Raw genomic sequence first — 144179 nt, forward strand, 5'->3', positions numbered from 1 at the left:
ACTGAAGCCCACCAGGCTTCTCTGTCCATGGAATTCTCCAGGCAAGAATACTGGAGTGGATAGTCATTCCCTTCTCCAGGGAATCTTCCCGACTAAGGGATTGAACCTGTATCTTCTGCATTGCAGGCAGATTCTTTACCTGCTGAGTAGAAGCCATTGAATACCACTTCTCCAGTGGGGAAGCCATTACATACTACTGCAGGGTATTTATCCAAAGATAACAAAAACACTAATTAGAAAAGATATGTACCCCTATGTTCATCACAGCATTATTTATAATAATCACGATATGAAAGAAACCAAGGTGCCCATCATTCAGTTCAGTTCAGTCGCTCAATCTTGTCTGACTCTTTGCAATCCCATGAACTGCAGCATTCCAGGCCTCCCTGTCCATCACCAACTCCTAGAGTACACCCAAACCCATGTCCATTGAGTCTGTGATGCCATCCAACCATCTTATCTTCTGTCGTCCCCTTCTCCTCCTGCCCTCAATCTTTTACAACATCAGGATGAATGGATAAAGAAGTTGTGGCCTGCATATACAATGGAGTATTATATAGCCATAGGAAATGAGATCTGCCATATGAAACATGATGGACATAGAGGTTATTATGCTAAGTGAAATAAGTCCGACAGAGAAAGAAAAATACTGTATGATTTCACCTATATGTGGAGTCAAAAGCACCACATAAATGAATAAACCTAACAAAACAGAAAGAGAGTCATAGATACAGAGGACAAACAAGTGATCACCAGAGTGGAAGGGAATGAGAGGACAACAGAAATAGGTGAACGATATTAAGACAAAATAAATAAATAGATAGTATATAGGTAGATAAATAGTATGTAAATGTCTGTGAATGAAATGTGAAAGTTTAAGAATGTGAAAGTTTGGAAATAAAAGTCTAGGATTGAATATGTCTAGGATTGAATATGTGAGTATGACAATGACAGTATGAAAGTATGAGAGTGTGAAGGAGGGTGAAAAAATAAGGATAAAGTCTACTGAAAACAGCCAGAAATTTCCAAAACCTTCTACTAGGGGCATAGAATTAAACAAAACATGCTGGTATTATAAACACCAGTTTTATCATTCTGTGGATGAGCATCACCCCGGTTGCTAAAATAAAGCCTGATTCCTCAATAGGATGTGAGGAAGAGTGGTGGTGAGAGTACAGCTTTCAGCCAAGGAGGACACAGACCTGAGTGCAATAAAGGCTCCTCTGCTTCCCAGCTATGTGACTCTGGGCACATGCCTGAGAGTGACCATTTCCTCACACATTGCTAATGGTCTAGTAGGCCACTCAAAACAAGTTTAAAATGTGGAATCACATTTCTCTTTATTCTCTCAGTATTTTATTTCTGAAGATGTCTCTCTTTTTATTTACCTTTTCTCTCCGAGAGAAATGAAAACAATCCAGTTTGGCTACATGTATAATCTTGTCCTAGATGGTTCCTCTTTTTTGAGTCCCAGAGGTATGAGATAGCTTCATCTTGTTTAGACTACTGAGGCCCAATCAGACAGGGCTTTTTATTATTAATATATTAATAAAAATTAAAAGCAATTTTATTATTAATCTCCCCAGATCAATCAAGACCATATTACAATTCTGTCTCTCTAACTGGAATAACATGAATTTGTGTAAGAGTGTAAGTGTCAGAGTGTCCTTCCTTGTGTACTTTGGTGATGATGTTGTGAAGTCTCTGCAAAGCGACTTACTTTTTTGTCTGCTTGTTTCATTATAGGAAGATAAAAAGTTCCTTAACTCCAGCCATCCTTACACATTTTGTTGTAGCTGTTTAGTGGTTAAGTCGTGTCCAGCTCTTTTATGACCCCATGGACTGTAGCCCACCAGGCTCTTCTGCTCATGGGATTCCCCAGGCAAGAATACTGGTTGCTATTCCCTTCTCTAGGGGATATTCCTGATCCAGGGATTGAACCCAGGTCTCCTGCATTGCAGGCAGATTTTTTACTGACTGAGCCATCAGAGAAGCCCCCTTACACATTTACAAGGTGTCAATTGTAGCATTTCCTAGGGAATGCAATTTCCCAAATATGACAGGCTCGATTTCTCTACCTGCGGTCATAAGCACATAGGATTCGTTTTAGTGTTTGCTTCTCCACTCTGGGAGCTTTATTTTTCCTCAATATCATTGTACATATTTGTTTAATGATTATTTATATGGTTGGCCCTGAAATTGCCTCAATGTGGGTTGTTTTCTCTGAACCTGTGGAGGTTATCTTCCACATTCTAATATTCTAATAATCTTCCATATTCTAATATTTCCTTATTAGAATCCTGTTAACTGCAACAATTGGTCAATTTTCACTCTTTTTTAAAAAGACTTTTTGATGTCTTTATTGAATTTGTTGTAATATTGTTTCTGTTTTATGTTTTGGTTTTTTTGGCTGAGAAGCATGTGAGATCTTAGCTTCCCAACCAGGGATCGAACCTGCATCCCCCTGTATTGGAAGGCAAAGTCTTAACCACTGGACCAAGCAGGGAAGTCCCAATTTTTACTCTTTATATGGATCTCTAATAAGAAACTTAGATATATTATCTAGGGTCTCCTTTCTAACCTGAGTCTTCTCTATCTCAGGTTCTAACTTTTTCACTTTTGCTTCATCCATCCATTCATTTCTAGCTTTGGGGGAATATGTGATCACTGAAAAGTATTTAAAGCCACTGTTTGTGAATGCACCACAGAAATTATATGTTAATCTTGTGACCCATGTCAAGCTGAAACTCCAATACTTTGGCCACATGATGCAAAGAGCAGACTCATTTGAAAAGACTCTGATGCTGGGAAAAATTGAGGGCAGGAGGAGAAGGGGACAACAGAGGATGAGATGGTTGGATGGCATCACCGACTCAATGGACATGGGTTTGTGTGGACTCTGCGAGTTGGTGATGGACAGGGAGGCCTGGAATGCTGCAGTTCATGGGGTTGCAAAGAGTCAGACAAGACTGAGCGACTGAACTGAACTGTGACTCATGTATTTATACCCATGTATGCAGATGACACCACCCTTATGGCGGAAAGTGAAGAGGAGCTAAAAAGCCTCTTGATGAAAGTGAAAGTGGAGAGTGAAAAAGTTGGCTTAAAGCTCAACATTCAGAAAACCAATATCATGGCATCACTTCATGGGAAATAGATGGGGAAACAGTGGAAATAGTGTCAGACTTTATTTTGTTGGGCTCCCAAATCACTGCAGATGGTGACTGCAGCCATGAAATTAAAGACGCTTACTCCTTGGAAGGAAAATTATGACCAACCTAGATAGCATATTCAAAAGCAGAGACATTATTTTGCCAACAAAGGTTCATCTAGTCAAGGCTATGGTTTTTCCTGTGGTCATGTATGGATGTGAGAGTTGGACTGTGAAGAAGGCTGAATGCTGAAGAATTGATGCTTTTGAACTGTGGTGTTGGAGAAGACTCTTGAGAGTCCCTTGGACTGCAAGGAGATCCAACCAGCCCATTCTGAAGGAGATCAGCCCTGGGATTTCTTTGGAAGGAATGATGCTAAAGCTGAAACTCCAGTACTTTGGCCACCTCATGCGAAGAGTTGACTCACTGGAAAAGACTCTGATGCTGGGAGGTATTGGGGGCAAGAGGAGAAGGGGACGACAGAGGATGAGATGGCTGGATGGCATCACTGACTCTATGGACGTGAGTCTGGGTGAACTCCGGGAGTTGGTGATGGACAGGGAGGCCTGGTGTGCTGTGATTCATGGGGTCACAAAGAGTCAGACACGACTGAGCGACTGAACTGAACTGATACATTAATGTTGTGACCCATCATATTTCAGTTTTTATGTTGCCTGGGATGAAGTAATTTATGCCTGAAGGTCCAGTTATTAAATACAGTTATGCACTGAAATTATATGCTGTATTAAAGTGAAAGTGTAGTCGCTCAGTCGTGTCTGACTCTTTGCAACCCCATGGACTGTAGCCCACCAGGCTCCTCTGTCCATGGGATTCTCCAGGCATGAATACTGAAGTTGGTAGCCATTTCTTTTTCCAGGGGATCTTCTCGACCCGGGGATCAAACCTGGGTTTCCTGCATTGCAGGCAGATTCTTTACCATCTGAGCCAGTAGGGAAGCCCTACCAGGATATACCTGGAATCCTTAATGATCAAATCTTTGCAGATTTTAATGTGTATGTCTGCCTAGGGATTGAGACTAAGGGCCTATGGCCCCTTGGCAAGTGACTCAAACCCGAGGCCTTTAGGGAAGGTCATCAGACGTATCTCAGACATGCCTCCATTCTCTCCATCTCTCCATTTGAATCTTGGCATCAATCACAGCAACCAAATGTTAGGATTGAATTTGGGGCTTTGTGGACTTTGAGATCTGTTCCACTTTATGTATCTGTTATGGCAGCCCTTAAAAGTAACTGTAACCTATGTCTATGTTTGCTGAAAAAGATAAACCTGTTCCTTTTTGTCTTCCATAACTCACTATCTGAAAGATGTTTTCCCTCAATGCCTTTTTTGAGGATTGTTTACATTACCTTTAATATTTTATTTACTAATTCATTAGTTGGATTAGGATGAAGGTAAATGGTTGATGTCTAGTCTAAGGGGGTACCTCTGGTTAGAAATTTGTATTTTCCAGTTTCCATAGAAACCTAACAATAATCAGAACTTTATAATGGCATACTGCTTTCTATGATACCAGGGTTATGCTCATATATCCTGTAAGAAAAAATATTTAGAAGCATATCTACTCTAGATGGAAGAACACTTCCATCAGCAACAGGCCTATTGATTGTTTACCATTAATGTGAGCTTTTGTATTTTTTGAGGGGGAGAATATAATTCAAAATAAGTGCCGTCTGATATATCCTCTTGTGTGGGAGAAGCTGGTTGCTTCTGACAAGAGAGACTGACATTCCAACTGTGCCCTATAGACCACTTATTATGTCATTTAAGATGACAGACACCTGTGACTTGAGGGTCCTGTGACTTTTGAGTTCTAGAAAGAGAGGTTCCCAAACATATCTGAATAACCCCAACCTCTTCTCCAATTTTCAACCTGTATCAAATGATGGTAATTTCTTCCCACTGTTACTTCCTCTATGCTATCTCAATGTTTCCTTCCCATTTTTGTCCTTTCAATATTCCAGTTTTTTAAAAAATTAATCACTTAATCTGTTTAAATGACTAATGTGTGTTATTTTTCCTTTGCATTTGATTTTCAGTACTTTCATCATAATATGGTTAATTGTGATGTTATTTGCATTCCCTTTGATGTTTGTGGCATTTCTTGAATGCATATTTTGATGACTTTCAATATTTTAAAAATTCCTAGCTATATTACTTACAATATTTTTTCATTAATTTTGTATCTGCTCTCAGATTGCAATACACATCCCTTAGTCCTTTGCATCAAGGTACTTATGTCTGTTAAGGCAGAGAACCTTAATTCAGACAAGTGACTCAATGCTGAGATTGTTTGGGAGAGCTGATCAATTTCCAGTTTACTCTTATTCTTAGCCCTTTTTAATTCCTAACAGAAATCCTCTGACATGCAAAGGACTTTTTCTCAGTATCAGAGAAAAATCCAGTTTTTGTTCCTCAAACCCCAAGATGCTGTTGAAAGACATGCTCAGTTCTAAAGCATCAGCTGCTACTTTCAAAATCAAAAAAATGTCTTATGGGAAAACATATAGCCCAATTTTGATCTTACCCTTTTGTTTTCTTTCTTTGGGAATTCCCTTCCCTTCAAATTTGGATGTCTTTTTTTTTCTTGTCTGATAGCTGTAGTTAGGGTTTCCAATACTGTGTTAAATAGCAGTGGTGAGAGTGAGCATCCTTGTTTTTAATTTTAGAGGAAAAGCTTTCATATTTTCACCATTGAGCATGATGCTAGCTGTGGGTTTGTCATAAATGGCCTTTATTATGTTGAAAATATGTACCCTGTATATCAATTTTGATTAAAAGATTTCTCATGAATAGATGTTGGATTTTGTCAGTTATTTGTGAATTTTCAACTATCTTCTTATTGTTACTTTCCAGTTTTAGTCAGGAAAGGTACTTGACATAGTTTCTAACTTCTTAAATATGTTCAGGCTTGTTTTTGACCTAATGTATGCCTATCCTAGAACAATGTTCCATGTGTGATTGAAAACAATGTGTATTCTGTTACTGTTGAATGAAATGTTCTGTATGTCTGTTAGATTCATTTGATCTATTGTGTTCAAATTCACCATTTCCTCATTGATTCTCTGGGTGATCTATCTGTTTTTGAGAGTGGGATACCAAAGATCCCAACTATCAACTGTGTTGCTATTTACTTCTTATTTTACATCTGTTTTTTGTTGTTGTTCAGTTGCTCAGTCGTGTCTGACTCTTTGCAATCCCATGGACTGCAGCACACCAGGCTTCCCTGTCCCTCACCATCTCCCAGAGTTTGCTCAAACTCATGTCCATTGAGTCAGTAATGCCATCCACCATCTCATCCTCTGTTGTCCCCTTCTCCTCCCACCTTCAATCTTTCCCGGCACCAGGGTCCTTTCCAATGAGTCAGCTCTTCTCCTCAGGTGGCCAAAGTGTTGAAGCTTCAGCTTCAGCATCAGTCCTTCCAATGAATATTCAGGGTTGATTTCCTTTAGGATTGACTGGTTTGATCTCCTTGCAGTCCAAAGGACTCTCAAGAGTCTTCTCCAACACCACATTTCAAAGGCATCAATTCTTCGGTGCTCAACCTTTTTTATTGTCCAGTTCTCACATCTGAACATGACTACTGAAAAACCATAGATTTGACTACAAGGACTTTTGTTGGCAAAGTAATGTCTCTGATTTTTAATATGCTGTTTAGGTTGGTCATAGCTTTTCTTCCAAGTATCTTTTAATTTCATGGCTGCAATCACTGGTCCACATTGACTTTGGAGCCCAAGAAAATAAAGTCTCTCACTGTTTCCATTGTTCTCCGTCTATCTGCCATGAAGTGGTGGGACCGAATGCCATGATCTTCGTTTTTTGAATGTTGAGTTTTAAGCCAGCTTTTTCACTCTCCTTTTTCACTTTCATCAAGAGGCTCTTTAGATCCTCTTCACTTTCTGCCATATGGGTAGTGCCATCTGCATATCTGAGGTTATTGATATTTCTCCAGCAATCTTGACTACAGCTTGTGATTCATCCAGCTGGGCAATTCACACTATATACTCTGCATATAAGTTAAATAACCAGGTTGGCAATATACAGCCTCAATGTATTCTTTTTCCAGTTTGGAACCAGTCTGTTATTCCATATGCAGTTCTAACTGTTGCTTCTTGACCTGCATACAGATTTCTCAGGAGGCAGGTAAGGTGGTCTGATATTCTCATCTCTTTAAGAATTTTCCAGTTTTTTGTGATCCACACAGTCAAAGGCTTTGGCCTAGTCAATAAAGCAGTCTTGTCTATGGGTAGTTGCTAAATGATCCTCTTGTAAGGGGGACTGAGTTGGGAATGAACTATGTTGCCATCTTGATGAAGTCACTCCCTGAATTCTCTTAAGGTATATGTGAAATTTATACAATGAGATACCATGCAACAATAAAAAAGAAGGAATTATCAATAAATTCAATATGGATGAATCTAACATATGTGTTTATTTGAAAGAGATCATACACAAAAGGACATGTGCTATATGATTCATTTATATGAAGCTCAAGATCAGAATAAAACTAATCCACATTGATACAGGTCAGAAAAACTATTGGCTTAGGAAGTCTGGTTACTGCTTAGAAAAGGGCACAAGATCAATGTTACATGGCAGCCTGGATGGGAGAGGGGTTTAGTAGAGAGTGGATACATGTATGTGTATGGCTGAGTCCCTTCACTGTTCACCCAAAACTAACAAAACATTGTTAATGGGCTATAACCCAATATAAAATAAAAAGTTTAAAGTTCGGGGAAGAAAAGAAAATGCAAAAGAGACTTTTCTATACTGGGAAAAGTATTCTGTGTTTTGAGCTGCGTTGAGATTATGAGAGTGTTTTTATTTATAAAATGACATTGAGTTGCACAGTTAATATTCATAATTTTAATTTGTGAAAAGTATGCCTCAACTGCAAAAAATGAAAAACAATGGGGAAAAAAGTTGGAAAAATAAAACTGCTGATTTTAAATTCATTACCTTTCATGTATGAAAATGAATCAACCATTAGATATATATATATCTTAATTTTTTTTCTTTAAACAAGTTTAAAGAGTAGAATCAAAGAGAGTATATAAATACATCAGTTGTAATGAAATTAAAACTATTATAATAGTGATAGCTGTGAGAGGTGCTTTAAAATTTTTAAAGATCCTTACTCCAAAATCATAACACCAAAAACAGTGTACCTTTTTCTTGCATACTTTAAATTAGGGTATTAAGATTACTTTTAAAGTTAGCAAAAGTGATAAGCACACTTTGATTTTATATCATTTTTTGCACACGCATTTTTAGAGATTAGTGAGGATGATCAGTCCCCTCTATACCTACAACTAAAACAACTAAGAAATAACATAGCAAACAAGCAAAGAAAACTCTTAAAACTGGAACCAAGAAGATAGATTGGCTAGGGAGTTGAGATTTAAAGAACACAGCAAGTAAAGTACTTCGATTTCCTTATTGTCTTCCATATGACCCAGACAGTGCATTGCAGAATCCTCCAACTTGTAAACACCTACAAGCATAGACAAAGTAAATAAATAAAAGTTTCAATGAAAGTCTATTCCCCTTGGCCAGATTTTGGATGAGTGGCTTAAAAACAGAAAAACTTTTTGATAATACTCAACCCTACTCCAGTGAAACATCAACAATAAAACCACCCCTCTTTCCCAGTTTCAATGGGGGTGAGCAGAAAGAGAATTATCCATTCTATACACCCACTGCTAAAGCTGAAACTCCAATACTTTGGCCACCTCATGCGAAGAGTTGACTCATTGGAAAAGACTCTGATGCTGGGAGGGATTGGGGGCAGGAGGAGAAGGGGACGACAGAGGATGAGATGGCTGGATGGCATCACTGACTCGATGGGCGTGAGTCTGAGTGAACTCCGGGAGTTGGTGATGAATAGGGAGGCCTGGCATGCTGCAATTCATGGGGTCGCAAAGAGTCGGACACAACTGAGCGACTGATCTGATCTGATCTGATACACCCACTCCATGGAATCATCTGCACTCTAATTTCCCTACCTGGTAGTTTCAGTGGGCCTGGCCAGGAAGCTAATCCATGCCCCACTTGGAAGAAGCAGGCAGCATTGTGATTCTTCAGCCAGGTGATGGAGGGGCTAGCAGGCAGCTGATGTGGAGAAAAGGGAGCCTTGTGCACTGCTGGTGGGATTGTAAATGGTACAAACACTATGAAAAACAGCCGAGTATGGAGGCTTATAAAAAATTAAAAATAGAGCTACCATATCATCAAGCAATTCCACTTCTGGGATATATCTGAAGGAAAAAAAACATTTCTGCACCTCATGTTCATAGCAGCAGTATTTACAACAGCCAAGACATGGAAATAGCATAAGAATCCATCAATGGATGAATGAATAAAGAAGTTGTGATATTTATATAATGGTATAATACTTAGCCATATTAAAAAAGAAGGAAATCCTACCATTTCCAACAATATGATTAGATCTTGAGGCCATTATGTCAAGTCAGATACAGTAGACAATCACTGTATTATTTCCCTGATATATGTAATCAAAAACAAAAATAAAACCAAAATCAAGCTCACAGAAAAAAAGAGACCATAATTGTGGTTAACAGACAAGGGAGTGGGTGGGTATAGGGGATTTGGATGAAAACGGTCAAAAGATATAAAATAACTTGCAGTTATAAAACAAATAAGTCCTGGGGATGTAATATACAACATGATGACTATGATTAACAGTGCTGTATGCCATATAAGAAAGTAATAAACATCACAGAGTTCTCATCACAAATTATTGTGGTAATCATTTCATGATGTATGTAACTCATGATGGTCTGTACCTTAAACTTATACAGTGTTGTATGTCAATTATATCTCAATAAAACTGGGAAAAAATTGGTTAAGTTGAATTTTCTATAACTTGAAATAGAAAGACTTCCAATATATGCATTCCAATAGAAGTATCAAAATAAAGGGGATTTTAATATTAAAACAAACAAAAACAAACAAGCAAAACCTCATGAGCCAATAATATGCTGTCAACAATAAATTCACTTCAACTACAATTACATAGGTATGTTGAATGTAATGAGATGGAAATAATATACCATACAATCATTAACTGACAAAACCAAGAATGATTATATTAATATTAGCTATAATAGACTTTGGAGCAAAGAAAATTAGTAGAGACAAAGAGGGATACTACATTATAATAAAAGGATGAATCCACTTGGAATATATAACAATCTTTAATAGGTATATACCAAACAGCAGACTGTTAACAATACATGAAGCAAAAACTGATATAGCTGAAAGTACAAATATATGAATACACAATTACACTTTGATACTTCAATACTCTGCTCTCAGAAACTAGTAGAAATATTGCACAGAAAATGAGCAAAGATATACAAGAACAAAAGAATACAACATTGATAGGATATAATTGACATATAAACAAGACTCCACCTAACAACAACAGAAGACATTATTTTTCAAGTGTCAATGGAACATTTGCCATGACAAATCATATCCTTGACTATAAAACAAATCTTAACAAATTTAAAAGAATTTTAGCTATACACAGTATATTCTCTGACCATAATAGAACCAAAGCAGAAATCAATAACAGAAAGACACTGGGAAAACTCCTGAACTTTTGAAGTGTAAGCAAAAATACATCTAAATAGTCTATGGATCAAGTAAGAAGTTCAAAAGGAAATAAAAGCATAACTAAATAAAAATTAAAATGCAGCCTCTAAAATATAAAATATGTCAGCCATAGCTAAAGCAGAGATGAAATGCAAATTTATAACAATAAAATGCTGATGTATTGCAGAAACTGACACAATATTATAAAGCAATTATCCTCCAGTAAAAAAATCATTAAAAAAAGAAAAAAGCGTATCAAATTAATAGCCAAATTTCCTACCTAGGGATATTTCAAAAAGAGAGTGCAAACCCAAAACAAGTAGAAGAAAGGAAATAAATAATAAAGATGAGAGCAGGAATCCTTGAAAACAGAAAAATGATAAAGAAAAGCAATGAAACAAAAGCAAATTATTTTTAAAAAATCAACAAAATCAATAAACCTAGCAAAAAGCAAAGATAAAAAGAAAGAAAAAATCACCAATATTAGAAAGAACATGATTATAGATCTTTTAGTCATTTCAAGGATAGTAAGGGAATACTATGAACAATTTTGTTCATGAGTTCCACCCCTTAAAAGAAAAGACCAACTTCTCAAAAACCACAAAATAACAAAACTCAATCAATATGAAATATATACTCATAATACTTCCATAAGTGTTAAATAAACTATTTAAAACTTTTAAAAACAGAGGAAAAATAAATCTCCATATGGTTTTGTTGAAGAATTCTATCAAACATTTACAGAAGAATTAAAACCAGTGTTATATAATCTTTCCCAGAAAATAGAAAAGGAGAGAATATTTCCTAACTCATTTATAAGGCTAGTATTATCCTGCTATTGAAACAAGAAAAAGACAGTAAAAACAAAAACAAAAAAAGCGATATCTCTTATGATCTAAGACACAAAAGATCTTCCACACTGTACTAGCAAACTAAATACAACCATATATAAAAGTGTTTATGCAACAAGACCAAGTGGAACTTATTTAAATTATGCAAAGCTGGTTCAATGTTTGAAAATTTGATTGATTAATGTATTATACCATATAAACAAGCTAAAGAAGAAATATTATATAATCATATCAATTGATGCAGAAAACATAATTGATAAAACGCAATACTCAGTCATGAGAAAGACTTGCAGAAAACTAGGACTCCAAAGGAATTATCTCAATTTGATAAAGAGCATCTACATCATATTTCATGGAGAAATACAACATTCTCCCTCTGCTAAAGACTGAATGCTTGTGTCCCCACAAAATTCGTATGCTGAAATCCAATTCCCAGTGAAAGTGTAGCCTTTGGGAAATGATTAGGTCAAGAGAATGGAGCCATAATAAAGGGATTAGTGTGGTTATAAAATGGAGAAGGCAATGGCACCCCACTCCAGTACCCTTGCCTGGAAAATCCCATGGATGGAGGAGCCTGGTGGGCTGCAGTCCATGGGGTTGCTAAGAGTCGGACACGACTGAGCAACTTCACTTTGACTTTTCACTTTCATGCATTGGAGAAGGAAATGGCAACCCACTCCAGTGTTCTGAGAGACACCTTTGCAGTTTTTGTCATGCAAGGTCCCAGTGAGAAGATAGCCAACTATAAACCAAGAAGCAGGCTTCACCAGATTCTGAATCTGCTGGACTTTCAAGCCTACAGAACTATGAGAAATAAATTTCTGTTGTATATAAACCACCCAATCTATGATATTCTGTTACAGCAGCTTGAATATACTGAGACACCAGACTGGAAACAAGACAAGATTGTTTGCTCTCACCACTCTTATTCCACATGAAGCAAGGAAAATATATAAAAGGCTTACAGACTGGCAAATAAAAAAGAAAACTAGACTTGTTTACAGGTGACGTAATTATTTATGGGGAAATTCCCAATGAATTTACCAAAAAACTTCTACAACTAATCAGTGAGTTTAGCAATGTTTCAGGATAAAAGATCAATATGCAAAGTCAATCATATTTCTACATACTAACAATAAACATGCAGAGACCAAAAATTTAAATATATATATTTAAAACACACACACACACACACACATATATATATAGGCTTCCCTGTTGGCTCAGACAGTAAAGAATCTCGCTGCAATACAGAAGACCTGGGTTTGATCCTTGGGTCAGGAAGATCCCCTGGAGAAGGGAATGGCTACCCACTCCAATATTCTTGCCTAGGTGAATTACATGGACTGAGGAGCCTGGTAAGCTACAGTCCATTGGGTCACAAAGAGTCGGACATGACTGAGTGACTAACACTTTCATATATATTTCATAAATATTTCATATATATATATTCCATGTATATCAGTTTAGTTCAGTTGAGTCGCTCAGTCGTGTCCAACTCTTTGCAACCCCATGAATCGCAGTATGCCAGGCCTCCCTGTCCATCACCAACTTCCGGAGTTCACTCAAACTCATGTCCATCGAGTCAGTGATGCCATCCAGCCATCTCATCCTCTGTCGTCCCCTTCTCCTCCTGCCCCCAATCCCTCCGAGCAACAGAGTCTTTTCCAATGAGTCAACTCTTCGCATGAGGTGGCCAAAGTACTGGAGTTTCAGCTTTAGCATCATTCCTTCCAAAGTACACCCAGGGCTGATCTCCTTTAGAATGGACTGATTGGATCTCCTTGCAGTCCAAGGGACTCTCAAGAGTCTTCTCCAACACCACAGTTCAAAAGCATCAATTCTTCGGCACTCAGCCTTCTTCACAGTCCAACTCTCACATCCATACATGACTACTGGAAAAACCAAGCCTTGACTAGACGGACCTTTGTTGGCAAAGTAACGTCTCTGCTTTTTAATATGTTATCTAGGTTGGTCATAACTTTCCTTCCAAGGAGTAAGCGTCTTTTAATTTCATGGCTGCAATCACCATCTGCAGTGATTTTGGAGCCCAGAAAAATAAAGGCTGACACTGTTTCCCCATCTATTTCCCGTGAAGTGATGGGACCAGATGCCATGATCTTCGTTTTCTGAATGTTGAGTTTGAAGCCAACTTTTTCACTCTCCTCTTTCACTTTCATCAAGAGGCTTTTTAGTTCCTCTTCACTTTCTGCCATAAGGGTGGTGTCATCTGCATATCTGAGCTTATTGATATTTCTCCCGGCAATCTTGATTCCAGCTTGTGCTTCTTCCAAATCCAGCGTTTCTCATGATGTACTCTGCATATAATTTAAATAAGCAGGGTGACAATATATAGCCTTGACATACTCCTTTTCCTATTTGGAACCAGTCTGTTGTTCCATGTCCAGTTCTAACTGTTGCTTCCTGACCTGCATATAGGTTTCTCAAGAGGCAGATCAGGTGGTCTGGTATTCCCATCTCTTTCAGAATTTTCCACAGTTTATTGTAATTCACACAAAGGCTTTGGCATAGTTAATAAAGCAGAAATAGATGTTCTTCTGGAACTCTCTTGCTTTTTACATGATCCAGTGGATCTTGTCAATTTGATCTCTGGTTCCTCTGCCTTTTCTAAAACCAGCTTGAACATCTGGAAGTTCACAGTTCATATATATATATATATATATATATATATATATATATATGGAGAGAGACAGAGAGAGACAGAGACAGAGAGACAGAGAGAGAGAGAGAAGCGAGAAAGAATTTACATTCCCTCCAAAGTAAATTAAATAGTCAGGTATATATTTAACAGAACAGGTTCTGTATGTTGAAAGTTACAAAATGCTGATGAAAGAAATTAAAGAGGACCTAAATACTTGGACAGTCATTGTGTGTTAGTGGACTAGAAGTCTTAACACAGTAAAGATGTCAATTCTCCCCAGACTAATCTATAAGTTTAATTGATTTTGTATCAAAATCCCAGCGTGTTTTTACAGACATAGGCAAGCTTACTCTAAAATTAAAATGGAAATGCAAATGAATTAAAATACCTAAGTCACTCTACTGAGAGTAATACTTAATACATAATTAGAGTACTCGAGACAGTGTGATAATGGCAATGAGACAGACATGTAGATCAATAGAATAGAATAAAGAACCCAGGAATACACCCACAAACATATACTCAACTGACTGATGACAAGCAAAGGCAATCCAAGGTTGAAGGATAATCTTTTTCAACAAATGGTGCTGGATCTCTTGAACAGTCATAGGCAAAGAAATGAAAATCACCCTAAACCTTACACCTCATACAAAAATTAACTCAAAATTGTCATCTCAGTTCAGTTCAGTTCAGTCACTCAGTCGTGTCTGACTCTTTGCGACCCCATGGACTGCAGCACGCCAGGGAGCTTGTTCAGATTCATATCCATCGAGTGGGTGATGCCATCCAACTATCTTATTCTCTGCCGTCACCTTTTCCTCCTGCTTTCAATCTTTCCCAGCATCTGGGTCTTTTCCAATGAGTCAGTTCTTTGTATCAGGTAGCCAAAGTATTGGAGTTTTAGCTTCAGCATCAGTCTTTCCAATGAATATTCAGAAATTATTTCCTTAAGGACTGACTGGTTTGATCTCCTTGGAACTCTCAAGAGTTTTCTCCAACACAACAGTTCAAAGGCATCTATTTAAATATAAAATTTAAAACTATAAAACTTTCAGGAAAAATGGAGAAAAAAGTCTTCAGAATCTAGGACTAAGCAAAGGTGTTAAACTTGAAACCAACTGCATAATCCATAGAAGATAAAAATGAAAAAATTGTAACATCAGTATTTAAAACTTTTTTTCTGAGGGACAAAATTAAGAGGATGAAATTATAAGTAATACACTGGGAGAAAGTATTTGAACACCACATATCTGATAAAGGAGTAATATCTAGAATATATAAAATACTGAGAAGTCAAGAGTAACAAGGATACAATCTGATTAGAAATGGGCAGATATTTCACTGAATAGGATTAGAGATGGCAATTAAGCACATGACAGAAATACTCAGAATATTTTGCCTCTCTACAGGAGCAAAATTAGCTTTAGATTACAGGCTACTTTGATTCCAACTGTGTGGGTGTTAGTCACTCAGTCTTGTTCAACTCTATGCGACCTGATGGACTGTAGACCCCCAGGCTCCTGTGTCCATGGAGTTCTGCAGGCAAGAATATTGGAGTAAGTTGCCATTCTCTTCTCCAGGGGATCTTCCTGACCAAGGATCAAACCTGGGTTTCCTGCATTGGCAGGTGGATTCTTTACCATCTGAGCCACCAGGGAAAGCCTTGATTCCAACTAGAAAAACTTAAAAACAGAACCTGAAAGGATCTGACTACTTTCAAGAATCATATCATATTCTAGGATAAAGCACAAGAATAGTCATAGGAATATAAAAATAAGGAGCACTTAACAAGACAAACTTATCAGTGTTCAGTGTCCAGGGAAAATTTTCAGTCTTGTGAAGGAGAGAAATATGAACAGAATGAGGAGAGAAACAAAATTAACCCTGAAATATTAGTGATAATAGGAATGATAGACAAGCATATTAAAATAATTTTTATAACTGCACTCTACATATTTCCAAAACTGGAGGAATAATTGAATGTATTATGTACAGCTGTGAATGATATGAAAAAAGGCCAAAATCCATTTTCCATAGATTAAAAACTACAGCTTCTGAGATGGAAAATACACTAGATGAGATTAACACCAGGTTAGATACTATAGGAGAAAGACTGGTGACATTCAAGACAGAGCAGCAGAAGAAAGAAAGCAATCTAGGGGAAAGGAGGGTTCATAAGACATGAAATCATTTTCAGTGGCCTAATACAGGTTTAATTGTAGTCCTTTAAAGATAGGGCAGGGAAGAAAATATTTGAAGTTGTAGTTGAAATAATTGGCTCAAAATTTTCCAAATCTGATGAAAATAGTAAATCCAGAAGTATAATAAATCCCAAGGATATGAACCATGAAAAAAATACATCAAGTCATATCATAACCAACTTGCTTAAAATGAGTGATAGAGAACATTTTAAAGTTTGAAAGGAAAAAGGAATATTATGTGCAGACTAGTAAGAAAGTAATGATGCCAGATTTCTCATTGGAGACAATATAAATTAGATGACAATAGAGCTACATGTTTAAATTAATAAAGGGGAAAATTTAGCTAGACATATAATTCAGTGAAGATATCTTTTAAAAGCAAATGTGAAATAAATATACTTTCAGATATACAAAGCTGAAAGTGGTCACTACAAGCAGAATTCTGCTACAAAATACATTACAGGAAGTCCTTCAGATGATTCTGAATAGAAATCTGGATGTTTACATATAAGTAATAAAGTATACTAGCAAAGTAACTACATTAGTAAATAATTTTCCTAATATTTAAGTATCCTTGAGTTGTTTTAAAAATAAGATACTTTGAGTTTTATATAAAATATAGAAGTAAAATGTGTGATAAAAATAGCACAAGGACTGAGATTGGAGAAATAAAGTCATACTATGGTAAGATTCTTAATCCATATATGAAGTTAATAATATAACTTGGAAATACACTATGTGGGTGTTGTGTGCTTAGCTGTGACTGACTCTTTGCTACCCTATGGAATGTAGCCCGCCAGGCTCCTCTGTCCATGGGATTCTCCAGGCAAGAATACTGGAGAATGTTGCCATTTCCTGCTCCAGAGGATCTTCCCAACCCAGGGATGGAACCCACATCTCTTGCACTGGCAGGCAGATTCTTTACCACTAGTGCCACCTGGGCAAATTAAACATGTATGTTTAAAACCCTAAGCAATCAATAAATACTATAACAAAGCGTAAAAGATAATAGAGTTACAAAGAATATAAAATGGAGGGAAAGAACAAGATGGTGGAGGAGTAGGTGGACGTGGAGTACATCTCTCTCCACGGATACATCAGGAATACACCTTCAGACACAGAAGTACATGCAGAACACCAGCTGATAGTGGACAGGAGTACCTGACGAGCGGAAAAGAATATACAGAACCACACAAAACTTGGTACGACAAAGGAACTAGGGGGGAAAACAGGAGTGTTACTAGGACTGGACCTGCCTTTGGTGGGTAGGGGAACTGAAGCAGGGGTCTGATCCCCACATTGAGGCAATTGTATGAGTCAGAGGAGAAACATTTAAGGCTGAGAGTGAAACAGCTAATCTGTGGCAGCCTAAATGGAATGAGAATCAGACAGTCCTTTCTGCAGTCATGTGTACCCTGGACAAGGATGCAGGTCCCCTAGAAGTGGCAGGGAGCTGGAGCTTAGGGGTTGTGGAGCAATCCCAGGGCAAGGGCTACTGATGACTGTGGAGAGACAGACCAAGGGGGTGTGAGGAAGGAGATTGTGGTGGGAAATGCCTGTGGAGGAAAGCCAGGCAGCCATGGAAGCAAGGCAATACTGCTGGGTCACGTGTAGAGGGTGGAACCATCATCATAGCCTCTCTCTCCCCACATGCCAGCATCTTCAGCTGAACAATAGAGAGGCTGGCCTATCAAGCGCCTGATGCACTGATGCCTTTAAGTGACTGATGGCTGAACTACAGTGTAGGACCCCACCCAGGGTGCCCCTTTAAGTGCCTGATGCACTGATCTACTGAGTAGGACCACAGCCAGGGGAGGCCCTCTATGTGCCTGACAAACAAAAGAGAAGGTCCCCAGGCAAAGGAGCCCTCTAAATGCGTGAATAGGCAGAGATACAGAGAAAGACTAGCCAAAGAGGTCTTCTGATCACCAGCTACCAGAGGCTGAAAAAAGGCTCTGATAGAGCCATAGCTCCTGAGGTATAGCTGTCTGTATCCCTGCACAGTTGGCACTACCAGGGGGTCACTGCAACCCAAGCAGCTGTGCCACCTTTACGGTCAACCCTCACTGAGGCAGAGCTGCCACAGGCAAAAAAGAAGTCTTGTGCCTATGCACGCAGGATTGCTTCAATTATGTCTGACTCTTTGCAACCCTGTGGACTGTGGCCTGTCAGTCTTCTCTTTCAGGGGGTTCTCTAGGCAAAAATACTGGAGTGTATTGGTCAATACTGGTTGCTATACCCTTCTGAAGAAGTGAAGTGAAGTCGCTCAGTCATGTTCGACTCTTTGCGACCCCATGGACTGTAGCCTACCAGTGTCCTCTGTCCATGGGATTTTCCAGGCAAGAATACTGGAGTGGGTTGCCATTTCCTTCTCCAGGAGATCTTCCTGACCCAGGGATCGAACCCAGATCTCCTGCATTGTAGGCGGACGCTTTACCATCTGAGCCACCAGGGAAGTCTCTAATACATACTGGATTGGGTAGCCATTCCCTTCTCCAGGGGATCTTCCTGACCCAGAGATCGAACCCGGGTCTCCTGCATTGCTGGCAGATTCTTTACCATCTGCACTACTTGGGAAGCCAAAAAGGGAAAGTCACTCAGTCGTGTCCGACTCTTTGCGACCCCGTGGACTGTATAGTCCATGGAATTCTCCAGGCCAGAATACTGGAGTGGGTAGCCGTTCCCTTCTCCAGGGGATCTTCCCAACCCAGGGATCGAACCCAGGTCTCCCACATTTCAGGCAGATTCTTTACCAGCTGAGCCACAAGGGAAGCCCAAGAATACTGGAGTGGGTAGCCCATCTCGTCTCCAGAGGATCTTTCCGACCCAGGAATAGAATCGGGGTTTCCTGCATTGCAGATGGATTCTTTACCAACTGAGCTATCAGAGAGCCTAGAGCACTATATTTCCTGCTGCCCTAGCTGCTAACTCCCCTGAGTACCTGGTTGTGCCAGAACCTCTGTGACCCTAGTAGCTGCACCACCTCTGCACCTGCCCCTCACTGCGGCAGACCCAAGTCCTTCAGGGAAGCCTCAGGAGCAAAGCCCAGTGGATGACCCACATGCAGAGGTGGAAATAAAACCACAGTTGAAACCCAGGGGCAATGCGGCTAAAGAAGAAGACCCAAAACCTTCCCACCAGCTGTACAAGCTGCAGGTTAAATTCACATGATCAATTAGGCAGACTGTATGCCTATGGAATATATAAAAGGACATTGAGTGCTCCCACAAAAGAAAATGCACTAGTTCTGATAGCTGTGAACATTCGGGGCAAGAAAACACAGGAGTAGGACCATATTAGAGCTGCCCCCATAGCAGATCCAGAGACCAGCACAGTGTTGAAGGGCATCCTAGGGAGGTGAGGTGGACTGTGACTCCCAGGAAGGGAAAGAACTCTGACAGCAGTGACTCAAGAAAAACATTTTTATTCTTATCTTTTGACTTGTTCTGTAGTTTCTTTTGGATTTTTTTTCTTTTTCTTCCCACCCCCCGTTGTTGTAGATGTCAATATTATTGGCACTATGAAATCTAAGAAAGCTTTTGAGTTCTTTTTTTCAATCGCACTTTTTATTGTCATTATAAACCTCTCCCTATGTTGGGTTTTTGAAGTTCTGTGGAGCTTTCTGTTTTTGTTTTTCTTTCGTCTTCTTTTTGTTTTTCCTTTTTTTTTTTAATTTTAATTTTTTAAACCAGTGAGGCCTGGCATGCTGCAGTTCATGGAGTCGCAAAGTAATATTGCACAAATGAAGGAACAAACTAGCAACACAGAAGTCCAAAGAAATGAAGAGGAAATAGGCAAACTACCTGAAAAAGAATTCAGAATAATGATAGTAAAGATGATCAAAAAACCTTGAAAACATAATGGAGAAAAATGCAAGAATCAATTAACAAAGACCTAGAAGAATTAAACAATAACAATACAAAGACAAACAACACAATTATTGAAATTAAAAACACTCAAGAAGGAATCAATAGCATAATATCTGAAGCAGAAGAAGGGATCAATGAGCTGGAAGATAAAATGGTGGAAATAACTTCTGAAGAGCAGAATAAAGTAAAAATAATGAAAAGAACTGAGGATAGTCTCAGAGACCTCTGGGACCATATCAAATGCACCAGCATTTGAATTATAGGGGTCGCAGAAGAAGATGAGAAAAAGAAAGGGACTGACAAAATTTTTGAAGAGACTATAGTTGAAAATTTCCCCAACATGGAAATGGAAACAGTCAATCAAGTTCAAGAGGCACAAAGAGTACATACAGGATAAACCCAAGGAGAAACACACCAAGACACATACTAATCAAACTAACAAAGGTTAAATACAAAGAAAGAATATTAAAAGCAGCAAGGGAAAAGCAACAAATAACTTACAAGGGAAACCCCATATGTTTAACAGCTGATCTTTCAGCAGAAACTCTGCAGGCCAGAAGGGAATGGCAGGATATATTTTAGGTGATGAAAGGGAAAAATCTACAACCAAGATTACTGTACCTGGCAAGATTCTCATTCAAAATTGATGGAGAAATCAAAAGCTTTTCAGACAAGCAAAAGTTAAGAGAATTCAGTAGCACCAAACCAGTTTTACAACAAAAGTTAAAGGCACTTACATGGTTAAGCTACTGGAGAAGGTTGCCATTTCCTCCTCCAGGGGATCTTCCTAACCCAGGGACTGAACACTCATCTCCTGCATTGCAGACAGATTCTTTACCACTGAGCCACCTGGGAAGCCCAAATATTTTGATATGAATATTCAAGTAAATTGTTAGATAAAATAATTCCCATTTCAATTAGCATTCATATGTGTGAAAATTTAGGAAAGATAAAACTACAGACAGTAACAGTGAGTATCTCTGATGTGTTGTAGTAGACAATATATACATATATGCATATATATATATATATCTTCTTATATTTATGCATTTTTTAAAACATATGTAGAAATAACATGCAGCACTGTTTATAATAGCCAGAACATGGAAGCAACCTAGATGTCCATTAGCAGATGAATGGATAAGAAAGCTATGGTACATATATATATATACAATGGAGTATTACTCAGCCATTAAAAAGAATACATTTGAATCAGTTCTAATGAGGTGGATGAAACTGGAGCCTGTTATACAGAGTGAAGTAAGCCAGAAAGAAAAACACCAATACAGTATACTAACGCATATATATGGAATTTAGAAAGATGGTAATGACAACCCTGTATGTGAGACAGCAAAAGAGACACAGATGTATAGAACAGTCTTTTGGACTCTGTGGGAGAGGGAGGCGGGGATGATTTGGGAGAATGGCATTAAAACATGTATAATATCATATAAGAAACGAATCGCCAGTCCAGGTTTGATGCAGGATACAGGAAGCTTGGGGCTGATGCACTGGGATGACCCAGAGGGATGGTATGGGGAGGGAGGTGGGAGGCGGGTTCAGGATGGGGAACACGTGTACACCCGTGGTGGATGCATGTTGATGTATGGCAAAACCAATACAATATTGTAAAGTAAAAATAATAATAATAATAATAAAAAAGAAAAAAATCTGTCAAAAAGCGGAAAAAAAAAAGAAATAACATGTAATAACATGTAATTATTCTACAGAAAAATATTGGCAATTAAGACACTATACTCTAACTGTACCTATTGTATCTTTCTCATCCTTCTGTATTATAGGTGATAAAAACCCATAGACTACTTTTCCCAGATGCCATTTCCAGCTTTGTGTCTATTAGGTTGTATCAATGGGAGGTACTATAAGGAAACTAGAAAGTGAGAGAAAGAAAGAAGCCATTTTTCTGTTTTGTTTTTTCTTTTCTTTTTCTCTTTTTTTTTCTTCTCTCTCTTTTATTTCCCTCCTTTCCCTTTACTTCCCTCCCATTTTCTTTTTTTTTTAATTTAATTTTTTAAAATTTTATTTTATTTTTAAACTTTACAATATTGTATTGGTTCTGCCATATATCGAAATGAATCTGCCACAGGCATACATGTGTTCCCTCCCATTTTCTTTGCTTGATTCCTGGTTAGGCAGAAAGGGCCTAGTTGTGCAGTTAAGTCATGGATAGGCAGCAGTGTGCTCCAGACTCTAGCTCTAACTGTAGCCATGAGAATTCCAGAAGCTGACGCAGCACTTGTTTGCTCTGATCCCTGTAGTTTCAGTGCACTCATGTCATTTTGGCTCCAATGACAAAAATAGCAGGTGACTTCAAGCATGCAGATTTCTACAACATCAGTGTTGCTTTCTCTCACACACATGAATACAGGCAGACATACCTACATTGTAAAATAAATTAACAATGAGAATATGTTGGTCTTGGGATATTATACTACTCATATAGTTCTTTTCTTTCAAGTGGAAGCCCCCTCTACTTTTCATGCATGAGGCCTCCTGTCTGATCCCCACACTTTTCTCTTCATTTTTATATATCTATTGCATTCTCATTGACAAGATTCATTTTTTGACATAAGACATTCCTTTGCTGATTCTTCTTCTCTGTCTTGTCCTTAATCCAGTATGTTCAAATATTGCCCATTCAAAACAAGTTTTCAAGCCCCCTTGGAGTTTTAGGAGGAAAAGACAAGGGCCTCAAAGGTGAGAATAACTAGTAATCCTAAAACAAAAGAGTCTGATTAAAAGAAAACCAGGAATTAAATGCGGACCAATACCCCAAGGACTTTTCTGGAGCATAGAAAATCTACGCTAGATTTCTTGTCTGTATTCACATGCATTAATGGGCCATGTGTATCTTCAAATACTCTATGGTTCATTTTGGGCTTCTTTTTCCCTTTCTCCTCTTCTTGCTATGCCTTCTTTATATGGTAGTGTTAGTTCCATACTTGCAATTCTTTTCCATAAGTTTCCTGAAAATTCCAAGATATTTTCTTTTCAATTGAGCTATAGTATTGTTTTGATTACTTCTATCAACTCCAGAGATAGGTATTAAGATTACTCTAATTTTATACTTATATACTCAAAATACTGAGGTATATAGAAGTTAAAAAACTTCTATGAGTCATGAGATCACATGACTAATAAATGGCAATCTGGGGAATAAATTCATATTTATCAGATTGTGTGTCTTATTGAGAATATCAAATACATAACAATCCTGCATGCACTTCCCTGACAACTCTCACAGACTAAATAGAAAGCCTTGTGAACAACTATCCATCTATCTATCTATCTACCTATCTATCATCTCATTTTCTAGATTTTCTCATCTAGAAAATGAAGATAACCTCTATTCAAAGTACATACAGGAATAATTCTGGTCCAGCTTGGTCTTTCTTTCATGGGCCCCCTAGAGAGTAAGATAATTCCTTCTTACTTTACAGTCCTCAAGAAAGACCAGAAAGGGACCAGCTTTGGGGTGTTAATTCCAAGAAGAATTGTATCACACTGCAGCTCTCACCTGTGATCTCAGAGTGTGGCAAGAATTGGTTGTTGTTTTTCAAATTACCTATGTACTGTGATTGGGACTTCCCTGGTGGCTCAGACAGTAAAGAATCTGCCTATAATGTGGAAGACTCAGTTTCAATCCCTGGGTTGGGAAGATCCTCTGGAGAAGGGAATGGCAACCCACTCCAGTATTCTAGCCTGGAGAATTCCATGAATAGAGGAGCCAGGTGGGCTACAGTCCATCAGGTCATAAAGAGTTGGTCACAACTGAGTGACTAACACACACACACACATACACACACACATTGTCATAATGTAATTGTCAATTCTTCATCACCTTTACTTAAATTTTTAAAGAAATTTACTGTAGCATCACCCTAAGTGGTCTAACTCATAGGATCATTAGCCATTGGCAGTATCTAAGTTTTAGTATTGACTGAGCAAAACAAAATCTCCAAATAGGGCAACTCAAAGTTGTATTCCTGGACGTCATAGGTCAGAGGGTTCTCTGTGGGAGCTCATTTCTCTGCACTAGAAGCACTTTTTCCCTTCACTGCCATGTTCCCCCACATTGACCAGGGATTTCTCAGCCCACTTTGGCCCTGGCAGTGACACTAACTAGCTTGCATTTCTCTGTATGTGAGGACTCAACTCCAGTAAATTCTTCTATCCTGCTCTTGCACTTAAGATGTGCCAACATTTAGGCCGTATGCATGCCTATGATCATGCTGTTTGTTCATAGCCAGGCTTGGATATTGGTCAAGGCCAATGACTTAGGGACAGTTATATACTTTGTATATAGTCTGATAAAAATTCTTCTTTAGATAAAGTTATCTGTAACATGTGTCAAAATTTATTAAATTGCTAGTGAGGGAGACAACAAGACAACAAAAACGCTTAGAACAGAATGTGCCTGTTCCAAAAGGACATTGAAATGGAATGTTACAAAGTTGGAGACTATGAATACTTAGATAAATACGAGCTGTTTTTTATACTAATTCAAGCTTCATTTTAGTAAGTCTTAAACACATAATGTCCTTGCCAGTTGTTACTAAGAAAGCTTGTAGCAATAGGGTACACACTATCAGTCAGAAGATTTTTAAAAAGCAGTGCATTTATGCAGCAAATGTTCTGAATATATCTGCCTGAGATTGGGATTATGTTTGCATCCTCCAGCAATAGTAAATAAGAGGACCACCTATCAGGAAAGCATGAAACAGTCAATAGAGATTGGAAACAAATACCAAATAATAATTTAGCATCAGCAATTTTTTTTCAAACTGAAATGAAGAGGCAAAATATAAAGTTTGTCCATTTCTTAGTTTGAGGATTTTTTTTTTCTTTAGATATCACTCCTCTTGGTTTCCCCCTCCAAAAAACAATTCATTCCCATTTTGACTTACTGTTTGATTAATTAGCTTTTTACAATTTTGAATTTAGCAAAAATTGAACATAGGTTTACTTTATACACTGTTATTACAATCATGATAATCAGTAAAGTTTGTATCTCCAACATCTAGGAAGAATGTCCAAATAAAATTCCAAAGTAAATCAATCTTAATGGTAACAAACTAATTTTATCTATGAATCTGGGCTTTTAAACTGTGTTCTTTTTCTATATACCTTGATATATTTACATAAATGCATCAAGAGTGTTACCAAAACTGAATTCCCCCTAAAGCTAAGTTTGTGATTAACCTCTCTATTCACAACTTTATTCCCTTTCTTCTCCTGTGCCTGTTCCCCTCAAGAATGAAGAGTATGGGGGCTTCCTTGGTGGTTTAGTGGTCTTCCTCAATCTGCCTACCAATGCAGGGGACATGGATTCAATTCCTGATCTGGGAGGATCTCACATGATGAGGATCAGCTAAACCCAGGTGCCACAACTATTAAACCTGTGCTCTAGAGCCTGGGCAGAGAAGACAATGGCAACCCACTCCAGTACTCTTGCCTGGAAAATCCCATGGATGGAGGAGCCCGGTAGGCTGCAGTCCATGGGGTCGCGAAGAGTCAGACACGACTGAATGGCTTCACTTTCATTTTTCACTTTCATGCATTGGAGAAGGAAATGGCAACCCACTCCAGTGTTCTTCCCTGGAGAATCCCAGGGACGGGGGAGCCTGGTGGGCTGCTGTCTGTGGGGTCGCACAGAATCAGACACGACTGAAGTGATTTAGCAGCAGCAACTAGAGCCTGGGAGCGCGACTACTGAGCCCATATGCCCTAGAGTCCATGCTCTGCAATGGGAAAAGTCACCACAATGAGAAGCCCATGCACTGCAACAAGAGAGTAGCTCCTGTTTGCCACAACTAGAGAAAAGCCTGAGCAGCAGTGAAGACACAGCAGAGCCAAAAATAAATCAATCAATAAAAATTATTTTTTAAAAAAAGATTAAGGAGTATCAAAGTAAAGAAGGTATTGAAACCATATACAAACCCCAGTGTCCCTGTCTTCTGAAACAAAAGATTGGCTTTAGTCTCCCAGGCCTCCCCAGAGTCTTGAAAGGCCAGCTCAAAAGTTAATGATTAGAAAATGTGAAGATGTAAAAACCAAGAGTAGCTGTTGAGCAGAGAAACTGGTAACAATGTAGATTGTAAATCCACCACAAAGCAGAATCACCAAACTCTCTGTTCCCTGAAAGATATAGATAAAGGTCTGACACACATTCCTAAATTGTTTTTACAGGAAGCAGACCCCCACCAGATGAAAATGCTTGATATTCTCTCTTGAGAGTCCCTTGGACAGTGAGGAGATCAAACCAGTCAATCCTAAAGGAAATCAACCCTAAATATTCATTGGAAGGACTGACGCTGAAGCTGAAACTCCAATTCTTTGGCCATCTGATGTGAAGAGCTGACTCACTGGAAAAGACCTTAGGGTCTGGGAAAGATTGAGGGCAGGAGGATAAGGGAACAACAGAGCATGAGATGGCTGGATGGCATCACCAACTCAATGGACATGAATTTGAGCAAACTCTGGGAGATAGTGAAGGACAGGGAAGACTGGTGTGCTGCAGTCCATGGAGTGGCAAAGAGTAAGACACAACTTAGTGACTGAACAACAACAACAAATGCAAGGAGTACGGGCATCTCATATTCAAAAGACCTGAACTCCTCAATGGCTTTCAGGAAAGGAGTTTTAAAGGCAGTGTTAAGGAAGGGGCTACAGGGCGCTTGATCAGCTTGTGCACAATTCTCAGATTTGTTGGCAAAGTTAAATTTAAAGTGTCACCAACCTTCTGCTTTCAACCTGTCTGAGATCTACATGCTTGCAGTCAGCAGTTTTCTCATTATTATCTTAAATATTTAATGAAAGTAAATTAAAGCTCAGTAGCTTTTCTGAGCAGTGAAACCAGTGTATAGGCAATCTAGGAAGTTCAGAGTAGTCTTTTTATGAGATTATAATCCAAAAATATGCAAATCAGAGAGAAGACAAATGGGAGCACTACTTGGGCTATGAGACTACAAAGCAGAGATCTCCACATATTTTTTTTTTTTGCCATCACTACTGTAAAAGACTTGTTGATACCTCCCATAGTTCAATAATTTTTAAGAATATTTAAAAATACTTATAAATAAAGTTTTTGAAACAAAAATGAAAATAAATTAATTTCAATTATATACTTCATATATCCCACTGGATAGTCTTATATGTGCTCTGGAATATGCATAACTTTCTGTGGGGATCATTTCTCTACTACCAGTTTAGACATGTAACTCTGCCGTTTGAAAGCCTGAAATGTTCTCTGTTAACCTTTACAACGTACAACTTTAGGAGATAATATCAAACACTTCCCAAAACATTGATTCCAATTTACATTCCAGTAGTGTATGTACCTTCAAGTTGTTCTTCATCCCTTACCAACAACTGAAATATTTGATATTTTATATTTTGATATATCTTTTTTCTATATTCCACTAATTTATTTTAAAACGATTTTAATATCAAATAAAATTAAAATAACATCAATAAAAGAGCAACCCTCAAATAAAATCTTTTCATTCTAGATATCAAAGTTTCTCAAGGTCTTACAATTTTAAAGAACAAAGTTTATCCATTTTCTGTTCTCGATATTGTTATGTTACAATGAACAATGTTTCTTAGTATTATGTCCTTGATAAAGAGCAGAACTGATCCCACAATTTTGCAGAAATTCTCATGAAAAGAAAGCTGCTTTGATAGAGTGGCAGTATTGAGAAGCCTTGGTTTTTGAAACTGTATCAGAGCACTTGAGAGAATGTGCTGTTAGAAATCATATTTGACACTGAGAACCCAAATACATAGACTTCAATCTGGGAGAGATCAAAATGCTTTGTATGCTATAAGAGCCTCAGGAAGAGCTGGCCATGCTTAATCTCTTTTCTGTTAAACCTAAACAAAATTTTCTTGCTTGCACAGTTCAGTTCAGTTCCGTCACTCGGTCGTGTCCACCTCTTTGCGATCCCATGAATCACAGCACGCCAGGCCTCCCTGTCCATCACCAATTCCCGGAGTTCACCCAGACTCACGTCCATCGAGTCAGTGATGCCATCCAGCCATCTCATCCTCTGTCATCCCCTTCTCCTCCTGCCCCCAATCCCTCACAGCATCAGAGTCTTTTCCAATGAGTCAACTCTTCGCATGAGGTGGCCAAAGTACTGGAGTTTCAGCTTTAGCATCATTCCTTCCAAAGAAATCCCAGGGCTGATCTCCTTCAGAATGGACTGGTTGGATCTCCTGGCAGTCCAAGGGACTCTCAAGAGTCTTCTCCAACACCACAGTTCAAAAGCATCAATTCTTCGGCACTCAGCCTTCTTCACAGTCCAACTCTCACATCCATACATGACCACAGGAAAAACCATAGCCTTGACTAGACGAACCTTTGTTGGCAAAGTAATGTCTCTGCTTTTCAATATGCTATCTAGGTTGGTCATAATTTTCCTTCCAAGGAGTAAGCGTCTTCTAATTTCATGGCTGCAGTCACCATCTGCAGTGATTTTGGAGCCCCCCAAAATAAAGTCTGACACTGTTTCCACTGTTTCCCCATCTATTTCCCAGGAAGTGATGGGACCAGATGCCATGATCTTCATTTTCTGAATGTTGAGCCAACTTTTTCACTCTCCACTTTCACTTTCATCAAGAGGCTTCTTAGTTCCTCTTCACTTTCTGCCATAAGGGTGGTGTCATCTGCATATCTGAGCTTATTGATATTTCTCCTGGCAATCTCAGTTCCAGCTTGTGTTTCTTCCAGTCCAGCGTTTCTCATGATGTACTCTGCATATAAGTTAAATAAGCAAGGTGACAATATACAGCCTTGACGTACTCCTTTTCCTATTTGGAACCAGTCTGTTGTTCCATGTCCAGTTCTAACTGTTGCTTCCTGATCTGCATACAAATTTTTCAAGAGGCAGATCAGGTGGTCTGGTATTCCCATCTCTTTCAGAATTTTCCACAGTTTCTTGTGATCCACACAGTCAAAGGCTTTGGCATAGTCAATAAAGCAGAAATAGATGTTTTCTGGAACTCTCTTGCTTTTTCATGATCCAGCGGATGTTGGCAATTTGATCTCTTGTTCCTCTGCCTTTTCTAAAACCAGCTTGAACATCAGGAAGTTCACAGTTCACATACTGCTGAAGCCTGGCTTGGAGAATTTTGAGCATTATTTTCCTATCGTGTGAGATGGGTGCAATTGTGCAGTAGTTTGAGCATTCTTTGGCATTGCCTTTCTTTGGGATTGGAATGAAAACTGACCTTTTCCAGTCCTGTGGCCACTGCTGAGTTTTCCAAATTTGCTGGCATATTGAGTGGAGCACTTTCACAGCGTCATCTTTCAGGATATGAAATAGCTCAGCTGGAATTCCATCACCTCCATTAGCTTTGTTCGTAGTGATGCTTTCTAAGGCCCACTTGACTTCACATTCCAGGATGTCTGGCTCTAGGTGAGTGCTCACACCATCGTGATTATCTGGGTCGTGAAGATCTTTTTTGTACAGTTCTTCTGTGTATTCTTGCCACCTCTTCTTAATATCTTCTGCTTCTGTTACGTCCATACCATTTCTGTCCTTTATCGAGCCCATCTTTGCATGAAATGTTCCCCTGGTATCTCTAACTTTCTTGAAGAGATCTCTAGTCTTTCCCATTCTGCTGTTTTCCTCTATTTCTTTGCATTGATTGCTGAAGAAGGCTTTCTTATCTCTCCTTGCTATTCTTTGGAATTCTGCATTCAGGTGCTTATATCTTTCCTTTTCTCCTTTGCTTTTCACTTCTCTTCTTTTCACAGCTATTTGTAAGGCCTCCCCAGACAGCCATTTTGCTTTTTTGCATTTCTTTTCCATGGGGATGGTCTTGATTCCTGTCTCCTGTACCATGTCATGAACCTCATTCCATAGTTCATCAGGCACTCTATCTATCAGATCTAGGCCCTTAAATCTGTTTCTCACTTCCACTGTATAATCATAAGGGATTTGATTTAGGTCATACCTGAATTGTCTAGTGGTTTTCCCTCCTTTCTTCAATTTAAGTCTGAATTTGGCAATAAGGAATTCATGATCTGAGCCATAGTCAGCTCCTGGTCTTGTTTTTGCTGACTGTATAGAGCTTCTCTATCTTTGGCTGCAAAGAATATAATCAATCTGATTTTGGTGTTGACCATCTGGTGATGTCCATGTATAGAGTCATGTATTTCTATGTATTTCTGCAGTATTACACATTCTGAGGTTATTTTGTGGGTTCACAAAAGTCTAGAAAATTGTCAAATCTTGAAAATGAACAAATAAAAATAAAACAAATGGATTAGTAAATGAAAACAAAATGTCAGCTTTATTAAGAAGGGAAAATAAATTGCAAGATATTGCTCATTTTGGGGTTTTTCCAAGTGACTGCTAGTGCTAAAGAAGCTGCTAGTGGTAAAGAACCCATCTGCCAATGTAAGAGACGTAAGAAACACAGATTTGATCCCTGGGTTGGGAAGATCCCCTGAAGGAGGGCATGGCAACCATTCCAGTTGCCTGGAGATCCCATGGACAAATGAGCCTGGCAAGCTACCGTACCACGGCGTCGCAAAGAATCAGACATAACTGAAGCGACTTAGCATGTATACACTCTCATTATGAGAATAAATGAGTAATAGAATCACAAATTTATCAACTTATTCATCACCTAGAGGCCTTTCTAGTCTAGAAGAAGCAGAGAGAACCTAGGAGTTTCACTGCTTGAACTTCTTAATAGGGAAGTAATAGGACCTTCCCAGGTGGCACAGTGGCAAAGAAACCACCTGCCAAAGCTGGAGACGTGGGTTTGATCCCTGGGTCAGGAAGATCCCCTGGAGTAGGAAATGGTAATCCATTCCAGTACTCTTGTCTGGAAAAGTCCATGGACAGAGGTGTCTGGCAGGCTCCAGTCCATGGGGTCAAAAAGAGTCAGACAAGACTGGGCACACAAATATCAGAAGTACGAAAGAACATCGTGCATTGTCTGCTAGTGTTCTTTGCCTGATTCTACTATGTTGATCATTTCTTTCTTATTGAAATATAACAGCTAGTTTAAGGATATTTTTGTTTATCCAGTCATATACATTAAAAGCATCTCTGTTTGTGGTTGATATTTGACTGTGGCTTATTGTGATTTTACTATTGATTTTTTTTTTTCAATTTCAGTATAGTCAGATTTTGTTTGGGGATTTTTCTTCAGAAATGGCTGAAGTAAGGAAGTATTAGTAGACGTGAATGAAAGAAGAGACATACTATAATGTGGTCCAGGTTCAGGTTCAAAATTGTAAAAAATTAATTCTATCTAAAATAAAGTTATTAATCCACTACAATCCCAGTCAAGACACTTAGCATGATTTTAGTGAAGCTTGACTATCAGGTCTTAAATTTACCAGAGATAAAGTACAAGAGAAAGCCTGAAAAAAATATATAAGGAATATTTAACTGTATCTTTATTATATGAAAAAGAGATTTGCTATTTCTTTTTCTTTCTCCTTTTTTCAGGAAAACACAGACCCTAGGGTTTTGAAAGAAAACTGAACAGGCATATGTTTCCAATACACTTTAAAGTTCTTTAAAATGAACACTTCTTTCCTTTAATTGTATTTCGGTTCAACTTGGAGATTCTCCTCCCTCTAAATGAGGGAAGGACCTCCTGCTTTCCCCATCACAGGCAAGGGGCGGAGCATCCTCTAGAAGCTTAGAAGAGTGAGCCAGCCCTGGCCAGTCTTGGGGGAGGAGCTGCATTACATACAGACTTCGGAGGCCTCGCAGAAGAGAGAAAGAGAAGCTTGGAGGTAATGGCTGTCGTGAAAAGATAGTTATTTTCGGAGATTTCTGGAGACTTGGCAGTAAAGGTGAGAAAAGAAGGGACTGCTGCTTTGGAGTCGTGGAAAAGGAGCATTGTTTTGTGAGAGTCGTAGTTTCTTTGAGGGAATTCTGACTGAATTTTGTATTCCTTCGAGATATTTTAAAACTCCACACTTTAAGAGTGGGGGAGGTGATCAGATTACACCTGCGGAAAAAATACTTCGGGAGGTTGCAAAAGCTGACATTCGAGTAGGGCATTTTATGTTTCAGTCAAAAAGCGGTAGTAACAGAGATAAATCATGAAACAAAACTTGAAAAATTAATCTTCCTTATTTAAAAAAAAGAGATTATGTTGTGATAATGCCAAATGAGAAATGAAGTTATTAGTTGGGAGTGCTGGGTTTTTATATTACTTTGGTTGTTGATTGTATTTCCAACAAATTTTGCTGTTTTGGTGGAGTTTGTATAGTAATAATCTGAAATAGTGTATAACTGCGAATTTAAATACTGAAGACAGAAGTTTAGTTTATTGTCAGGGAATACTCAGTGTCTTAAAAGGATAACTTTTTTTATGGATGTGTAAAAGATGATCATTGTCTGTGTCTCTACCTAGCTATCAAAAGAATGATATATTCCAATTTATACTGTAATATGAAAAATATCTGTAAGCTCATGAGCTGAAGAATAATAGGCTTATACTGATATAAAACACAACAATATATCTAGTAATGATGTCTAAGGAAAAAAGAGGAAAATTTCCACTACTCTGCCCAGATTTCACTTAGCATGAGTAGCTATGTCAGCATAAAAAAATTGAGATGAGAATTTAAAAACATGGGGGGAAAAGCTACCTGCCAAAAAAATGAGTAAATATGGAAACATGGAAAGGTGTTCCAATTTGTTACTGGAGAAATATAATTTAAAGTAGTGTATTCTAGTATTTAGAATGAGAAAAGGACATATATGTGTATGTGTGTATATATATATATATATATATGAAAACATTATTTGAAATACATATGTACACAGACAAACACATATGATGAGGGAAAAATCAAGGGGATTTTGCTCAAATATAAGGAGTAAACCAATTCAGGGGTTGGAGTAAGAATGATGTGTATTTTCTTCTTTAGACTTTTATGTACCTTTAGTTTTGTTTTGTTTTGTTTTGTTTTGTTTTTGGAAGCACGGGATGGAGCTGAAAGAGAAAAATCCATTTTGTTACAGACATGTAAATATTCAAACACACTCCATTGTCTTTAACTAAAGGTGGATTTTTCTGTGGATCTGAGAAAGCTGGTTATCTGGTTGCTTGTGCTTTGCTTGCAGTTCAAATATTTAGACTATGTCCAGACTTTGGTTCAAGCAGAAGATATTTATTTGTATTTTTATGTACTTTTGAGAAAGAATTCAAAAAATGTTCAAAGCATATTATGGAATAGTCATGTAGGATAGTTCACCATAATTTTGAATACTATGCAGCTGTAAAAAGAATAAGCTAATGTAGTGACCTAAGTGCAAAAAATAAGAAAATATATAGAAGGTATATTCTAAAAATAAGCATGTTGCAGAATGGCCTGTAATAATATAGGTACATTTTATGCAAGAAAATTTTGGAAATATGCGTGTACTTTATTAATTGGAGATATATAAGTATAATTGGAAACAGAACATTTCAACTTTTTATATATTACATTTCTCCATTTAAAAAATCTTATTCTGAAAATAGTAAGCTTGAATCAGATTCATTATGAGAAAATGAGATAAAATTTGAGAAATGTAGGATTATCTTGTAAAAGTTATTAACAAAAAGATGATGTGGTGGTGGTGGTGGTTTAGTCACTAAGTCATGTCCGACTCTTGCGACCCCATGGACTGTAGGCCATCAGGCTCCTCTGTCCATGAGATTCTCCAGGCAAGAATACTGGAGTAGGTAGCCATTTCCTTCTCCAGGGGATCTTCCTGATCCAGGAATCGAACCCAGGTCTCCTGCATTGCAGACATATTCTTTCCCAACTGACCTATAAGGGAAGCTCAAAAGATGATGTAGAAAATATTTATTGATGTGAGAAGATGTTAAAATATGTTCTTAGGAAGGATAAAGGTCTGGTTTCCAAAAACATGCACATTTATTAATATGTTTAAGGAAAATATATAGAGCAAGCCATTATATTTTGACCATTATTGTGAGAATTTGCTTTCTTTCTTGAAAAATCAAAAGATGAAGGAAGATACGCAATATGCATGAAGGATATAACAACAAACATTAAAATGAGGAAATATAATCCCACTTTTATATGACACCTACACAACTCTGAAGTTGAGAATGAACAAGTCTAGAAGCAAAAAAAACAAAACAAAACAAAACAAAAAAAACCCATTTAGAAGCCTGAGAAGGCTACAGTCTGGTCGGTATAGTTTCTACCCTTCCTGACCAAAGACCTGAGTATCTGCAGTAGTTCTGGTTCTAGTCACAAGATGGCACTTGCCAGGTGTCCTAAATTTTCTTTCAGGCAACCATATTTATGAAGTGGACAGACAAAGCAATGAGATGTATTTTCTGTTATGAGACAATATGTAGAATGTGATTGCAGTTCGTTGAAAAATTGTACATGTATAAAATAAAAACACACCAAGACTGATACGAGAATTCAAACAGAAAGCATTAAAAAAAAAAAAAAAAAAAGGTAGTTACACAGATTGGGCCTATAGAGATTCACAAGGCAATTGTTATTTCCCTTTTTTCTTGTCCCCAAAGCATACTTTTCATGAGGGAGATGATTTTAGTATCAACTTAATAACATAACTGTGTCACAGAGAACATCTCAAATACCAAGAACAAGAAGGAAAATAAACAAGGCCTCTACATCACAGTCGAGATTTTTATCTCATTCCTGTGTTTCAGAAGAGCATGCCTGCTAAAGTTTTGGTAGGGAAACTTCTTTACAGCTTTTCCATTTAATTGGTTTGCTTCCCTGTCTTTTTGGACAGCTTAGGTTAATGTCTGAGATGCACATGGCCTGCGGAATCTGTGTATGACACCAGTTGAGCCTCAGAAGGGCAGCACGACCACAAAACGGCCAAACAGGGAGAAGGCTCTGCTGAACAAGCAGGTGGAGTGAGAATAAAAACAACCGGATCACAGGGGCATACCCTGCACTATCCATGTGATATTGGGTAAGGTTCTTCCCATCTCATGAAATATTTCACATAAAAAACATGTTGAGAACTTGGGGTATAAGAGGTATAGTTTATTTTGTTTCCTGCTCTGTAGCCATAACATTTTAAATTAAAAGACACATTTCATACTAAAATTAGGTTGATAATTCGAGATACAATTCTTTTGCCCCTGTTCTGCAGCCCTAATGTTTTGTAATTAAAAGCCATTGCTTCTAGTTTTGGGGAGAATATCTCATGTGTTTAACCACTATGAAGAAATAATTGAAGAGGCTATTCAGGTGTCTACCAGAGGTTTCAGCCAGGGACCTGACTCTACAATCCTTGACAGCTTTGCTCAGTTGTTGTCACCACATACTAGACAGCATGTTGTTGTTTAGTTACTAAGTTGTGTCTGACTCTTTGTGACCCTGTAGACTGTAGCCCACCAGGCTCCTCTGTCCATGGGATTTTCCAGGTAAGAACACTGGAGTGGGTTGCTATTTTTTTCTCCAAGGGCTTTTCCTGACCCAGGGATTGAACCCAAGTCTCCTGCACTGGCAGACAGATTCTTTACCACTGAGCCACCAGGGAAGCACTAGATAGCGTAGTTACAAGTATTTCTTAAGACCTGCTTAAAGTCTCACAGCCTTCCTCAAATAGACTTCTGTACACTCTCTTGAATAAGGCTATTGATGCCGAACCTCATTGTCTGTGTCCATGAGATCTTTGATTGCTTTGGACAGGCAAGGCAGCACTAGCAGCTTTGGAAACATTAAAGCCCAGAATTCCGTTGTGATAACCCTGTGGGATTTAAAAGGCCCAAATTATCCAGGAACATAAATAATGACCTGCCTCTTCCAAAGCCCTTCCCACGTGCATTCTTTTCTCACAGTACAACAGAAATAATAAAGATGTGATATTGGGTTTGTGTTATCATAATTTTCTTGTTTTTCTTCCCCTCCCCTCCAAAAGATGTCCAAGTCTCTAATCTCTCTCTGATATTATTCTTCTGATTTGTATCTTGTCTCCATCATCATTGTCCATGTTCTTTCTGCTTAGCAGGGTAAACTTCTTATCTGATCCTTTTTTTTTTTTTTTGCCATATTTTAATCTAATCCAGTTGGCGCCCATTGAAAACACTTTATTCCGGCTACTTTGTGGGTTTCAGAGGATAAGAAGAGGCTACAGCAGTGAGATCCATTTACTAGCCCTACTGCAGTAGAGTTAAGGGCCCTTCAAAAACTGCTTTTCTACAAAACTAGGCAGCTAGAACTGGATCAGTGTCCTGAGGAATTTTCCAGGACACTGCATATCTATTGATTGAGTTCCTGTCTATATCCTGGTACACTAACAGTATGTTTGCAAATTCAGTTTCTCTGTGGTTAAATTAGGATTTCTTTTACCCGTTTCCGTATCCTTCCTGTCTGATCTAGCTCTCACTACACACTTAGCTACTGAATTCTTTTTTTTTTTTTAATTATTGTACCTTTAAATGTGGTTTCATATTTAGAAAACCTAGGTTATTGTCAGAGATGCTTTTGAGTTATGCATGTTTCTTAACTGGGATCTAGTATGGAGACATGACAAGTTAGCATAGTTATCAACATTTGAAAATGTTCTCTCCACTTGGCTATTACTATCTCAAACCCACAACTGTCTGCCTGCTTCCTTGTCATAATGCCTCTGTGACAAACTTAAAGGGTAAACATTGGGTTCTGCTGAGAGAAATCCATATCTCCTCCCTAAAGAACCCTTGATGTCCTTTACTTAGATTGCTTAATGGAATAATTTTGATCTAGTCTGACCCTCCTATTATATGTCTGTGAAAGAATGATGGCTTCTCTCTTTAGATCCCCTGATGCACAGTTTTCTTCCTCTCTGTTAATCACAGGAAGAGCTGTGTCATACTGCAGCTCTGTTTGTCTAACCTGAATTAGTCAGAGGTGCCAAGAGACAGGGGTCGTGTTTACTTGTTCATTGTGATGATGGATGGTGTTGTGAGGGCTTCACCAACTTTACCTACACTTTATATATATATATATATATATATATATATATATATATATATATATAAATAGTTTGTGAATTAGCAAAACATTATCTTAAGAGAACTAACCCTCAGAGAATGATCCATTTGGCAGTATGTAGGTTTTGTCCCTTCCTGGGAAATGACACCCCTAGGTTAAAGGCAATAAAAATTAAACTTAACTCTTAATTTCTTGAATATTTTGTGAACAAAAATGCTCAATAAAGAGGATATTGAATTGCAAACAACAAAAGCACAAGAACAAGGAGTTGCCAATTTAAATGAGGATTGGATGAAATGAACATTTCTCTCCATAACCAACGATTATCAATTGTCATACTGCTAGGTCCCTGTGACACAGAAGAAATATGTCGTAACTAGTCTATGGTTGAGTGAAACTATAATGCAGATATGGTCAGTGTAAGAGCATAGTGCAGAAATATATTTTTTAATTTGTGTGAAAATGTGGATGTATGTGAAAGATGGGGGTTCATAGATAAGTGTGGCAATTATTGAAAATTGTTGTGGTTCACCAGCATGTTCACCAAGGACATAGATTAATTAACACTCACTGGGGGTTGCAGTCATTAATTCCCCTACAATCAGAAAGTGAATGACATAATCCTTTGTTCTACTCCAGAATCCTCAAGAGACAGGATTCCAAGTGCAGAAAGCCACGAGTACTGATCAAGAGAACATATCTTTCTGTTTGGAACTCGGGTAAAACTGGGTTTTGGGTGTTTTATTTTGTTTTTTAAATTTACCATCTTAACCATCTTTTTAAAAGTCTCTATTGAATTTGTGATGGTACTCCTGTTTTATGTTTTTGCTTTTTGGCCACGAGAGATGCGGTATCTTAGCTACCCAACCAGGGCTCAAACCTGTGCCTGTGCTTAGTCACTCAGTCGTGTCCGACTCTTTGTGACTTCATGGACTGTAGCCTGCCAGATTCCTCTGTCCATGGGATTTCCCAGGCAAGAATACTGGAGTGGGTTGCCATTTCCTTCTCCAGGGGATCTTCCCAACCCAGGGATAGACCCAGGTCTCCTGCACTGTGGATTCTTTACCGTCTGAGCCACTAGGGAAGCCTTCAAACCTGTATCCCCTGAATTGAAAGGTGACATCTTAATCACTGACCACTAGGAAAGTCTCTAAGGCTTTTGCTTTAATTTTGTTTTGCCCTCTTCCCAGCTTTGTGACCTTGCACATGAGCAAGAGTACTCATTTTCTTACTCTTTTCAACTCTCCATTGAATCATTTTTTCCCCACTTCATTATAAGTAAAATTGAAATTTCATTGCTGTTTACATTTGCATTTCTTTATTAAGGAAGGTGAATATCTTTATGGATTGTTTAGTTTTAATTTTTATTTTGGATATTTGAATTTTGAGGAGCCCCATTGAACAGCATATCCCTTTTCTCTGCTGAATAAATTGAACAAACTGATACAAAACAAATGAAGTTGCAGATGGAAGCCTAAACATCAGCTTTTGTACAAGGTGAAAGTAAGCTGCAGGGTATTGATTATTGAGTCAAGTGGACTTTAAAACAGCAAATTTAAACAATTTTACCAAACAGCCTGGAGGTTTGCAACTATATGGGAAGGACAGAGGTCACTGTAGTTGCACTGTATGAGCTTGCTCACAGGGAAGTTAATATTGGGAGTGGGTAAGAATTTTTCCCTCAGAACGTTGTGAATTGTCTGTTTATGTCTCTTGCTCATTTTTTTAACTTCACTCTTTTCCTTATTAATATATAAGAGCTACTTTAGGGCTATTTTTTGAATCAGAACCAGTTTGTCAAATTTATTCTTGTGTTTTCAACTTGCTTTATAGTGTTTTTAAACCATAAATAGTTGGGTTTTTTTCTTCAGTTTTAGTATATTCAGAGATATATTTCTCATATCTCTCTTCATTAAGGATTTTGGTAGATGTTTATGTTTAAAAAGTGACTTGACTTGAAAAAAGCTGAAACTTTCTGAAGGATGAATGAGAGAAACTGAGTAACAGAGAAACGTATCATGTCCCAGGGCCAGAAGAATTAACACTGTACAGTTTTAATTCTCCACAAAACAGTGTATTCATTCACTATAATCACAAGCAAGGACTTAGCAGGTCTTTTTAGTGGACCATGACCAGTTGAGTCTTAAAATCTTTTGTAAAAATGTTAACAGAAAGGGCAAGAAAATATGTAAGAGATATTTTCAGCTGGGTCTTTACTATATGATAAAGGGATTTGCTGTTTCCCTTTAGGAAGTCACCTACCCTTGTGGTTTGAATGGAAATGAAAGAGACACAAGTTGCCATTTCTCTTTCAAGTCCTTTAGAAATGAACGTTTTTCTCCTTTAAGTGAATTTCAGTTAACTTGGCAATTCTCCTCCCTCTAATTGAGGAAAGGCCCCCTCCTTTCCCCATCACAGGGACGGGGCGGAGCATCCTCTGAGAAGCTTGGATTTGAGCTGTGCCTGGCCACTCTTGGGGGAGGGGCTGCATTTCACGAGGCTGCAGCTGACAAGAAGCTTCAAGGTAATGGCTGTCTTAAAGCTAGTTTTTTTTCTGGGATTTCTTTGGGCTTTAGTGTTACGGTGGAAGAAAATAGAGGCTGTTGCCTGGGAGAGGTGGGAATATAATATATTTTGGGGGAAATTCCCGTTACTGTGACAGAATCAATCCCCTGAAAATTCAGTTTCTCCGATATTTTTTGAAGTCCACAGTGTGGGAATGGGTGATCAGATTACCGCATCTAAATTAAGACTTCAGTGAGGCATGCTGTTCATGTTAATTTTTTACATGGCATTCCATGTTTCTATCTTTGGTACAGGTTTTATTGAAGTGTTTATTATTCTTCAAAAAATAACTGATAAGAAAAATGTAACCATAAAAAGTGCTTGACATGTAAAATATAAATGTACAAGGAACATGGAAGGGATTCAGATATGCTGTTGAGTGATCAACACTTTGTTTTAAAAAAACGTGTTATTGGTAACTAGATTTACATGTTAATAGTCAGCATCTCCGGAGTATTCAGATTACTGGGGATTTCAAAATATATTTTTAACCAGTTTCAGCATTTTTAGAATTGCTTTATTCCATGATCATTTTTATCATTGATAAATGATTAAAAAAAAAGTAGAGCAAAATGATACTGAAACAAATTTGTACCGTTTGGTTTTAGACACATAATCTTTCATAAACACACAGACATGCAGCCATAACTAATCCCCCCATCTTTTGCCGATAGTTGAAATTTTCCTGGACCTGATCAAGTGCGTAGCCTGGTTGCTGTGTTGACTACAGCCCTGTCTGTGTCCTCCTTGCAACTCATTCTTTCAGACAACAGGTATGATCATGGTCAGCAATAACCATTTTTCTGTATCTTTAAAGTTTAATAGTGAATCAGGAAGAGGATTTGGATTGTTTCTACTAGCCATTTTAAAAATGTGTGACATGGTACATCCATACAATTACAATTGAATGTTATATAGCTGACAAACAGAAATATGAGCATGTAGTGATTTGAAAAGATGTCTGAAAAGTAGTATTAGGTGAAAATGAAAATTGCAGAATGGCAAACACCACATTATGTCATTTAAAGATAGAGGACTGTGTTAATACAATATGTGTAACATCAGGAAAAATAGAAGGGTACTTTCACTAAATGGGATTATTTGTATAGTTTGAGAGACAGTACAGTTCTTACTCTCTCTATTAAAAATTTTTTTAACAATATCAGAGAAAGAGTTTCAGGTAAAATGTTATAAATTAGGGGGAAATTACATTTGAAGTGATTCAAACAAAATCACATTGGAAATATTTATAAGGAAAATTTTTCAAACTGTGCTTGAGCACAGTAAAAAGCTGGTTTTAAAGTAATATGTATTCACACACACGTTTATATATATATATGTGTGTGTGTATGTACATATATATATAAAAGATATTGAAAGGTAATTCGGAAAACAATAATATTGATTATTCTTACAGAATTATACTTTCTTTTACAAATCATATCTTTTCACTTTTCAGTAAGCATGCATATTTTTGTCAGACCATTGCAACTAAAGGCATTAGCATTCCATTTTTTGTGATGCATAACGAAACTCTAAATTTTAGTATGGTATATCCTAGAAGCCTGAGAAAACTGCTGGCTTGCCAGGATGTAAGTTCCCACCCTTTTGCTCTAAGGATCTAGTAGTAACAGGATGCAACTCTGGTACTGCTCACAAGATGGCGCTTCTAGGATTTTCCAGATTTTCTCCAGGCAACTATTTTTTTGAAGTGAGCAAACAAAGCTGTGAAACCTATTTTATATTAGCAGACTACAAGACAGCTTGTAGAATGTGGTTTTAGTTTCACTAAAAAAATTGTACGTGTCCGGAAGACAAAGCCCCACATGAGGACTGATGTGAGAACTCAAACAAAGCCAAAAAAAAAAAAAAACCAGAGAGAGAGCTACACAGATTTGGCCTATAAAAAGGAATAATGCAATTGTTACTTTCCTTCTTTCCTGCCCCCAAAGCATACTTTTCATGAAGAAGATGATTTTAGTATCAACCTAATAACATAACTGTGTCACAGAGAACATTTCAAATACCAAGAACAAGAAGGAAAATAAACAAGGCCTCTACATCACAGTTGAGATTTTATATCATTCTTGTGCTTCAGAAGAGCATGCCTGCTAAAAGTTTTGGTAGGGAAGCTTCTTTACACCTTTTCCATTTAATTAGTTCGCTTCCCTGTCTCCTTTTGGACAGCTTAGCTTGACCTGGGGAATCTTCAGGAATCTGTGACATCAGTTGAGCTCCAGAAGGGCAGCGTGACCACAGAAGTGCTGAACAAGGAGAAGGCCCTGCTGCAGACAAGCAGCTAGAGTGAGAATAAAAACAACAGGATCACAGGGGCAACTCTGCACGATCCATGTGACATTGGGTAAGGCTCTGCACATCTCTTGTTAAAACATGGTTAAATTGAGAATATGGAGTGCAATTTGTTTTGATTCTGTTCAGTGACCATGTTTTAAATGAAAAATCACAAATTATGTTCAGTAAAGAATTAGAAGTATTAAACTCCTGTAAAGAAATTATACAAATGACACAGCCCCAGTCCAGGTCATACCACCCTTGTGTCCCCCAAGGCCAGTGCTGGCCATCTGAGGAGAGCTATTCTACCAGGTAGAATATTTCTGTGCTTTGAAGTTAAAGTAGATATCTTCGTTTTTTTGTTTTTTTTTTTTTAAAAGAAGTTTTGCAAATGAGTATGATGATGTCTACTTACGGAAGACTTTCAGGTTTCAGCCAACTGTCTGACTCTCAATAAATTCTTGAAAACCACCCTATCCAGTAAATAGCCATGACAGTCATTCCAAATATCTGATTCCTAAGCTCATCCTCTTAATGAGATCATTGTGCTCTTATCTGCATGCAAGAGACACAAACCTCAGGATCTGTGTCTGGCTGCCTTGGGTAGATAGGGCAGTATGATATCTTTAAAAAATTAAAAGATTACCTTAGAATAAACCTCAAGAGGTCCCAAAATTTCAAAACACCCCATAAAAGCAATGGTGTCCCTGATGCATTTCATTGTTCAACACTCCCCTTCCTGAAGCTCTTGTCATCACACACTCATTCATTCTTTATATTTAATAGCTATAATATGCCTAAATACAGGGGCATTATAGAGCTATTTCTCTTTTCTTATATTGTTAAATATTTTCCCCAACCACAGTATGTTTGTTTGGTGCCCAGTATTTATTCATCTTTTTGTCTGCTCTGTTTTTATTTTCCACCTTCCTTCTCCTTTGACAGGGGAAACCCCTTTGCTTATTCTCTTTCCTTTTTCTTTAAGTGAATATCGCTCATTCAGAATGTTTGTTTAAGCTTCCTTGCAAGTTTTCAGGAGAATATGTATAAGCACAGAAGGAGGAAACTAGTTAGTAGCCCTAAGGCAATGTGTGTGCCTTTGTGTGCTCAGGCACTCAGTCGTGTCCAACTCTTTGTGACATATGGACTGTATCCCACCAGGCTCCTCTGTCCATGGAATTTTCCAGGCAAGAATATTGGAGCAGGCTGCCATTTCCTTCTCCAGGGGATCTTCCCCACCCAGGGATCTAACCCATATCTGCATCTCCTGCATTGCCTGGTGAGTTTAGCACTGAGCCACCTGGGAAGCCCCAGACCTAAGCAATAGATGCCTCTTAAATTACTGTTTTTGTGGTTAACCAGGTACACAGACCAATGACCTAAAGATTTTTCTAGATGACTCAGAGTTCACTGGTTGTTTTCCAGTTTATATCTAGATGTACCAATCAATCACATGCACATTCAGATCATTAGTGCTCATTTTGAACATCTTTTTCCCTTCGTCCTTATGTTCAAATCTACTTCTTGCTATGCACTTAGACTGTTAACTGATCTTTTACCAATTATTTTAACCTTGTAATCTATTTTGATATATGGTAGTACCAGTGATTTCTTTGGTGAGCTATTAAAGTTAGAGCTCAGTCCCAAACCCATGCCTGAATATCTGTCTGAGAACTTCTAACACATAACAACCTTGCCATAACACTTGTCTGAGAAACTCTGAAGTTTAGAGAGTATATCTTTAACAGTCTCTCATATCTCTTCAGTAAAGAACTGATAAGTACCTTTATTCAGAGTGCTGACAGGAATAAATTTGGTCCAGCCTGGATCTCTGTTTTACTATGGATTCTCAGAGGATGATGGGGGATCACAGTACGAAGGGAATTCCCTTTATCTTTAAATCCACCAAGGCAAATCCAATGAAGTTCTTTCTCTTTGCTTGATAATCCTGTGAAGAGCACTGCAGCCTAGTTTATCTGCTTAAATACTGAGAGAGTAATAAAAGTTTATTTGCTGTGTGCTGTGATTATTACATTGTGGGGTCCTCATCTACCTTTCTTTCATTTTATTTCTTTTAATGTTTTCCATCCCATCATCCTAATTTTTGAATTCCTAGTAGCATCATCCATGGGCACTGTGTTAAGCTTTTGCATTACTCAGGAGATACAAAATTCTCCAAACGTGACAAGTTTATATTCTTGTGATCTCTAGGTCACTGGTTGGTCATTTTTTTTCTTTTTTCCTTATCATGTTTACATACATTTGACCAGAAATTAACATGTCCCTTTGGCCTTGGCAGTGATTTTCTGTCTGGCTTGCCTTTTTCTTACCCTTAGTGAGTTTTCTTCTGATGTCTTTCCCCTTTAGGTGGACTGGCATTTGACCAGTTCAGTTCAGTTCAGTCGCTCAGTGTATCCGACTCTTTGCAACCCTGTAAACTGCAGCATGCCAGGCCTCCCTGTCCATCACCAACTCCCGGAGTCCACCCAAACCCATGTCCATCGAATTGGTGATGCCATCCAGCCATCTCATCCTCTGTCATCCCCTTCTCCTCCTGCCCCCAATCCCTCCCAGCATCAGGGTCTTTTCAAATGAGTCAGCTCTTCACATCAGGTGGCCAAAGTATTGGAGTTTCAGCTTCAACATCAGTCCTTCCAATGAACACCCAGGACTGATCTCCTTTAGGATGGACTGGTTGGATCTCATTGCTGTCCAAGGGACACTCAAGAGTGTTCTCCAACACCGCAGTTCAAAAGCATCAATTCTTCGGCGCTCAGCTTTCTTTGTAGTCCAACTCTCACATCCATACATGACCACAGGAAAAACCATAGCCTTGACTAGATGGACCTTTGTTGGCAAAGTAATGTCTCTGCTTTTTAATATGCAGTATAGGTTGGTCATAACTTTCCTTCCAAGGAGTAAGCGTCTTTTAATTTCATGGCTGCAGTCACCATCTGCAGTGATTTTGGAGCCCAGAAAAATAAAGTCAGCCACTGTTTACACTGTTTCCCCATTTTTTTGCCATGAAGTGATGGGACCGGATGCCATGATCTTAGTTTTCTGAATGTTGAGCTTTAAGCCAACTTTTTCACTCTCCTCTTTCACTTTCATCAAGAGGCTGTTTACTTCTTCTTCACTTTCTGCCAGTGAACATTAATAATAAGAACTTAACTTTGTTTACAGGCAGTTTCAACTCTTTGTGCCTGTGCCTTAGCAGTCATTCAATATTTGGAATATCCATTTAGAATCGAAAATGTCTTGCTTTACCTGTACTCATGGCCCCCTCATGGTATTTGGTAGTATTCCAAATGTACAATTTCTACTCTTTTACATGGACCTTATAAGCTAAAAAATATTGATGTTTGTTTATTCTATAACCATTCTGTCTTTCATATGTTATTTGGCTTCCACTTTGTCACTGGGGATGTATTCTTAACCAGACCTCTGTCTCCAGATTATAGCACTTTGGCTTCTGCTCCTTCCTTTCCTTCTGCTCATATGCTTGAATGGCATGCCAGAATGTCAGTGGAGTTAAAGCTCTGCCAATAAGGATAAATTTCACAAGCTGTAGAGTACTGATGTCCTCCAGATTCTTGACATTTGTCTTGTGTTAACTAACTTCAATGAAACAGATACTTAGTGGAGATTTGAATTTGTGCAAAGAGTTACAGAACTGCATCAAAAGTCAGGTACCCACCAACATTTTTAAAGCAAATTCAAAAATAGAAGTTAATAAAAATTAGTTAATACATGGAAGCAACCTAAATGTCCATTGACAGAGGGATAAATAAAGAAGATGCAGTCCCTGTATACAATGGATTACTACTCAGCCATTGAAAAGAATGCAGTAATGTCATTTGCAGCAACATGGATGAACCTAAAGATTATTGTACTAAATGAAGTAATTTAGACAAATATCATATGATATCACTTATATGTAGCATCTTTTAAAATGATACAAGTGAACATATCTACAAATCAGAAACAGACTCACAGACTTTGAATACAAACATATGGTACACAAAGGGCAAAGGTGGGGAAGGGGTACCTTAGGAGTTTGGAATTTACATATACACACTACTGTATATATTAATAGATAATCAACAAAAGACCTGCTGTATAGAACACAGATCTCTACTCAGTATTCTGTAGTAACCTATATGGGAAGAGAATCTGAAAAAGAATGCATATATTATATGTATAACTGAATCACTTTGCTATACCCCTGAAACTAACACAACATTGTAAATCAACTATGTGTGCTCAGTCATGTCCGACTCTTTGTAACCCCATGAACTGTAACCCTCCAGGCTCCTTTTTTCATGGGATTTTCCAGGCAAGACTACTGGATTCGGTCACCATTTCCTCCTCCAGGGGGTAAATAAGCTATTCAGTTCAGTTCAGTTCAGTTGCTCAGTCTTGTCCGACTCTATGCGACCCCATGAATCGCAGCACGCCAGGCCTCCCTGTCCATCACCAACTCCCGGAGTTCACCCAGACTCACGTCCATTGAGTCAGTGATGCCATCCAGCCATCTCATCCTCTGTCATCCCCTTCTCCTCCTGCCCCAATCCCTCCCAGCATCAGAGTCTTTTCCAATGAGTCAACTCTTCGCATGAGGTGGCCAAAGTACTGGAGTTTCAGCTTTAGCATCATTCCTTCCAAAGAAATCCCAGGGCTAATCTTCAGAATGGACTGGTTGGATCGCCTTGCAGTCCAAGAGACTCACAAGAGTCTTCTCCAACACCACAGTTCAAAAGCATCAATTCTTCAGCACTCAGCTTTCTTCGCAGTCCAACTCTCACATCCGTACATGACCACAGGAAAAACCATAGCCTTGACTAGATGAACCTTTGTTGGCAAAGTAATGTCTCTGCTTTTGAATATGCTATCTAGGTTGGTCATAACTTTCCTTCCAAGGAGTAAGCGTCTTTTAATTTCATGGCTGCAGTCACCATCTGCAGTGATTTTGGAGCCCAGAAAAATAAAATCTGACACTGTTTCCAGTGTTTCCCCATCTATTTGCCATGAAGTGATGGGACCAGATGCCATAATCTTCGTTTTCTGAATGTTGAGTTTTAAGCCAACTTTTTCGCTCTCCTCTTTCACATTCATCAAGAGGGTTTTTTTGTTTCTTTTCACTTTCTGCCATAAGGGTGGTGTCATCTGCATATCTGAGCTTATTGATATTTCTCCCTGCAATCTTGATTCCAGCTTGTGTTTCTTCCAGTCCAGCGTTTCTCATGATGTACTCTGCATATAAGTTAAATAAGCAGGGTGACAATATATAGCCTTGACGAACTCCTTTTCCTATTTGGAACCAGTCTGTTGTTCCATGGCCAGTTCTAACTGTTGCTTCCTGACCTGCATACAAACTTCTCAAGAGGCAGATCAGGTGGTCTGGTATTCCCATCTCTTTCAGAATTTTCCACAGTTTCTTGTGATCCACACAGTCAAAGGCTTTGGCATAGTCAATAAAGCAGAAATAGATATTTTTCTGGAACTCTCTTGCTTTTTTGATAATCCAGCGGATGTTGGCAATTTGGTCTCTGGTTTCTCTGCCTTTTCTAAAAACAGCTTGAACATGTGGAAGTTCACGGTTCACGTATTGCTGAAGCCTGGCTTGGAGACTTTTGAGCATTACTTTACTAGCATGTGAGATGAGTGCAATTGTGTGGTAGTTTGAGCATTCATTGGCATTGCCTTTCTTTGGGATTGGAATGAAAACTGATCTTTTCCAGTCCTGTGGCCACTGCTGAGTTTTCCAAATTTCCTGGCATATTGAGTGCAGCACTTTCACAGCATCATCTTTCAGGATTTGAAATAGCTCAGCTGGAATTCCATCACCTCCACTAGCTTTGTTTGTAGTGATGCTTTCTAAGGCCCACTTGACTTCACATTCCAGGATGTCTGGCTCTAGGTGAGCGATCACACCGTTGTGATTATCTGGGTCGTGAAGATCTTTTTTGTACAGTTCTTCTGTGTATTCTTGCCACCTCTTCTTGATATCTTCTGCTTTTGTTAGGTCCATACCATTTCTGTCCTTTATCAAGCCCATCTTTGCATGAAATATTCCCTTGGTATCTCTAATTTTTTTGAAAAGATCTCTATTCTTTCCCATTCTGTTGTTTTCCTCTATTTCTTTGCATTGATCACTGAGGAAGGCTTTCTTATCTCCCTTTGCTATTCTTTGGAACTCTGCATTCAGATGCTTATATCTTTCTTTTTCTCCTTTGCTTTTCGCTTCTCTTCTTTTCACAGCTATTTGTAAGGCTTCCCCAGACAGCCATTTTGCTTTTTTGCATTTCTTTTCCATGGGGATGGTCTTGATCCCTGTCTCCTGTACAATGTCACGAACCTCAGTCCATAGTTCATCAGGCCCTCTATCTATCAGATCTAGGCCCTTAAATCTATTTCTCACTTCCACTGTATAATCATAAGGGATTTGATTTAGGTCATACCTGAATGGTCTAGTGGTTTTCCCTACTTTCTTCAATTTAAGTCTGAATTTGGCACTAAGGAGTTCATGATCTGACCCACAGTCAGCTTCTGGTCTTGTTTTTTTTTTTGACTGTGTAGAGCTTCTCCATCTTTGGCTGCAAAGACTATAATCAGTCTGATTTCGGTGTTGACCATCTGGTGATGTCCATGTGTAGAGTCTTCTCTTGTGTTGTTGGAAGAGGGTGTTTGTTATGACCAGTGCATTTTCTTGGCAAAACTCTATTAGTCTTTGCTCTGCTTCATTCCATATTCCAAGGCCAAATTTTCCTGTTACTCCAGGTGTTTCTTGACTTCCTACTTTTGCATTCCAGTCCCCTATAATGAAAAGGACATCTTTTTTGGGTGTTAGTTCTAAAAGGTCTTGTAGGTCTTCATAGAACCATTCAACTTCAGCTTCTTCAGCATTACTGGTTGGGGCATAGACTTGGATTACTGTGATATTGAATGGTTTGCCTTGGAAACAAACAGAGATCATTCTGTCGTTTTTGAGATTGCATCCAAGTACTGCATTTCGAACTCTTTTGTTGACCGTGATGGCTACTCCATTTCTTCTGAGGGTTTCCTGCTCGCAGTAGTAGATATAATGGTCATCTGAGTTAAATTCACCCAATCCAGTCCATTTTAGTTCACTGATTCCTAGAATGTCGATGTTCACTCTTGCCATCTCTTGTTTGACCACTTTCAATTGGCCTTTATTCATGCACCTAACATCCAGATTCTTATGCAATATTGCTCTTTACAGCATCGGGCCTTGCTTCTATCACCAGTCACATCCACAACTGGGTATTGTTTTTGCTTTGGCTCCATCCCTTCCTTCTTTCTGGAGTTATTTCTCCACTGATCTCCCGTAGCATTTTGGGCACCTACTGACCTGGGGAGTTCCTTTTTCCGTATCCTATCATTTTGCCTTTTCATACTGCTCATGGGGTTCTCAAGGCAAGAATACTGAAGTGGTTTGCCATTCCCTTCTCCAGTGGACCACATTCTGTCAGACCTCTCCACCATGACCCGCCCGTCTTGGGTTGCCCCATGGGCATGGCTTAGTTTCATTGAGTTAGACAAGGCTGTGGTCCTAGTGTGATTAGACTGACTAGTTTCCTGTGAGTATGGTTTCAGTGTGTCTGCCCTCTGATGCCCTCTTGCAACACCTACCATCTTACTTGGGCTTCTCTTACCTTGGATGTGGGGTATCTCTTCATGGCTGCTCCAGCAAAGCGCAGCTGCTGCTCCTTACCTTGGACGGGGGCTACGTCTTCACCGCCGCCCCTTCTGACCTTGAACGTGGAATAGCTCCTCTACGCCCTCCTGCACCCGCGCAGCCATATTTCAGTATAAAAATTAAAAAAATAAAGATGCTAGGCTAAGCATAACAAAAAAATTACTTAAAGAGGTTAAACAAATAGAATATTTAATATGTTCTTTATACACTACAGAGGATATTTTTACACTTACCTGCGGTACTCGCAACCTCTTTAGGTAATCATTGACCAAAGTACAAACAAAATTCCTATATATATTCCCATTATGCTCACTGTAAAACATCAACTGGTTATATAGGTTATATTCTGATTGGACACCTTTTTAAGACTCAGATTTATTAAGGAATGGTTTACACAGAGTTAAATTCAGTCTTTTTGGTATGTAATTCAATGAGTTTTGACAAACATATACAGTCATGTAATAAGCAGTACAGTCAGGCTATAGAATAGTTCCATTACTGCCTCACTGTAGTCAATACTCTCTCTACCCCAGTTCCTAGCAACCACTTGTCCGATTTCTGTCCCTATAGTTTTCATTTTCCAGAATATCATATAAATGGAATTATACAGTTTCTACCCTTTTGCATCTATTTCTTTCACTTACCATAATGTTTCTGATAATTTACTCATGTTGGTATATGTATCAGAGGTTTATTTCTTATATTAGCTTACAGGTATTCTGTTATTTTACAACTTATATATTCACTCACCAGTAGATTTATAGTTTTTGCTGCTTATGGTTAAAGTTGTTGTATACATTCCAGAGGCCTTCCCCAGTGGATCAGCAATAAGGAATCCGCCTGCAATGCAGGATACATGGGTTTGATCCCTGGGTCAGGAAGATCCCCTGGAGGAGGGCATGGCAACCCACTCCAGTATTCTTGCCTGGAAAACTCCATTGACCGGGAAGCCTGGTGGGCTACAGTCCATGGGATCCCAAAAGAATCAGACACAACTTAGCTAATAAACAACAGCAACATACATTCCAGAACAGATCTTTGTACATAAGTTTCATTTCTCTTAGCTGGTTTTGATAAATGTATGTCTAAATATATTAGAAACTGCCAAACTGTTTTCTGAAGTAGCTGTGATATTTTGTATTTCCACCAGCATTGTATAAGTTCCAGTAGCTCTGCATCATTGCCAGCAGTTGATACTGTCAGGTATTTTCTCTTTATAATATTAGCTATTTTATAAAGATGTTAGTGGTATCTCATTGTAGATTTATTTGCATATCCTTAATTGCTAATAGTGTTGAGCATCTTTTAATGTGTTCATTTGGTATTTATATATCTTCTTTGATGAGGATCTATTTAAATTGAGCCATTAATCTTATTGAATTGTAAGAGTTATTTATATATTCTATATACAAGTTTTTTTTTTTTTAATCTGATACTTGTTCTGCAAGTATATTCTCCCACTTTGGATTTTCATTTTATTTTTTGAAGAGCAGAGAACTTTTCAAGTCAAATTTATCAAAATTTTATGGTCCATGTTTTTTGTGGTCTGATAAATCTTTTGTCTAAATGAAGGTCTACAAAGATTTCCTGCTTTGTTTTCTTCCATGAGTTTCATAGTTTTTGCTTTTACCTTAAAGTCAGTCTGTCATTTTGAGCTAATTTTTGTGTATGGTCTTATCTAAGGGTTCAGGGTGAACATTCTTGCATATAATGTCTAATTTTTCCAGCATTATTTGTTGAAAAGGCCATCACTTCTCCATTTAATTACCATTGCCATAGACCATATTTGCTGGTCTGTTTCTATTTTATTTATCTGTATGTTTATCCTGTGCCAATAATATTCAATACACTGTTTTGTTTACTGTAGTCTTTAAATCAGGTAGTGTAAGTCTTCCAACTTTGTGTTTTCTTTTCAAAATTACTCTGGTTGTTCTCCTATTTCCTTTGCTTTTCCATATACATTCTAGAGATACCTTCTCAATTTCTACATAAAGCCTGCTGGGATTTTGATTGAAATTGCAATGATTTCTATAGATATGTTTGGGGAGAAGTTACAGCCTAGAAATAGTTCATCTTTTAGTCAATGAACTTGATATCTTTCTCCATTTATTCATCTCTTCTTAATTTCTCTCACCATTTTTAAAGTCTTGAGTGTGCAAATCATGCACATATTTGTTAGATTTATTCTAACTTAGTATTTCCTTGGGTTTGATATTACAAATGGTACTTTGTTAAATTTCAACTTCTAATTTTTATTCTATAGAAATAAATAATGTTGGCCTTATAACTGATGATATTGATAAACAGGTATTAGGTTTAGTAGCTTTTGTTTTCTTTTGTTAAATTCATTGGAATTTTCTACATAGATGATCATGTTGTCTGCAATTAAAAGCGGCTTTATTTCTTCCTTTTCATTCTGCATGCCTTTATTTTTCAGTTGCTATTTATTTTAGAATCTCTAATATAATGTAGAATAGAAGTGTTGAAAGCAGAAATCCTTGTTCCTAATTTTAGGGGAAAATCATTCCATATTTCACTATTAAGTAGGATTTTAACTTCAGGCTTTTTTGTAGATGCCCTTGATCAAGTTGAGTGCTGCTGCTGCTGCTAAGTCGCTTCAGTCGTGTCCAACTCTGTGCAACCCCATAGATGGCAGCCCACCAGGCTCCCCTGTCCCTGGGATTCTCCAGGCAAGAACACTGGAGTGGGTTGCCATTTCCTTCTCCAGTGCATGAAAGTGAAAAGGGAAAGTGAAGTCACTCAGTCGTGTCTTGACTCTTAGCGACCCCATGGACTGCAGCCTACCAGGCTCCTCCGTCCATGGGATTTTCTAGGCAAGAGTACTGGAGTGGGGTGCCATTGAGAGCCCTTTAATTAGTGGTATGCCAACATTTTTTTATCATGAATGTCTGTGGAATTATGTCAAATGCTTTTCTGCATCAGTTGAGAGGACCTCTAATATTCTTTATTTAGTCTGTTGATATGGTGAATTACATTGATTTATTGGCAAATGTATAACCATCCTTACGCTTCCAAGATAAACACCATTTAGTCATAATATTTTATCCTTATGATTTATCCATAATAATTTTACAATCATTTTCTATGTAATTCTATATCATTTCTATATCTGTATCATTGGATTTGTGTCTTTGTTTCTGAGGCACAGTTGATCTGTAATTTTCTTTCCTTTTATACTTTTTCCTCTAGTATGAGGTTAATACTGATATCATAAAATAAGCTGAAGATTGTGTCCTCCTTTTCTCATTTCATTATTATCTGACTTGCATAATAAACTTTTTGCTTAGAGTGCAGCCTGAGTGCCAGAGGTTTTTCCTCAGTGGTCTTTTTCAATTCTAAATTTTCAATAGTTCCTTTACATCTGTGCCACATGTTGGGGAGTGTGGTATCTCTCTTCATGCCCTTGCCTGTTTTCTAGCAGTGAGCTGCTGTTATTGTTAGATGCTAGGTTCCTGGTGAGGCAGGGAGTGTTCTTTGTTTTTTTTGTCCAGCCTCAGCTTTAGGGAGGCCCTATGTAGCTAGATCTGATGGTTGTACTTTCTCAGCATTCTTTCCTCTCCAAATGGCAGCTAACCTCTGATTTATATCTAGTGTTAGTCGCTCAGTCATGTCTGACTCTTTGTGACCCCATGGGCTATAATCCACCAGGCTTCTCTGTCCATGGAATTCTCCAGGCAAGAGTACTGGAGTTGGATTGCCATTCCCTTCTCCAAGGGGTCTTCCTGACCCAGGGATTGAACCCAGGTCTCCTGCATTGCAGATACATTCTTTACCATCTGAACAACCAGGGATCTAAGGTTGATATCTTGCCCCTTCCTCAGCAGTAGCTGACCACTGCTTTTTATTCATAGAGAATCCTGAACTCAAAGGTTTCCTGCTCCTCCTCAAGGGCAGAGGTTTTTTGCTTTGACTGCTCCCCAACAGCTATGGATTTCTGCCTTTGTTTTGGGGATAGGAGGGTTTCCTATCTTCCCTTCCCTGGGAAGGTGGCTTTTGCTTTTTCCCTGGTGACTTAAGACTTTTGCTTCCCATCATAGAAGGGTTTGTATAAGTGTGTGGGGCTTCATGTCTGTCTGCCAGCAACAGTTGATTGCCTCCTGCATACCTGAACCACTGACATGGGCTCTTTTGGTCTTCTGCATTGTCCACAGTCATGTTTGTGTGCTTCTGGTTAAGGACTGAAAAATAACTTGGCAGTGAATGTATAAGTGTCTTGGGTGCCACATATTCCAAACTACTGAGACACTAGCCCATTAAGAGTTTAAGATTTTAAAAATTCATTAAGCGTTCAGCTGATTTTTTTTTAAACTTGCTTGCATGACAGCTACTTCTGTCTCCATGCTTTGCCAAAGGGGCTGGTTACCCTTTGGAATTCATTTTACCTCAGTTCTGTGATGAGCTCAAGGGATATTATGGTTTTGTGGATTACTTACATTTTTTATCATTAAATTATGGGTGACATTCTCTTATGGCTTATTGTATCTTAAGTCAAAATGGAACTGATTCTTTCTAATAATACATGTATGGGTGTTATTTTTTTTCCTTTGTTATGAAATATGCTTCAGGGAGAAGCATATCTCTAAAGCATGTTTTTATAAATAGTTTATTTTTATACAATAATTATTAAATTTTTCCATTTAAATTTTTATTTTTTATTATATATGTTAAAATCATACTTAAATCATCATACACAATATGTGATTTTTTGTATACACTTATTTGGATTTTACATATGTGTAAATTCATAAAATCACTGTCACAGCCAGGATGTGGAAGATTCTATCACCCTGACAACTTTCTGTGCCAACCATGTGTAATCACACCCTCCATCTACCTGTAATCCCTGACAGCCACTGATCACGTCACTGTGTTTTCCTCTTTCTGAAAATGTCACATGAGTGGAATCATACAGTATTGCGGTGGGCACACCCTAAGTGACCCACCCCCTTATGTAATTCCTTCCCCTTAAGTATGGCCAGAACCTATGACTTGCTTCCAATCAGTAGAATATGGCAAAAGTGATGGGATGTCACTCACTCTTATAATTATGTTACAAAAGACTAATTTATGTTAAATTAAATACAGGATTCTCTTTTAAGTTTCCATGATTTCTAGTACATAGCTATTTCAAATTCACTAATTCACCATTCATCCAGTCCACATTTATAGAGCATTTTTCATTTGGATGAGGTAGGTTCAGTGTGTTTTAGTGATTAAAAACATGGACTTGAGAGTCAGAGTACGTGGATTCAAATCCCATGTGCCCAGTAGTCTCTAGGTATCCTTGTAAAAGTTAATTAACCTCTCTAATGCCTCATCTATAAAGTGGTAATACTCAGAATACCCACCTAACAAGATTTTGCGAGAATAGAGGGAGCACTCTGTAAACAGAGCACTTGGCAGAGGGCCTGGCTCATGGTAAGAAAACACTTTTGGTTTCTCTCATTCTTTGTCATTATTATTAGTAATATTACTACTCGTGTTATGCAGAATGACTCGGGCATGGGACTCTCCTACCTGAAATAGCCATCTAATAATTAAATAAAATAATATGTCAAGTGCTGGGAACAATACCTGGCACATGGAAAACTATAGATGTTAGATATTATTATATCTGTAATTATTCTATATCTTCATTAATAGTAGTTGTAGTAGTAGCATTAATTATTATTGGTTATCCTTCTTCTCCCACTCCTTCTATAGAACAATGAAACATAAAATATTGTCCAAGGAATTAATCTTTTCCTTTGTATTTTGTTTGAAAAATGGTGAGGTGTTGTAGTATTTTCTGATTTAGCCCAAGTGGCTCAGTGGTAAAGAATCTGCCCCTGCCATTGCAGGTGACACAGGAAATGTGGGTTCAATCTCTGGGTGAAAAAGATCCCCTGCAGAAGGATATGGCAACCCACTCTTGCCTGGAAAATTCCATGGACAGAGGAACCTGGTGGGATACAGTCCATGGGGTTGCCAAGAGTCAGACATGACTTAGTGACTGAGCATGCAATATAGAAAATAGACAAAATAAACACAGAAGAGTATAATCTTAATGTAATGATCACATTTTGTGTGCACTTGACTTTTCTAAAACATGTGAAATGAGAAGACGGAATGAGAAATATTACTTGTAAAATATATAATTGAATATATCTCTTCATTTATATAAATTCATATTTATACTAACCTGGTAATCCTCTTTAAATTATGTAATAATAATTTGAAAGCTTTGAAAAGATTAATTCTATAATAATAATATTATTTTTGTTGGTAATTGTATATAAGATCAACTTTATTTCCTACCACTAGAGACTTGAAAACACAGTGACCTAGGTAAGATAGAAATGTATTGTTCCATTGGGTTAAAGTGATTGGAATGGGATGGACCCATTATTCAGGGGTTCAGGATCTTTCATCCCTAATGAGTTGTATCCTTTTTCTAAATCATTTCTTGGTCCAGATTGGCTGTCTGAATCCTGTTGTGGTCAAATTCTAGGGGGGAGTAAGAGAAAGAGGGAAAGTGAGGGAAAAAGAAAAAGCCCAAGAAGACAGTTTTTCCCTTTGGAGGTACCTTCTCTAGAATCTTCACAACTATTTCTGCTTACATTCTTCGGCAAGAAATTCCATCTTGTGGCCAGGGCTTATTTGGAGGATTGTGGGGAAAAAATATTTTAAGAGTTTACACTGCCACCTTCAATGCAACTGGAGTTCTGTTACTGACAAAGAATGCAGAAAGTGAATGTAGGGTGGGCAAATAGAAATGTCTGCCCTGGTCTTTATAAATATGCTACATAGCCGAAAAAGAAAAGAAAAAAAACATTAAACAACAAAAGTTCATAAAAGATGGAAAGGGAAAACTTCCTCTGGCAGAGAGAATGCTATGTGTTCACCAAATTGTGTTTCATTTTCCCCCTGGGTCATAAGGAGACTACATTCCCCAGCCTCTATAACAGTTTTATCTAGTTGACTGTGACCAATAATGATGTTGCTGGTCCTGGCCTCTGAAACCTTTCCTGGGATTCTCCAATGACCATCTTCATAAGATCCTTTGTAGTTGTTGTTTAGTCACTTAAGTCGTGTCTGAATCTTTTGTGACCCTCGTTAGCCAGGTGCAAAAACTGTGGAGGACTTCAAGGCCAAAGAATATAGTAGGGTCATAGAATGGAGGAAGTTTGAGTCTTTTAATGCCTGCTTAGAACGGAGACTCCTCTCCCTCTCTGGCTGCTTGATGACCTCCGTTGAACATTGACATCAGCATTAGAAACTCTTTTGGGGCTGAGCCTCTGAGATTTAGGGGTGGTTTATAATACAAACGGAGAAAGCAATGGCACCCCACTCCAGTACTCTTGCCTGGAAAATCCCATGGATGGAGGAGCCTGGTAGGCTGCAATCCATGGGGTCGCTGCGAGTCAGACACGACTGAGGACTTCACTTTCACTTTTCACTTTTATGCACTGCAGAAGGAAATGGCAGCCCACTCCAGTGTTCTTGCCTGGAGAATGCCAGGGACGGAGGAGCCTGGTGGGCTGCCGTCTATGGGGTTGCACAGAGTCGGAGATGACTGAAGCGACTTAGCAACAGCAGCAGCAGCATAGTACAAAAGATTACATACTGTAACTATTAGAGCTGTCAATAAAATACTAGCCTGGGGATTATCTTCATTATTATTATATATTTTCTAATATTAATACTTACATAGAGGTGGTTTTACATACACATTTATATATAAAGTATATAAAATAAAATTTATATATAAATATATATTTATATACATTTACATATTATATAATACAGAGGCCAAATAAAACACTGCATCCCCCAAATTATCACAATGAGATACCGCCTCACACCTATCAGAATCACTATTATAAATAAAGAACACAACAAATTTTGGTGAGGATGTGGAGAAAAGAAAACCCTTGTATACTGTTGGTGGGAACGTAAACTGGTGCAGTCGCTGTGGAAAACGGTATGGCAGTTTCTCAAAATAACTAAAAATAGAAGTACCATATGACCCAGTAGTTCCACTCCTGTGTATATATCCAAAAACCAAAACAAAACCACTAATTTGAAAACATACATGCACTCCAATGTTTGTAGCAGCAGCATTATTTACTATTGCCAAGATACGAGTGCAACCTAACTGTACGTAACAGATAAATGGATAAAGAAGATGTGGTATATATACAATGAGATACTACTCAGCCATAAAAAAGAGTGAACTTTTCCCATTTGCAGTAACATGGATGGACATTGAGGGTATTATGCTAAATGAAAGACAAATACTGTATGATATCACTTACATGCGGAATCTAAAAAATACCACAAACTAGTAAATATAACAAAAATGAAACAGACTCACAAGATAAAGAGAACAAACTAATGATTATTAGTGGAAATAGAGAAGTGGGAAGGGACAATATAGGAGTAGGGGATTATGAGGTATAAACTACTATGTATAAAATAAGCTACAAAGACTATTGTACAGCAAAAGGAATATAGCCAGTATTTTATAATAACTGTAGATGGAGTATAATCTTTAAAATTGTGAACCACTATCTGTGAAAGTTGCTCAGTCGTGTCCAACTCTTTGAGACCCCATGGACTATACAGTCCTTGAAATTCTCCAGGCCAGAATACTGGAGTGGGTAGCCTTTCCCTTCTCCAGGGGATCTTCCCAACCCAGGGATTGAACCCAGGTCTCCCACATTGCAGGCGGATTCTTTACCAGCTGAGCCACCAGAGAAGCCCGTGACCCACTATACTGTACACTTAGCAACAAAAAATGATTATGTATTTTGAGTGCTAATATAGAGTTGTTTCCATAGATACCTAGTCAAGACTAATAAAAGTGTTTTCTACACCTCTCTAAAAAAGAAATAAAGTAAAACTTACTGTAGATACTAACCAACCACAGAAAATAAAGGCCTTGGCTGCTTTGTCAGAGGGATATCTAACATCATCCAAAGTTTGGGAGAACCCTAGAACTGAGATCTTAACAACCCATCATATCTTGTGTCCCTTTACATCTCACATTCTAGATTTGAAAGGGGCTTACACATTGAATGCTGTCAGACATTTGTTAAGTATGTGTATTTCTAGATGTTGAACTGGGTTCTAAATTAATCAGGAGCATGTAGTCATTCTCTTTGGCCAATGTATTAGTTTACTTTTTCTACTGTAATAGGAGATTATATATATATATATGTGTGTGTGTGTATTTAGTTTATATAAATAAATTTTATATAAAATAAAATATATAACAATAAATTTCTATATAAATATGTATTAGATAATACAGAAGTCAAATAAAACACTTCATTCCCAAATATTTTCATTTCCAACATTATCCCTAGCAATATTTTAAATTAGCTTTCTAAGTTAAATCAGCTGAATTTTAATCTAACACAGGAGAATTTTAATGAAAAAAGTGTGCAAGATATGTTTCAGACATACAGAAAACAAATACTTGTAAATTTTTAAAAATTAATTTCCCCACATAGATTTGTGTGAGTGAAAAATACTAATAAAATATAAGAAGGAGGATTTGCCAGTTATTGATGAGGGTATATGAAATGGGTATTTGCCTGCAAACCAGTGATTTCCAGCCTCTGGTCAGAAATATCCATGTTCCTTGAAGATATACTAGAAATTTCTGAAGCATTTAAGAAAAGAACTGAATAAAAGGAGAGACATACCATGTCCTGAAAACAGATTTGAAAATTATAAGTCATGTTCCCTAAAACTGTGTACAGTTTTAGTGCGATCCAAATCAACATCCTTAGTGAACTGTTTTAATGAAGCATGACCAGCTGGGTTTTAAATTGACCTACCAAGGTAAGATGAAGAGAAGGCAAGGAAAAAAAAAAAAACAACATGGTGAAATAGTTTAAATCAGACTTTTTTTTAAAGTAAAGTGATTTACACCCTTTTTCCCCCAAGAAATCACCACCCTAAGGGAAATTAAACAGACACTTGTTGCTAATTCACTTTCAAGTTCTTTAAAAAGGAACATTTCTACCCTTTTGTTGCTGCTGCTGCTGCTCCTAAGTCGCTTCAGTCGTGTCCGACTCTGTGCGACCCCATAGATGGCAGCCCACCAGGCTCCTCCGTCCATGGGATTTTCTAGGCAAGAACACTGGAGTGGGGTGCTATCGCCTTCTCCGTTCTACCCTTTTATACTTCAGCAATTTAATTTGGCAATTCTCCCTCCCCTAATTCAGAGAAGGATCATCTGACTTCATCACAGGGAGGGGGCGGAGCGTTCTCTGAGAAGGTTCGGAGTGAGCTGTACCTGGCCAGTCTTGGGGGAGGAGCAGCATTTCACCAGGCTGCAGCTGACAAGAAGCTTCAAGGTAATGCTATGCTATGCTATGCTATGCTAAGTCACTTCAGTCGTGTCCGACTCTGTGTGACCCCATAGATGGCAGACCACCAGGCTCCCCCGTCCCTGGGATGTAATGGCTGTCTTAAATCTAGTTATTTTATAGGGATTTCTCAGGACCCTAGGATGAAGATGAGAGAAATAGGAACAGTGGTTTTAAAGTGGTGGGAAAGGTGTGTGGATTTGAGATAATTGTTGGCATTGTGAAAGAATTAATCCTTTGGAATTTGTGTATCTCCCAATCCTTTAAAAGTCTACAAGTGGAAGAAGGAGTGATCAGATTACAGCCTCTATATTAAGACTTCAGTGCAGCACAGGCGTTCATGCTAATTTACTGACTTGTCATTCCATGTTTATATTGCTAGACATTCTGTTACTGTTTGAATGTTTAAGCATTTATTAATTTACACAGAAAATGATGGATAAAAATGTATGGCAGCTTGGGGGGAAATACTTCTACAATTTGACTGGCACATAGACTATGTGTGTGTCACCTGTACATGAACATGGAAAGGGGAACAAGTATGTATTTGAGTGAAGACACTTATACATATATATGCATGTATATTCGCATGATTTAAAAAATCTGGGAGAAAATAAGCTCCCATGTTATTCAGCATTTCTGGATAGTCAAGTTACTATTTTAATATTAATTCCTAGCCAATATTAGCATCTCCCCATGATTACTTTTATAATCATGAAAGAAAAATGAAGCTGACAGCATATCCAATTTGCTTCAAACACATAAGCATTCATAGACACACACAGACATGCAGACATGACCCCCCATGTTTTGCCAATAGTGGAAATTTTCCTGGACATAATCAAGTGTGTAGCCTGGTTGCTGTGTTGGCTACTGCCCTGTCTGTATCTTCCTTGCAACTCATTCTTTCAGATCACAGGTATAGATGTGGTCAGCAATAACCATTTTCTGTATCTTTAAAGTTTTTTAAGACTGAGACAGACGATTTGGTTTATTTCTATTAGCAGTTTTAAAAAATATTATAGGTCATGGTGCATTCATACAGTGGAATACTATGTGTCTCGAAAATAAAAACGTAAATCTCTACATGTAGAGATTTGAAATGTCTGAGAAATAAAGTGAAAAAAGTAAATTGTAGCATACAATTGTAACATTATCTCACAAAATTAAATATGTGTGTTAGCAGAACATATATATGCTACTATATAATTCATGCAGCCAATTCTGGGAAAACATACCTGCCATACTATTAACATAAATATTTATTTGTGTAGCTGGACAGATAGGACTAGCTTTACTGCTGTCTAATTTTAGAGTATTAATATATTCTTACACATTTACTTGTTTACATCATCAGGGAAAATACTGAGATAAAATGTTACAAATGTGAGAAAAAAAAAACTCATTTAAAGTAATTCATAAATCATGTGAAAAACACTTAGGTAGAATAATGTTCAGACTGCTCAACATCAGAGATCTGATGTTGTTTTGAAATGGTATGCATTTATCTATACATGTAAAAAAGTCTGGAAAATGGAAAATATTCAGATTATTTATATAGAAGCTTGTACTTAGTTTTACCTACATCTTTTTGCATCTTTTTGATTTTTAATAAGCTTCTGCATGTTTTATAACCAGAAAGATTATAGTTGAAGACATTATGATCCTCTTATCCTACACAGCAAACCCCTTGAACTTAGAAAGTTCTCTAAGCCTGGAACAGAGAAGGCAATGGCACCCCACTCCAGTACTCTTGCCTGGAAAATCCCATGGACGGAGGAGCCTGGTGGGCTGCAGTCCATGGGGTCGCTAAGAGTCGGACACGACTGAGCGACTTCACTTTCACTTTTCACTTTCATGCATTGGAGAAGGAAATGGCAGCCCACTCCAGTGTTCTTGCCTGGAGAGTCCCAGGGACGGGGGAGCCTGGTGGGCTGCCGTCTATGGGGTCGCACAGAGTTGGACACGACTGAAGTGACTTAGCATAGCATAGCATAAGCCTGGAAAGACTCTTGGCTGGCTAAATGTAGTTCCCATCCTTCCCTCATAAGAAAAATCTGAGCAACTGAAGCTCTGTGTACAGCACCTGCAAGATCTGCAGTTCTGCTTCTGGTCACAAGATGGCGGTGGCCAAATTTCCTAAATTTTCTCCAGGCAACCATTTTTATGAAGTGGACAATAAAGCAATGAAACATATTTTGTATGAGTGAACTGGGAGACAGCAGGTATAGTGTGAATAAAATTCTGTTGAAAAAATTATATGTGTAAAGGATGAAAAATTCACATAGTGGTTGATTTGAGGATTCAAGCAAAACCTGTAGTCTTGTTCATAGTAGTGTGTATGTGTTTAGTCGCTCAGTCATGTCTGACTCTTTGCGACCAGGTTCCTCTGTCCATGGGATTTTTCAGGAAAGACTACTAGAATGGGTTGCCATTTCCTTCTCCAGGGTATTTTCCCTTGGGATTGATTCCTTGTTTCCTGTGTCTCCATTGCAGGCAGATTCTTTATCCTCTGAGCCATCAGGGAAGGGCATAGTAGACACAAGGCAATTGTTACTTCCCTTTCTTGTCTTTGCCTCGCACTTTTCCTGAGAAATATGATTTAAACATGAACCAGATATCATAACTGTATCACTCAGAGAGAAGTTAAAATAATATAAACAAGGAGGACAATAAATATCTACATCATAGATAAGATTTCATTTCATTCCTGTGTTTCTAAATGACATGTGTGCTAAAGTTTTGGTAGAAAAGTTTCTTTATGCCTTGGCCACTTAATTTAATTCCCTGTTTCCTTTTAGACAGCCTGTCTCTTTTTGGAGTAAGAATCAAGACAACCAGATCACAGAGACAGACCCTTCCTGATCCACGTGACATTGGGTAAGGCTCTTTTCATTTTGCAAAATACTTCACATTAAAAACATGTTGAGAACTCAGGGTATAATTTATTTTGCTTCTTTCTCTAAAGCCTTAGCAATATTAAAAACTACATTTCATATTAAAATCATGTTAGGTTGAGAATTTAAGATGTAATTCATTTTGCTCCCTGTTCTGTAGCCATAATGTTTTGTAATTAAAAGTAGTAGCTTCTACTTTGGGGGAGGAATCTCATGTGTCAAACTGCTATGAAGAATTCATGCCAGAGACTAATCAGATTTCTACCTGAAGTCCTAGCCAGCCACCTGACTCTCAAAAAATCCTTGATAATTACCTCATCCAATATGTGAACCTGGCAGCCATTCTCAGGATAGGGCCTAGAAATCTAGTTTTAAGAATTCTCCAGATGAGTTTGATGCACACCAAGTTCAGAGTCCTGCTTCTCTAGGTATAACATTAGGGGCACCAGTCCCAAAATGTCTAATATATAGAGTTCCTGACACACCACTTCTGTCATCACGCACATAGAGTCACACTTTAATAATCATGTGCAATAATGAAAGTAAGTTCTTTGAGATGTTATAAAAACACTTTTCCAATTCTTATCCCGCACCTTATATTATTCTGCATTTTCCTCCTCCATCTGATACCCCACTGTCTGTCTGTCTCTTCTCTATTTGCAATTGCTCACCTACTTTGGCAAAATAATTTTATTTGCTGATACTTTTCTTTTCCTTTTTGCTATTTCAGTATCTTCCATATTGTCCATTCAAACAACGTGTTCAAGCATCCTTGGGAAGTTCAGCTGGAGGACAACAGGCTACACAAGCTATAAACACTTTGTAACTCTTTGTAGTTCTAAAAGGGGCATTGGTCAAAGTATTGTTTGTGGTAGGGACTTCCTTCACAGTGACGAGAATAGCCAGACACATAAATCTCTAATATTAACCTCTTGGCACATAAATCTAAATCATAATGGATGCTGAGTATGTCTTATGCAATTGGCAAGACCAGTTGTGGCCAGCAAAAGTTTTGTCCCGATCCGAGGCTTCATCAAATAGTAAGAGAAAAAAGGTATTTTCCCTGGAAGTTCAAATACTCTCACTGGATGAAAAAATTCAAATGGAAAGCACAGAAACAAAGATCCTAACTAAATCTCAAGTTGAAGCTATTGCCTCCTCACTAGCCACACAGTCAGAGGTCAGTGACCCACCTGGAGAGGAAACAGCCTATGCCAGGTCACTAAAAATGGCACTGGATATTCTGAATGAGAGAACAAATTTGATTCAAGTAAGCAGTTCAGATGAGGAAGAGACCACTATACTGTCTCAAAACATACCACAAAAGCCATCTGATTCACCCCCTCGTAAAAAGTATCGGAAGCACGAAGGAGAAGGAGACTTACCAAAGTGTCTGGAGGAAAATGAAAATTCAACAATCCTGTTAGTATCATCAGAGAGTGATGATTCCCTGGATGATGATAAATCACAGGTGCATGCAATGATTGATAATATTCCAAATGAAACGGAAACAAAATCATCACAAAACCTCAGCTGGTGCCAGACTTTCCCTTCACTTTTGGAAGATGAGGATGAAAAAGAGAGCAAGAAAAAGATTGACCTCTCAATTTTGCCTTTGCTTTCCACAATTAAAGAGGAAGATGTATATGTTAAAGAAGAAAAATTCAGTCCAACTTTACCATCAGATGGCTTCATTGTGCCCAAAGCTTTAAAAGAGGAGCCAGAAGACATCTACCCAGAGGCCCTGGCCGCTTCTTCTGAATGCTCTGCCTTCTCAGAGAATATTGAAGATCCTGGAGAGGGTCCCTCTGATCCATGCTCAGTTGCCAGCCAGAATCAACCTACTGTGGAATCAGAGATGGATGCTGAGGCATTCCCTCAGCCTTCTTCACAGGAACAGCAGGTTTCGTTTAGTGCCTCTAGCCATTCTGGGGATTATTCACTCCTCGGGAGTAATGAAAGAAATCTTCAGAGACTGGATTTTGAGGAATTTGAGGAAGAATTTCAAGCTTCTGACAAGTCAGCGCGTATAAGTTCAATTGCTGCATCCATATTAGATGACGATGAAGAAGATGAAGAACTTCCACGTTTCCTTTTTAATTATGAGCAACGTTCATTTGAGACAGGGATGATTGTCTGGTTTAAGTATCAAAAATATCCATTTTGGCCATCAGTGATAAAAAGCATCAGGCGAAAAGAGAGAAAAGCAAGTGTGGTTTTTGTTGAGGCAAATATGAATCCTGAAAAAAGAGGCGTTAGAGTGCCTTTTAGAAGATTAAAGAAATTTGACTGTAAAGAGAAGCAGGCACTAGTGGAGAAAGCCAGGGAGGAATACAGTGAAAGTATTGACTGGTGCATCTCGCTTATTTGTGACTACAGAGTTAGATTAGGTTGTGGTTCTTTTGCAGGCTCATTTTTTGAGTATTACGCTGCTGACATTAGTTATCCAGTTAGGAAAATAATCAAACAGGATACCTTCAGGAATTTATTTCCAAAGCTGCAAAATGAAAATACTGGGGGATCAATGTCTGTGACTTCCCAGACCAAGAAAATGTCCTTCCAGAAACTTCTTCCAGACCGAATGAAGTCTGCTCGGGACCGAGCCAACAAAAACCTAGTGGACTTCATCGTGAATGCAAAGGGAACAGAGAGCCATCTCTTAGCCATTTTAAATGGCACGAAAGGGTCCAGGTGGCTGAAATCATTCTTGAATGCACATAGATTCACACCCTGTATTGAAACATACTTTGAAGATGAAGATCAGTTGGATGAGGTGGTGAAATATTTACAAGAAGTCTACAAACAAATAGATGAAAAAATGCTGACTCGGATAAGAAATGATAAAATTAAATTTATCCTGGAAGTTCTTCTGCCAGAAGCAATCATCTGTTCAATTTCTGCTGTTGATGGATTAGATTACAAGGCAGCAGAAGCAAAGTATCTGAAGGGGCCATCTCTAGGATACAGGGAAAGAGAATTATTTGATTCAAAAATCTTGTTTGAAAAGAGGCGGAAACCATTAACAAAGGAAGATCATTAAATCTTCTGAGGGTCCAGTAACAGGGAGCTTCCATAGATTCTAGTTTAAAAGAAAAATCTCTGAATTATTCTAACATATTTTTTCCAGAAATGGGAGACTTTGGGTGATATATTCACTTCTTTTTGCAATATCTAGGATCTATGACCTGTTCTGCATCTTCATTTCCTTTTCTTTCACTTCTTCAACATCAAATTATTAACATATTTTAGCAGTTCTACTTTCCTGTGCATTTTTAGAAAGCATAATTCCAATATGATTAATAACGGAGAGTACTATTTTGTTTTTTGACATTTTTGTGTCTATGCTGTATAGTTAAATATACTGTGCGCGATCGTTTTAATATTAAAGTTGCACTGGTATGAGATATTAAGCAAGATAATTAGAAAAAAAGCATCAATCATATATTTTTGCTTAATTTTTATAAAATATTAGACTTTCTCTTAAGATAGCTGAATTATTTTTCCTGTCAAGCTTATTTATTTTTGGAAAAATATCTCTGAGATATAGAACCAAAGATAGAGATGCTTTGCTATATATTACAACTGAGTGCAATTGCTTTTTCGAGAAAACAATCTGGACTTCAAAAATAAAGTAAATGGATTATCTGCATGCAGTTGATGTGTGTGTGAATAACATCTCAGCATGCAGAAAATAATTTTGGCAGCCTTGAACAGGATTATTCATTCTACAGTTCCGTGAAGTTCCATGTGTGGGAGTGTCTATTGTTCAATAGCCAGAACAGTTTCTTAAAACAGACAGGCTTTCTCCTGCCTTCATAACTAACATTGGCTATATCTTAATATAGCCTTCTGACCACATATAGAAGGCAGCTAGAATCATTATATTCATGGTCTGGCTACTCTAGATGTATGAGTCCAGACTGACTGCTTAAGAGCCCACCTAGTTTGATATAAACTGTAGAAAATGCAAGCACTTTGTTCTGAATCTTGTATCTCCAAATACAGAGTTGCTTGCTTCAAACCAAGCATTTTTTATCATCTGGCTTATTTGTACGGTAGTTCCAGTTGCTTTCAATAATATAAATTCCAACTGGTAAATCATTCCACATTACTAGAAAGAATTATGGACCAGAATCTGTGAATTTGGAAATGGGTCACATAAAAAGTCTCTGTTTGGACAAATATGACAATTATCCCAACATGTTTAAAAATACACAATTGAAAATTAAAGTCTGAAGTCAATAAACTGTTTATTCTAACTTGAAACAAGACTTTTAGTGAGAATAAATATTGAGAGCTATTTTATTTTAAAAGCTTGATGTAAAATTAAATCCTAAAGGCTTAATGTGAACCTGTCTGCATTTTTGAAAGTGGCACAAATGTCACTCCTGGGGTTTTGTTATGTGTTCACATGGCCTTGTGTTTATGTAAAAATTGCAGAAATTTGATGTTTTGCTTTTCAATAAAACTATTATACCTTTCACCTTGGATGTTCACTTCACCATACTTCAGATTGTGCAGGTGTTTCTGCATACACACACACACACACACACACACACACATGATTTGTTTGGAATTTTTCTTATTGCAGTTGTCATAATTTTAATGCTTGTTATACATTATCATTCTAAATAAATACTCACTGTTGTGATTGATTTTGTGTTATTTTAAAAGAAAACCTTCAAAAGTATATAAGCTTCAGATTCCACAGAACCTTCTCTAGACCCTGTCTCCTGCCTGACAATGACCAAGACTCCTCGGGCCTACAGCCTGAATCAATCCACATTGTTTCCTCATGATCCTGAGGATCATTTGACAACAGACCACCACCACAGTGTATGTGGGCCTTATACCCTGGGAAAACACACTGTATTTACTCTATAATGTGTTCCTTTGAATATAATATATTACTCACCTTCTATTTTCTCAGTGGAGCTAACTCTATCTCCTTGGTTCTCATATCTCTTTACTACCTAGTTCATTTATTCATTCATTTAGTCATACGATTGTGAGTCAGAAAAAAAGCGACGTGTGGTTTAAAGCTCTGCTCTGGGGATTTAAGATGCCAGATTTAAAGTGAACCAGATGACCTGAGTCATCTTAGATCACTTCTTCCTTATAGTAGTGATACACTTCATCATAATAGTGGGAAATATTTCTTAATGTTATAGACTGTCTGTATTTGAAAAACAGAGCCCCAGGATTCCCCATATTTGTGAGTTCCTGGGTGTCTGGTTTGGGGTAAAGGCAAGTGAAAGAAAGTGAAAGTGAAGTCGCTCAGTTGTGTCCAACTCTTTGTGACCCCATGGACTGTAGCCTACCAGGCTCCTCAGTCCATGGGATTTTCCAGGCAAGAATACTGGAGTGGGGTGCCATTTCCTTCTCCAGGGGATCTTCCTGACCCAGGGATCGAACCTGGGTCTCCAGCATTGTAGGCAAATACTTTACTGTCTGAGTTACCAGGGATTGCACCTTGGGGTAAAGGAAGAGCACCTAAATTGCTCCTAGGATGTTTTTTATACTGTGGCATATATTGAAATAAGGGTGATGTGCCTCAAATATACATTTATTTTCCTCCTGAAGGCTACCCACTCCAGTATTCTGCCCTGGAAAATTTCATGGACTGTATAGTCCATGGGGTTGCAAAGGATCGGACACAACTGAGCGACTTACACTTTCACTTTTGAGTGAGTTGGCATTTGGAATGTGGAAATAGATGAATTTGGCTTCCAGCTCAGCATGAATTCAGAAATCCCTTTCAGCCTCAAGTGGTTTTTAGGGCAGGCTCTAAGAGTGCCCTAAACTGGATCTGTAATCTAGGTTTGTGTGTCTAATGGGAATACACAGCCTGTCATTCACCCTAATCCATTGGATTAAGAAGACCCTCATTGCCAGTCATAAGAGAGAATGCTGAATAGCAGACCCTGATTCTAATTCCAAGGTTGCAGACCTGCATGGAAATTGCATTCATAACACCAGTTTAGTTCAGTCGCTGAGTCGTGTCTGACTCTTTGTGACCCCATGGGCTGCAGCACACCAGGCCTCCCTATCCATAACCAACTCCCAGAGTTTACCCAAATTCATGTCCATTGAGTAGGTGATGCCATCCAGCCATCTCATCTTCTGTCGTCCCCTTCTCCTTCTGCCTTCAATCTTTCCTAGCATCATGGTCTTTTCAAATGAGTCAGCTCTTCATATCAGGTGGCCAAAGTATTGGAGTTTCAGCTTCAACATCAGCCTTTCCAATGAACACTCAGGAGTGATCTCCTTTAGGATGGACTGGTTGGATCTCCTTGCTGTCCAAGGGACTCAAGTCTTCTCCAACACCACAGTTCAAAAGCATCAATTCTTCAGCACTCACCTTTCTTCACTGTCCAACTCTCACATCCATACATGACTACTGGGAAAACCATAGCCTTGACTAGACAGACCTTTGTTGGCAAAGTAATGTCTCTGCTTTTTAATATGCTGCCTAGGTTGGTCATAACTTTCCTTCCAAGGAGAAGCACCTTTTAATTTCATGGCTGCAGTCACCACCTGCAGTGATTTTGAAGCCCCCAAAAATAAAAGTCTGCCACTGTTTCCACTGTTTCCCCATCTATTTGCCATGAAGTGATGGGGCTTGCCGGGGACCAGCCCTGGCTGATCCAGGGTATTCGAAGTGGGGACGGCGTCGGCAACCTATTTATTTAAATATTTTATCAAAGATATAAAGAGTAATAGGATGAGGATAGCCCAGTAGGAAAATTTTAGTGGAGAAAAGAGGCTGAGTAGCTTGGTTTACGCGGGAGACCAATAAAACTTCAAGACAAGAAGTTTGCACCACTTACGTAGGCCGCAGGCGTCCTTCCGTTCTCCTGAAGGAGAGGAGACACTGAGGCCTCCCCGGTCGATCTTAGAAGCCCAGGCATAATTAGTAAGCATGGCGGGTTCCGCTCTCCAGATGGAGACTCAGTCAGAATTTGAGAGAAAGAGCGACATGGGGAGACCAAGTTTCAGTGAACAAGGCCCGCACTTTATTTTCCAAAGTAGTTTTTATACCTTAAGTTGTGCATAGAGGATAATGGGGGAAGGGGTGGAGTCATGCAAGGACAGCAGTTCCTGGTCCTAATCGAAGCCAGGCTTTCAAACTTATCATATGCAAAAGTTCAGGTGAATTACATCATCTTCTGGCCAGGAGGCCTGTTAACATTTTAAGAAACTTATCTTTCTCTAAAGGTGATTATTCCAAAGTCAGGCACCAGCCTCCAAAAAAGCATTGGACAAAGCTGCATTCCTATAGGGCAAAGGTGAGGTGGGCTCAATCAAGAAAAGAATTAACTCAAGGGTCCAAGGTTACAAACATAGAGGCTACTACTTACATTTCTATACACCCATTATATCAGTCAATACACTGCCAAGGACACAGTAGGTAAGGAGTATGGAGACTTAGCAGCAAACATTGGCCCAATAAGTGAAAAAACCTTCACCAATACAATTTCTAATCAATCTTTTAACTACTCAAAGGAATCTGTGTTTAGGCAGTTTAGAACATCTCCTGCCTCTCACAGTTGGGAGGCTCTGAACAATCACATGTGGCCGGAAAAACCTATTCAGGCAGGCTAGAGGACTTCCAAAGGAGTTTGTAGGTTGAAACAGTGTCACACCCAGGAATTATTAACTGGAGCTGTAAGCTAACTCTTTTTTCAGAGAGGTAGTGGGGGACAGCCCCCCGTAAAGTCAGAGGTGTAGGTGAAGGCAAAAAGCAGAAAGTAGGCAGACTCTGGTTTTGGGTGTAAATGCTCGAGAATTTCCAGGGGGACTCCTGAGGCTCGATCCCGCCTTTGCGTATGCTGAGCCTCCTTCCTCATGACCTTTGCCATGGGTGGAGCTTGCTCCCCGCAGGGGCTGGATGCCATGATCTTAGTTTTCTGAATGTTGAGCTTTAAGCCAATGTTTTCACTCTCCTCTTTCACTTTCATCAAGAGGCTCTTTAGTTCTTCTTCACTTTCTGCCATAAGGGTGGTGTCATCTGCATGTCTGAGGTTATTGATATTTCTCCCAGAAATCTTGATTGCAGCTTATGCTTCATCCAGCCCACTGTTTCTCATGATGTACTCTGCATATAAGTTAAATAAGCAGGTTGACAATATACAGCCTTGACATACTTTCCCAGTTTGGAACCAGTCTGTTGTTCCATGCCCAGTTCTAACTGTTGCTTCCTGGCCTGCATACAGATTTCTCAAGAGACAGGTCAGGTGGTCTGGTATTCCTATCTCTTTCAGAATTTTCCACATAACACTTAGATCTCTATATCAATATATGCATCCTAATAAGGAAAGAGTAGACCTCTGAGACCTGGAATAGTAATGAGTGAAAAAATTTGAATCCCTATCATCCTCTGTACACTCAGTCTGGCAAAAGTAGCCCCCTAACCCTAACTATTGGAGAGCAACCTCCCTGTCCCTGGAAACCAGGGCAATAGCCTCACCTAAGGCAGCTGCCTCGAAAAGACTGCTTGTCTTACTCAACAGCCAACACTGATGTTTTTCACTGCTTCCAACTCATGGCAAGGGTAAGGTTATCACAGCACAAGACCAAAATGCAGTCTCTGTTCAGGTGGAATATCCAGAATGAGCTCTAGGAACAGGCTAATAGGTACTTGTGTGAACTGGGATAGTACATGTTAGAATGAATTTTGAGGACTCACTGACATGGGAGTACATACTTATGACTCAGAGGTCAATGACCTGGAGCTGCCTTTACATATGCTGTTTGGGTGACATGTTGAAGCTTGGGCAACAGGCTATGTGTGGCAAATGAGATAGAAGATATTAGAACTTGCTTGCCAGAATACTGAGGAATTGTTGAAAAGGTCAAAAGGAATGAAGGCATTAGAAATAATTACCTTCATAACATGAATAACATGAGAAAAGAGGACCTATCTCTAAAGTATATTTCCTTGAGAGGGCAGAGAAGACACTACTATAATAAAGTAGTGAGGAGGAACACTTGACATTGGTGAAGGGAAACATTTGACATTTTTATAAAAGTCATGCTCTCCTCTGCAAGTCATCATTAGAAGTAAACTATGTTCAAATGGAAATAATAAGATTTCACAGCCCAGGTTGCTGCACAAAATCTCAGGGACAAGTATAGTTACCATAATGGGAAGCACAGTTAGAGGGGAATCAAACTAGTTTGACTGACAGAAGTCTGTGGTAATGCTTTATTGATAGTATTCCAGGGCTAGATATATGAACAGTTCTTTTGTATGAAAAGAAAAACATGAGACTTGACAAGTCAAAAAGTTTGATGTTAACAGACTTGGTCCCCTATCACGTTTTCAGATCTGCAGTGCAAATTCTTCTGTTACTCAGGCCATATGCCTCAGTATATCTTATAATGCTTACAGAATCTATGATGGATAAGGAAGCATTATCTAAGTCATTCTAAGCCATAATATGGGAGTTACAACACAGAATCCTGAGGTTCTGAGCAAAATTCATATCTCCTATGTCAGTAAACTGCTTGCCAATTAAAACATAGCTCCTTACATGCTATTGAGTTCAGTAGAAATATATATGGAGTGCCTTACCAAGAGATAGCAAGTAAGGTGCTATACGACAGGATCTGGCCACCACAAGCTGAACCTTATGATACTCATCAAGTGATAAGATCTGGCAAACTCAACAGCAGCCCATAGTACCATGGACATGCTCCAGGATCCAGCCTGAGAAAGCACAAATAAATTGGCTGACTGCACAAACCCTCATGCCTTTGACTGCTGTTACAATGATGCTCCTCATGAGGCAGGGGGTAGTCTCTGAACAACTACTGGAAGAGGAAATTATTAGTCTCAAACTTAGTGCACAGATGTGTGAGCATTAAATATTGATGATAGCTGTAAATGGACTGCCGCCACACTTCAGTTTCAGTCAGAGTAGAATAATGTTGAAGCAGGAAACTTCCAGTTGGTGGAAATGTGAGCATTACATCAGGTTCTTCACTCTGTAATTAATGGTCACCCAAGGAACTGACTGTAGAGAAGGCAGTTAAAAACCAAGTGTATCTGATGACTCATGTGGATATCAAACAGCTTCTCTCCTCAGTCATCGTGGTTCTGGCACAATGAGCCCATGAACTATCTTGGTGGCAGGGTTGGAGCCTAAGCTTGAGTTCAACAACACTGGTTCTCTCCATGGGTGATCAAGCTACTCCCACTTCTAAATGTATAACTCCCCAAGAGCAACATCTGATGCTGGACACTCAATTCCATCCTTTCCTTCAAGGATATCATTCAGCTACCTCATTCTACATAGAATACACTGCATCCACTCTATCTTAGAGGTGGTAGTTATTCATCATCACAAATATGGATGCCAACTTTAGCCCCATAGGGTCAAGCAACACTTGCCTATAGTGATGTGCAATGTCTAACATACCACTGTTTGACTTTTCCTCCTTCCTTGCTTAACCATGTTGTTGTTCAGTCACTCAGTCATGTCTGACTCTTTGTGACCCCATGGACTGCAGCACACCAGGCTTCGCTGTCCTTCACCATCTCCCGGAGTTTGCTCAAACTGATGTCCATTGAGTTGGTGATGCCATCGAACCATCTCATCTTCTGTTGTCCCCTCCTCCTCCTGCCTTCTATCTTTCCTAGCATCAGGGTCTTTTCCAATGAGTTGGCTCTTCACATCAGGTGGCCAAAGTATTGGAGATTCAGCTTCAGCATCAGTACTTCCAATGAATATTCAGGGTTGATTTCCTTTAGGATTGACTAGTTTGATTTCCCTGTTGTTCAAGGGACTTTCAAGAGTCTTTTCCAACACCACAGTTCAAAGGCATCAATTCTTTGGCACTCAGCCTTTTTTATTGTCCAGCTCTCACATATGTTTTCCTTACTCTGACTTACTAGAACCACTTTCCAAATGAGCTACTCAAATGAAAACTTTTGTGTCAAACTCTCTTTTGTGGACACTCAGGCTAAAATAACCTGCAATAATTAAATATTTTATAAAATATAAGGCATCTTTGGATCAAAATGTTTATTAAAGATTTAAAACTTATTCATATATGAAAACTATTAAAAAGTAGTAATTTTCCAGTTCTGGCAACAATGGAGTCCAACATTTCCCCCATCCCCTTTACCAGAATCAATAACTTAAGTTTTCACATTAGAAAACCAGAAAAAGAAGAGCACATCAGATCCAAAACAAGTAGAAGAAATCAAATAAATATTAGAGAAATCAACAAAATTGAAAACAAGGAAACTATGATAGAGTAAATCGATGAAACCTAAATCTGCTTCTTTGAAAAGGTTTTGATAAGATTTTAGCTTAGATAACCAAGAAAAACAGAGAAGATACAAATGAGCAGTATCAGGAATGAAAGAGGGGACATCACTACTGATTCCTTGGATGTTAAAAGAATGATAAAATTCTATCAATAACACTATAAGCACAGATTTTAAAACTTAGATGAAATGACTCAATTCCTCAAATTTAAAATAAAATATGTATTTCATTTATGTATACTTAATGTTTTATAATAAAATTCACATTCTCTTTTTTAACATAAAAATTCATTGGTGTCAGATACTAAGTAAGAGTAATTGTTTAAATTTAATGTATATTTCCCCATAACTATTCCTTTTTTTTTACTTAACTGATATCAGTTCAGTTCAGTCACTCAGTCGTGTCCAACTGTTTGCAACCCCATGGACTGCAGCATGCCAGGCTTCCCTGTCCATCACCAACTCCTGGAGCTTGCTCAAACTCACATTCATCAAATCAGTGATGCCATCTAACCGTCTAATCAAGTGCTGTCCCCTTCTCCTCCTGTCTTCAGTCTTTCCCAGCATCTGGGTCTTTTCCAATGAGTCAGTTCTTTGCATCACGTGGCCAAAGTATTGGAGCTTCAGCTTCAGCATCAGTCCTTCTGATGAATATGTAAGACATTTCTTTTAGGATTGACTGGTTTGATCTTCTTGCAGTCCAAGGGACTCTCAAGAATCTTCTCAAACACCACAGTTCAAAAGCATCAATTCTTTAGGGCTCAATTTTCTTTATGGTCCAACTGTCACATCCATACATGACTACTGGAAAAGCCACAGCTTTGACTAGACAGACCTTTGTTGGCAAAGTAATGTTTCGGCTTTTTAATATGCTGTCTAGGTTTGTCATAGCTTTTCTTTCGAGGAGCAAACATCTTTTACTTTCATGGCTGCAATCACCATCTGCAGTGATTTTGGAGCCCAAGAAAATAGTCTGTCACTGTTTCTATTGTTTCCCCATCTATTTGCTATGAACTGACCAGACCATGTGCCATGATCTTCGTTTTTTGAATATTGAGTTTTAAGCTAGGTTTTTCACTCTCCTCTTTCACTTTCATCAAGAGGCTCTTTAGTTGCTCTTTGCTTTCTACAGTAAGGATACTGTCATCTGCATATCTGAGGCTAGTTATTGATATATCTCTCAACAATCTTGATTCCAGCTTGTGCTTCATCCAGCCTGGCATTTCACATGATGCATTCTGCATATAAGTTAAATAAGCAGGGTGACAATATACAGCCTTCACGTAATCCTTTCCCAATGTGGAACTAGTCCATTGTTCCATGTCTAGTTCTAACTATTGCTTCTTGACCTGCATACAGGTTTCTCAGGAGGCAGGTAGGATAGCCTGGTATTTCCATCTCTTTAAGAATTTTCCAGTTTGTTGTGATACATACAGCCAAAGGCTTTGGCATAGTCAATAAAGCAGAAGTAGATGTGTTTCTGGAACTCTGTTGCTTTTTCTATGATCCAATGGATGTTGGCCATTTGATCTCTGGTTCCACTGCCTTTTCTAAATCCAGTTTGAACATCTGGAAGTTCTCAGTTCACGTACTGTTGAAGCCTGGCTTGGAGGATTTTGAGCATTACTTTGCTAGCCTGTGAGATGAGTGCAATTATGCAGTAGTTTGAGCATTCTTTGGCATTGCTTTTCTTTGGGTGAAAACTGACCTTTTCCAGTCCTGTGGCCACTGCTGAGTTTTCCTAATTTGCTGACATATGGAATGCAACATTTTCACAGCATCGTCTTTAGGATTTGAAACAGCTCAGCTGGAATTCCATCACCTCCATTAGTTTTGTTCATAGCAATGCTTCTTAAGGCCCACTTGACTTCACACTCCAGGATGTCTGGCTCTAGGTGAGTGATCACACCATCATGGTTATCTGGGTAATGAAGATCTTTTTTGTATAGTTCTGGTATTCTTGCCACCTCTTCTTAATATCTTCTGCTTCTGTTAGGTCCATACCGTTTTTGTCCTTTAATTTGCCCATCTTGGCATGAAATGTTCCCTTGGTATCTCTAATTTTATTGAAGATATCTCTAGTCTTTCCCATTCTATTGTTTTCCTCTATTCCTTTGCACTGATCACTTAGGAAGGCTTTCTTATCTCTCCTTACTCTTCTTTGGAACTCTGCATTCAGATCGGTATATCTTCTTTTCTCCTTTGCCTTTCACTTCTCTTCTTTCCTCAGCTATTTGTAAGGACTCCTCAGACAACCAGTTTGCATTTTTGCAATTATTTTCCTTGGGGATGGTGTTGATCACAGCCTCCTGTACAATATTATGAAACCCCGTCCATAGTTCTTCAGGCACTCAGTCTATCAGATCTAATCCCTTGAATCTATTTGTCACTTCTGCTGTATAATTATAAGGGATTTGATTTAGGTCATACCTGAATGGTCTAGTGGTTTTCTTTACTTTCTTCAATTTAAGTCTGAATTTTGCAATAAAGAGTTCATGATCTTTATTGTGCCACAGTCATTTCCTTGTCTTGTTTTTGCTGACTGTATATATCTTCTCCATTTTTGGTTGCAAAGAATATAATCAATCTGATTTTGGTATTGACCATCTGGTGATAGCCATCTGTAGCATCTTCTCTTGTGTTGTTGGAAGAGGGTGTTTGCTATGATCAATGCTTTCTCTTGGCAAAACTCTGTTAGCCTTTACCCTGCTTCATTTTGTACTCCAAGGCCAAACTTGCCTGTTACTCCATGTATGTCTTGACTTCCTACTTTTTCATTCCAGTCCCCTATGATGAAAAGAACATCTGTTTTTTGTTGGTATTTTTAGTTCTAGAAAGTCTTGTCGGTCTTCATAGACCTGTTTGTCTTCAGCTTCTTCAGCATTAATGGTTGGGGCATAGACTTGAATTACTGTGATATTGAATGATTTGCCTTGGAAACGAACAGAGATCATTCTGTAGTTTTTGAGATTGCATCCAAGTATGGCATTTGGACTCTTATTGACTAAGAGGGATACTCCATTTCTTCTAAGGGATTCTTGCCCACAGTAGTAGGCATAATTGATATAAATTATTGGGTTTCTTTTTAACATAATTCCTAAATTTGCCATTATGACTATTTATTTTTGAAAAACTACCTTTTAGATATCAAACCAATGACAGATAATATATATTATCACTAACTTCAGTCGGTTTTGCAAGAAAACAACTTGTGTTTAAAAAATAGTATTAATGCTGTCTATATGTGTGTGTATGAAATCTCAGCATGCAATAAATCATTTTGGCAGCCTTGAGAAAGATTGTTCACTATATACTTCTCTGAAATTTCACTTATAGGAGTATCACTTCTTCAGTGGCTGGGTGACTTCTTAAAACAGACAGATTTTTGTTTGTCTTCCTAAATTAAAGTGTCTGGATTTCTTAGTATAGCCATCTGACATGTAAAAAGCAGCTAGAATCGTTATATTCAATGATTAGGCTACTCTATGAGTAGGAGGCCAGGCTGATTGCTTAAGAGCCCATCTAGTTTGATATAATCTGTAGGAAATTTAAGCACTTTGTTCTGACTTCTGTATCTCCAAAAACATAGTTATAAGCCAGGCAAGTTTTATCATCTGGTCTATTCATAGAGTAGCTCCAATAAGTTTCAGTTATATAAATGCTGACTGGTAAGTCATTCCAAGTTCCTAGAAGGAGTAAATGAACCAGGATTTAAGAATTTAGAAATGTGTTACATAAAAAAGACTCCAGTTAGGTAAATATGACAGTTACCCAAACATGGTTAAATACAGGCATACCTCAGAGATATTGCCGGCTCAGTGCCAGACCACCTCAATAAAATAAATATTACACTAAAGCTAGTCACACAAATTTTTCTGTTCCCCAGGGCATATTAAAGTCATATTTACACTACAATGTAGTCTTAAGTGTGCAATAGTCTTGTGTCTAAAAAATGTACATGCCTTAATTTTAAAATACTTTACTGCTAAAAAATGCAAACCATCATCTGAGCCTTCAACAAGCCATAATCTTCTTGCTAATGGAGGGTCTTGCCTCTATGTTGATGACTGCTGATTGATCAGGGTGGTGGTTGCTGAAGGTTGGGGTGATTGTTGCAATTCCTTAGACTAAGAACAACGAAATTTGCCACATTGATTGACTTTCTTTCAAGGACAGTTTCTCATTGCACATCTCCATCAGAGCTCTTGGATGATCAGGTGCATTGTCAATAGCCATAATATTTTGAAGGGAATCTTTTTTTTTTTTTTTCCTGAGCAGTAGGTCTCAACAGAGGGCTTAAAATATTCACTAAATCATGCAAACAGTTGTGCCGTCTTCCACACTTTGTTGTTCCATTTATAAAGCACAGGCAGATTAGATTTAGCATAATTCTTAAGGGCCCTAGGATTTTCAGAATGGTAAGTGAGCACTGGTTTCAACTTAAAGTCACCAGTTGTTTAAGCCCATAATAAGAGAGTTAGCCTGTCTTTTGAAACTTTGAAGCCAGGTATTGACTTTTCTCTAGCTATGAAAATCCTAGATGGCATCTTCTTCCAACATAAGACTGTTTTCTCTACAATGAAAATCTGTTGTTTCATGTACCTGCCTTCATTAATTTTCTTAGCTAGATGGTCTGGATAACTTGCTGCAACTTCTACATCAGGACTTGCTGCTTCACCTTGCACTTTGATGTTATTAAGATGGTTTCTTTCCTTAAACTTCATGAACCAACCTCTAGTTTCAAACTCTTCCTCTACAGTTTCCTCACCTCTCTCAGCCTTCACAAAATTGAAGTTAAGACCTTGCTCTGAATTAGGCTTTAGCTTAAGGAAATGTGACTGGTTTGATCTTCCATCCAGATCACTGAAACTTTTTCCATATCAGTAATAAGGCTGTTTCACTTGCTTATCATTCATGTGTTCACTGGAGCAGCACTCTTAATTTCCTTCAAAAATGTTTCCTTTGCACTCACAACTTGGCTAATGTTTGGCACAAGAGGCCTAGCTTTCAGCCTATCTCACCTTTCAAAACACACCTTCCTTACTAAGTTTAATCATTTCTAGCTTTTGATTTAAAGTGAGGGGAAAATCACACCTTTCTCAATAAGCTTAATTATTTCTACCTTTTGATTTAAAGTGAGAGACAAGTGACTTTTCTTTTCACTTGAATACTTTGACACCACTGTAGAATTATTGATTAACCTAATCTTAAATTGTTGTGTTTCAGAGAATAGAGAGGCCTAAGAAAAGGGATAGAGACAGAGGAATGACCAGTTGGTCAAGCGATGAGAATACACACAATTATTAAGACTGCCATCTTAATGAGTTCATGGAGTCCCAAAACAATTATATTAGTAACATCAGAAGTCACTGATCACAGATCACCATAGTGAATATAATAATAATTAAAATGTTTGAAATTTTGTGAGAATTAACCAGAATGTGACAGAGACACAAAGTGAGCAAATGCTGCTGGAAAAATAGTACTGATAGATTTGCTTGACTCAGGGTTGCCACAAACCTTCAATTTGTAAAAGATACAATATAATATTTCATTTTCTTACCTATTCAAGTATGTAAGAAAATACATATCCAAGTATGTTTATAAGGAAAATGGGGCTTCCCAGGTGGCACTAGTGGTAAAGAAACTACCTGCCAATGCAGGAGACCTAAGAGACATGGGTTCAATCCCTGGGTTGGGAAGATTCCCTGGAAAGCAACATGGCAACCCACTCCAGTATTCTTACCTGGAGAATCTGGTGGACAGAGGAGCCTGGTGGGTTACAGTCCTTTGGGTCACAAAGAGTCAGACATGACTGAAGCGACTTAGGACAATATTTCATTTGCAGCAACATGGATGGACCTAGAGTATATTTTGCTTAGTAAAATAAGCCAGTCAAAGACAAATAGCATATGGTATCACTTACATGTGGAAGCTAAAAAATAATGCAAATGAATGTGTATGCAAGAAACCTGTGAGTCTGTTTCTGTCACGGAACACAAATTGCTGCTGCTGCTGCTGCTGCTGCTAAGTCACTTCAGTCATGTCCGACTCTGTGCGACCCCATAGACCGCAGCCCACCAGGCTCCCCCGTCCCTGGGATTCTCCAGGCAAGAACACTGGAGTGGGTTGCCATTTCCTTCTCCAATGCATGAAAGTGAAAAGTGAAGGTGAAGTCACTCAGTCATGTCCGACTCTTTGCGACGCCATGGACTGCAGCCTACCAGGCTCCTGCATTCATGGGATTTTCCAGGCAAGAGTACTGGAGTGGGGTGCCATTGCCTTCTCCAGGAACACAAACTAGTGGTTACCAAAGGGGAGAGGGAAGGACAAATGAGGAATTTGGGATTAGTTGTTGTTTACTGTATAGCACAGATATGGAATTATATTCCATGTCTTGTAATAACTTATAATAGCATATAACCTGCAAAAATATCCAAATCACTATGTGTGCACCTAAAACTAAAAATATTTTAAATCAACTATGCTTCAATTAAAAACACAATATCTGTGAAGCACAATAAAATGAAATACAATAAAATGACATATGCCTGCATACACAATTAAAAGTTTAAATCTAAAGCCAATTAATTGTTTATCTTAGCTTGAAACAAGATTTTTAAAAAAAGAAGTTAGATAAATTATTAAAAAAAAAACTTTATGTGAAAATAAATACTAAGATCTTAACCTAGGCCTAACTGCATTTTTAAGCTTTATGGTACATGAACTGCCCTCACATATGATGTCATTTACACATTTTTTCACAATAATGACTGTTGTAACTGAGTTTATCTAAAGAATGAGACCACTTTCTTGATTTCTCCCTTACTTTACAGAAGCTCCTTTAATAAAAATTATATTGCATTTCCTATTCAATGGGTGATTATCCATTTTCCTTCTACTTCATAAGTTAATGTTTTATGAAAAAGATAGACATTTAGGTAAATAGTTGCAAATAAAAATTGTTAAATGTTATACACATTTCATTATTCATTTCAATGTGTGACAGATAATATTTTTAAAATATTTATTAAGTGGCTCTGCTGAAATTGTGGTGTAGAGAAGTCCAAGGAACTTTCAATCCACTGAAGCAACAAATAAGCTCCCAAAAACTGTGAGAATCAACACTTTTGAAACTATTGAATTTAATCAAACACATTGAACATGAACTCAAATGTCCACTAACAGATGCACAAGTAAACAAAGTGTGGTATATACATACAATGCACTATTATTCAGCCTTAAAATGGAAAGAAATCCTATCACACATTACCACATAGATGAACCTTGAGGATACTATGCTAAGTGGAATAAGTGAGTTACAAAAAGACAAATTGCTGTATGATTCCACTTCTACTGTTATTACTGTTCAGTTGCTAAGTTGTATTTGACTCTTCGTGACCCCATGGACTGTAGCATGTCAGGCTTCCCTGTCCTTCACCATCTCCTGGAGTTTGCTCAAACTCATGTCCACTTAGTCAGTGATGCTATCCAATCATCTCATCTTCTGTCATCCCCTTCTCCTCCCGCTCTCAGTCTTTCCCAGCATCAAGGTCTTTTCGAATGAGTCGGCTCTTTGCATCAGGTGGCCAACGTATTGGAGCTTCAGCTTCAGCATCAGTCCTCCCAATGAATATTCAGGGTTGATTTCCTTTAGGATTAACTGGTTTGATCTCCTTCCAGTTCGAGGTACTCTCAAGCATCTTCTTCACTTCACTATGTATTTAAAATAGTTCAATTCATAGAAATATAAGTCAAATGGGAGTTACCAGTAGCTACAGGACAAGGCAAAGGGGAATCGTTATGTAAGAGATACAGAGTTTCAGTTTGGCAAGATAAAAAAGTTCTGAAAATCTATTTCACAAGAATATGAATATATGTAGCCCTGCTGAACTACACAATTACCAATAATTCTGACTGGGACAACCCAGAGGGATGGTATGGGGAGGGAGGAGGGAGGAGGGTTCAGGATGGGGAACACATGTATACCTGTGGTGGATTCATTTTGATATTTGGCAAAACTAATACAATTATGTAAAGTTTAAAAATAAAATTAAATTAAAAAAATAAACTTTATGTTATGTGGCTTTTTTAACCACAATTTTAAAAACATGACACTTGGAGAGTCCATAAAGAAGAAAGAAGTTGATAATTGCTGGTAAGAGCGTGTTGAAACACTTTTATTTACCTGATTATCATCTGCCATTTGCCAGCATGGAGATGTCCATAAGGATGATAGTCTACATACCTGATATGGCTTGCTAGTGCCAGAGGAGCAACATGAACCTTTTGTTCAGAGAAATGTGGCTGTGTATTGTGACCTGTCTGGCAGCTCCCTGAAAGCCGTTCTGAGGCTTCCCTTTGTTTTGCATCCCTCAGAACCTCCTCAAGGTTTTGAGTAGCCTCTGGTGCTATGTCGAAAGCATGTAAAGAAAGGAACAAAGGTTTCTCTGGTGGCTCAGACAGTAAAGAATCTGCCTACAATGTGGGAAGTTCAGTTCAGTTCAGTTCAGTCACTCAGTCGTGTCCGACTCTTTGCGACCCCATGAATCGCAGCACGCCAGGCCTCCCTGTCCATCACCAACTCCCGGAGTTCACTCAGACTCACGTCCATCGAGTCAGTGATGCCATCCAGCCATCTCATCCTCTGTCGTCCCCTTCTCCTCCTGCCCCCAATCCCTCCCAGCATCAGAGTCTTTTCCAATGAGTCAACTCTTCGCATGAGGTGGCCAAAGTACTGGAGTTTCAGCTTTAGCATCATTCCTTCCAAAGAAATCCCAGGGCTGATCTCCTTCAGAATGGACTGGTTGGATCTCCTTGCACTCCAAGGGACTCTCAAGAGTCTTCTCCAACACCACACTTCAAAGACATCAATTCTTCGGCACTCAGCCTTCTTCACAGTCCAACTCTCACATCCATACATAACCACAGGAAAAACCATAGCCTTGACTAGCCGGAACTTTGTTGGCAAAGTAATGTCTCTGCTTTTGAATATGCTATCTAGGTTGGTCATAACTTTCCTTCCAAGGAGTAAGCATCTTTTAATTTCATGGCTGCAGTCACCATCTGCAGTGATTTTGGAGCCCCAAAAAATAAAGTCTGAAACTGTTTCCACTGTTTCCCCATCTATTTGCCATGAAGTGATGGGACCAGATGCCATGATCTTCGTTTTCTGAATGTTGAGCTTTAAGCCAACTTTTTCACTCTCCACTTTCACTTTCATCAAGAGGATTTTAGTTCCTCTTCACTTTCTTCCATAAGGGTGGTGTCATTTGCATATCTCAGGTTATTGATATTTCTCCTGGCAATCTTGATTCCAGCTTGTGCTTCTTCCAGTCCAGCGTTTCTCATGATGTACTCTGCATAGAAGTTAGTTAGGCAGGGTGACAATATACAGCCTTGATGAACTCCTTTTCCTATTTGGAACCAGTCTGTTGTTCCATGTCCAGTTCTAACTGTTGCTTCCTGACCTGCATATAGGTTTCTCAAGAGGCAGGTCAGGTGGTCTGGTATTCCCATCTCTTGAGGAATTTTCCACTGTTTCTTGTGATCCACACAGTCAAAGGCTTTGGCATAGTCAATAAAGCAGAAATAGATGTTTTTCTGGAACTCTCTTGCTTTTTCCATGATCCAGCAGATGTTGGCAATTTGATCTCTGGTTCCACTGCCTTTTCTAAAACCGCTTGAACATCTGGAAGTTCATGGTTCACGTATTGCTGAAGCCTGGCTTGGAGACTTTTGAGCATTACTTTACTAGCATGTGAGATGAGTGCAATTGTGCGGTAGTTTGAGCATTCTTTGGCATTGCCTTTCTTTGGGATTGGAATGAAAACTGACATTTTCCAGTCCTGTGGCCACTGCTGAGTTTTCCAAATTTGCTGGCATATTGAGTGCAGCACTTTCACAGCATCATCTTTCAGGATTTGGAATAGCTCAACTGGAATTCCATCACCTCCACTAGCTTTGTTCATAGTGACGCTTTCTAAGGCCCACTTGACTTCACATTCCAGGATGTCTGGCTCTAGGTGAGTGATCACACCATTGTGATTATCTTCGGAAACCCGAGTTCAATCCCTGGTATGGGAAGATCCCCTAGAGAAAGGAATGGCAACCTGCTCCAGTACTCTTGCCTAGAAAATTCCATGGACAGAGGAGCCTGGTGGGCTACAGTCCATGGGGTTGCAAACAGTTGGACATGACTGAGCAACCAAGCACACGTGTAAAGGTATACAAGTCACCATCTGGAGCAAGGAACAACAGACATGGCAAGAAGCAGACAAACTGAAAAGTCTTGCAAGAAAGAAGCTGGGGAAGGAGAAACATGGAGGAATAAGGGTTTTGAAATGCTTTTGTTTATATTAAGGACTCTCGAAGGACACATGCATACCCAAGAATAGATGCGTAGTTATAAAAGACCTAAGAAGGCCCAAGCTTTAACCTCTGCTCAATCTTAAGCCTCAATATAGGCAGGAAGTAAAACCTAAGGCTGAGTTCTTAATGGCCTGGCTAAGCACTGAAAGCATGCCCCAACTCAGAGTCAGTGCACAAAGAACAGGAGAGGTTTTCTTGCTTATTTGTTTGTGCTTTGTTCCTTTCCTCCTCCTCTTCCTCTTCCTTGTCTTCCTCCTCCTTCTCCTCATCTCCTTCTTCCTCTTCTTCTTCCTTCTTCCTCCCCCTCTCCTCCTTCTCTTTCTTCTACTTGTACTTTCTCTTTTTCTATTGATTCCAGGCTTTTAAGGAAATCTCTGTCAAATTACTAGCTGGCCACTAGGCTGATGGAACAGAGACTTCAGTGACCACACACAGCAAACAATACACTCTTTGCAAAGACAGAAAAATCAGAAAAGTCACTAACAGAAAACTACAATATACAACAGCAGAAAAAAATAAAATAAACCTGAGTAGAATAACCAAAAGAGAACTAGTTGTTTATATTAATATTAGCTTTTAAAAATTAAGATACAAAGAAGGACATTATATATTTATAAAGGGGTCAGGTAAGCAAGAATATTTGACAGTTAAAAACATATACACAGTTAAAAATAAAACCCCAAAATATATGAAACAGAAATTGATAGAATTTAAGGGGAAAATAGATTCTACAATAATATAGTCTTCTATGTCCCACTTTCAATAATGGATAGAATTACAGAAATGATCAGTAAAGAAATAGAAGATTTGAACAATACTATAAACCCAGATGGCTAAGATAGTAAAGTGTCTGCCTGCAATGCGGGAGATGGGTTCAATCCCTGGGTCGGGAAGATTCCCTGGAGAAGGAAATGGCAACCCACTCCAGTACTCTTCCATGGAAAAGTCCATGGACGGAGGAGCCTGGTAGGCTACAGTCCATGGGGTTGCAAAGAGTCAGACACAACTGAGCAACTTCACTCACTATAAACCAACAAAGCATAATATATATATATATATATATATATATATATATATATATAATATATATATATATTATATATATATATATAACAGTGGAGCACACATTCATCTCAAGTGCACATGGATCCAGGATAAATCATATATTAGACAACAAAACAAGCCTCAATAAATGTAAAAAGATTGAAATCATACAAAGTATATTTTCTGAACATGAAAGAATATAACTAGAAATCAGTAACAGAAATAAAACTTGAAAATTCACAAAGGTGTGAAAATTATGAAACAGACACTTAAACAACCACTGGCTCAAAAATAAAACACAAGAGATATTTGAAAGTTAATTTGAGATGAATGAAAAAATGAAAAGCACAATATGTAAAAATCATAGGGTGCAAAACATGCAAGGCTCAAAGAGAAGATGATCATAATTGTCTATAATAAAAAGAAAAGTATCAAATCAATAATTTAACTTCATATATTAAAGAACTATAAATAGAAGAGCAAACTAAATTCAAGGCTAACAGAATAGAGAAAATAATAAAACTTACAGCAAAGATATAAAAATAAAGAATAGAAAAACAATGGAAAGAATCAACAAAGCCAAAATTGGTTCTTTGAAAAGATCAACAGAATTAAGAAACTTTTATGTAGATTGGCTAACAAAAAAAGAAGATAAATATTGCTAAAATCAGAAATAAAAGTGAGTACATTACTACTGAACTTATAGAAATCAGAAGAGTAATAAGAATACTATGAATACCTGAATGTCAACAAATTGTATGTTACCTGCAATGGAAAAATTCTTAGAAATAAACTGAATCAAAAGTGATTCAGTCTGTATAATAGGCTCTAAGTTCATCCACCTCACTAGAACTGACTCAAATGCATTCCTTTTGATAGCTGAGTAATATTCCATTGTCTATATATATCACAACTTCCTTATCCATTCGTCTGCCAATGGAAATCTACGTTGCTTCCATGTCCTAGGATGGAGGGGACACTCATATACCTATGGCTGATTCATATTGATGTATGACAAGAAACATCACAGTATTGTAAAGTAATTATCCTCCAATTAAAATAAATAAATATTTTTGAATGATTCAGGAAGTAGAAAATATGCATAGCTCTGTAATAAATAAGGATATTAAAATAAGTAATAAGTTTTTTCTCAAGTAAGAAAAGCCCGTGACCAGTCTTCACTGGTGAATTCTACCAAATTTTTAAGTAAGAATGGACATTTATCCTTCTCAGAATCTTCGAAAAAATAGGAAATTCTTCCTTCTTCATTTTGTGAAGCCAGCATGACCCTGTACCTAAAGCCAGACAAAAACTACACATGAAAACTACAGACTAATATCCCTATGAATATAAATGCAAACATCTTCCAAAAAAGACTAGCAAACTGAATTTTTATTCAGTTGCTGAGTCATGTCTCTTTGCAACCCCATAAACTGCAGCACGCCAGCCTTCCCTGCCCGTCACTATCTCCTGGAGTTTGCTCAAACTATGTCCATCGAGTTGGTGAGGCCATCCAACCATCTTATCCTCTGTTGCCCCCTTCTCCTCCTGCCCTCAATCTTTCCCAGCATCAGAGGCTTTTCTAGTGAGTCCGCACTTCATTTCAGGTGGCAAAAATATTGGAGCTTCAGTTTCAGCATCAGTCCTTACAATGAATATTCAGGCAAACTAAATACAACAGCAAATTAAGGAGATTAGACACTGTGACCAAATGGAATTTGTATCAGGAATTCAATGGCTGTTCACCATATAAAAATCAAGCACTGTAATACATCATCTTAATAGAATAAAGGAAAAAACCCCAAATGATCATTTCTACTAATGTAGAAAAATATATTTACAATTTTCAACGTGATAAAAACACTCAACAATCTCAGAATAGTAAAGAACTTCCTCAACCTGATCAAAGTCTTCTAAGAAAAATACACACCTAATATATATCTGATGAAAGACTGAACTCTTTTCCCCTGAGATCAGAAGCCAGATGATAATGTCTGCTTTCACCAGTTCTTTGAAATAATATGTTGGAAGTTATAGCCTGTCTTGTTAAGTACGTAGCAATATCTCATTGTGGTTTTAACTTGTATTTTTCCAATGTTTAAATATATTGAATATATTTTTATGTGCTTGTTTTGTACCTGTATATTCTGTTTGGTAAAATGTCTATTCATATCTTTGGCCTACTTTCTAGCTTCTATTTACTCTTGAGTTTTCAGAGTTCACTAATATAATCTAAACACTAGTCCTTCGTTGGATGTGTACTGTGCAAATATTTGTCCAGTTTGTAGCTTTACTTTTCATCCTCTTCACGTGGACCTTCGAGAGCAAAATCTTTCAATTTAAATGATGTCTAATTGATCCATTTTTTTCCTTTTTTTCACTGTGTTGTTAATTTAAGAACTAAGAACACTGCTTAGCCTTATTTTTCAAAGATTTTTCCTTATGCTTTATCTTTTTCCAGAGATTTTGTAGTTTTAGGTTTTACATTTAAAGCTGTGCTCCATTTTGGGTTAAGCTTTTTAATAAAGTATGATGTTTAGGTGACAGTTTACTTATTTTGCTTCATGCTACTTGCTGAAAAGTGGATTGTTTTGCAACTTTGTAAAAAATCACTTGGGTATAGTTGTATGAGTCTATTTCTGGGTTGTCAATTCTGTTACCTTGAACTTTGTATCTATGTCCCCACTGTGAAGAAGGCTGAGCCCCGAAGAATTGATGCTTTTGAACTGTGGTGTTGGAGAAGACTCTTGAGAGTCCCTTGGAGTGCAAGGAGATCCAACCAGTCCATTCTGAAGGAGATCAGCCCTGAGTGTTCTTTGGAAGGAATGATGCTAGAGCTGAAACTCCAGTACTTTGGCCACCTCATGCGAAGAGTTGACTCATTGGAAAAGACTCTGATGCTGTGAGGGATTGGGGGCAGGAGGAGAAGGGGACGACAGAGCATGAGATGGCTGGATGGCATCACTGACTCGATGGACGTGAGTCTGAGTGAACTCCGGGAGTTGGTGATGGACAGGGAGGCCTGGTGTGCTGCGATTCATGGGGTCGCAAAGAGTCGGACACGACTGAGCGACTGATCTAATCTGATCTGATACTTTCAATTTTGGTTTCTGCATGTCCATGGTCATCATCTAAAAATACAATTAATTTTTGTATGTTAGTCCTTTATCCTGTGACCTTATTGAACTAATATTTGTTCTGAGCAGATTTCATATGGCTCTACAATTCCTTTGTGTAAATATGTGGTAACAATGATTATCAGTTCAGTTCAGCTCAGTCACTCAGTTGTGTCTGACTCTTTGCGACCCCATGGACTGCAGCACGCCAGGCTTCCTGTCCATCACCAACTCCCAGAGTTTACTCAAACTCGTGTCCATTGAGTTGGTGATGCCATCCAACCATCTCATTCTCTGTCATCCCCTTCTCCTTCCACCTTCAATCTTTCCCAGCATCAGGGTCTTTTCAAATGAGTCAGTTCTTCACATAAGGTGGCCAAAGTATAGGAGTTTCAACTTCAGCATCAGTCCTTACAGTGAATATACAGGACCGATTTCCTTTAAGATGCACTGGTTGAATCTCCTTGCAGTCCAAGGGACTCTCAAGAGTCTTCTCCAACACCACAGTTCAAAAGCATCAATTCTTTGGTGCTCAGCTTTCTCTATAGTCCAACTCTCACATCCATACATGACCACTGGGTAAACCATTGCTTTACCTTGATGGACCTTTGTTGACAAAGTAATGTCTCTGCTTTTTAATATGCTGTCTAAGTTGGTCACAACTTTTCTTTTAAGGAGTAAGCATCTTTTAATTACATGGTTGCAGCCACCATCTGCAGTGATTTTGGAGCCCCCAAAATAAAGTTTGTCACTGTTTCCACTGTTTCCCCATCTATTTGCCATGAAGTGATGGGACCAGATGCCATGATCTTTGTTTTCTGAATGTTGAGTTTGAAGCCAACTTTTTCACTCTCCTCTTTCACTTTCATCAAGAGGTTCTTTAGTTCTTCTTCACTTTCTTCCATAAGGGTGGTGTCATCTGCATATCTGAGGTTATTGATATTCTTCCAGGCAATCTTGATTCCAACTTGTGTTTCCTCCAGCCCAGAGTTTCTCATGATGTACTCTGCATATAGGTTAAATAAGCAGGGTGACAATATACAGCCTTGGTGTACTCCTTTCCTGATTTGGAAACAGTCTGTTTTTCCATGTCCAGTTCTAACTGTTGCTTCCTGACCTGCATACAGATTTTTCAAGAGGTAGGTCAGGTGGTCTGGTATTCCCATATCTTGAAGAATTTTCCACAGTTTTTTGTGATCCACATAGTCAAAGGCTTTGGCATAGTCAATAAAGCAGAAGTAGATGTTTTTCTGGAACTCTTTTGCTTTTTCCATGGTCCAGTGGATGTTGGCTTTTTGATCTCTGGTTACCCTGCCTTTTCTAAATCCAGCTTGACCATCTGGAAGTTCATGGTTCACGTAATGTTGAAGCCTCTCTTGGAGAATTTTGAGCATTACTTTGCTAGCATGTGAGATGAGTGCAATTGTGCAGTAGTTTGAGCATTGCTTTTCTTTGGGATTGGAATGAAAACTGACCTTTTCCAGTCCTGTGGCCACTGCTGGGTTTTCCAAATTTGCTAGCATATTGAGTGTAGCACTTTCACAGCATCATCTTTTAAGATTTGAAATAATCAGTTGGAATTCCATCATCTCCACTAGCTTTGCTCGCAGTGATGCTCCTTAAGGCCCACCTGACTTCACACTCCAGGATGTCTGGCTCTAGGTGAGTGATCACACCATCGTGATTATCTGGGTCATGAAGATCTTTTTTGTATAGTTCTTCTGTGTATTCTTGCCACCTCTTCTTAATACCTTCTGCTTCTGTTAGGTCCATACCATTCTGTCCTTTATTGTGCCCATCTTTGCATGAAACGTTCCCTTGATATCTCTAATTTTCTTGAAGATATCTCTAGTCTTTCCCATTCTATTGTTTTCCTCTATTTCTTTCCACTGATCACTAAGGAAAGCTTTCTTATCTCTCCTTGCTATTCTTTGGAACTCAGCATTCAAATGGGTGTATCTTTCCTTTTCTCCTTTGTTTTTCATTTCTCTTCTTTTCACAGCTATTTGTAAGACCTCCTCTGACAACCATTTTGCTTTTTAGCATTTCTTTTTCTTGGTGACGGTCTTAATCCCTGTCTCCTGTATAATGTCATGGACCTCCGTCCATAGTTCTTCAGGAACTCTTTCTATCAGATCTAATCCCTTGAAACTATTTGTCACTTCCACTGTATAATCATAAAGGATTTGACTTAGGTCGTACCTGAATGGTCTAGTGGTTTTTCCCTACTTTCTTCAATTTAAGTGAGTTAGATAATAAGGAGTTTATGATCTATTATGACATAGAATAAAAATGTACACTCTGAAAGAGCCTAGAAACTATGTCACTAAACAAAACTCACATGCACTATGTATCGTCATATGAGAAACATGGAGTAGAAATGGAAATTAAGAAGACGTAAATATACTTAATAACAAAGACATGCACTTCAGGTAAGAACTTGTCATTGAGGCTGCCAATAACTCTAAATTTCTAATCTTAGAAGATAACAGTGTTTCAAATGACACCTCTAATAGAGGAGTCAGAATTCAGTATTCATGAGTAGATCTTTCCTAACCAACCACAGATGTTTAAATAATATGGTTCCATATTGACTTTTTTTTCATATTTCCTTCTTAAAAGGACATTTCTTTCATTGAATTTACAATTTGGCTTTATCATCTAAACAGGTCACATAAATGATTGGCAGTACTGAAGCTAAGACTTTGTCCGTGTCCCCTCTTTTCATCAAGTACCACTCAGTTGTTGCTATGGTCCTTGGCAACATCATGTACTGTGCTATGGGAACATAATTTTCCATGGCATAATTGCTTTAAAAATCTGGAATTTGCTTCTGTATTCTACTTATACTTATTATGAGCTTGAATGTCAGCTTCAGGACCAGCTTCAAAGGAATTTTTGCTCTTTTATTTCTGCTTAATATCTAATGCTCTGAGCAGTGCCTGGCACATAAGAGGTACCCTCAAAATATTTGTTAAATGAAGGAAATGGAAATCATGTCTCTTGAGATCTGCTCTTTATTTGTACTTTTTTCAAAAAGTGAAGCTCCTGAGAAACCTGTCATTCAACTCCTGTGATTTCTGAGGCTTAAAAATACTTTACCAACAGAAAGGTATTAACCAAAAGGTACAAACAGTTATGCAAGATGAATAAGTCCTAGAGGTCTACCATAGAGCATAGTTCCTGTAGCTAATAATACATTTAATACTGAAAATTTTGCTAAGAGGCTAGATCATATGTTAAGTATTTTTATCACAAAATGATAGTAATAAAGAAGACAGGAAAAAACTTTTGGAGGTGATGGATATATTTATAACAGATAGTGGCCATGTTTTCATGGCTGTATACTTACCTCCATATTCAAAGTTGTATAGGTGGAAAATGTAAAGCTTTTTATGTAAATTGTATCTCAATAGAGTGATTTTAAAAAAAAGCACTATACTCATTCCAATGAGATATATCGGAGGATGGAGCTTTTGACATAAGCCCAGCATTATCCAAGCATCGGGAACACCTTTGGCAAAAGTTAAATAGAAAGTAAAATATGATGGAAGAGTGTAAGATCTTAGTGCATGCATACTAAGTCATTTCAGCCGTGTACAACTCTTTGTGACCCTATGGACTATAGCCTGCCAGGCTCCTCTGTCCGTGGGATTCTCCAGGCAAGAATACTGGAGTGGGTTGCATGCCCTCCTCCAGGGGATCTTCCTGATCCAGGGCTTGAACCTGTATCTCTTCCATCTCCTGTGTTGGTAGATGTGTTCTTTACCACTAGCACCACCTGGGAAGCTCCCCAAATCCTTGGATTTTAATTTAATTTGACACAGGAGCAAATTAATTTTTATTAAATTTTTTGGAGTTTATTTATGGGAAATTCATAAAGGAAAAGGAGAGGGTTTTTTGTTTGTTTTCAAATTCAGGGCATCTCTACATTCTGGTCATTTTATTATTGGTCTATCTAAATGTGATCTAATATTAGAACTTCTGATGAACTTTATTACAACATAGGTGGATGTAAGGAAGGATGAGAAATAGGAGAGCAAAACTAGAACTACAGAGAAAGACTATCTTTGTAAATGAATAATTTACTGCTATAGGTGTGGGAAATCTTGCTAATGAGAGCATGGTAGCCAGGTGGCTAGACAAAATCCAGAATGAATCCATGGTACTACTAACTATAGCACCAGGAGCACAGGGCTCAATCAGCAATTATTAATAAAAAGTTTTCATATGCTGAGTGAAAAGACAACTCTAATAAAATCTGGTGATGGGATATGCAGCTACACACTTGACTTATCATAAGTTTAATTAATGATTAAGATATGTGAGTTAGAAGAGCAAAGACCTTATGAAACATTGGAATGAAGGTGGATTAAAGGTCCTCCATTTCCCTGGCTACTTGTTTCCACATTGAAAGATTTCACAATTGCACTCCTGATCTCTCTCCCTAAGCTTCCCTCCCTTGGGGAGGATGATTGATGAGCTTGGGAGAAGAAATTGAGTTCCTAGGTCAGTCTTGTCTTCTGTCTTTGGATCTTACTGTCTACAATGAGGATTCAGTCTGGCTTTCTTTATGCTGTAAGTTAAAATGGACTTGTTCTGTGGTGCTAGGAGTTGAGGAAGGCAGCAATTTTCTAGCAGTAACAGAGACTGGGTCACTAAATTTGTCTAGCTCAATGGGGGAATTATTTGCAAACACTTAGGTTAAGTCTCAGGAATAAAGCTAACATTTTGATGTTCACCTCACTGTGTAGACTTCCCTTGTGGCTCAGCTGGTAAAGAATCTGCCTGCAATGTGGGAGACCTGGGTTCTATCCCTGAGTTGGGGAGATCCCCTGGAAAAGGGAAAGGCTACCCACTCCAGTATTCTGGCCTAGAGAATTCCAAAGACTGTATAGTCCATGGGGTTACAAAGAATCAGGCATAAATGAGCGACTTTCATTTTGACTATTCTCTGTCACCCAAGTCTTATTTTTTTATTGATTCTAATTAGGAAACATTTAAAAAGTGCTTAACACATCTGCTGTATTAACCTCAAAAAGAAGAATAAAGCCGTTCAAATCTCATGAGTTTTCCAGGATGACTTAATATAAATATAAATAATCGGGATGGCTTAATATAAATATAAATAATTAGCAGGAAGATAAAAGTGGTAATATTTTTTGTGGACTCTTCCATTTCAGGAACTTTGGAAGATATTTCAAGCTTCAAATTTAAAAATCATTGTACTAGACACTGAGAATACATTTTTTTTTTCTGTGAGATTGTTCTTGAAAGACCTTTGTCACTTCTGTTCCTGGGTGAGCAATATAGAACTCGGGCTACAGTCTGAGATACTTCTAATCCCAGAATATTTTTCAAAAGCAATTGTCTTCAGATGTATTTATATATCATCTTTATATAAACCTGTCTTTGTGTTAAAAGAGAAAATTCAATTATATTTGGAATTTTAGGATAAAAGGAAATATTATACTAAATGAGAAGTTTAAAAAAATCCTCCCTTGAAATTGAGAAGTTTGGGGTAAGTTATTGGCACAAATGGTATGCAATGAGAAGGCATTCTGTTTATCCAGATTGAGAGTCCAGCAGATACGTATGCAATTGAACTACTTAGCAGAGTAAAATGTACATTTAAAAAAACAACAACAACAAGGGACAGTTTTGTGTGCACACTTGTGAGAAACAGAATTCTTTCATTGTATTATTGGAGCTTCCCTGGTGGCTCAGAAAGTAAAGAATCTGACTGCAGTGCAGGAGACACAAGAGACCCGGGTTCAGTCCCTGGGTCAGGAGTAAATGGCAATGGCAACCCACTCCAGTATTCTTGCCTGAAAAATCCCATGGACAGAGGAGCCTGGTGGGCTACAGTCCATGGAATCACAAAGAGTCAGACACGACTGAGCAAATAACACTTTCACTTTTCTTTCATGTATATAGGGCTTATTCATTGAACAATAGAGTATATTTTATGCATCTTTACTTTTTGGTGCTTCTGGCATCCAAAGCAAGAGTTGGCTATTGACTTCTGGACTGATCAACATTTATATTTAGTCCACCGAAGAACAGGGAGTTGTTTTGTAAGCTATGCTTGTGCTTGCGAGGTGAACATAGTGGTAGAAACATATGGAAACGGGAATGTTGATTCTGATTTCAGGTAATACAAAATGAAAACATGCCACCCATCTCTGCCACTGAATACAGCTACAGCTGGGAAAGAATGAGTGGAGAAGCTGAGGACTTTGAAATATAAATAGCAGCGGGCAAGTTGAGAAAGGACAACCAAATTCAAAATATCAGGGAACTGACAGTGAGTTTAACATATTTTTTACTTCTTGTACTCTCTGTCTTGAATGTAATACACTCTGAAAGTGAGTACTGTGGTGTAGAAAGTGAGAGTTTAGAGAGATTAAAATAGTTGGATGAAAAATGTCTAACATTCATTGAGATTACCGATATAGCCTTTCCTTCCTTTCTTTGAAATACACCTCTCATTGTTAGCACCTCTCATTGCTAAGTTGTGTCCAACTTTCTTGCAAACACATGGACTGCGGGCTCCTCTGTCCATGGGATTTCCCAGGCAAGAATACTGGAGTGGGTTGCCACGCCTTCCTCCAGAGGATCTTCCCAACCCAGGGATCGAACCTGTGTGTCCTGCATTGCAGTCAGATTCTTTACCATCCGAGACACCTGGGAAGCCCACATTTCACATTACATACATTTTTTTTCAAAATGCATCATTAAATTAAATACAAAATCTGAAACTGTAAAGCATCTGAAATAAAATATAGGGAAAAAATTTTATGACCTTCAGGGAGGCAAAGACGTCTTAGATATGACACCAAAAACATGATCCATGACAACTTGACATTATCAAAATTAAAGCTATTCTCCTTGAAAAACACTGTTAAGAGAGTGAAAAAAAATAAGCTACAGAGAGAAAATATTTTCATACCACACCTGATAAAGGACATGTATCCAGAATACACACACACACACACACAAACTCAGAACTCAGGAAGCAAATAAACAAACCAACATAAAATCACAAAACTCAATAATATGATAATAAACATTAAACATCAGATGGGAAAAGAATTTTAACAGACATTTTGTTAAAGAATATATAGGAATCACAAATTAGTACATCAAAAGATGTTTAACACTATTAATTATCAGGAAAATTCAAATTAAAACCACAATGTGTTAGCATCACACACATTTTAGAATGAATAAAATTAAAAATATTAACCACACTAAGTACTGGATGGGATGTACAGAAGTATTGAATGGGATGTAGAAAGACTGGAACTGTCATACACTACTGGTGGGAATATGAAATGTCACAGACACATTAAAAAACAGTTTGGTAGACCACAAGTAACAAATGTCTCTGAGAATGTAGAGAAAAGAGAGCACTGACTCACTGTTGATAGGAATGTAAATTGGTATAGCCACTGTGGAGAACAATATGGAGGTTCCTTAAAAAACTAAACATAGAACCACCAAATGACCCAGCAATTCTACTCCTCTGTATATATCTGAAAAAAAAAACATTAATTCAAAAAGATACATGCATCCCCAGTGTTCATAGCAGCATCTTTATTATTGTCAAGATATGGAAACAATCTAAGTGTCCATCAAAAGATGAATGGATAAATAAAATTATATATATATATACATATACATATATATGTATATATATAATTGAATACTATTCAGCCATAAAAAGAATGAAATTTTGCCATTTGTAACAATGTGGATTGACTTGGAGAGTTTTATGCTAAAGTGTAATAATTCAGACACACAGAGAGAAATACCATGTAATATCATGTGTGGAATCTAAAAAGTAAAACAAGTTAGTGAATGTAACAAAAAGCAAATGGATATCTGTTCACAGATGTAGAGAACAAAGCAGTGGTTATCAGTGGGGAAGGAAAGGGTAAGGGACAAGATAGGGGTGGAGGATTAAGAGGTACAAACTGTTATATATAAAATAAATAAACTACAAGGATATATTATACATCACAGATAATATAGCAAATATTTAATAATAAATATAAATGCAGTATAATCTATGAAAATATTGAATCACTATGCTGTACATCTGTAACTTACATAATGTTGTACATCAACTATATATTGATAAAAATAAAGAGGAAGAAAGAATTCTAAGGGATTGATGCTATGGAAAATGTTTGTCAGCTGGCTTTATGGTCTTCTGTGCCAGCTGAGTGGTGAATGGGGCATTTGCTTCTTACCTCCCATTTTTTGTTATTCCTCTATTGCTGTTGTGGTCAGTCACGTCTGATTCATTGTGAACCCATGAACTGTAGCCCACCAGGCTCCTCTGTCCATGGAATTTTCCAGGCAAGAATATTGGAGTGTGTTGCCATGCCCTCCTCCAGGGGATCTTCCTGACCCAGGGATCAAACCCACTTCTCTTGCATCTCCTGCATTAGTGGGCAGGTGGGTCCTTTATCACTAGTATCACCAGAGACATCTATATGAAATGAATGGTTATGTATAAATACAAATGTTATGTTTTTGTGGTAGGTGTTTTTTGTATTTTTTAATATTTTTCTTTTCCTTTGATTTCAACCTCTCTCAAAGGCTTCTAATTGGCCTCTTTCTGATCACAGGGTTATAAATAAACATGACTGCTTGGAAAAAAAAAACAGGTTGGCCATTTCTTTAATAATTAAACACGTGCCTATCATATTATCTAGACATTTCACTCTTAGATATTTCCCAAGAGAAATGAAACAGTACATCCATAGAAGATATGCGCATGAATGTTCATAGCAATTTAATTTGAATTAGTAAAAAATACTGTAAACAGGAACATTTCGAATGTCCACTGAGAAGTAAATAAATATAGCACCACTATTCACAATAACCAAGACAAGGAAACAACCTAATTGTCCATCAACAGATGAATAGATAAAGAAGATGTGTTACATATATACAATGGAATACTACTTGGCCATAAAAATAATGCCATTTACAGAAACATGGATGTAACTAGAGACTATCACACTAAGTGAAGTAAGTCAGAAAGAGAAAAACAAATACCATATGATATCACTTATATGTGGATTCTAAAATATGACACAAATGAAGAAATGAACTTATCTATGAAACAGAATTGGGATATAGAGAACAGACTGGTATTGCCAAGGAGGAGGGTGGTGGGAGAGGGGTGGAATGAAACGCTGGGATTATCAGATGCAAACTATTATACATAGAATTGATAAAGAACAAATTCCTACTGTGTATCACAGGGAACTATATTCAATATCCTGTGATAGACCATAATGGAAAATAATATTTTTTAAAATTAATGTATATAGGTATATATCTGAATCACTTTGCTGCACAGCAGTAGTTAACACAACACTGTAAATCAACTATACTTCAATTTTAAAAATAAACTACAAACTGTAATATATCGATACCTATCCCTTTACCTCAGCTTCCCCAGTGGCTCAGCAGTAAAGATTCCAACTGCAATACAGGAGATGCACCTAGACTCAGGTTAGATCCCTGGGTCAAGAAGATCCCTTGGGGGAGCTCATGGCAACCCACTGCAGTATTCTTGCCTGGAGACTCCCATGGACAGAGGAGTCTAGCGGGCTATAGTCCATAGGGTCACAAAGAGTCGGACCCGACTGAAGCGACTGAGCATGCACACACACCTACATCTATACCTACAGCTACATCTCTATACCTATCTATCCAGATATCTATAGAAATATATCAGTAATAGAAATGAGTTAGTAATATATGCTACAATATACATGAATCTCAAAACAATTATCATAGTGAAACAAGACCACCAAAACATATGCACACACTGCATTATTGCATTAGTATGAAATCATACAAAATTCAAGACCTGTGAGTAACCATGGAACAGGAGGGAGGGTGCAGAGAGAACAAGAAAGGATTATCAGAGGAATGAAGAAGCTTCTAGGAATCAATGAAATGAAATGTCATCATCTTGAGAGTGGAGAGAGTTTTATGAGCTCATATATATGTCAAAAGGCTTCCTGGGTGGCTCAGCAGTAAAGAATGCACCTACAGCAGGAAACATGGGTTAGACCCCTGGGTCTGGAAGATCCCCTGGAGGAGGGCATGGCAACCCACTCCAGTATTCTTGCTTGAAAATTCCATGGACAGAAGAACCTAGTGGGCTACATTCCATGGGGTCTGAGAGAGCCAGACAAAACTAAGTGACTGAGCGCACACACACATATATGTTGAAAACTGTACTGTATAGTTTAAATGTGTAACAGCATGTTTTATGTCAAACATATCCTCATACATCCATTTAATAAAGTAAAATAATGGAAAAAGACAAACCATGCAAACATTAAACATAATGCTGGAGTGGATATATTACTATGGTAAAAATTATATTTCAAAACAAGGTTCATTTAAGGGATGAAGAAGGGTATAACAATGCTAAAGGATTCAATTGAAGGATTGAAAATCCCAAATGGATATGTGCCTTGCATGTGTGCTCAGTCTGACTCTGCAGCCCAGGGCTTCTCTGTCCATGAAATTTTCTGGGCAAGAATACTGGAGTGGGTGGCCATTTCCTACTCCAAGGATCAAACATGACTCTTTTTCATCTTCCGGCTTGGAGGGCAGATCTTTTACCACTAGCGTCACCTGGGAAGCCCAGATATGTGCTTAACTGAGCTTCAAAATAACTGAAATAAAAAAGAAGGAAATTAAAGAAGAAATAGAAAATTAGGCATTTGTAGTTAGATGTTCTAACACTATTTTCTGAATAACTTATAAATAGTAAGTTTGAATAAGATTTAGACAAGACTATCAAATAACTGATCTAATTGATATTTATGAAGCACTCCACATGGCACCTGGCATAATAAATATTCTTTTCAAATGCATATGCATCATTTACCAAGATAAATGATATTTTGGACCACTAAAAATCCTCAATAAGATTAAAATGTTAAAATTATACAATATATCTTCTCTGGCCATAATGAAATTAAACTAGAAATAAATTACAGAAAAAAAATTTTTAATTCCATTGTTCTAAAATTAAACATCATTCATAAATAATATGTCAAATGGGAAGCCATAAGAAAAGTTAGGAACTATTTTGAAAGGAATAAAAATAAAACACAAGATATCCAAATTTTTGTGATGCTTTTTAAAGCAATATTTAGAGAGAAATTTATAGCATGAAATATTTGGAAGAGGAAATAAAGATCCCTAATCAATTATCTAAACTACCACATTAAAAAATTAGCAAAAGAAGAGCAACTTATACCCATAGCAAGCAGGAAGAATGAAATCATAAAAATAAGAGTAGAAATCAATGAATTTGAAAGAAGAAAATCAATAAGGAAAATGAATGAAAATACAAGCTGACTCTTTCATTATAAGAAAATTGATAGCACCCTAGCCTGACTGACCAGAAAAAAAAAGGAGATCAAAAAAGAAGAAAAAATTACCAATTACTAGAAGTTAAAGGTAGGATATCACTAAAGATACTGTAAACATTAAAAATATAATAAGGAAATATTATAAATGTTTTTATGCATAAATTCAACAACACGCTTTATATCAACTACTGTCTGAAATAAACTATCGACAGTCATTCAAGAAGAAATCTACAGCATTCAGTTCAGTTCAGTCGCTCAGTCGTGTCCAACTCTTTGCTACCTCATGGACTGCAGCACACTGTCAATCACCTGTCCTCCTTGCCCATCACCAACTCCCAGAGTTTACTCAAACTCATGCCCATTGAGTCGGTGATGCCATCCAACCAGCTCATCCTCTGTCATAGCCTTCTCCTCCCGCTTTCAATCTTTCCCAGCATCAGGGTCTTTTCAAATGAGTCAGTTCTTCACATCAGGTGGCCAAAGTATTGGAGTTTCAGCTTCAGCATCAGTCCTTCCAATGAATATTCAGGACTGATTTCCTTTAGGATAGACTGGTTGGATCTCCTTGATGTCCAAGGGACACTCATGAGTCTTCTCCAACACCACAGTTCAAAAGCATCAATTCTTCAGCGCTAAGCTTTCTTTATAGTCCAACACTCATATCCATACATGACTACTGGGAAAACCATTGATTTAACTAGATGGACCTTTGTTGGCAAAGTAATGTCTGCTTTTTAATATGCTGTCTAGTTTGCTCATAAATTTCCTTCCAAGGAGTAAGCGTCTTTTAATTTCATGGCTGCAATCACCATCTGCAGTGATTTTGGAGCCCCAAAAAATAAAGTCTGCCACTGTTTCCACTGTTTCTCCATCTATTTGCCATGAATTGATGGGACTGGATGCCATGATCTTAGTTTTTTGAATGTTGAGCTTTAAGCCAACTTTTTAACTCTCCTCTTTCACTGTCATCAAGAGGCTCTTTAGTTCTTCTTTGCTTTCTGCCATAAGGGTGGTGTCATCTGCATATCTAATGTTATTGATATTTCTCCCAGCAATCTTGATTCCAGCTTGTGCTTCATCCAGCCCAGCATTTCTCATGATGCACTCTGCGTATGAGTTAAATAAGTAGGGTGACAATACACAGCCTTAACGTACTCCTTTTCCTATTTGTTGTTGTTCCATGTTGTTCCATGTCCAGTCTGTTGTTCCATGTCCAGTTCTAACTGTTACTTCCTCACCTGCATACAGATTTCTCAAGAGACAGGTCAGGTGGTCTGGTATTCCCATCTCTTTCAGAATTTTCCACAGTTTGTTGTGATCCACACAGTCAAAGGCTTTGGCATAATCAATAAAGCAGAAATAGATGTTTTTCTGGAACTCTCTTGCTTTCTCCATGATCCAGTGGATGTTGGCAATTTGATCTCTGGTTCCTCTGAATTAATAATTCTATGTCTTTTCCAGAAATTATATTCATAGTGAAAATCACTCCAACAATGAAAACTTCAGAACCAGACTTCATTGGGGAGAATTCTACAAAATGCTTAATATTACCAATTCTACACAAATTCTTCTATAAAATAAAAAATAAAGGCTTTACTTCACACTCATTTCATGAGAACACAATTTTACTGAAGGCATAAAAAGATAAAAACATGTTAAACAATTGAAACTACAGACTAATGACTCATTAATATAGAGGCAAGCATCCTTAACAAAATACTAGCAAATTGAATCTAACAGTACATGGAAAAATGATAATTTATCATCAACAAATGGGAAATACTCATGAATTTCAAGTTGGCCTAAACTGAATCTGCCTGCAATGCAGGAGACCAGGGTTCTATTCCTGCGTCAGGAAGATCCCCTGAAGAAGGAAATGGCAAACCACTTCAATATTCTTGCCTGGGAAATCCCATGGACAGAGGATGGCTACAGTTTATGGGGTTGCAGAGTCAGACACAACTTAATGACTAAACAACAACAACAACAAAAATTCAAAAATCGATTAATGCAATTCACTATAGGAAGACAAAAGAAAAAAAAAGTATTTTCAATCAATACAGAAGCATTTAACAACATTCAATATGAATTTTTCCAAATCAAATGGACAAAAATCATCCAACGACATGTAATAAGTAGAAACTTCCTCAAACTCATGAAAGGTACTAATAAAAAGTTTTTACACTCAACATTGTATTTAATGGTGAATGACAATGCTTTTCCCCCTAAGTTTGGGAACTAGACAAAGAAGTGTGCTCTCAACACTCGTCTTTAACATATTGGTGTCCTTTGGTATTAAAATTAAACAAGGAAAAGATATTTTATAAAACATAAAAAAAAAAACGTGTCTTTTTCCTGACATAAAGAATCCCAAAGAATTTACTAAAAAGCCATTCTAATAGTTGAGTTTAACAAGGTTGCAGGTTTGGAATATATATAAATCAATCATATTTCTATGTATAATCAACAAAAAGTGGAAATTGAAATGAACAAAGAGTATTTTTATAGGTGCACCAAAAATTGAAATACATGCAAACCTCACCATAACTCAACCAAGGCTAAAATGGTTAAAACAGAAGGGAGAAAGCGGGGAGAGAAAGAAAGGGTTTCTTCTCTGCTTCCCATTCATAGTGTCATATTAGTAAAGGACCTTCAGCAATGTCCTTTCTTCTGTTTATCCTCCAACTCCAAGGCACTCATGATTGCACCACTCAGAAAGACCAACAGCAAGTCTTCTGGGATCTGCTTTACTCAGAGGTCTGGTTCCCAACTAGTGTGTGGAGTGGGATCCTCCTCTGAGATTCTGAGGCTCGGCACCAGCCTGGAAGTTCCCTCTTCTCAAGCCTGGAAGCTCCCTCTTCTCAAAGATAGCATTCCCTCGTGTGTGGTTTTCCTTTGCTGAACCATTTTAGGAACCGACACTAGCTATGCAGTCTCTTTTCCTCAGAGGTCTGAGTTCTAGCACTGAGGGAATCATCCTCCCCTTAGAGTTCTCAGAACACCCAGATCTTCCTTTGGTTGGCCCAGCTTTAGGAGTGGCATTCCTTTTTGTCTCTATATAAATTTAGTCTTCCTTTTATGTTTATTTAAATGCTCCCAGACTGTTTAGCCAATTTCCTCTATTTAATCTTCACTCTTATCAGCATGTGTGGTTTCTGTTTCCTGACTACAGTCTAACTGATATGCTTTTTTTTTCTGATTGGACCCTGACAAATGTTAAGGGTTTTTTTTTCTGTGGTGGTTTTTCAGGTTTCCTCTTAGCCTGTGCTTTTCAGGATCACCTCTTGAATCTGGTACTTGATTTTCCTCAATACTTTTTGGAGCACTTTTGCCATCTTCTCTTCAAATATTGCTTACTGTTCAGTCTCTCTCACTCTTTGCACTGTGACTTACAAATTTATGTCATTTTCTACACTTTTATTTTGTTGCCTCTGCTTTATTACTAAAAGTTCTTTTTACTTTTTATCCACTTTTTTCTCTTTTCACTCTGACTAATCTGTTTAAAAATTCTTGATTTCTGTATTTTGGTAAATTTTATTTATTGTTGAACTTGTCACTATCTCCAATTCTATTAATTTTTAATGTTTTTGTTTAGCTTTTTTTCTTAGTTGTACACAATTTCTTACTAAATATAAAGTGTCTTCTATGTGTTTTCAAAGCGATTCCCCTTGAATTCTCTTTTATGTTGTATTAATATTGTATTAATATCCCATTAATACTTATGTTAATACTTATATTAATACTTATCCCATTAATAATTATGTTGTATTAATATTGTTGTATTAATATCCCATTCTTCAATTCTTTAAATATATTCTTGACATAAGCTTTATATCTTTTCATTGTTTTATTGTTTTTCACAAAGCATTATTTTTCAGATGCATAAATTAAATAGAAGTACATTCTCCTAGTTGAATCTTACAATATGACTATAATATTAGTATCTAACTAGATACTCATTACCTGAGTATACTCTTCTTCCTCCACTTCTTTCACATCAAATTTATTTTATCAGTTTTGTATATGCCATTAAAGATCTTTTTCCATAAATATAGATGCTTTTATGTTAAACTAAAATAATAGAGAGAATATTGTTTTCCATCTGTGTGGGATTTTAAATTAATGACATGTTATCTTTTGGTATGTAATATGATTCTCTTTCTATATTAATATATTTAAATCCATCTCATTCTTTTGTTGGATGCATAGGGTGGTGCAGTGATACAGAATCCACCTACCAATGCAGGAGATGCAATAGATGCAGGTTCAGTCCCTGGGTTAAAAGATCCCCTGGAGAAGGAAATGGCAACCCAGTCCAGTATTTTTACCTGGGAAATTCCATGGACAGAGGAGCCTGGCGGGCTACTGTCCATGGGATCTCAAAGAGTCAGACACGTCTGAGCACTCACACACACACACAGACCTTATATCAATTATTCTATCCCTTCTAGTGCTACTTTGTTACCAGTTGTTTTGTTTTGTTGTATTACAAAACCAATGCAATGAATAGTCATGGCGATAGTCAGTTCTCTCCTGAAGCACAGCAAAGACATATCAATAAATGCTGAAAGACTCACGCATGCAATTCACATACCTCTCACTTCCAAAAAAAGGAGATAACTAGTTTTTAAATCCCCAAGCTGATGCCTGAGTAATTTACAATTATATGAGCTTTAGGAAATCTCCTGTCTTTGAGGTTATAGAGAAAGGAAGAAATGAAATGTATTATTTAAAGAAAGTTGGCCCAGTGAAACTTGGACTAATTGTGAGTTTTATATAGAAAACTATTGAGAGTGTTAAATTAAAAGGAATTCTCTGCAGTGTTAAAAAATACTCCCTGCAAATAAAACTAGGAAGATAAAACTAAGAAACAGAAAGGTTATACTGAAAGTAACAGAGGTAGTGAGTGGCAGAGCTAGGATTCAAGCCCACAAATGTCTCTGTGGATCTCTCTGATTAGGAAGTACAGTTGTGAATGATCTCAGGGCAGAAGTTGCCAGATAAAATACAGAACACGCAATTAATTTCAATGTCATATGAGGAATTTTTTTAGTGTAAGCATGATCCATAAAATATTTGCCGTGTAACTGAAATTCAGGTTTAACTGGACTTTCTGTTATTTTATTTGCTAAATCTGGCAATCCTACCAATATTTATCTTCTATGTATAAAAGCTATGTGCCTTGGTTTCCTTTTTCATTTTTTTCCTCACACAAAGAAAAAGTGTGACAATCTTCTTTTGGTTTATATACAGGTATATTTCTGAACTTGCCTGGGACATACACTATGGGTCCTAGGAGGTTTGAGACAGGTTTTTCTTGCTTTTGAGTCCCTTGGCTAGCCACTCAGGGGATGCTCCTCTGCTTGCTGCTGCTGCTGCTGCTACTAAGTCGCTTCAGTCTTGTCCGACTCTGTGTGACCCCATAGATGACAGCCCACCAGGCTCCGCCATCCCTGGGATTCTCCAGGCAAGAACACTGGAGTGGGTTGCCATTTCCTTCTCCAATGCATGAAAGTGAAAAGTGAAAGTGAAGTCGCTCAGTAAGTGTCCAACTCTTCATGACCCCATGGACTACAGCCTACCAGGCTCCTCCGTCCATGGGATTTTCCAGGCAAGAGTACTGGAGTGGGGTGCCGTTGCCTTATCCGCTTATGCTTGCTAGTAGGAAGTAAAACTGTGGTAATCTCAGTCTCTCTAACCTGAATAAATATATATTATAGAAACTGTGTGTGTGCTTATGTATTCTGTTCATAAGTTAGTGTGGTATTCACCAAATGTACCTAAATTTTGTTTTTAAAATTAATTTTAAAATAGCATAAATGTAAAACACCTATGAACATATTATCAATGATAATCTGTAGGTTTTATAGTTGCCTAGGGACAAGCATAATCCCTAATGTAGCAGCCTCATATTTATCTTCTGTCCTGTGTTCCTGAGCACTATGGAGCAGTGAATCCATCTCATTCAAGTTGTTCTTCATGGTCCTTGGTATGATGAGTGACTTTCCAACAAATCCTGGACACTTTACTCTGTTGGGACATACTTGATTTTATGTAAACATTCTATTTCAACACATAGGCACTCATCCTTTTTTAGGTCTAACTTATATATCCTGGTCAACTTTTGTGACCTTTAGTTCAAATGGTAATTTAATTTTCAAGCCCAATTCAGTATTATGCTGGTTGGCTTCGTTCTGGCTCTACTAGGCTCCCTCTCAATCTCTGCAGGTTTCACCTGTGTACCCAAAGTCACTGTGTGGGAGCAGATGAAATATTGGGTCTTGGTTGCTGATACTGTGGTGGTCTAACCCACCACTGCTCCATGCATGGCCTCTGGAACAGGTCCCTGGCTGGGCCTTCATGACTGCACCCCCGCTGTTGATTGGGTCACCACTGCTTCTATTGCTGGATACGGTGGCTCTTCCCTCCAGGTGTTTAACTGGCTGGTTTATGTCAATTCCTTGGGAAAGAAAGAGTTTGTTTTCTTATGTGTTTGTTTTATGCCTGTGAGAACTTCCAGGTTGTGGGTTTCTTTGGAACTTAGGGATATATAAGAGATATGGAGAAAGTCCAAGAGATTCACAGTGGTGTCTTTCCTCAAGTCATAAGTTCTATGGCTTGTCAGCTCTTTCTTCTATCTTTAGAGTCCTTTTATGATTGTCTGTTGAATTTGTTTTTGTTTTGTTCAGTCGTTCAGTCTTGTCCAATTCTTTGTGACCCCATGGACTATAGCACACCAGGCTTCCCTGTCCTTTACTATCTCCCAGAGTTTGCTCAAATTCATGTCCATTGATTCAATGATGCGATCCAACCATCTCATTCTCTGTCACCCACTTCTTCTCTAGGCCTCAATTTTTCCCAGCATCAGGGTCTTTTACAATGAATCAGCTCTTCGCATCTGGTGGCCAAAGTATTGGAACTTCAACTTCAGCATCAATCCTTCCAATGAATATTCAGGGTTGATTTCCTTTAGGATTTACTGGTTTGATCTCCTTGCTGTCCAAGAGACTCTCAAGGGTCTTCTCCAACACCACAATTCAAAAGTATCAGTTCTTCTGTGCTCAGTCTTCTTTATGGTACAACTCTCACATCCATACATGACTACTGGAAAAACCATAGCTTTGACTAGACAGATCTTTGTTGGCAAAGTGATGTCTCTGTTTTTTAATACACTGTCTAGGTTTGTCATAGCTTTTCTTCCAGGGAGCAAGCGTCTTTTAATTTCATGGCTACAGTGATCATCCACAGTGATTTTGAAGCCCAAGAAATTAAAGGCTTTCACTGTTTCCATTGTTTACATGCCTGTTTACCATGAAGTGATGGGATCAGATGCCATGATCTTAGTTCTTTGAGTGTTGACTTTTAAGCCAGCTTTTTTGCTCTCCTCTTTCACCTTTATCAAGAGATTCTTTAGTTCTTCTTTTTTTCTGTCAATAGGGTGGTGTTATCTGCATATCTGAGGTTATTGATTTTTCTCCTAGCAATCTTGATTCCAGCTTGTGCTTTAACCAGCCTGGTATTTTGCACAATGCCACTCTGCATAGAAGTTAAATAAGCAGGGTCCTTTCCCATTTTTGAACCAGTCCATTATACTGTGTCCGATTCTAACTGTTGCTTCTTGACTTGCATGCATATTTCTCAGGAGGCAGGGAAGGTGGTCTGGTATTCCCATCTCTTTAAGAATTTTTGTTTGTTTGTTTTTGTGATCTCTTTAAGAATTTTCCACAGTTACCTATGATCCACAAATTGAACATGGAATAATGGACTGGTTCAAAATTGGGAAAGGAGTAAGTCAAGGCTGTATATTGTCACCCTGCTTATTTAACTTATATGCAGAGTACACTATATGAAATACTTGGCTGGATGACTCACAAGCTGGAATCAAGATTGCTGGGAGAAATATCAGCAGCCTCAGATATGCAGATGATACCACATTAAAGGCAGAAAGCAAAGAGGAATTTAAGAGTCTCTTGATGAAGGTGAAAGAGGAAAGTGAAAAAGCTAGCTTAAAAGTCAACATTAAGAAAATGAAGATCATGGCTTCTGGTCCTATCATGTCATGGCAAATTGATGGGGAAAATGTGGAAGCATTTCATATTCTTAGACTCCAAAATCAATGCAGATGGTGACTGCAGCCACGAAATTAAGACGCTTGCTCCTTGGAAGAAAATTTATAACAAACCAAGTCAGTGTATTAAAAAGCAGAGACATCACTTTGCCAACAAAGATCTGTCTAGTCAAAGCTATGGTTTTTCCAGTAGTCATGTATGGATGTGAGAGTTGTCCCATAAAGAAGTCTGAGTGCCAAAGAACTGATGCTTTTGAATTGTGAGTCTTGAGAGTCACTCGGATAGCAAGGGGTTCAAACCAGTCAATCCTAAAGGGAATCAACCCTGAATATTCTGTTTGTTGGAAGGACTGATGCTGAAGCTGAAACTTCAATACTTTGGCCACCTGATGCGAAGAGCCGACTCATTGGGAAAGACCCTGATGCTGGGAAAGATTGAGGGCTAGAGGAGAAGGGGGTGACAGAGGATGAGATGGCTGGATGGCATCATTGACTCAATGGACATGAATTTGAGCAAACTGGGGAGAAACTGAAAGACAGGGAAGCCTGGCATGCTACAGTTTATGGGGTTGCAAAGGGTTGGACATGACTTAGCAACTGAACAACAACAACACAGGCAAAGGCTTTAGGGTAGTCAACAAAGAAGAAGTAGATGTTTTTCTGATATTTCCTTGCTTTTTCTAAGATCCAGTGGATGTTGGCATTTTGATCTCTGGTTCCTCTGCCTTTTCTAAATCCAGCTTGTATGTCTAGAAGTTTTCAGTTCATGTACTGTTGAAGCCTAGCTTGAAGGATTTTGAGCATTACCTTGCTACATGTGAAATGAGTGCAATTGTGAGGTAGTTAGAACATTCTTTGGCATTGACCTTCTTTGGGATTGGAATGAAAACTGACTTTTCAGTTCTAGCAGTTCTATGACCACAGCTGAATTTTCCAAATTTGCTGGTATGTTGAGTACAGCACTTTAACAGCATCATCTTTTAGGATTTGAAATAGCTCACCTGGAATTCCGTCACCTTGCTAGCTTCCTCCATTGTTCATAGCAATGTTTCCTAAGGCCCACTTGACTTCATACTTCAGGATATCTGGCTCTAAGTGAGTGCCCACACCATCATGGTTATCTAGGTCATTAAGATCTATTTTGTATAGTTCTTCTGTGTGTCCTTGCCACCTTTTCTTAATATCTTCTGCTTCTGTTAGGTCCATATCATTTCTGTCCTTTATTGTGCCCACCTTTGCATGAAATGTTCCCTTGGTATCTCTAATTTTCTTGAAGAGATCTCTAGTCTTTCCTATTCTATTGTTTTCCTCTTTATTTGCATTGTTTAATTAAGAAGGCTTTCTTACCTCTCCTTGCTCTTCTATGGAACTGTACATTCAGATGGGTATATCTTTCCTTTTCCCCTTTGCCTTTTGCTCCCATGGTATTTAGAGAAGAGAAAAATGGAAAGTTAGTCAGTGCCAATTTTTTTTTTTTATCTTTTCTGTAACCATTTTCTTCATCCTACCATTTTCATAAGCATTTCTGCAAAAATTTGCCAGTTTCCTTAGCCCATGCAGCTCTTCCATGCCTGGTTTTCCTAGTACTATATCTGAAAAGTTAACAGTCACTAAATTTTCTCCTCACCATATTGTTCCAAAAGTACCAAAAATTCTTGGACATGGCCTCAGTACATTCCTGGGGACTGCTTTAATCAACTGTCTCCATTATCAACAAGAATTTTGGTGGAGGGAAAAATCTCCTGCTCACATTTTACTCAGGTTCTGCTTCCTCCTTAGGGTCATCTAGATGTCCAAATTTTAACATTTTTATTCTACTTCATTCATTGATTGAGTCAGTCAATCATTTAGTTTTAGCATCTGAGTAATAAATAAACCACTAAGCTGTTGTACAATGCTTTGATTTTGATGATAAATTTAAGGTACAATAGAAGAATGATAATCTTGTGAATCAGATCATTTGAAGCTATTTAATGTTGACACTGGGTTTGGGGCTATATGTATTTTGAAATCCCTTTCAGCACAAGCATCTGTTTCTTCAGGTTCTAAGGTGGTCCACAACAGACAGTGAACCTGGTTTTTGTGTGTCTGACAGGAAATCCAGAATAATTATCTATCCTTTTCTTCCACTTTAACTCATTGGTTCAAAATCCTTTTATTTTATTCCAATAATAAATTTTGGGAGAATTGCTGAAATAATCTCTCTTAATATTTTATTCATGTATTCATTTACTGCATTGATTCTGAGGAAGAATTTGTACTTCAGTTTCCTAAGAAAGCTAATGTAAAAGTGATTGTTATGCTGATATTCTGGTTTCCATGACAACTGGAATATGCTATCTAATGGTCAGAGGTAGAAACAGTTAGCAAAGATATTCATAGAGAAAGAATGGTATCCATGCATCTATAACAGACCTATTAAGGCTTCTACCATCACTATAACTGTTACTATGTGTCTTTTCATGTGTATGAGTCTGAGGGAATAAGTTATTTTATTGGACAGCCTGAATTTCTGATCCCCCCTGTAATTTGGGAGAGCCTGTCAGGTCCTAATGAGGAGAGTGGTAAATAACTGAGTCATCAGTTATTTATTCAATTTCCTTGCCTCTGTGCTCTAAAATAACCTGACATCTGTGAGCAGAGAGCTTTATTAAGCCTTTGATTCTTTCAAATAGATTCTGTTGGTGGACATAGAGTAAAATGTGGGCAATTCAAAAGAGGATTAAATTAATTTCATGATTTAAAAAATGTATGTAATATTTTTCAGTTTTAACATTATGTATTGAAAATTCCCCTGACAATGCTCAGCCCATTTCTCTATGATGATCTAGAGGGGTGGGATGCGGGGTGGTGTGGGAGGGAGGCTCAAGAGGGAGAGAAGATTCATATATAATTATACAAAGACACAATTGTAAAGCAATTATCCTTCAGTTAAAAAATAAAACCAAAAAGGATCTCCCTTGACAACATGGGTATAACTTACCAGAAAAAATATTTAGTAATGACCTAAATTCTCCTTAAATTGTCCTATATATGTAACACCAAAATAATTATCAAAAGTTCCTTCTAATTACACAAGGCAATTATAAAATATATCTAGTAAATAATTATAAAATGTATCAGTAAGGTGCCAGAATAGCTAAAATATTTTTACTATTTCAGACCATTACAAATTGATCTTTTAGTGTGATAAAGTTTCCTTACACATTACTTTTAGGAAATACTCCATTGAGGTGCCTATAAATTTCCACAGGCTACATGCTACCAGAAGCTCTAAGATAATAGCTTGGAATTTTGGTGATGTGGATTTGGTGAAAATGAAAAAAATGAATTTCAGTCCATGGATGTTGGTATTCATGGGAGTCATTTTAAGACATGTGCACTTATTGAAAGAGAACTCCGTACTAGGGTTTCTTTTCCCTGAGGTATATGTTAATCAGTCACCTGGATACATGGTAATCAGATTTTAGCTTCCAAAATACTATTTCTATAGAGCATGACTATCAGTTGGATAAATGAAAACTTTTTTGATTAGTGATTTTATTTCAACCAATGAGCAATTGAAGAAAACAACTCATTTTTGTTAAAAGTTTAGGAATTAAAACTCTTAATTATTACATTTTAATACTTAAAATTTTTTTAAGTTTATTGTGGTGAGAACATTTAACATGATATCCAGCTTTTCAATGCAATTAAATTATACATTATTGTTGACTATAGGTACAATGTTACGTAGCAGATCTCTAGAGCTTATTCATCTTACTTAACTGAAACTTTAGTAACTTGACATTTACCCCTTCTCCTAGACACTGGAAATCATCATTTCACTCTTTGATTCTATGACTTTGACTGTTTTATATATATCGTGTAAATAGAAGCATGCAGTATTTATCTTTCTGTGACTGGATTTTTCCACTTAACATGTCATCAAGGTTCATTTGACAGGGGATGGTGGGGGGACTTCCGCAATGGCTCAATGGGTATAGAATCTGCCTGCAATGCAGGAGACATGGGTTCAATCCCTGGGTCAGGAAGATCCCCTATGTGAGGAAATGGCAACCCATTTCAGTATTCTTGCCTGGAAAATCCCATGGACAGAGAAGCCTGGCAGGCTACAGTCTGAAGGGTCACAAAGAGTTGGACATGACTGAGTGACTAGCATGCAAGCAAGGTTCATTTATGTTGTCATATATGGCTCAATTCCTTTCTTTTTAAAGGCAGAATAATATTCCACTGTGCATACACCACATTTTCTCTACTCATCCATCTGTTGGTGGACACTTAGGTTGTTTCCACATCTTATCTATTGTTAATAGTGCTGCAGTGAACATGGAAATGTCAATGTCTCTTCAAGATCCTGATTCAGTTCTTTTGGACAAATACCCAGATGGGATCACTGGATCATATGATATTTCACACTGCTCTGCATAGTGACTGCATCATTTTGCATACCCAACAACAATATGCAAGTGTTCCAGTTTCTCCACATTATCACCATTTGTAATCTTTTATTATTTTAAAATAATAGCCAATCTGGCAGTTGTGAAGTGATATCTTATTGCAGTTTCAATTTGCTTTTCACAGATGATTAATAATGCTAAGCATCTTTCCATATCCCTGCTGTCATATATGTCTTCTTTGGAGAAATTCTTCTCAATTCTTTTGCCAATTTTTAAAGTGAGTTATTACTTCTTTTGCTATTAAATTGTAGGAGTTCTTCATATAATTTGGAGCTTAACCTCTTCTCAGATAAATGTTTTGCAAATATTTTGTCCCATTCCATAGGTTGCCTGTCCTCTCTGTTTTTTTTTTTTAATTAATTTTATTTTAAAATCTTACATAATTATATTAGTTTTGCCAAATATCAAAATGAATCCACCACAGGTATACATGTGTTCCCCATCCTGAACCCTCCTCCCTCCCCATACCATCCCTCTGGGTCGTCCCAGTGCACCAGCCCCAAGCATCCAGCATCGTGCATTGAACCTGGACTGGCATCTCATTTCATACATGACATTTCACATGTTTCAATGCCATTGTCCCAAATCTTCCCACCCTCTCCCTCTCCCACAGAGTCCATAAGCCTGTTCTATACATCAGTGTCTCTTTTGCTATCTCGTATACAGGGTTATCGTTACCATCTTTCTAAATTCCATATATATGCGTTAGTATACTGTATTGGTGTTTTTCCTTCTGGCTTACTTCACTCTGTATAATAGGCTCCAGTTTCATCCACCTCATTAGAACTGATTCAAATGTATTCTTTTTAATGGCTGAGTAATACTCCATTGTGTATATGTACCACAGCTTTCTTATCCATTCATCTGCTGATGGACATCTAGGTTGCTTCCATGTCCTGGCTATTATAAACAGTGCTGCGATGAACATTGGGGTACACGTGTCTCTTTCCCTTCTGGTTTCCTCAGTGTGTATGCCCAGCAATGGGATTGCTGGATCATAAGACAGTTCTATTTCCAGTTTTTTAAGGAATCTCCACACTGTTCTCCATAGTGGCTGTACTAGTTTGCATTCCCACCAACAGTGTAAGAGGGTTCCCTTTTCTCCACACCCTCTCCAGCATTTATTATTTGTAGACTTTTGGATCACAGCCATTCTGACTGGTCTGTCCTCTCTGTTGAGGGTTTCCTTTGTGGTGCAGAAGATATTTAATTTGATATAGTTTCACTTGGTTTTGTTGCCTGTGATTTTGATGTCAAATCCATGAAGTAATTTTCAAGATCAATGTCATGAAGCTCTTCTTTATGTTTTCTTCTAGGATTTTTGCAGTTTCAAGTCTTATATTTAAGTATTTAATCCATTAGAGTTGATTTTTGTGTGTGTGTAGTATAACATGAGTCCAGGTTTTACACGTGAATACTCAGTTTTTCATCACCATTTGTTACAGACTATCCTTTCTGCATTGAATATTCTTGGTAAATGTGTCATTTTTTTTAATATAGTTTAAGCTGACAACAACTTAACTTTAATCACATACAAAAACCATTTAAACCACCTCCCACATATGCTTCATGTACTGTTGTCACAGTTTACAAGTATTTATATTGTGTATCTTTTAAAGTATTTTAAAATTATAGTTGTTTTAATATTTATCTTGATACTTTTGTCCTGTGCCTTTAATACTATAATTAAAAGCATTTCTTTCCCAACACCATTACAGTAATAAAGTATTCTCTAGAGATTTAAATACTCCTTTCCCAAAGAGTTTCATACTCTTCTATGCTATTGTGTTCCTGTTTAGGATCCTTTTGTTTCAACTCGAGCAACTCTCTTTAGCATTTCTTGTGAAGCAGGCAAGTAGGAATGAACTCCCTTAGCTTTTCTTTTTATTTACTTTTTTGGTAGGCAGAGTCTCTTTCTCCCCTTAATTATTAAAGAACAGTATTGCCAGGTGTAATTTTTTTGGTTGGCATTTTTTTCTTTAAGCGGTCTGAATATATCATTCCACTCCCTTTGCAAGTTTTCTCCTCAAAAATTCACTCATAGTCTTAAGAGGTTCCTTTGTATGTGAAAAGTCACTCATCTTGGTGCTTTCAAAATTATCTCTGACCTTTGACAGTTTAATTAAAATGTGCCTCACTGTGTATTTCTTTGGTTCCATGTTTGGAATCTACTGGGTTTCTTTATTTGGGATCTACTAGGTTTCTTGGATATGTGTGTTGTTTCTCTAAATTTGGGAAGTTTTCATCCATTATTTCTTCAAAGAAGAAAATAAGCTATTCAAATAACCTCTCTGGTTCTATCTTTCTCTTCTCCATCTGGGACTCCCAAAAGGCATAATCTATGTGACAATATCCCATACAATTTCCCACTCTCTTTTTTTTAATCTTCTGACTAAATTATTTCCAATTGATTATATATTTTTTTTTTAATTGATCTAGTCTCAGTTGACTCCTTTAGTAGATTTTTCACTTCAGTTATTGTGTACTTCAGTTCCATGAATTCTATTTGGTACTTGTTAAGATTGTCTTTCAGTTTATTGAAATTCTTGCTTTGTTCATGTATTGTTCTCTTGATTGTGGTGAACAACATTATGACACTTAATTTGAATTCTCTGTCAATCTCTGTGAATCATGTATCTTGATTTCATTAAGGTTAGATTCTGCAGACTCATCGTGTTCCTTTAGTTTGGGGTGTGTTTGCCTGATTCTTTTTTTTTTTTTTTTTTTTGACTCTTGGTGTTGATGTCTGTACATTAGACAAAGTAGTCACTTCTCCAAATCAGTTCATGAACTGGCCTTTCACAGGAGAAGATCTCTATTCATCACCCTGGCTGAAGATTTGGGGGCTTTCCAGCAACTCTTTCCCTCTGCAAGGAGAAGCAAGCTGTTGAATTTTGTCTGCTCGCTTGGTCCTGAGCAGGGGAGGATCTTATGGCCTCTACAAGTCCAAACTGCTATTCCTCCCTAGATGGTTAGGACTGTGCTAGACCTATCAGAACCCCAAGGCTGGAAAGTCAGATGCCATTTCTTTGGGCATCCCTGGAATAGATGGAGTATTAGATGTGTAAATCTACTTCTAACCTCACACCGGGAGGCTGAGACCTAGAATTTTTCATTCACTCACCCTGTGCCTAGCAGAAAGGAAGGGTCTTTGGTATCTAACAGTTTAAGCTATTGTCTCCATTCTCCCCGAGGTGGCTAGTCTGTATCAAGCCTATCTGAGCTCCATGACTAGAAAGACCAAAAGCCAGTGCTTTGGGGAGCCCCTCAGGAAAAGTTGGGGTGCTGAGCCAATCTCTTCCCTCCCCCAAGAGAAGCTGAGACTTAAATGGTTTCTTCCTGATCATATAGCCCTGAGCCAGAGGCAGAGACTGAGGTGAGAAGGTGTCCTGAATCTGCCTGTTGACTTCAGTGAGTCTGGTTTAAAGTTTGCCCACAGTGCAAGAGCATTTCATTTAGTTTCTGGATTTATAACAAAGGGAATTAATCCATGAATAGTTGCTAAATTGATGTGTTTCTGAGGGAAAGGAGGGTCCAAGACTTATTACACCACCACATTGCTGATGTAACTCTTGAATATTTTATTTCTTGATAATTAAAAACTATGCATTAATGAGTTATGGATTCCGTAAGATTAATATTTGTTATTTATATTAATTTGATTTTGTATTTAAATATTACACCAGGTTCTAGAAGATCTGGATCAGAATAAATGTTTGGATAAGAGCTGAAATTTTCTGAGATTTTGGGGGATACTTTAACAGGCTACATATTGTTCAGTGCAAGAACCAATGCAGCACAAAGAGAGCACAGGGAGAAAGAGAGAGAAAGAAAGAAAGTAAAAGAAAGAGTGAAATAAAGAAAAGAAGAAAGAAAAGCTACAGAATGAGATTTCTATAGATACAGAATATGAAATAAAATTATTGGAACTTTATATATCAACTTGGTAGTAGAGGATATATTGAGAAGGGCCACTGCGTGCTGTGCCAATTCATTTAGACATTTTTTTATGAAAGAGATTTTCCTACTATTATTCATTTATATTAAACATGCATCATTTGTAATCAGGAAAAGAACTGATATTTTTATTTTGAGGATATGTAGGAAATACACCATCAATATGTCACACTTTCTAAGTGATACACAAATATAGTATATTTGGTAATATCTGGTGTAGAACCCAAAATATATTTTTTTATTCTAAAAATTAAAAAAACCTAAAGAAAAGATAAATTAAAAAGTCTCAGCTGTTGGCATTAATCTTTTTACCACTTTTTTTTTTTTTTAGCATTTCCAATAGGCATTTCTATGGTAATGAATATTGAGGAGAGATAACTATCTTCTTTGGTGCCCGATTAACTCGATTTCTGATTTGGGTGCTTCACATCCCACCTGTGTGGCCTTAAGAAATAGAATCGACCCCCCGCCATGCCCCTGTGTCTATTTCATCAAACTTTCTATAATCTGATGTTGCCAATTTTTTAAAATTGTATTTATTTATTTTTGGCTGTGCTGGATCTTCATTGTTGTGTGGGCTTTTCTGTAGTTACATCAAGCAGGGGCTACTCTCTTGTTGCAGAGCTCAGGCTCTAGGGCACATGGTTGTCAGTAGTTGCAGCACATGGGCTCAGTAGTTGCAGTTCTTGGGCTCTAGTGCTCAGGGTCAATAGTTGTTCATAGGCTTCGTTGCTGTGCAGTGAATGGGATCCTCTCATCCCAAGGATCAAACCCGTGTCTCCTGCATTGGCAGGTGGCTACCCTGAGCCACCAGGGGAGCCCTTGCCAATTTTTTGTTGTTTTACCAATCTTAAGAGGTAAAAATATGGGATACTTTTGCATTTGAAATTCTTTATTAACAAAGAAGACAATTTTACTATTCACTGGCCATTATCTTTTTAATGTTTCCTTACTATGGAACTGAGGGTACACAATAAATCTCATTTTTCTTCCTCATGGAACTTGTTGAAAATTTTGGAATAATATCTAACTATTTATCTACTGGCAGATTGGTACAGCCACTATGAAGAACAGTATGCAGGTTCCTCAAAAAGCAAAAAAGAAAAAGAAAACAACTAAAAATAGAACTGTTGCAACAAAACTGAAATGAGGCTTTTCTTAAATAAAAATGAGTCTTTTCTGATAAATAAGGAAAATAAGAAAATGAACAGGTTGGGGAAACAGCATAAACAAGAGATTTAAGCAATCTTGGTTATTCTTTAGCTGTTACTACTAACAAACACTTGGAGTTAGTTTGTCCTTCACAAAGTTAATTACTCTGACTCTTTGTAAATTACACACTGCAGTTGGCATTCTCACTCCCCCCACCCCCCGCTACACACACACACACTCCCTTGTAACATTCTTTGTTTCACGAAGGTCACAGGCTGATAACTTTAGAAAAGGCAAACCCTAGTTACAGAACTGCCTATGCCAGCTGTGGCCATTTTGAAATCTTAAAAAAGGAAAAGAAAAAAAAAAAAGCAAGACCATTATATACAATATAAAACCTCTCCCTATTCGCAAGGAAGAGGCCACAGTTTTTCAGACAGTATCTTCTTGTGTTCCCTCTTTGCCTGACGAAGAATAAAGCTAGTTTCTATTGTTCCTCCAAAACACTGTCTTTGTATTTCTTTTTGGCATTGGTGCACAGACAGCCAATGTTTTCACATCAGAATTACCATATGACCCAGAAATTCCACTCCTGGGCATATACCTGGATAAAATAATAATTCAAAAAGTTACACACACCACTATGTTCAATGAGGCAGGTATTTACAATAGCCAGGGCATGGAAGCAACCTAAATGCCCACAAACAGAGGAATGGATAATGAAGATGTGGTACATATATACAATGGACTATTATCTAGCCATTAAAAAGAATGAAATAACATCATTTGCAGCAACATAGATGGACCTAGAGATAATCATGCTGAGTGAAGTGAGTCAAACAGATAAGGAGAAATATTGTATGATATCCCTTATATGTCAGATCTAAAAGGAAATGATACAAATTAATATATTTATGAAACAGAAACAAACTCACTCAAAAGAACTAACTTATGGTTGCCAGCAGGGAAGACTAGGGGAAAAGACAGTTAGGGAGTTTTGGATTGACAGGTATTATATGTAATACATATATAATGTATTATTATTATACATATATGACACTGCTATATTTAAAATGGATAACCGACAAGGTCCTGCTGTGTAGCCCAGGGAATTCTGTTCAGTTATGTGGCAACCTGAATGGAAGGGGAATTTCGGGGAGAATGGATACATGTATATGTATGGCTGAATCCCTTTGCTGTCCACCTGAAACTATCACAATATTGTTAATCACCAATACTCCAATATTTATTTTTTAAGTTAATTTATTTATTTTAATAGGAGGTTAATTACTTTACCGTATTGTGGAGGGTTTTGCCATACATTGACATGAATCAGTCATGGTGCACATGTGGCTCTGCCTCCTGAAACATGCTCTCAACTCCCTCCCCACCTCATCACTCTGGGTTGATCCAGAGCACTGGCTTTGAGTGCCCTGCTTCATGCATGGAACTTGGATTGGTCATCTATTTTACATGTGGTAATATAAATGTTGCAATGCTACTCTTTCAAATCATTCCAACATCACCTTCTCCCACAGAGTCCAAAAGTCTGTTCTTTACATCTCTGCCTCTTTTGCTGTTTTGCATATAGGGTCATTGTTACCATCTTTCTAAATTCCATACATATGCATTAATATACTGTATTGGTGTTCCTCTTTCGGACTTACTTCACTCTGTGTAATAGGCTCCAGTTTCATCAACCTCATTAAAACTGACTCATATGTGTTCTTTTTTATAGCTGAGTAATATTCTATTGTGTATATGTACCAAAGCTTTCTTGTCCATTCATCTGCCGATGGACATCTAGGTTGCTTCCATGTCTTAATTATTGTAATATGCTGGAATGAATATCGGGGTACATGTGTCTCTTACAACTCTGGATTCCTCGGTGTGTATGCCCAGCAGTGGGATTGCTGGGTTGTATGGAAATTCTATTTCCAATTTTTAAGGAATCTCCACACTGTTCTCCATAGTGGCTGTACTAGTTTGCATTCCCACCAACAGTATAAGAGGGTTCCCTTTTCTCCACAGTGGAGGCGATGGAATTCCAGTTGAGCTATTTCAATTTCTAAAAGATGATGGTGTGAAAGTGCTGCACTCAATATGTCAGCAAATTTGGAAAACTCAGCAGTGGCCACAGGACTGGGAAAGGTCCCATCACTTCATGGCAAATAGATGGGGAAACAGTGGGAACAGTGATAAACTTTATTTTGGGGGGCTCCAAAATCACTACAGATAGTGACTGCAGCCATGAAATTAAAAGATGCTTGCTCTTTGGAAGAAAAATTATGACCAACCTAGACAGCATATTTAAAAGCAGAGACATTACCTTGCCAACAAAGATCCATCTAGTCAAGGCTATGGTTTTTCCAGTAGTCATGTATGCTGAATGCTGAAGAATTGATGCTTTTGAACTGTGGTGTTGGGAGAAGACTTGAGAGTCCCTTGGACTGCAAGGAGATCCAACCAGTCCATCCTAAAGGAAATCAGTCCTGAATGTTCATTGGAAGTACTGATGTTGAAGCTGAAACCACAATACTTTGGCTGCCTGGTGCGAAGAACTGATTCATTTGAAAAGACCCTGATGCTGGGAAAGATTGAAGGCAAGAGGAGAAGGGGATGACAGAGGATGAGATGGTTGGATGGCATCACCGACTCAGTGGACATGAGTTTGAGTAAACCCCAGGGGTTGTTGATGGACAGGGAGACCTGTCATGCTGCAGTCCATGGGGTCACAAAGAGTTGGGCACTACTGAACGACTGAATGGAACTGAACTCTTTCCTCAGTGGTATCCATAAGTTTGTTCTCTACATCTGTGTCTCTATTTCTGCTTTGCAAATAAGTTCATTTCTACCATTTTTCTAGATTACACATATAAGTGATACAATATTTGTTTTTCTCTTTCTGATTTACTTCACTCTGTATGACAGTCTCTAAGTCTCTCCATGTATCTGCAAATGGCACAACTTTGATCTTATTTATGCCTGAGTAGCATTCCATTGGATATATGCATCACATATTTAAAAAAAATGACAATTTATTTTATACTGGAGTACCACCCCCAAAATTTAGAGAAGAGCTAACACCTATCTTAGTTAAACTCTTCCAGAAAATTGCAGAGGTAGGTAAACTCCCAAACTCATTCTATGAGGGCACCATCATCCTAACACCAAACCAGACAACATGCCACAAAAAAAGAAAACTGCAGGCCAATATCACTGATGAACATAGATTCAAAAATCCTCAACAAAATTCTAGCAAACCAAATCCAGCCACATATTAATAAGATCATACATCATGGCCAAGTGGGCTTTATCCCTGGGTTGCAAGGATTCTTCAATATTCACAAATCAATCAATGTGATACACCATATTAACAAATTGAAAGATAAAAACCATATGGTTATCTCAACAATGCAGAGAAAGCCTTTAACAAAATTCAGTACCCATTTATGATAAAAACTGTCCAGAAAGCAGGCATAGAAGGAACGTACCTCAACATAATAAAAGCCATATGCGACAAGCCCACAGCAAACATTATCCCCAATGGTGAAAAATTAAAAGCATTTCCTCCAAAATCAGGAACAAGACAGGAGTACCCACTCTCACCACTACTATTCAACATAGTTTTGGAAGTCTTAGCCACAGCAATCAGAGAAGAAAAAGAAATAAAAAGAATCCAGAATGGAAAAGAAGAAGTTAAACTCTCCCTGTTTGCAGATGACATGATCCTCTACATAGAAAACCCTAAAAACACCACCAGAAAATTACTAGAGCTAGTCAATGAATATAGTAAAGTTTCAGGATATAAAATTAACACACAGAAATCCCTTGCATTCCTATACACTAACAATGATAAAACAGAAAGAGAAACTAAGGAAACAATCCCATTCACCATTGCAATGAAAAGAATAAAATACTTAGGAAGAAATTTACCTAAAGAAACAGAAGACCTATATATGGAAAACTATAAAACACTTTATGAAAGAAATCAAAGATGACACAAATAGATGGAGAAATATACCATGTTCATGGATTGGAAGAATCAATATAGTGAAAATGAGTACATTACCCAAAGCAATCCCTATCAAGCTACCAACGGTATTTTTCACAGAACTAGAACAAATAATTTCACAGTTTGTACGGAAATACAAAAAGACCTCGAATAGCCAAAGCAATCTTGAGAAAGAAGAAGGAACTGGAGGAATCAACCTGCCTGACTTCAGACTATGCCCAAAGATACAGTCATCAACACAGTATGGTACTGGCACCAAGACAGAAATATAGATCAATGGAACAAAATAGAAAATCCAGAGATAAATTCATGCACCTATGGACACTTTATCTTTGACAAAGGAGGCAAAAATATACAATGGAGAAAAGACAATCTCTTTAATAAGTGGTGCTGGGAAAACTGGTCTACCACCTGTTAAAGAATGAAACTAGAACACTTTCTAACACCAAACACAAAAATAAACTCAAAATGGATTAAAGATCTAAATGTAATACCAGAAACTATAAGACTATTAGAGAAAAACATAGGCAGAACTCTCTGACATAAATCACAGCAAGATCCTCTATGATCCACTGCCCAAAGCAATAGAAATAAAAACAAAAATAAATAAATGGGACCTAATTAAACTTAAAAGCTTTTGCATGACAAAGTAAACTATAAGCAAGGTGAAAAGGCAGACTTCTGAATGGGAGAAAATAATAGCAAGTGAGGCAACTGACAAAGAATTATTCTCCAAAATACACAAGCAGCTCATGCAGTTCAATACCAGAAAAACAAACAACAAAATCGAAAAGTGGGCCAAAGAACTAAACCGACATTCTCCAAAGAAGACATACAGATGGCTAACAAACGCATGAAAAGATGCTCAACATCACTCATTATTAGAGAAATGCAAATCAAAACCACAATGAGGTATCATTTCACACCGGTCAGAATAGCTGCCATCAAAAAGTCTACAAAAATAAATGCTGGACAAGGTGTCAGTTCAGTTCAGTCACTCAGTCGTGGCCGACTCTTTGCAACCCCATGAACCGCAGTGCGCCAGGCCTCCCTGTCCATCACCAAATTCTGGAGCCCACCCGAACCCATGTCCATTGTGTCGGTGATGCCATCCAACCATCTCATCCTCTGTCATCCCCTTCTCCTCCTGCCCTAAATCTTTCCCAGCATCAGGGTCTTTTCAAATCAGTCAGCTCTTTGCATCAGGTGGCCAAAGTATTGGAGTTTCAGCTTCAGCATCAGTCTCACCAATGAACACCTGGAACTGATCTCCTTTAGAATGGACTGGTTGGATCTCCTCGCAGTCCAAGGGACTCTCAAGAGTCTTCTCCAACATCACAGTTCAAAAGTATCAATTCTTCGGCACTCAGCTTTCTTTATAGTCCAACTCACATCCAAATATGACTACTGGAAAAACCATAGCCTTGACTAGACAGACCTTTGTTGGCAAAGTAACGTCTCTGCTTTTTAATATACTGTCGAGGTTGGCCATAACTTTCCTTCCAAGAAGCAAGTGTCTTTTAATTTCATGGCTGCAGTCACCATCCTCAGTGATTTTGGAGCCCAGGAAAATAAAGTCAGCCACTGTTTCCACTGTTTCCCCATCTATTTGCCATGAAGTGATGGGACCAGATGCCATGACCTTAGTTTTCTGGATGTTGAGTTTGAAGCCAACTTTTTCACTCTCCTCTTTCACTTTCATCAAGAGGCTCTTTAGTTCTTCTTAACTTTATGCCATATGGGTGGTGTCATCTGCATATCTGAGCTTATTGATATTTCTCCTGGAAATCTTGATTCCAGCTTGTGTTTCTTCCAGCCCAGCGTTTCTCATGATGTACTCTGCATATAAGTTAAATAAACAGGGTGACAATATACAGCCTTGACGTACTCCTTTCCCAATTTGGAACCAGTCTGTTTTTCCATGACCAGTTCTAACTGTTGCTTCCTGACCTGCATACAGATTTCTCAAGAGGCAGATCAGGTGGTCTGGTATTCCCATGTCTTGAAGAATTTTCCAGTTTTTTTGTGATCCACACAGTCAAAGGCTTTGGCATAGGCAATAAAGCAGAAATAGGTGTTTTACTTGAACTCTCTCGCTTTTTTGATAATCCAATTGATGTTAACATTTTGATCTCTGGTTCCTCTGCTTTTTCTAAAACCAGCTTGGGGCAAGGGTGGTGGGATGAATTGGGAGATTTAGATTGACATATACACTATTGAAGGAATTCTCTGGTGGTTCAGATTGTAAAGCGTCTGTCTACCATGCAGGAGACCCGGGTTCAATCCCTGGGTCAGGAAGATCCCCTGAAGAAGGAAATGGCAATCTACTCCAGTACTATTGCCTGGAAAATCCCATGGACAGAGGAGCCTGGTAGGTTACAGTCCATGGGGTCCCAAAGAGTCGGGCACGACTGAGCGACTTCACTTTTCACACACTGCTGATGTGCACACTAGGTCACTTAAGTCGTGTCTGACTCTGTGACTCCATGGACTTTAGTCTGCCAAGTTCCTCTGTCCATGGGGTTCTCCAGGCAAGAATACTTGAGTGGGTTACCATGCCCTCCTCTTACAGTATTGATACTATGTATAAAAAACATAACTAATGAGAACCTACTGTATAGCACAGGAAACTCTACTCAATGCTCTGTGGCTATCTAAATGGGAAGGAAATCCAAGAAAAGGGTATTTATTTATATGTATAACTGATTCACTTTTCTGTACAGCAGAGATTAACACAACATTTTAAAGCAACTATACCCCAATTGGAGAAGGAAATGGCAACTCACTCCAGTGTTCTTGCCTGGAGAATCCCAGGGACGAGGGAGCCTGGTGGGCTGCCATCTATGGGGTCGCACAGAGTCGGACACGACTGAAGTGACTTAGCAGCATACCCCAATTAGGACTTCCCTGGTAGCTCAGTTCGTAAAGCGTCTGCCTTCAATGTGGGAGAACCAGATTCAATCCCTGGGTTGGGAAGATCCCCTGGAGAAGGAAATAACAACCCACTCCAGTACTCTTGCCTGGAAAATACCATGGATGGAGGATCTTGGTAGGCTACAGTCCGTGGGGTTGCAGAGTCAAACACGACTGAGCAATTTCACTTATACCACAATTAAAATTTTAAAAGGAAGAAAGAAAATAGAAAGCAGAGTTCATAGGGAAAGGAGCAGAATTCAAGATCAGAAGTCCTCATTGGACACCCTGATTTGAGGGAAACTCCCTTCCCTCCAGAGGCAAGCTTTCCTTGGCCAGAGATGAAGGAGCTGGGTTGAAGAGTAGACCAACAGATACTGTTATTTCCACAGGTGGTGAGCTGCTTATGAGATAATGAACCTCCTTATCAGGGAGGGGCTCAAGAAAAGCTGTGGCAACAACTGATGGCGACATTGAGGAAGGCCTTCATCCTCCAGGAAGCTGAGCTCACAGTGAATCCCTTGGCCAGTTTCTGATCTCAGAATTCAGTGTAAATAGCCTCAAGTCTCACCCACCTGCCTCTGGCAGAACTGGTGGGCATCCCACATCTTTCCTTCCAGTGGCTTCACCATGTTACAAAGGCAAGCTGTGCAATTAGCCCCCTTCCCCTGGAGCCCACTGCCTGAGACATACTTTGGTACATCCATACAGGCAGGGACATGTACACTGAAAAAATAATATGGATGATTGCTACCCAGTAAATATGACTACATATCTAGTGTGTATGAGCCTGAGGTTAAGTGCTTCCATAGAATGGCTGAAGGATTAGTTGGCAGCATTGACAGGCAAATACTAGATGCTGAGTTAAATTTGAATTTTACATAAAAAATGGGGGAAAATTCAACTATGAGTATATCCCACACAATAGCTGGAATATACTTATACTAATAAAAATGATTTGTTGTTTATCTAAAATTCCAATTTAAAAATAAATAAATAAATGTTTATCTACTGGCAATTTAAATACTGAAAATTGTAGTCCAGCATTTCTAGACTGAAATCTTATGCTCCCATGAACTGTGGGTCCCACACTACCAGAAATAGCTTTGGACTTCTTTTAAACACTCTTATTAATCCTTGATATTCCAGATGAAACATAGCATACATTTCTGACCTCTAATCAAGCCTTGCATTGAAGAGATATTGATATTTTGTCTATTTGTCAGAAAAGGAGACTGGGACACAGATCAGCTAAGGAAAATGCTTACAACCATGCACTCAAACCTCAGTTAGTGTACTCAATGATTCTCTAGTTGGAAAGCTACTCATGGAATTTCCCTACTGTTTTACAGCCATGAAAAAATGTAACAGCTATAATGTGGGTTGTGATATCTGTCTTGGTTTTCTCCTCACAGAGAAACTGTTGAAAACTCTCCTTCACTAATATGCAGGTATGACTCTGTCCCACCTGGCCTTATTCCTATGTATCCCAGGAAGAATGTGGTGGCTTCTTAATTAAGAGAGCCCAGGACTATGAAATAAAAAGGGAATTTTATCTTTGCTTTTTAATTCTGAGATTAACATAACATAGAACAGTTGTGTCTCTCTAAGTTGAAGAGCTGTGTGTGACAGAAACTGTATATATTCGTGTACATTGATAAATCTGTGTATTCTTTGTCAACTATCATTTAGTTTCTTTTCAAAATTCTTAATCTATCGTGTCTGTAAGAGTCATACAACTGAACATCCTTATGCATTGGCAGCATGTAAATTTCCTCATGTCCTGAAGGAAGCGAACCCTAAATGTAACTGGTTGAAATTCATCTCTGTGTTTGCCAAAGATAGGGCAGACTGTGGGAGTTCAGTCTCTTGTCAGAATTCTTTTCCTTTTTGCTATTCTCTTCATATATATTTTTTCTGTATATTGTTCTGCCTGTTTTGACCCAAACATTAAATTCATGTGAAACTTGCTTGCCTCTCTTCAAGATCCCCTGAAGATCTTCCTGTCAGGAAGAGGAGGAAATGGCAGTATTCTTGCCTGGAAAATTCCATGGGCAGAGGAGCCTGGCAGGCTAGGTGTGGCAATTTGATATCCATTTTAATGATACAAAAGTCACCATAATGATACTTTCACCACTATGAGTTTATTCAAAGTATCATGAGAAATCGTGGGCATTCCACCACGAAGTAAGTAAGCAACTTACTTAACCTTATGACAGCCTGTTATAACTAGAGTACCTCTGATCACAACTCCAGCATTGTTCAAAGGAGCAAAAAAAAAAAAAAAAAAGCCCTTTCCTATATATTGCTTTAGCCCTTAGTTGTGCACAGAGTCATCACAATGACAGATCCTGACATCTCCTCTTCTACTTTTATTTTATTGTAACAATGTGAGTCACATCTAAGACTTTGTGGTCTGGGACGATGCTGATATTCTAATACTAAATCTAATGAGTCACCAAAAGTACATATTCATCGTGTGACTCAAGTGCCAAGGGAATTTCTTATTGATTTGGGGTTCCATTGACCTACAACTGGAGGTTGAGGTAATAGAGCACTGCAAGGAACTCAGTGGACTGGATCTTCTGTGCAGCACAGTCTGCTATCAGGAATTCCTGTGAAACAGCTATATTAGAACTGAGTGGAGAAGGAAATGGCAACCCACTCCAGTAATCTTGCCTGGGAAATCCCATGGACAGAGGAACCTGGTGGGCAAAGAGTCAGACACTGAGGGAGGGGCAGGCGCTCGCTAGAGACCCCAGAGCTTTTGATGGCAGAGCCAGCACTGTGGCTGAGGACTCCTGGCTCCCAGGCCTCTCTCACCAGATAGGAGCCTGGAAAACTAGTCTAAAATACACCTGAGGGCTTTCCTGGCGGCTCAGTGGTAAAGAATCACCCCCCTGCCAAAGCAGGGGACGTGAGTTCCACCCCTGGTCTGGGAAGGCCACACGTGGCAGAGCAGCTGAGCCCATGCATCACAGCCACTGGGCCAGGGCTCTCGAGCCGGGAGCCACAGAACTGAGGTCTGTGGGCACCAGATCCCATGCTCCGCAACAAGAGGAGCCACAGCTAGAGAAAAGCCCACGCAGCATGAAGATCGTGCACAACCATAAATAAAATCATTAAAAAAAAAAAAAAAAAAGAACTGAGTGTGTGCTTTTGTTGGCCAATGGTAACAGTTAGAGACCTCTCGGCAGAAGAGTCTGTTCTGAGGCACTAAGTGAAGGGCATCTTTGGCATGTTTCCAATGCCTCCTCCCTGTTCTTGAGTCTTAGGAGGCAACTTTGGCAACTGAGTATTGGAGGTAATGTTGGAGGCTTGATTTGGGCATCCCTTCAGGAGAAAGCATGTGAGATTGTCAGTTCCAAGTTAATCCTAACAGTGAATCTGAGGAGAAATCTGAGCCTATAAACAATCCAAAAATTGGTCCATTACCATTGGCTGAAAAGTTTCGTTCATGAAACACTTACTATTTAAAAGTTGCTAGTATGCTCCTTGAAGGTTTCCCTAGTGGCTCAGTGGTAAAGAATCCACCTGCAAATGCAAGAGCCAGAGGAGACGTGGGTTCAGTTCCTGTGTCAGGAAGATCCCCTGAAGATCTTCCTGTCAGGAAGAGGAGGAAATGGCAGTATTCTTGCCTGGAAAATTCCATGGGCAAAGGAGCCTGGCAGGCTAGGTGTGGCAATTTGATATCCAATTTAATGATACAAAAGTCTCTATATTTTTCTAAGCAAGCATCCTTGTTTAAGAAAGCTTTTTTCTAATACTTTAAAGATGTGTCATATGACATGATAGTATCTACATAAATAATCTTTTTACACTTCGGGAAACAAGTAAACAAAGTTATGAAACAGGAGTTGGTAAATGTTTCAGTAAAATGCCAGATATTCAATAACCTAGACTTTGAGGGCCGTACAAGTCTCTGTCCCAATTACTTAACTCTGCCATTGTAACAGAAGGTCAGCCATAGACAATAAGATAAAAAATGAAGATAGCTATGTTCCAAAATTGATTTTTTTTAAAAAGGAGAGCAGGCCAGATATAACCACCAAGCTCTAGCTTGTGATCTTGTTATAAAGGATTAGATTTTAAATGTTTGGAAAAATCTAATATTATCTTTCTGAGCTCCAATTCATTATCATTTTGCTTACAGCTGCTCACATAGCTGAGCATCATTTTGGGAACCAATTCTCAAAAGGAATATTTATGTCTTTTCCCACCACTCATTTAAATCTCAATATAACTTCCCCTTACCTGTAGCATAAAGCACAAGTCCCTTAACAAAGACTCTTATGTCAGCTTCAGTGCCTGCTATTTGATGTTGTTGATGATGCAATTAGTAATCAATTCTATTAATTATGTTTTGAGATAGAAGCATAGTTTTCCTTCCTTCTGTGTATGAAATATGCTTTAAGAGGAAGAAGATGGTAGGCAAGTGATATCTGAATCTGTTAATCAACATTATTTAGAATATGTGCAGGTGCTGTGGCCAGGACTTTGGCAGCCCTGTTTGTCCTTTACTACCTGTTTGGGTCTGATCATTCAGATTGCCATAGGGAGACAGGAAATTGAGGGGAGAGAGCCTTTCCTTTCTGATTCCTTTTGCTGTGTTAGCCCAACAAAGGTCCTTCAGCCGGTAAAGCCATGTGATTCCTGTAGGTGCAGTAAGGACAGGTTTGTATATTTCTTCTAATTCCTGGGTCATTGGATATTGCATCCCTCAAAAGATTTGTTCGTTGTCACTAATCATTCAGTTCAGTTCAGTTAAGTCACTCACTTGTGTCTGACTCTTTGCGACCCCATTAACTGAAGCACGCCAGGCCTCCCTGTCCATCACCAACTCCCAGAGTTCACTCAAACTCATGTGCATCGAGTCTGTGATGCCATCCAGCCTTCTCATCCTCTGTCGTCCCCTTATCCTCCTGCCCCCAATCCCTCCCAGCATCAGAGTCTTTTCTAATGAGTCAACTCTTCGCATGAGGTGGCCAAAGTATTGGAATTTCAGCCTCAACATCACTCCTTCCAATGAACACGCAGGACTGGTCTCCTTTAGGATGGACTGGTTGGATCTCCTTGCAGTCCAAGGGACTTGCAAGAGTCTTCTCCAACACCGCACTTCAAAGACATCAATTCTTCAGCGCTCAGCTTTCTTTACAGTCCAAATCTCACATCCATACATGATCACTGGAAAAACCATAGCCTTGACTAGATGGACCTTTGTTGGCAAAGTAATGTCTCTGCTTTTGAATATGCTATCTAGGTTGGTCATAACTTTCCTTCCAAGGAGTAAGCGTCTTTTAATTTCATGGCTGCAGTCACCATCTGCAGTGATTTTGGAGCCAAAAAAAACAAAGGCTGACACTGTTTCCCCATCTATTTGCCATGAAGTGATGGAACCAGATGCCGTGATCTTAGTTTTCTGAATGTTGAGCTTTAAGCCAACTTTTTCACTCTCCACTTTCACTTTCAAGAGGCTTTTTAGTTCCTCTTCACTTTCTGCCATAAAGGTGGTGTCATCTGCATACCTGAGCTTATTGATATTTCTCACAGCAATCTTGATTCCAGCTTGTGCTTCTTCCAGCCCAGCGTTTCTCATAATGTACTCTGCATATAAGTTAAATAAGCAGGGTGACAATATACAGCCTTGACATACTCCTTTTCCTATTTGGAACCAGTCTGTTGTTTCATGTCCAGTTCTAACTGCTGCTTCCTGACCTGCATATAGGTTTCTCAAGAGGCAGGTCAGGTGGTCCGGTATTCCCATCTCTTGAAGAATTTTCCACAGTTTGTTGTGATCCACACAGTCAAAGGCTTTGGCATAATAGTCAATAAAGCAGAAATAGCTGTTTTTCTGGAACTGTCTTGCTTTTTCAATGATCCAGCGGATGTTGGCAATTTGATCTCCAGTTCCTCTGCCTTTTGTAAAACCAGCTTGAACATCTGGAAGTTCATGGTTCACGTATTGCTGAAGCCTGGCTTGTTAGGAAAACTCAATTTAAAGCCACAGTCCCATACTATGTGGCAACTATTAGGATGGCTATTATCCAAATAACAATGAACAAACAAAAAAAAACAAAAGAGAATGTATCAAGCATTGGAAAAAATGTGGAGAAATTGGAACCCTTGTGCACTGCTATTGGGAATGTAAACTGGGGCAGCCATTATGGAAAACAATATGGCATATCAAAAAGTTATAAATTAAATTAAAATATAATTACATATAAAAATAAAAATATTTTATTTCTATAAGAATTAAATATAATTTTCCAAATGAAAAATAGCGTTATGATCCAACAATTCCACTTTTTAGCTATATGCCCAAAACAATTGAAGTCAGATAATCAAACAGATTTTTGTACACCCATGTTCAGAGAAGCATTGTTCATAACAGCCAAAATGTCTAACCCATGTTGATTGTAAGATGATTATAATAAACAGAATGTCATATATTCATACAGTGGAAAAATTATCCAGCCTTAAAAAGGAAGCAGATTCTGACACAAGCTTTAAAAATGCTGAAAGTGGTAAACATTATGTTAAGTGCAAGACACAAAAGGACCACTAATGTACGATTCCACTTATGTGAGTATGAAAGTATCTCAAATTCATAATCAAATTCGTAGAATCAGAAAGTACAATAGTGGTTTGCAGGGCCATATGGAAAAAAGAATGAGGAGTTACTATTGAATAGGTACAGCGTTTCAGTTTTGGAAGAATGAAAAAATTCTAGAGATGGATGATCGTGATGATTATACAACACTATGAATGTACTTAATGCTACTGAGCTGTACACTTAAAATGGCTACAATGATAAAGTGCATGATATACATATTTTATCATGATTAAAATATAGGATTTCTTGAGACACAAGTCTTCAACTGGGACCTGTCTATCTTCATTCCTGTATTATAGTTTTAAATCATTTTGTTGTTTGCCAACACTAAATTTCTTCTATTACATTATGAAGTAGCTGAAGAGCAAGGAGTACCACAAAAGTCTCAACATAAAGTGACTGGGAAAACATGTCTAGGAAAATGGAAACAATCTTACCCATTATTACATGGATCAAGTCTGGTTCTGCTAGCTAGATCTCTTTTTAGGGTTATTTTTATTTATTTATTTTTAAATTAATTTGTATTGGGGTATAGTTGTTTTACAATGTTGTGTTATTTTCTTCTGTAGAGCAAAGTGAATCAGCTATACATATACAATATCCTCTCTTTTTTAGATTTCCTTTGCATTTAGTTCAACACAGAGCACTGAGTAAGGTTCCCTGAGCTATACAGTAGGTTTTCATTAGCTATCTGTTTTATACATATTAATAGTATCAATAGCTAGATCTCTTGATCCTTACTCCAACTACTATTCACCAGAGCCTCTACGCTGTTCAGCACTTCTGAAGTACCCTGCTTTCCCAGGGTCAAATGCTTCAAATATGGTAATCCAGGTATGGTACAAGTCTAATTTCTATTATAAAATACAAAGTAGGAACAAAATCATATCAAATGGATTTGATTAATAATTTTCCCCACCCCAGGGACTGCCTTGGTGGTCCAGTGGTAAGACTTTACCTTCCAACCCAGGGGATAAGAGTTCAATACCTGGTCAGGGAGCTAAGATCCCACAAGCTTCTTGGCCAAAAAAACAAAACATAAAATGGAAACAATATTGTAACAAATTCAATAAAGACTTTAAAATGGTCCACATCAAAAAAAAAATTTTTAAGATAATAATTTCCTTACCCAACTCTAGAAAATATGTTATTCTGAAAGAGAAGTGATAACTTAATCTCAGTCATATTGTAGATGTCATATTTATTTTCCTTCTTCTGCTACATATCAAAGTATTTCCATGTTATGTTTCTTAGATTATGCTATTTCTTTCCTATTTCAGAACAATGCAAGCTACTGCTTTCATGATAGCATCCTTTTTGGACACAGAGATTTAATACTACTCTATGTGTGTGTGTGTGTATGTAACAGTGTGATTGTGTGTATGAAACCCAACTGGGGTTTTTGATGTTAACATATTTTTATTCTAAAACAACATTAAAAGAGCTTAGAGAGCCTATAACATATGTAGAAAGGTATACAGAGAAGATGCTCACTGTTAATATCATAGTGTGTGTTCTTCCAACACATTTCCTATGCATCTGTATACATATAACATGCACATATTACATAATACTATATTTCTTCACTCAACAGCATATTTGAGTACTTTTTAACGTAAATAACTATTTTCAATGTCATTTTTAGTAAACCTCTTTTATTTATTTATTTTTTTTTAATTTTATTTTTAAACTTTACATAATTGTATTAGTTTTGCCAAGTTAAAACGATTTTCAACATGTTTCAATGTTTCCAAAATGTCTTTTTTAAAAATTCAATGAAAACAGGCATGAATAATGTGAAAGGTGAAATCATTCCCTCAATCTCTCTTCCCCCCTTCCCACCCAGATATTCTGTTAATGGGTTGGTCATTCTCTGTATTAATGGATTGGCATATATTTTTTTACAGCTTTCTGTATTCATTTTAGAAATATGTATTATAATTCACGTGTATATTTTAGCTCATGCATTATTTACTTCAAAATTTTGTTTCATAATGTAAAAATTTTCATAATCAGTTCAGTTCAGTTGCTCAGTCGTGTCTGACTCTTTGCGACCCCATGAATTGCAGCACGCCAAGCCTCCCTGTCCATGACCAACTCCCGGAATTCACTCAAACTTACGTCCATCTAGTCGGTGATGCCATCCAGCCATCTCATCCTCTGTTGTCCCTTTTTCCTCCTGCCCCCAGTCCCTCCCAGCATCAGAGTCTTTTCCAATGAGTCAACTCTTCGCATGAGGTGGTCAAAGTACTGGAGTTTCAGCTTTAGCATCATTCCTTCCAAAGAAATCCCAGGGCTGATCTCCTCTAGAATGGACTGGTTGGATCTCCTTGCAGTCCAAGGGACTCTCAAGAGTCTTCTCCAACACCACAGTTCAAAAGCATCAATTCTTCGGCGCTCAGCTTTCTTCACAGTCCAACTCTCACATCCATACATGACCACTAGAAAAACCATAGCCTTGACTAAATGGACCTTTGTTGGCAAAGTAATGTCTCTGCTTTTGAATATGCTATCTGGGTTGGTCATAACTTTCCTTCCAAGGAGTAAGCGTCTTTTAATTTCATGGCTGCAGTCACCATCTGCAGTGATTTTGGAGCCCAAAAATATAAATTCTGACACTGTTTCCACTGTTTCCCCATCTATTTCCCATGAAGTGATGGGACCAGTTGCCATGATCTTCGTTGAAAATGCATGTATATGTATGTTTGCTTACACACAATTTTTTTTTTTGCTTTTATTTATTTATTTTTTTAAATTTTATTTTATTTTTAAACTTTACATAATTGTATTAGTTTTGCCAAATATCAAAATGAATCCGCCACAGGTATACATGTGTTCCCCATCCTGAACCCTCCTCCCTCCTCCCTCCCCATACCATCCCTCTGGGTCGTCCCAGTGCACTAGCCCCAAGCATCCAGTATCGTGCATCGACAGCATGCATTGGAGAAGGAAATGGCAACCCACTCCAGTGTTCTTGCCTGGAGAATCCCAGGGACGGGGGAGCCTGGTGGGCTGCTATCTATGGGGTCACACAGAGTTGGACATGACTGAAGTGACTTAGCAGCAGCAGCAGCAGTTTGGTGTTAACCTGCACAAACAGTTGAATGGGGTACATAATCATACAGCTTTGGAGGACTCTGCTTTAGAGAACTCAGAAAAATTGGCTCTCAAATTACAGGTGTCATTTAAGGACACAGGGAAAAAAAAGGGAGAGAGAAAAACGGTGACTCAGCCACTCCAGTCTCCCCTCTGCAGAATTTGTAAACATTTTCCATTAAATCAAATTGGTCAGCCTTCAAACAAATGCCTCACCACACTCCAACACCGCCATCCCTACACACACACCATTCACAAGAGGCCTGATATATTGGTACATATATTCCATGCTTACTGCTTGTACACATGCCTACAAATATTTGTTTCATGTATAAATGTTATTTTCAGCCTCACTTATTTTCTTATCTAAATGCTTATCAGAAAATCTGAAATTGTTGTTTAAAATATATATATAAATGGTGATATAAATTATATCTATATATCATCAGTTTTCAGTTTTCCAATCACACAGAAATGTTTTTTTTTACAAAGATTTGAGTCCATATACCACAGAAGTTCTATTCTATGTGTGTGTTTATATATATATATATATATATATGATATTAAAAAAAACATTTTAAAACTTACACAGCCTATTTTAACATTTGTTGATATTCACTTTTTTTTTCACATTTACTTTTATTTTTTAAAGAGTGAGACCTTTTATCAGGGTATTTTTAACATGTAACCAAAACATCAATTATAGCTATTTTCTGATTTCCAAAGCAATGCATGCTTGAGAGAAACAATCAAAATGGAAGTATGCTAAATAAAAATATTAAACTATTCTCTAACCACTTGTTTGGTCCCATATACATAATCTTAAAGATATTCTCCTTTTCACATTTTGTATGAATAGAAATACGTTTCTCTTCTTTTCCTCTAGAGGGAACAGATAAATAGATACATATAGAGAAAGAGACAGAAAAATACATAAAGATATAAATAGTGATTCCCACTTGCACACCAGTACCAATGCCATAGAGTGTTGAAAAACACCACACTAACTTTTAAAATAAATTGAATTTCTTATAGATCCATGGGTATAAAAGTGTATCTAATATTGACTTTAGAATTCAGCCAAATACTGTCTGAAAATTGTGAAAACACAATGAGATTAAAACAAAAGGGAAACATAACTGACAGCTCTGAAATCTATAATGTCAGTCAATTTTAGATAAAACAAAAAATAAAATTTTCTATTGAATATTTTAATTTTTCAAAGTTCCTGTTTAACTTCTGTTGTATGACATTTGCTCTTTAAAAATGGAAGAATTAGATGAAAATTAACTTTGCTTCTCCAATCAACAGGCATGGTTTTGGAAGAATTATTTTACAAGCTCTAGTTTGTTAACTCCTTTCTTAAGTGAGGGCTTAAATAACTTCTGAGGAAAAAAGATAAACAATCTTTATCAAGGAATTCTTTCAAAATGGGGTAGTTTTCTTGATAAAAACCATACCATGTCATTACCTGGAGGCAGTAATTCATTTTCTTTCATCTTCACCCCAATGCCCCTTGCCTACAAGTACTATTTAGTAGAGCTTCTTGTAGGCGGTAGGCTTTATCATTTAGAAGGCTTGAAAAACAGTAATTTCATAAAATGAGTCAGAAGTTTCCTTTATCATAATAAAAGCATAGTATATAAAATTACTTTTATAAAGAAAATGCATTCTTGCCTATTATTGCACTTTATCATCTCCAAATCAATTTCAGCATAAATTTTCAAGTGTGCCTTTTAAAAAGCTTATAATATTGTACTAGACTAGGAGTTAATTTTTAGAACAATTGGGTAAGAAATTTCAATCATAAGAAGTGTTGTCATGTTGTTTGCCAGTTCATATATTTCTTCAGAGGGATCATGCATAATTTTCGGAGGGTTGTTTTTTGTACATAGCATTTAAATGGCAACTATTACAAACAGAGGATTCACAAAATTGTCCTCAGTTTGCTAATTAGGAATAAAAGTTAGACATTTCTCATTTTGCAAATTATATCACATGACCATAAATGTGCATACACATATTCAATTTACTGAACTTTCAGTACTGAATCTCTGACTCCCAAGTTTTCTCTAAACTAGTCAGAAAAACCTGAAGTTCAGGTACACACCTTAGAAGACCATATCCTGTTTAGAAAAGGAAAAGCATGAACACATCAGAAAAAGAACCATACCACACTCCTGATTTACCTTGAAGGCATTATTTTAAGAGTGAATAGTCTCCCTTTTGAACTGTGGTGTTGGAGAAGACTCTTGAGAGTCCCTTGGACTGCAAGGAGATCCAACCAGTCCATCCTAAAGGAGATCAGTCTTGGGTGTTCATTGGAAAGACTGATGCTGAAGCTGAAACTCCAATACTTTGGCCACCTGATGTGAAGAGCTGACTCATTTTTAAAAGACCCTGATGCTAGGAAAGATTGATGGCAGGAGGAGAAGGGTATGACAGAGGGTGAGATGGTTGGATGGCATCACCGACTCAATGGACATGAGTTTGGGTGAACTCTGGGAGTTGGTGATGGACAGGGAGGCCTGGCATGCTGTGGTTCATGGGATTGCAAAGAGTTGGACCCGATTGAGCAACTGAACTGACTAAACTGAATAGTCTCCCTGTCAAAGCTCATAAAAAATTCAGGTTGTTTCTCCAGTCCAGCAGGCCAAGTTTCTTTCAAAGGTTACCTATTACTCTGCCACAGGAAAGGTATCTAGTGTACCCTGTATTTGTAATAATATCATGCATAGTGTTCTGAGTTTAAAAGTCAAGAGTATCTTATTTTCCTGAAGTTGAGACCTTTATAATTACAACATTCAAGTGAGAGAACAAAATGTGTCTTTCAGAACTTACTGATTTCCCTGTGTTGTGCACAAGTTTAAGGAGTTGCTCATGTACACAAAATAGGTCATCACATTGTAGTTTATTATAACAATGACAAAATTGGGTATAAGGAAAGTGCTATCCATGGGACAGACTAAAACATTGAGTTTAAGTCAGGAAGGATATATTATTTATCCATTACAAAGACTGATACAGATCTAAATGCACTGACACAGAAGAAAAATTCTGGTTAATATAATCAGGTTAGAGATCAATGAAGTGCAAATGTAAAACACTACCGGTAGAGAGCAATGATATGCATGTTTATCTTAAGATAAAAATGGGGTAAATTTGAGTCTTGAATGGTAAGCTGAAATCTGATAACACATGAAACAAGAGAGCAACAAGGATGGAAATGGAGAGCAAATGTAGACCTGATTTTTTTCCCTTTAATACTATAAAATATTACACAGAGGATTCATTTATATGTACATATGCACTTTAATATGACTTTATAGAGATTTTAAGGCGATAAGAGATAAAATATCAGATAAAAGTGTGAAAAGAATGTAACCATAGCAAAATGATACCTTACAAAGAGAATGTAAGAAAAATATCTTTGAAAAGTTCTTAGGCTACTATTTTATATTGATCAAAGGAAATATTTCTTATCAAAATTTATGTACCTACATACCTAAAAGATCTGTAAAGAGTACCAGAAAAGAACCTGGGAAAGCAAGAACAATAGCTGAGAATTTTCCAAAATAATGAAGAATATCAAGCAGAATATTCCACATGTGCTTTAAAACAAAAACATATTTCACATACATGCACACGTGCAAACACATCTGTAGGCCAGTTATAGTAAAACTCCTAGAAAACAAAGCCAATGAGAAAAACATAAAAGAGAAGATACAAAACCAAAAACAGTCATGATTAACAAGCAAGGGCCCTCTTTTTAAATTTTCTTTCCTTTAAAAACAAAATCAGAGTTAACTTAGAATTCTATTTTGAATATTCTACCACTTCTGAAATCATATGGCCTTATTTTTGTTTACAGCTTTTATTCAGGTGACACTAAGAAGAATAAGAACAGAGAGGAAGGCACATTCTGCTTCTCTTTCCTTTTTGTGAACCTGACTGGCAGGCTAGTGAAGGAAAAAGGAGCTTGGGAGACTCCTAGTCCCAGCATCATGAACAGAGTATAGCATATGAAGCCAACGGACTTAGGTATCTTTTACAAAGCACCTCAGATAAGATCAGTCACTCAGTCGTGTCTGACTCTTTGCGACCCCATGAATCGCAACACGCCAGGCCTCCCTGTCCATCACCAACTCCCGGAGTTCACTCAGACTCACGTCCATCGAGTCAGTGATGCCATCCAGCCATCTCATCCTCTGTCGTCCCCTTCTCCTCCTGCCCCCAATCCCTCCCAGCATCAGAGTCTTTTCCAATGAATCAACTCTTCGCATGAAGTGGCCAAAGTACTGGAGTTTCAGCTTTAGCATCAGTCCTTCCAAAGAAATCCCAGGGCTGATCTCCTTCAGAATGGACTGGTTGGATCTCCTTGCAGTCCAAGGGACTCTCAAGAGTCTTCTCCAACACCACAGTTCAAAAGCATCAATTCTTCGGCGCTCAGCCTTCTTCACAGTCCAACTCTCACATCCATACATGACCACAGGAAAAACCATAGCCTTGACTAGACGAACCTTTGTTGGCAAAGTAATGTCTCTGCTTTTGAATATGCTGTCTAGGTTGGTCATAACTTTCCTTCCAAGGAGTAAGCGTCTTTTAATTTCATGGCTGCAGGCACCATCTGCAGTGATTTTGGAGCCCAGAAAAATAAAGTCTGACAGTTTCCACTGTTTCCCCATCTATTTCCCATGAAGTGGTGGGACCGGATGCCATGATCTTCGTTTTCTGAATGTTAAGCTTTAAGCCAACTTTTTCACTCTCCACTTTCACTTTCATCAAGAGGCTTTTTAGTTCCTCTTCACTTTCTGCCATAAGGGTGGTGTCATCTGTATATCTGAGGTTATTGATATTTCTCCCAGCAATCTTGATTCCAGCTTGTGTTTCTTCCAGTCCAGCGTTTCTCATGATGTACTCTGCATATAAGTTAAATAAACAGGGTGACAGTATACAGGCTTGACGAACTCCTTTTCCTATTTGGAACCAGTCTGTTGTTCCATGTCCAGTTCTAACTGTTGCTTCCTGACCTGCATACAAATTTCTCAAGAGGCAGATCAGGTGGTCTGGTATTCCCATCTCTTTCAGAATTTTCCACAGTTTATTGTGATCCACACAGTCAAAGGCTTTGGCATAATCAATAAAGCAGAAATAGATGTTTGTCTGGAACTCTCTTGCTTTTTCCATGATCCAGCAGATATTGGCAATTTGATCTCTGGTTCCTCTGCCTTTTATAAAACCAGCTTGAACATCAGGAAGTTCATGGTTCACGTATTGCTGAAGCCTGGCTTGGAGAATTTTGAGCATTACTTTACTAGCGTGTGAGATGAGTGCAATTGTGCGGTAGTTTAAGCATTCTTTGGCATTGCCTTTCTTTGGGATTGGAATGAAAACTGATCTTTTCCAGTCCTGTGGCCACTGCTGAGTTTTCCAAACTTGCTGGCATATTGAGACAAAGCACCTACTTCTTCCTAAAGCATATACTTGACAAAGAATGCAAAAGCAAATCTTTTAGATGTTATATATTTTTTAAAAATATTTATTTATTTGGCTGCACCAGGTCTTAGTTGCAGCACAGGAACTCTTAGTTGCAGCATGTGGGATCTATTTCCCTGACCAGGGATCCAACCCAGGTCCCCTGCACTGGGAGCATGGAGTCTTAGCCCCAGGATCACCAGGGAATTCCTGCTATGTATTTTTTTTTTTTAAGCACAATAAATACAGAGGTTAAGTGTAATGTTAACAACATCCATTTTCTAAAACGCAAAACCAAAAATCAGAACATTTGTTAAGGAACTCTTATGTTTATATAATAAATCGAGAATCATTTACAGTTTTCAGTTAGTGGTGTGATGGCAGGAAATTTGCTTATTTCCTTTACTGAGAATAAATAAAGAGAATTTTTATTGAGAATATTCAGTAATCTGTTCTTCAGCCACATACAATGAGCACAATAAGTTCCACCTGCTGATCAGAGTGGTGACATTGACCACTTGTGCAGGGAATAAAAAAATAAAAACCAGTTCTAGTGAGGAATTCTCTTAAAATGAGCCCTTTTCTTAATACCACCCTGCCTGGAAAACATGTCAAAGACTCAGAAATAGGCACAAGAAATTCCTGGGACCCTACAGTGGAATGTCACACATTGGCTAATGGGTCCTGCAGGGATTAGCTCATTCTATAGAGGTATGACCTTTTCATCATCTTTGATTGATTAGACTACTTTACCAGTCTATAAGAGAAAGAAATTGACATGTAGAAAAATGATAGTAATGCCATTGTTTCCATTCATGGCAATGCAAATGATTCCTATTCTTAGCAATTCATACACAAAGATATCAGTATCTTAATTTCTTGTTTGAAAAATGTTCAGTAGTTTACTGGTTTCCTTATTAATTGTTGAAACAAATAACAACTCAAATAATAATTCATTTAACAATAGTATGAGAGTCTCAGCATCACAGACCACTGTGTAAGATTTGGTGCAGAGAAGAGACATAGATACCCTTTACCTAGTACTTATGTCTTTCTAAGCTCATATTCTGACAACAAATGCAACAATAATTCCTTTAGCTGAAGCACCAGTGCTTTGACCACCTGATGTGAAGAGCTGATTCATTGGAAAATACCATAATTCTGGGAAAGATTAAGGATAGGAGGAGAAGGAGACACAGAGGATAAGATAGTTGAATGGCATCATCAACTCAATGGACATGAGTTTGAGCAAATTCCAGGAGATAGTGAAGGACAGGGAAGCCTGGGGTGCTGCAGTCCTTGGGGTCGCAGAGTCAAACATGACTGAACAACAGCAGTTCCTTTAGATGCCATGGCTTTCTTTTAAAACATAATAAATACATAAATAATTACAACACCAGCAACAGCTACTTCCTAAACCACAAAAACAAAAATCAGAACCTTTGTTAAAGAGCTTGTACCTTATGCTTATGTGATAAATGGGGAGCCATTTACGGATTTTAATTAGTAGTGTGATGACAGCAAGTTTGTTTTATAAAGAGAAGATCTTTCTATGTGTCAATTGCTCAAGGTGCACACCTTTCAACTCTGAAGTTACACACAGTTACATTAGATTTTCTAATCCTGCTCATTTATCTCATTGTATCTTGACTTCACATTTTCTCTCCCATAACATACACATGTTAGGTAGCTAGAATAGGAAACAGGAGTCCAGAATGGTGGTGGCTAAAAGACAAGGAAGGGAAAAGCCCACAAAAATAGAACACAGGAAGGTCCGAGGACCGGAGTGAGGACCTCAGGTAGAACAAACAGCACTCCTGGCTAGCCCGATTTACATAGGGCAGGCCCAGGGGGAAGAAAAAACATATAAAAAAAAGGAGCCAAAGGTCCAGGGGTCTCTCTCTCTCTCCTGCACACTGGCGCACTCCCCCCACTGTCTTCTCTTCGCATCTTTGGGTTGGCATGCCCTCACACCTTGAGGATGGATTTTCCTGCTATTTTCTAAATAAAATAGAGCTGTAACATAGAGCTGTAACATTGATCTAAGAGCTATAACACAGTCTGTTCGAGACCTGAGAGGTATAACACAGTCTGTCCAAGACCCGAGAGCTATAACACGGTCTGTCTGAGAGCTATGACACGCCAAGGGCTCTAACGACCGTTGCTTCAAATTTTTGTTGAGATGAGACAGAGCCGAGGAGAATACACTCCCCTGACACACATAATAATTCCTTGGTAGAGATATAAAATGAACAAAATACATCTTTAAGAGTTTAAGCAAAAACCTTTTTTAAACAAAGATGTAAGACATCTTTGGAGGTCCAAATATCAGACATATTTGGAGGTCTCTGCTTTAAAAAACTCAGATCGCAATGCCCTCACACAACAGGAGTCATCTTAGGACACAGAAAAACACAGAAAGGTGACTCATCACCTCAGATTCTCTTTAGTGGGAATTTCCAATTTCTTCAATAAAACAAGAGAGCTTAAAGTCCCTAATCCCCAACTAAACACCTCACCTTTCCAAAGACATGTACACAAGCATGCACACACATACACTATCTCACAGTGATAGTAATCACATACTAGGCTGCAGATTTTTGCTGCTAGTCCATCCAGCCTGTACCATCCTTGTTAAATGTTCCTGCCTGCAGGATAAAATGGCATATTCCAGTTGTCATAGAAACCAGAATGTCATCAAAATGCTCTTGTTCATGTTAGCTTTTCAAGGAAACCAGGAAATGAAAGCACATTCTCAGAATCATAGTGTTATACTTGATCTTAGTCACTTATGCCATCCCAATCTAATGAAGGAAATATTGGAGACAATACTTGCCATGGTAGAGGCATTTCTTGTAGAGAAAGCAAGCTTTTTACACAAGGGATTAGCAAGGAAGTAAAGAAGGGTTAAGCAGTATGGTTCCCTACTAGAGACACAGACTCATGTTCCAGTTTCTGTTACAAACCACCTTTTGGTCTGCCAAAATACAAGACAGGTTGTATTTGAGTTGCTGGTCACTTTAAAATGACCCACAGAGCATAAAGTATCTGGATGTCAGATGAAGGCAAACTAGAAAATCAGGTTTTTGCCAGGGTCAAAGGAAGTTGTGCCTACATTTCGACAAGTGTGTATTATTAGGGCTTCGAGGAGAAAATGGTTCCTGAGAAGAGCCACAACTCGAGGAGAAACAACCGCGAAGTGGCCGGGGCCCTGGGGAAGCAGGGAGATAAATTGAAGTATCTCACATTTGTAATCTGCTTTGCCCAGTTGATGCTGAAACCACACTGTCAGGGGATAATCTTAGAAGTAGGTTTGTTACAACCACCTTGAGATTTTTTTTTAATCTAATAAGATTGATAAGGACTGCACAAAGTCATCAGGGTGCACAAGCATGGACAAGTTCTGTCTCATAGTCATTCACATTCAACAAAGCAGCAAAGCGATGCAGCACTTTCTCCTATAATAAGCCTAGAGGCAATGCCTATGTGATTGGTCCTGAGCAATAGTGCACATGTAACAGGCCCCCAGAGGAGGAGGTGGTGCAGTCTGGTTTCCAGCAGTTCCAGGTTCCATGGTTTAACCCCTTTACCAACCCCCTTCACACACACACACACACACACACACACACACACACACACACACACTGTGACCTGCTATTTTTAGCCACTGAGATGATGTCAACGAGAACTGCGTTAGCAAGTGATGCAGAGAACCAGCTTTCTTGTCCTGGTCTAAGCAAGCTCCAGCCCACCACTGGATCTACCCACTTCAGAGCAAAACAAGATCATCCCCTACTGTGTGGGAGCCACAGGAGAAGGGCCCTTATTGATTAGAGATACACCATTGTGCAAACTACATAAAGGATTTCAAAAGGTTCTTAACATACAGGAAATGAAGGTGGTTATCAAGACTATTAAGACTAGCTGGCCTATTTAGTTTCTCAGGGAGAGCAAATAGTGAGGTGCTGTGGTCACTCATTTTAAT

The 144179-nt window shown here is 38.1% G+C and overlaps 1 protein-coding gene across 50 annotated transcripts; it reads left to right on the forward strand.

The window, feature by feature from the left end:
* Nucleotides 1-32030: 32030 nt before the first annotated feature.
* Nucleotides 32031-97700, forward strand: PWWP3B (PWWP domain containing 3B). Of its 50 annotated transcripts, none has more exons than XM_086386563.1 (10): nt 32086-32221; nt 35171-35351; nt 38000-38079; nt 39751-39884; nt 40600-40698; nt 42113-42287; nt 43379-43496; nt 60176-60307; nt 63121-63199; nt 63947-67867. In XM_086386563.1, the coding sequence occupies exon 10, from the start codon at nt 64172-64174 to the stop codon at nt 66254-66256; it is 2085 nt and encodes a 694-aa protein (XP_086242689.1). In that variant the 5' UTR covers nt 32086-32221; nt 35171-35351; nt 38000-38079; nt 39751-39884; nt 40600-40698; nt 42113-42287; nt 43379-43496; nt 60176-60307; nt 63121-63199; nt 63947-64171; the 3' UTR covers nt 66257-67867. The 50 variants fall into 50 exon arrangements, 34 of the variants coding, with proteins under 34 accessions (XP_086242678.1, XP_086242691.1, XP_086242695.1 ...); XR_015158428.1 differs by lacking the exon at nt 63947-67867 and adding an exon at nt 95180-97700 and having other exon boundaries at nt 32090-32221; nt 39779-39884; XR_015158420.1 differs by lacking the exon at nt 63947-67867 and adding an exon at nt 95180-96004 and having other exon boundaries at nt 32090-32221; nt 35166-35351; nt 39779-39884.
* Nucleotides 97701-144179: the final 46479 nt, after the last annotated feature.

This window comes from Bos grunniens, chromosome X (genome assembly GCF_055505025.1).
Source record: "Bos grunniens cultivar Pamir isolate PY7600 chromosome X, Bosgru_T2T1.0, whole genome shotgun sequence".
NCBI lineage: Eukaryota > Metazoa > Chordata > Mammalia > Artiodactyla > Bovidae > Bos > Bos grunniens.

Coding starts and splice junctions, on each gene's coding strand:
- PWWP3B (XM_086386552.1), top strand. CDS start 64,172: ATGGATGCTGAGTATGTCTTATGCAATTGGCAAGACCAGTTGTGGCCA.